Source organism: Spea bombifrons, chromosome 1 (assembly GCF_027358695.1).
Source record: "Spea bombifrons isolate aSpeBom1 chromosome 1, aSpeBom1.2.pri, whole genome shotgun sequence".
Classification (NCBI taxonomy): domain Eukaryota; kingdom Metazoa; phylum Chordata; class Amphibia; order Anura; family Pelobatidae; genus Spea; species Spea bombifrons.
In genome coordinates, this window is record NC_071087.1 from 98,701,281 (window position 1) to 98,805,305 (window position 104,025).

Below are 104,025 nucleotides of genomic sequence, written 5' to 3' on the forward strand. Positions count from 1 at the left end.
AGAAAATGTGCCCGGAAGCGCCACCCTTTTGCGGAAACATTTTTCCTACCTTTTCAACGTGCAGCTCACATGCACACAGTGTATCTGAATAGAACCTAGCAAGATGCACTGAACATATTTATATAGGTGCATCCTATTTCAGGCATATATCCGCTAGGCATCTGTCAAAAAACATTAACATAGGCAAAATCAATACTTTTTTTTTTTTTTTTTTTTTACACATAAAAATAATGAAATACTGCTGCAAATTAAAAATGGGACCTCTGTCTGCAAACGTGTACTACATGACCAAACGTATGTAGACAACCTTCTAAGTAATTTTAGGTGTTTCAGCCACACCATTTGCTAACCGGTACATTATCAAGCACATCTGATTTGACATGCTATCTCCATAGATAAACATTGCCGGTAGAATGGGTCATTCCGAAGAACTCAGTGACTTTAAATGTGGCGCTGTCATATTTTGCCACCAATCAGTTTGTGAAATGTCTGACCGGTCCACTCTAAGTGGGAGCAATCTAGTAATGACAACAGCTCAGCCATAAAGCGATTGACTACTCACACATTGTGCGTAAAAATCACTTGTGCCCTGTAGTATCGCTCATTACAGAGTTCCAAGAGTCCTCTGGAAGCAACATTAGGGCAACGACTGTGCCCCAAGAGCTTCATGAAACCTGACCATCACACCTATATGAGCTTTGCGACTGTAACAGCTTCCACTCCTCTGGGAAGGCTTTCCACAAGATGTTAGAGTGTTTGTGTGGGACTTTCTGCCCATTCATCCAGTAGAACATTTGTGAGGTCAGGCATTGATTTTGGGCGAGAAGGCAATCCAGTTCATCTCCAAGGTGTTCAATAGAGTTAAACTGGGGCACAGTCATGTTGCAATAGAAAAGGGCCGTCCCCAAACTGTTCCCACAAAGTTGGAAGCATGCTGAAGCATTAACATTACCATTTAGTCGGCACAATGCATTCTGGTAGGTAGCGTTCCTCTGGTACCCACACTTGGAGGCCCCACTCTGTGGGTGTCCTAGTTGCTTCAACTTAATAATAGCACTTACAGTACCCCGGGTCAGATTTAGCAAGCAGAAATTTCCCAAACTGGCATCTGAGCTCTTCAGTACCATCCATTGTACTGCCAGTGTTTGCCTATGTGCTTGATTCTATACACCTGTTAGCAATGGGTGTGACTGAAACACCTAAACTCAGTAGGAAGGGTGCACTTTTAGTCATATAGCAATACCAGCCATGTTAATGCTTTGTATGTGCAACTGTATATGAGTTTCTACCCATTTTGTACTTAGAAATATACCATATTTGCTCGATTATAAGACAACCCTGATTATAAGATGACCCCCCAAAATCTGAATATTAATTTAGGGGGAAAAAAAGAAAAAGCCTGAATAAGACGACCCTATAGGAAAAAAAGTTTTACTAGTAAATATTAATTCATGAAAACTATTTTTCATATTAAATAAAAGCTATGATTGAGAAAAATATATAAATATTTATATATAAATAAAATATATATATATATATATATTTTAATTTCCTTTTATTTGCCAACATGCCCCCCCCAGTTATGCACATTTGCCCCCAGGCTTGCCACTCTGCCCCCAGAAATGCCATATACCACCCTATATGCCACTCTGCCTCCCTCATATGACTTATACCCTCCTATATGCCACTCTGCCCCATGATATGCCTTTTAACCCCCTATATGCAACTCTGCCCCATGATATGCCTTTTAACCCCCTATATGCCACTCTGCCTCCAGAATTTCCTTATACCCCCTATATGCCACTCTGCATATCTCCTCTCTGGCAACCGGGGAAACTTCTGCTGCTGCCCGTGCTTTCGCCGGCACTCGGTGATAGAAGCCCCGGTGGAAGTGCCGGCAGCAGCTGAGGTTGCCAGACAGGATGATCCAGGTCCCCTGCAGTGCTGCGGCGGATCTGGATCTTATCTCATACGGTAAATACCAAGAATAATAATAAAAAGAAAAAAAAACTATTTAAAAGTATCCTAATACCCTTTATCACTATAATTAGATACAGAATTGTTTTAAAAACAATTGACCGCTAAACTTCTTAAGCTAGAACTATTAAAAACACAATATAGGGTACTATACTGTATAAATGATGGCTGTGGCTCTATAAAAGATGAAAATGCTACCGTATGTATGTGAGTATGACTGTAATGAGGGAATAATGATAAACAAAAATTGGCTTATTGTTTAGCAGTGACGGCATCTGTGTAGATGAAATCTAAAGCGAAATTGCAAAACAAATGTGTTTTTTTTTTTTTTTTTACACACTAGCACTAATAATTATAATAATTTATGTGTTCCTATGGTTTCAAGAGACAGACCTACTTATTCTAAAATAAAATAAAAAAAATTCTTCTGAGTACATAAAACATGGATGAGGGTAATCACGGTAGAACCAACATATGGTAAAAATGGCCAAAAAAAGCTCCATGAAAATGAAAACCCTCCGTAATGAGGGGGTTAATAAGATCAAACTTAAAGGGTTCCTTTTTCACTTTAAGAAAAAAAAAACATGTATAATTGTATTTAGAGAAGGTTTGATTTAATCTTTTTCTCAGTTGGAAGTTTTACAATATAGTCTAATAACTAAATTTTCAATGCAGCCACCAAATATTTTCTTTGTTAATGGACAAGTTATATGTAAAATTCTCCTGTCAAATGATGCTCATGGCATAAAAGCTACCCATTGTACAGCACTACGGAATATGATGGCGCTATACACAATAAATTATAAACTTGCCAGTATGTGCATTAAAATGAAGCACACTTTCTAAATATCCCGTTCACTGTTCCGATTGATGGTGAGCAATATGCAGACCTGTTGCTATATTCATCAAAAATATCAATATCACGCAGCTCCGGTTACAAACGCTCTGTGTCTTTTACCGAAATTCTTACAGAATGGAAGCAAAAGAGCACTCGGTGAAGTGATGTGGAAGGTGAAAAGGGTGCGATAAATCGTAAGGTGGGAGAGGGTGGCGGGGGGCTGTGTGATGATGAGCAGCGGTTCGGTGAGTCACGGGAGCCGTGAGGAGATATAAAGGCGCAGGGCGGACGGGAGCCGGCCATACACACTTTTTGTCTAGAGAGTGCCGGCGCCTCGCTCCGCTTAGACACCAAAAGTGCCCTAAACTCATCAGGTGGGGAACTTCTATACACCGTGCGGTAGTTACCGAGCAGGCGGCATTGGCGCCTTTATTAACACGGCTCTACAGGCTGAGGTACCGAGCGCAGCTTTTTGCCAAGGCGCGCTATCCCATTGCGTGTGCGCTCCGGCCAGGGACACGCTACCCCACCGGCCAGGTGTGAGGGCGGCGGCACGTGACGGCTGCGGAGACTAGAGAGCCCGCCAGTAACTCCACGCACACACCTGTCACAGGTAGATATGGTATCAGTGCGCGGGCCCCTCCTGTGCGCGGCGCTGCTCCTCCTGCTGTCTCAGCTTCCCGGGGAGCTCAGAGCAGAGTACGGCGTCAAACTGTGCGGCCGGGAGTTTATCCGGGCTGTGATCTTCACCTGCGGAGGTTCCCGCTGGAAGAGGCTGTCGTTGGAGGCGGAGGACGGCGGCGACTGGCGGAGGGACACTCCGGGATACAGGAGGAGGACAGGAGGTGAGGCGCTGGGTGGTACTTGCTGTACTTTTTGAGTAAGTAGTTGGGGGTGCACATAGTGAAGGCGAAATAGACACAAGCGACAAATCACCCGGCACACATACGCTTATGTACAAAAAGCTAACGCAGCCCAAATGCAACCCTCTGCAAAGTACCCGAGTGCACGTGGCGGGCACAACATCCGGGCACCGGTAGCTTCGGCATTAAAAGCTGTAGTTAGAGCACAGCAAAGATGTGGTAGGGCCAAGGAGCTGATGCAGCCGAACAAGGGTCCATGTAAGTGATGGGAATGAGAACCACCCAGTATGGGCGTACTCGGGAACTCTCAGGGGTAACCCTGAGTCTCAGGACTGTTGCCCCAATTTCTGGGTGAAGGGGAACACATTTGACCAGTGACTACAGAGGATCTTCTTAATGGGCTATTAAAGGGTTAATATTTCAAGAGTCTCGGTGTCAGCTCATTTAGAAAGTTCCCAGGTTCTGGTGTAGAGCTACGCCTAGGGGTTTTTGCTGTCAAAATGCCACTCAATACAGTTGGCAGGCTGTTATGGTATGGTGTGTATATGTGTAGTATATATAGTATGCATATATGTGTGTATATATTTATATATTATGTATGTATGTATAGTATGTATATGTAGGCAGTGTAATACCATGGACAGTTCTTGTGTGTAATATATTGGAACATTAATGACTTTAGATTAAAGAGCCAGTTCTCTTTTTGTCTATTTCAATGTCTCATTGCTTACAATTATTGAACCCTTGCACTGCGTTTGTTTAGCGGAGACATGTTCAATGTCACAAACTCTTTTTGTATTGTCACCTGTTAACAAATGATGTGGCTTAAGGCTGTGTCTCATTTCTGCGTAAACACTACAGCTTGATTTCCATGGCGTGTTTACAGGGGACAGTGAGTTAGCCGGGGCACTAATACGCTTTATGCATCTATAGCGAGAGTTATAAGTAAGCGGGCAAAAGGTGACAAACACCGATCACCAGGGCTCAGATATGTATTTTAGCCAAAGCACACCGATATCAGCCAGTTGAACCAAACCAAAATGAAAAGTAGGGTCTGAAACCCCCTCCAACCAAGTGTCTGTACACCTTTCTTCAAAGAACATTTTCCAAGTGTTAAAAGAGAACAGCGACAAACGTTCTCAGCTACCACAAGCGAATCACAATATGCTGATTCCTATGTTAGCGGATCCTGGTTTGAATCCAAACCATGCAAACTTTCTAATATTCTTTTAGGTCTAGGCAGAGGTATGTATTGAAGGATAGAAGGTATGTCACCTTTTGGTTGTTGTTTTTTTTTCACCCGTTGTTTACAGTTTGCAGGTTTTCTGTTGAGGACAGGATTTTTTTTTACGTTTCTTTGCCGAGATTTTATTTCACTTGTATTCTGTACAGCAGAGGGCTTTAGTCGCTTTAGTCCCTTTCTGCCCACCGTTAGCCTTCTGAATGTGCTGTATGCAGCCCTTCGGCACGCTTACACACGTTAGCCACACATGTTTCTGGAACGTAGTGGTGACAACTAACAAGACTGAAACATCTGCTTGCGGGTGTACCTTTCTGTCTTGTGAATGTCTGCCAAAAGCCTTGGACACTGCAAGCTTTGTATGAAGGGGCATATACCCATTATACAGTGCTACAGAATTTGATGGCACTATATAAAGCAATACATAATAATAATATATTTAAACTGACAAAAAAAAGGACGTGTAATGTGTTTTAGATATTCTGGATACAACAGAAAATTACACAAGTACTACATTTACAGCTATAGAGCAAATAAATCCTATAGATTGCTTTTTGATGGAGAGAAATGGGAAAAATTAGAACAAATTCTAGCATACTAAAAGAAAACATAACTTTATAAAATCTTATCCATATTGATGTAAGCACATAGTAATAGGATAACAACAAATATTATAAAAGCCATGTGTTAGGTATAGATATTAAAATATATATGGGTGCTAAGAGTTCATCGCAGAGCAGGGCAGATCATTCTGGTTGCAATCAGATAAATGTATAGCTTGGGAGACAGGTCTCACGCATATTTTATTAATTTCACTAGCAGAAAAATGTATATATCCTCTGTACACTCCGAATATCAAACAAACATACTGATTGAATACACAAACATTCCCCCCACTATGCTATAATAGTGTTGTGGCGAAGAAGCAGCGTTTCAGAGAGAACTTGATTTCAATGAACTAGGAATTGGTGAAGTATAGAATGATTTCACCCCTGGAAAAAAATGAGTAACAGTTTATTTATTGGAGTCGTGGTACATAGTGTAGGTTGGACTAATCCTCTGAGTCAATTTCCATTTATTTTTTCCAGGTTTCTTTTTAGTGTATGAAGAAGGTTCATTCTTTAGAACTGATGCACGTAGACAGCACGGTCCAAATGAATTCAGTCGCTTGTACCCCGGCGTTTAGTGGTTAAAAGGCTTTTATTTTACAATCCATATGAATTAGGATCGATCTTGCAGCAAAGTATGTGTCTGCACAACCGAGGGGGAGACTTTCGCTGGGTGCTAATTTAGGAAGTTATAAGGTTTTAGCATATATTTGAAGGTGTAAGAATCCAACTGAACATATTTGAACCAGAGTGGCATAAAGGGGAGTGTAAAGGCATATCATGGGGCACTCTGCCTCCAGAAAAGCCTTATGCCCCCCCATATAACACCCCCCCCCCGACTTACCAGTGCTTCTGGCTCCCTGGTGTCTAGCAGACCTTCCCCCGATGCCAGAGAGGAGAATTCCCTGCAGCGCTGCAGGGAATTCTCCTCTCTGGCAGTGGGGGAAGGTCTGCTCGATGGACGCAGACAACGCCCCCTACTGGTTGTACTTCGGCCGGCGCTCGGTGATAGACGCCTGGTGTAAGTGCCGGCAGCAGCTGAGGTTACCAGACAGGAGGATCCAGGTCTCCTGCAGCGCTGCGGGGGATCTGGATATTAGTCTTGTGTTCAGACCTCTATTTGCTCTGAAAAAACCTTGTCTTATAATCAAGCAAATATGGTACATATTGTTTTTTCAATGAGAGGTAGAGCTTTCATTTGATACCATAGTTAGATAATTGGCCGAAAATTTAGGATGAGAGATTTAGTAAAAACTAGTGAAAATTAGCTTATCAATTCAGGTGTCCTGATTTCAGAAGTACCTAATTTATATAGAATTTCCTTTCCCAGCACTTATAGGGAACATACTATAAGGTGTACATTATTTGTAGCATTTTTACATTAGGTATGATGGGATTGCAACTCTAATTTTAAACAAATAAACCAAAAATACCCACAAAAGTATATATTTCTGTAAAGCAGTTAACCCAGACTATTATATCAGGGGTATTTGATGGCCAAATAGCTGCAGAAGAGTGCCCAATCACTATCAAAGGTGGCCGCAGAAATTATTTCCTTTTTTTCACCAACACTTCTGTGTTGCTTAGATTTTTTGGGTGTGTGTTACAGCAGAGAAATTGTTTAGCTGCATCTCCAGATTACGGAGGTACCCCGCATCTTTAGTTGTTTTTTTCTAGAGGGCCATATCCACCCCTTACATATAGTACCCTATAGGGTAGTATTTTTTATACTTATGGCTTAACGGGTTTGGGGGTTGTGAACGGGGGGCAGGAGGGTTATACCTTTTAGATGTTGTGTTAGGGCAATGGGATGTAAGGGTTTTTTCCTTTTTTATTATTTTTTATATATTTTTAAATGTTTTATTTTATTTTTTATTACAAAAAGTATGGTTAGAGGTCCTCCGATGACCTTCTGGGTGACGTCAGAAGTGACGCAACCTGGAAGGGAGCGCGCGATCAGGTATTTAAAATAGCAACAGTGTTCCGGCGCTTCCGCCGGGCGGTTGTTACAAGAGATCAGGCAGCATTGTTGGCTGCTGACGGGGGAGTCTAGGCTGTCAAATGACAGCCTCTTCTCCCCTGCAAGAAGTTCAGGACGTACCGGTACGTCCATAGGGTTTCTTGAGATGCGTTTTATGGACGTATCGGTACGTCCATAGGGGACTGAAGGGGTTAGAAGTTTATTTGTGCACCAAAGATTGATTTATCCAATAGGCAAGCAGCTATATCACATATACTGTGTGTGTTTTTAAGGTGTGAGGTGAGCTATAAATGGTTCATGGTAGAGCTTTTCTGAAATGTTAAATTGATATGAGGCTTCACTCAGAAATACATTCAGACTGACCTTATTTATTTATTTTTTAACAGATGCAGCCATTCAGGATTCCAGCAACAAAGAGTTAAATCAGCTAAAGCTGCAGCCGTTTTTGGAATCGCGTATAGATCACCTTGAGAATGCAGATTTCCCTTTAAGACAGCGCCCACTGAAAGATACTTTGAATATATACGATGACTACAGTGATTATGCACCCAGCTCCGATGACTTCAATGCCTATGTACGGCAGGCGGAAGAGTCTACTCGAAAGGCCCAAAGTGGAGCAGAAGTCAGTGGTGTTGTAGGATCAGATAGATTCCCATGGATGAATAGGAGAAGGCGAGAAGCATCTGTCGGAGTAGCAGGCATATGCTGCAAATGGGGGTGCACAAAGGCAGAGATAAGCACCTTGTGTTAACATGTAACCGAAGATTTATTTCTGCATAATGTACACGGACATCATTTAAATAATGCGGATTATTTTATTGCATAATTTGTAGAGGGACAGCATTAAGTATTGGGTCCTTCACTATTTGTACTTTTACTGAATGCCTTTGTGAAGGCTTTAAGCGGCTAATGTGGTTCATTTAGTTTGTCAATAAAAGTTGTTGTTTTTCTGCTGCTATTGTAGTTTTCTGGTGGTTTTCATTCATCCAAAGCAAGAATCTCAGCTATGACATGAAACGACCAGATACTGGTGAATGTAGTGGGTATATAAACAAAATAAATTCATGTATGCTATGTGATCTGTTTTATTATTTGCGTTAACAAGGAATCGTCACATCTAAGCAAAAACCCAAACTGAATCAAGTGATTAATTGTATTGTTAGTAATATTCCATTTGCAATTAATTGAGACTTAGATGTCCTTCCTCTGTCATCCACCAAAGCCATTGTCCGTTTTCTTGGTTTCCCATATTCCTTGGCAAAGAATTTGTTAGAATCCTACAACGAGTACAAGCAGAAAGTTAGAATGCACTTCCTGTAGAATGGATTGTTACAGCGAACGACACTATCTTCTAGCACTAGAGCATACCTCCCAACATTTGCAGGGGATGAGGTTATAAGAGTGCCAATGAAATGGGGCTTTACCAAGACTTTTTCATGACTTAATGATCTATAATATAGCTATGGCTGTAAGTAAGACACTTAGAAGAACATATACTGTATTTTTACCTGGCGATGTTAAGCCGTTTTAGTCTAAAACTAGAGGTTCAAAGGCTTTTATGTAATGAAGTATTCCCAAAAAGGCGGTAGATAATTTGAACATGCCTCCAATGGTAGAGGGTATTACAGTGTGAGAATATAAATAAACAGGCATAGAACTAACCTGAATGTAACACGAGACCAAAGGCTCCAAGCAGAAAAAAAACAGCATGAAGTTCTATGTTCCAGAGAGAATTTTGCAACTGTGTGCAAGAAAACTTTTTTTTATGTACAACATTTATCTGACAATTGATAAAAACAAGACTTCTTAACAACAACATTAGGTGCCACAAGATGACCTCCTCTACATAATAGACATAACAATACTGCTGTACAGTTTTATTGTGCGAAGGAATCACAAATCCCCTTGTAAACATTAATTTGCTCTGCCCTTATATTTTGCCCCAACATGCAAAGTAAAACTATTCCTAGCCTATAGAATATTTATTTTGTAAAAATATACTTTTGAGAGGGCTTAATAAACAATTTGCTCCCGTACAACACAGAATTGCAAATGGCCAGAGCAGAGCACTTGTATTTTTGGGGTGTATTTTACAGTGAGGACAGTACTTTACCCAGACTTCTGATGTGATTACTACTATTTATTTAATTTGGTAAGGCATTAAAAAGAAATAGAATGCATTTCATTTACAATTAACTGTGTAAATACATTATTTTCTAAATGTATACACAATGTAGGGCTGTAGAACACTGTGGTACACAGCAAATATTCTGACATCCTAGAAAGGAGGGAGCTCAGAGACCAAAGGGGGCACAGGGAATATCCATTGCTGGGATTTATCTGTGAAGCACTCTTCTGATTGGAGGTTCTTTCAGTGAATATGCATGGCTTCACCACTCCTTTAAACTGTTTGTAACATTCACTCAGAGAAACACCATGGGTAGTCTTTTTGTAAAAAAAAAAAAAAAAAAATATATGTCTACCCGTCCTTATTTAGGTCATTGAGCTGCTTAACCATTAAAAATAGTGTCATAAAACACTTTTTTTTTTCTTTACAATAACTACAATCTACAAGCTTGTGAGGATTAAATATCAGTCAATGTTGTGCTCCTATGGACTTAAAAGCACTGACCTCAAAGTCAAGGGTTAATGATGATCAGATCACTCCTGGCCAATAGGAGTGATCTGATCATTATGGCAACCCCTGGATGACCATGCCCTAGAAAGAGAAAAGGGTAATAATGAGAGAAAAAAACATTTAACAATTGTTACCTGATCCCTTGTCAGTGACATTTTAATTTGCCGATTATTGATTGGTGTCCCAGATCAATGTCAGTGGCCTAAACTTGTCACTTACAAGTGATCTGTACATATAAAAAATATATAAAGTTTGAAAACAAAAAAAAAATGCATTTTTTTGTTTATTTTTACACACATTGTACTTCAGGTATGAAGTTATCGCTCATAGTATAGGTCACTTTCAAACACAAAAATAGATGTGTAGTGTTGCTTGGGGACTAAAAGGCCACATTCGTGAAGTGTGCGGTTTTTTTAACGTCTGGTCAGTCTGTGCCCATGCCTTATTTGGGACATCTTTGATGCCGGCCAGTTCAACCTCCATTAAAATACCATCTTTTTGAAAATTAGACACCCCATGGGTATTTCAAATGCCAGTATTTAAACTCTTTACATGCCAGGATTTTGGAGAAGATAGATATGTATATATACTGTGTATATATATATATATGCCTACACACACACCGATCAGCCACAACAGTATGACAGATGAAGTGAATAACACTTATAATCTTGTCAGCATGGCACCTGTCAGCAGGTATTAGGCAAGTAAACATTTCCTCCTCAAAGTTGATGTGTTAAAAGCAGGAAAAATGGGCAAGCGTAAGGATCTCAAAGACTTTGAGAAGGGCCAAATTGTGATGGCTAGATGACTGGGTCAGAGCATCTCCAAAACTGCAGCTCTTGTGAGGTTCCCGGTCTGCCGTGGTCAGTACCTATCAAAAGTGGCCCAAGGAAGGAAAAACAGTGAACAGGGTCATGGGCGGCCAAGGCTGACTGATGCACATGAGGGTGAAGGCTGGCCCTTGTGGTCAAATCCAACAGACAAGCTACTGTAGCTGAAATTGCTGAAAGAATTCATGCTGGTTCTGATAAAAAGGTGTCAGAACTGCATCGCAGTTTGCTGTATGGGGCTGCATAGTCGCAGACCAGTCAGGGTGCCCATGCTGACCCCTGCTCACTGCCAAAAGTGCCAACAATGGGCATATGAGCATAAGAATTGGCACACAGAGCAATGCAAGAAGGTGGCCTGGTCTGTCGGTTTCTTTTACATCACGTAGATGGCCAGGTTCATCTGCGTGGCTTACCTGGAACACATGGCTCCAGGATGCAGTATGAGAAGAAGGCAAGCCGGCGGAGGCAGTGTGATGCTTTGGGCAATGTTCTGCAGGGAAACCTTAACATAACCGGGGAATTATTTTCACGTTACCACATTTTTATTTCTGTAACTATTTTGTTTATTTTATTGATCACTCTGTGATTAGTAAACTGGGCTCTTTTGACTTGAATGGTTAAATGCGAGGCAACACCCCTTGCTATTGCGCTTGTGGCTGTGCTAGGCACGTCAATTGTCGTTAAGGTGATGTATATCCGTGACGTGCCTGGTACATCAATTGTCGTCAAGGGGTTAAATAGAAAATAAATTAGAAACCGCTGTAAGCCAGTTAATTAGACAAAATCCTCAGAACGTCAAATGTGCATAACATGCCAGTCTAACCAAATGCAATCTTCTAATGCAGAGTAAATGCAGAGTCAGGAGTTAATTAAACCCTTACATTGATAGAATTGAGTAATTAATGCTCATTATAGAATAGCAACATCAAAGTTATCTGTGCAATCACGTATTATATACTCACATGTATTTACTATAATTGATATCCATATTCAACCTTATTTAAATAATTTGATCTTCAAATGTAATGATCTTATTATTTGTTCATTAATGAACATGTCATACCAGCAATTAACACATTTCTGGTAATTTCCATTATACATCACTCATGGCTTTGACTGACAGCTGTATCATAACACAGTGAATAGTATAAGTCACGTAATGACCACAAAGTGATCAAGTCCATAGAAAATAGCCACATATTCAGATCTCGTATATATTAACAAATATCTAAACGTTATTGTAACATTATGAAGTTTGTACCATGAGCCACCAGATGGCAGCAAACATAATCAACTCCATGAAAAATAACTACATAGTAAATAAATGTGTTAAATAGTTTACTATATAATAAATAAAGCTATTAATATAAATATGTAAATTACAATTTAAAACATGATGTGCAATATTAGATACATAAAATGAAAATGCCCTGTGAAAATAACCACATTTTAACCATATAGTGAGTCCCTGAGGTTTTCTGGTGGCCAAATGAAAAATTACAGAAAATGTCTAATGACTAAACTTCCTCCCCCTAGGAGCACCAACTCCACGCTCTATACCATAAAACCAAAAAAGTCTAAATTTCCCCCATTACAATTAGCAAAATGTTAACGGTTTTACGTGAGATGTCCGAAATATGTTCCCTCATACGGTTTTTAATTGCCTCACAGTAAGTCCGACGTATTGTACAATTCTCACAAGTACCCAAATAACTTACATTACCGGTAGAGCAATTTACATAATGTTTACAACACTGTATTGTTAACAGTAGAAACACATTGTCTGGACTTGATAATGATAACATTTGCATGTATTGTGACCACACACAATCATCTCTTTCATATGTAACCACGTAAGGTATTTTCCGGAGCAGTCCGGAAATAACTTGGATATAAAATATTACCTAATGTCCTGGTGTTTTTGGGTACTATCTAGAAAAATTGGTGTAAATGGTGGCACCCTTGATTTGGATTTTGTTCTGTTCACTCACTTTTGTTAATTGATAAAACTAAGCTATTAACATGTCTATTTCCGACCGCATATTTTCACACCTGCGTAGAACTTTAGCAAAGTACCGATAGATATCATGTGACAAACTCACTACATCAGACTTTTCATAATCAATACAGGGACTCCAGTGACCATATGCAATTGAATGCAAAATATTGGCCTCTTAATATTTCCATGGTGCCCTTTCGAGTGCCCCCCCAGCTATTTTCTGTGCAGGAGATATAATTACGGGATATTTACGCACTGCCCCTTAGTGGTGTATTGGGGAACAACAGAAAAGTGGCTTATAACTTGATGTAAAAACATATTGTAAAGCACTGAAAAGGCCTTAAACGTATGTATATCCTGCAAAAGATATTAACATTAATGTTGTTTTCAGCAGATGAAAGATCATTCTGCAAATTCATGGAAGAAAGAGGTCTCATAAAGTATTAATATTGCCACTTTTTAGGGAATTAACAAGACACAAGACACTTGTATAACACAGTAAAAGATCTTTAATGGATACCAAAAAAGTCAGTATCTCATGGTCACATCTAAAAAAAGCAAAAAAGATATATACATCATATGAAGGACAATATACAAAGTTTTTCATTAGGAAATAGTGATTGCTTATTTGCATTAACTTAAATCGTATGAAACATCTATAAAGACAAGCATATGATTACATATTCGTTTACTAAAAAAAGAAAAAGTCGCCTACATCAGAGCCTAAAACTTCAACTTATTCCAAAGCCAACTGCTATTATGCTGAAGATGCTTAGAACATGGGATCATATAATACACAGCCCTACAAATAATACTGTCAGATGAAGGGTTGTCTCCTATAGGGTCAAACGTAGAAGCTTTTTATTTCTCTCTTTTTAATTATGTTCATCTATAAAAAAAAAAAAAAAAAAAAAATTTCACCGCCATCGCTCATCTCAGTCTCCCTGGAAGATCTTCAATGCATTGTACATATACGTATTTACATGTCCCTGAGTATTGCTGTACACGCAAAAATATAATGAAAATGATTTGTTTTTCTTTTTACAATAATTTACAAATCTGAGTGCTTCTTCACTAGGGATTCCATACAGTAGCGGGTGCTAAAATGTCCACAATACATGAAAATGCCATTTCAGGACTACACAAGGCATCGGCAGAAGGATCCTGAATATGCTGCAGTCATAATATAGAAAGCTGAAATCAGTGATGCCAACACATAGAAAAATGCCAAAAAAACAAAAGGTGCCTTTAAAAGTTTACAAACAATATCAAAGTTCGCTATAGAGGCAGATAAAGTTGGCTACTGGCACAATTTGTCATATAAATCCGACATGAAACATTCCAATTATCTGAGGTACTCTATTAATAAACATATTACATATTGATTTGCAGCCTTCTTGGCTCTCACGCCACACACAAGCTTAGAGATACAAAACTTGGAGACTTTTTTTTGTCATTGCACCTATACAATTCTAATTTCCCATTTCCAGAAGAAGAAGAAAATTAAAATGATCCTTAAGAAGCAAATATGTAAAGCTAGGTATGCTTCACCAATCACAGCTTGTCACACATAATGTTCAATTTTTCACCAAATAATATTTATTTATAAAATATTTTAGTGTCAGCATTTAGGCAAGATAGGTATTAGTTAAAGCCTGCCTATTCTGTATTTAGACCATCATTTATTACTTCCCCATTAAAGCCGCTTCCTATAAAATGTATCTCTGTTTTAAATGGTGGGATGCCAAGGGGAGATCATAAGAGTAACATCTTACTTCTTCATGTCTTGGGCAATTGAAATTCTTGTGGAATAATATATTGTATAATGACAATGTGGAGAGCTGAACGCTGCTCACATGCTTCATCTGGGAATCTGGCTATTACTGTATGTATTTTAACAGAGCCTAAAAATGTGCACTTCAGTCGGGTCAAGGACCATACATGAAGCTCCATGGCCTTCAGATGGATCAACTACATACCATGCGCATAAATGTTTTCATTATTCTGTTTAGCTCAAAATATATATATATATGACTTTACTACTGCCCAATTCTCACAACCGCCAAACAGTGCATATTAGACATGAGACTGAATAACTGGTCCAGTGTGTGTAGATATTATACACACACACACAATCTAACCAATGGCCCCCAGCAGGGGTAAAAGGTCTTGCCAAGCATGTGTTCCCCGTTCTCCAACAACGAAAGGGTAAAATCTTGACTCCATCTTTGGTGCTTGCTTTCCGATTCAAGGCCTCCATCACAGTATAACATCAGCATTATGTGCTATATATATATATATATATATATATATATGTATGTATATATAATTTTCCAAAAGGCACTACGGCAAAGAAAATCCCAAACTTTGGCAGTTCTGCACAGTTTGTTTGGGTGCTCAGGGACCTGAGCAAGGCTTGTCCCAGTAATTACAATAACAAAAAATGATTTACTCCAGCTTTTTTGAGCAACAAAGATGAGGAAACTTTTGGACCAAAAAACCCCCCCCAAAAACTGAGCACGAGAGCAGCACAGGAGCTAAAAGAAGTCTTTATGTTTTGAAAGCAAGGCAGAATTACCTTAATACAGTTCGAAGTGCTTGTTAATCATGTACAAATGTTTTTTTCCTGATGTTAAAGTTTGAGCAATTGCTGTTATGTGCTTTAGCTGTTGAATATAAAAAGTAGAACCGACAGTTGCTTTTTTCGTTATAGGACCTCCGAATGCCATTTCCTTTCTTATAAGGCTACTGTATTTTACATTCTTTACTATGCACCAATCATGTTTTCAGATGAAAGACAGGATTTAAGTGACATGAATAAGGAAATCCAAGGTGGTGGTTCATCTGCCGGTACCACTGTTTAGTGATTCCACTACAGCCAGGGCAGGCGGTGTTCTCTTGTGTGTGTTTTGCTTTCTATATTTTATTATTGCCTCCAGGGAGTCTAAACTTTCAAGAACTTTGGCGATCATTCACACCCCAAATCCGTCGGCTCAGTGCTTCATTTTATACAGTGTCATTTGAGCAAAAGTGTGTTGGCTAATACTACTAAGCGAGCCTATTGCAGGCTGCTATATCATTTGGTCAGAAGGTAGCCAGCCCTCTCCTGATCACTAATCACGAGAGTAGTGTAAAGGAGGACGTGATGGTTTTGAGACACATTGGTACAGCATGGAGAGGTAAGGTTTAAAATCCTATATTTTAACTAATAATCAGAAGTGTTGCAAGTTCCTAAACCCGTCTGAGGCCTACAGATGACAAAATGTCCCACATACATTTGATTACTTAAATCAAAACACCAGGTGAATATGTTTACCAATATATGCTTGCCCTGCTTTAAAAGCACATCAAAAAGCACTTGTGGAACTATGAAGATACTCAGCAATATATATTTGATCCCTTTATCATGTAACATGTCTGTATAATACAAAACAAGCAGGCAGTCTGTACAAATGGACAGGCACAAAGTTTTGTTTACAAATTAGCAAACGATCTTGTTCATGTGCAAATTTACATAGAACAAAAAAAAATGTTTACATTCTATAAATATATGTTAAGATCAACAAAAGCCCTTTAAAACCAAAAACTTGATGGCAAGTAACTTAATACTTGCACAAACTACACCAATGCTAATTTATGCTAAACAGTGTTAATAGAAACACAATTAAAGTTTGTCTTGCTCCACACTGCCCCCATGTGGAAACACGATATATTGTCGCAGTGTTAACATTTTCTCTTCTCGGTTAAGAAAATATATTCTTCATCTTCAGGACACCTTCTGTGCCCTCTGTATAGCAAACTTTAAGCAACTGGAGGAAAAGTTTTGCTTAAAAATTAGCTTTTGGTAGTCTTCGTTGCAAAGTAAATTGGACTTTCGTAAAATGTACAAGTGTGTCTTTTGCACTCTCATTCCAAAGCGGAATCCACACAGCATGAATTTGTCTCCACAGACGTGGAGCTATGCACCGTCCATCTCTGTGGCTCAGCGAGGTCCATGGTCACGTAGCTCTACAGAGGGTAGACTCATCCTCCCATGTGCTCTCTTAGCCGATCAACTTGTATTGTAAGATCTTTAAATGAAGGCCGTTGGCTGATATTATTATTCCAGCATTCTTTCATGATGGAGTAAATCTGAAGAGAGAAAAATGCAAATACAAAATATTAAGAAACTGAATTCAGTTCAAGGGGGAACAAACGTATGCCTCGTTTGGGTAACAATCAATTTTTTTCCCGAACTCTGTACGTAGGTGAAGCAATCTGCAGACGTATCTGCAGGTAACATGTATCTACCGCACATATATCTACACACACATATTATATATATATATATAAACACACTGCCTGCCAGCCAGCCAGCCCCCCCATGATACTGACACACAAACATACTTAACACAGCACACACTAGCACACTTACACACACTAACACAGTGAGATGATAAAACACATGCTAACATACTTAACAGATACATACTGTACTAACACAAACATTAAATACTTAAAACACACACTTTTTTGCACCCCCTCAAGAACCCTAGACATCAGGAGGAGATTTCAGGCTGCTATATCTATGAAAATGATGGTACAGCTACTCCATGCTTTGCAAAATGACTTCATATTTTAGTGACACAAGGAAATACCTCAGACGGACAGCCATCAGGCTGTGGCAGTCTCCCGTTGTTCTTCAAAAGCTCTATCAAGTGAAACACAATCATCTGTCCTTGTTTATCACTTCCAACCATTCGCATGAACTCCTGAAAAATGATAACCATATTTACTGTCACAAAAGAAATGACTTGTGACCAAATGCCAAACTCAATGCAGTATTCTGTAAGTATTGCAGTATTCTGTAAGTATTGCAGTATTCTGGAAGTATTGCAGAATTAAGTAATGTCCAAATATAAGAATTCCCTATATATAAGTAATATGAAGGTCTTCCAGGGTGACAAGCCAATGACAAAACTTTAATTATTTCCATTGCCTCAATTTCATCTCCACCTCCATCGCTCATGAAATCCTTTCATCTGACAAATTCCCCATTTCCCAGGGGTGTTGCTGCAAAATTGCTGTACGTTGGACCTGGATACAGAGTTGTGAACTCTGCTCTCATATAATAATAAAAATGCCCGTAAATGACAAGAAACAAAATACAATCACTAAAATCTTCAATTAACAAGACCGGTCACTTCCATCGGTTGTCCCTTAAAGTAAACGCGCTTTGACACAGATCATGAATGAACCCTGATTCACATTTCTTGAAACAAGCAGATGCACACTGACCGAAGGAGGGCTCTTATTCTTCTCACTGTATGTGAAGAGCTCATACAGCACAACCCCGAAACTCCACACATCTGAAGCCACAGAAAATCTGCTCTCAGACAGAGACTCTGGGGCATACCTGAAAAGAAACAAAATGCAAGGTGTTTATATATAGTAGTTTAGGTTGAGAAAAGACTCGCGTCCATCAAGCTCAGCAAAAAAAACAAAAAAAAACCCTTATGTCAGCAATTTCGAAGTGTGCTTTCAATGGGGAAAAATTCCTTTTTGACTCCAAATAGCAATCGTATTTCTCCTTGGATCAACAAGCACTAAATAAATAATTTCTATACTATCATGCATATCCCTCTATGGTCTGCTTTATTAAAAAGTATCCAGGCCCCTTTTAAAGGCATCTAATGTATTTGCTAGCATCACCACTTTTTTATTGTCCTTACCGCAAAAAATCCCCTCCGCTGTCAGACTAAATCTCCTTTCTTCAAGTCTTAGCGGGTGATCTCTTGTCCTTTGTAATGTTCTATTAACGAACAGGTCTTTAGAGAGCCCTTTCTATGGGCCCTGTACGTATGTATATATCATCATATCCCCTCTGAGACGCTGTTTCTCCAATGTGTACAAATTTAACGTTTCTAGCCCTTCTTGATAATTAAAACTTTCCATCCCCCTTTTTAGCTTTGTGGCCCTTCTCTGAACTTTCTCTACTTCCACAATGTCTTTTTTTTTTGTTTGTTTGTTTTTAGAAAAGGCACCCAGAATTAAACTGCATATTCAAGGTGGGGTCTTACCATGGACCTGTAAAGAGGCAGAATAATATCTTCCTCCCGTGAGTCAATACTCCTTTTAATACATGCCAAAATCTAATTTGCCTTTGCAGCCACTAGCTGGCACTGTGCACCACTGCTAGGTCTATTGTCTACAATTACTCTCAACGCTTTTTCATTAGTAGATTTCCCCCAAGGAAACACCATTTAAATGATACATTGTGGGTTTTTTTATGCCCAAAATGCACAATGCTACATTTGTCTGCATTGAATCTCATTTGCCAGTTATCAGCCCAGTTACCCAATTTATCCAAATTGTGGTGAGGACACATCTAGTTCAGCCTTTATTACCCTACTTAATTTTGTGTTATCGGCAAACATTGAAACCTGGCTCCCTATGCCCACTGGGAGAATATATATATATACCCCATGAGGGTGACTTTTAATGCACAGGTCATGCTACATGTTATCTTAGATTGCTTGTGATATGGATAACGCCGTTCTGAGTGTGAAAACAAAGAAAATGAACCAGCTTTCAGATACAGAATGAGCAAACTGGTAAAGGCAACAGATTCGGATGTCAAAGAGCTACACATTCAACTCCTGTCTGCACCATGTTATAAATGCAGAGATAACACAATGAATGCGTAGTTTTAGTATTCAGGAAAACAGAAATTAAACTTAAATACAGAAGTGGTATAATTGAATACAATGAGGGCACATTATTATACACATAGCATATGCATAGGGATACCCTGGATATAATCAACGGTAAGGGGCCAAGAAAGGCTTGCAGCAGGTAGAAAACAATGTGCAGACTAGATTGGCCTAATTGCGTTTATCTGACATCATGTGCTATATTTCAAAGTCAGAAAAAGTCTGCAATTTAACCTTTGCTTTTGCATTTTATAGATGTGTGTGCAAATCCGCCTACCAGAAAATTGGACTTTCCCCCGGATCCTTGACTTTATAATATTCTTTATCCTGGGGCAATACTTTTGTTAATCCAAAGTCACCAATTTTCACTCTGCTTTCATTCTCCACCAGGATATTCCTGGTAGCCAAATCTCGGTGGATGTATCTTTTCACTGTAAGATATTCCATGCCCTGTAAGACAGTTCCATTGACAATGAACACATGACATTCAGCAAATACGTGAATTATTGGGAGTCTGCACACAAATATCCTACTGAAACGATTCATGGAACAATAGATGTTATATGGGGACCTAGAAACACTAAGGTTATTACATCATAGGAAAGGTCACCATAATAGAGAGCAGCAATGATAAAACAGTAACATATATATTCAAAATAAGTGTATATTTATTGGTATGGTGATCTATCCAGCAATGTATAGAAGACAAGTGACAGTGGAGATCATAATTTTTTTTTTTTGCAGAAGTAGTCCGCCAGGTAAGGGGTTACGCTGTAAAGATTGGCTTCATATGCTCTCCAGGCTGGTCAACACAACCAACCTCCTGACTGTAGTTAACAGAATCATATAAGTATCAGGACTTTATCAGGTGGCTGGAGTTAACCAACTGGGGGAAAACTATCTCTTCTAAAATGATGCTGCACTAGCTTGTTGAAAGCATCAAGAATAATTTTAAGATTATTTAGAAGATGTGTCAATAGTTTTTTTTTACACAGGTGAAAACATGAATTCAAAACATCTACAGAAAGGGCTTTTTATCTTTGTAATTAAAAACACTAATGGCATCTGGTTCACTTAAACACCATACACGGTTACCTTGCAGATCTGCGTTGAATACTGCAAGAGCTTTTTGAAGTCCAGTCTTTCTTTGTGTTTCTGCAAGTAGTCCCGCAAGCTTCCATACGGCAGATATTCCATAATCAATCTAAGATTTCGACGTCCTTTTCAAAATATAAGCACATCGTTAATTTGTGGTGGAATCCCATTCCATCAAAACATGCAAAGAGTAGGGGAACAGAGACAAGTTCATGATGCAAACCGCAAGTCACAAGTTCAGAAATACAGTCAAGACTGGCCCGAACAAGGGACACAACCAGTTAATGCAAATGCACAGACATAGAATCTTATTAAAGGGATTCTCTAAGTGTTATGTCCGCTGACATAATGTATATTGAGGGTATGTAGTTAACTATTTAAAGTACATACTGGCTTAGTAAAGATTTTGAAAAGCTGACGAACGTAATTTCTACAACTGTGATTTAACGTACAGCTCATATAAATTGCCAAGAATGCAGCTAAAAATAAGTTCTATAAATAATGCAGGTTATGGAGTAAAGGGCAGATAAGGCCTGCCAGAAAAATATGCTTTAGTTATATAATCAAAGATTACACGCTATTAGAATGAATGTCTCCTTATTAAAGATTAGTAGCTTCATATATGCCAGTGTGTATCTTGTTAAGTAGTATTTATATGCGAGGCCACAAAAACCAAATATATATGTATAACATTTCTCTAGCTTCTCTAATCCAGTCCCTACTATTATGTCACCCACTGGCATATCAGATAGGCCAAATGATTCTTACTTGCTATCAAGTTACTTGCCTATATAACCCTACTGCACACAACTACTGAAGCTGAAATATATCTATGTTTTCCACATGCGAGACCTCTGCAAATGAAAGGGGTTAATATGGAGCCCAGCTTGTTCGGACAATGGTTCATGGTTTCATGCACAACGCACTCACCTGCGCTATAACATACACCCTTATATCTGACAATGTTTTCATGTTGGAGGGATTTTAGAATTTCAATTTCTCTTTCAAAGTCCCTCAGGTACTCTTCAGTAGTGTGCTGGAGCTTTTTAACAGCTACAACCTCACCGGTATTGTCTTGTAAGGGGTCATAACGGCACAGTTCAACACTTCCAAAATTACCCTGTAACAGAAAACTAAATGTAACTAAAAATACCTTTTCCAATATTACTTTTTCTATTATTGGCGTCCTTTTATAATTTGTCCATGCAACTCTTTCATGTTGTTACAATGAACACATCAATGATAATAAGGAATGATTAAAAAGTAACACCGATTTTCATCATTCAAGTCCAATGACATACCTTGCCAAGCTGCTGTAAGAATTTCAGATGCCTTTCTTCAAAATTGGTTGGATCCCGGTCTTCAAACGCTCCAGAGAAGCCAAAAGTACCAATCCTCATGTTGGGAAGCAAGTCATTTTCTGCCAATAGTTCATAATCTACAAAGAAAGCGAACACTGTAAGCCATAGCTCCATTACATCAATAACTGGTATGTTACAAATAAAGGTCTAGGTGTAATGAGATGTTGCTTGCTAATCGATCACATATACCGGTACCTACCGGGAGTGAACAGGCTGTTAAGTTCCCTTATAACTGCTCTGAATGAAGGACGGAAGTCTGGCTCATAGTCCATACAGCTGTGTATTAAATTTGCAAGCTCTATCCATTTTGGTGCAGGAAGCTGATGTCGATCTTCATAAAACTGTAGTTTCTAGAATAGACATTATGTTTCTTAAAACAGACATACTGAATATGTAATGAATCGACATAGTTTAAAAAGAAAACACATAATAAAACTATCACTTCTAGCACTTCTGGATTAGCAAAATCATGGTAACATCAAAAGATATATGAATAAATGCAAAAGTAGGCTTCGTGCCTACCATATTTATATCTAAGATCTATTTAAAAAAATCCAATTTAAAGCACATTGAACACATTTGCACCATGCCCACACCAACAGCCTTAAAACCTGCGCAAGCCACTTGGGTGCTTGTAACGCAAAAACGCGACAAGTGCTATATAATATATCGTTAAAAATAAGCTATACAGTACTCTAGAAAGTAATGTAAGTTCTTATATTACATGTTTATGGTTCCTTTGCAGATATACAAATGGGCTGCATTAGAATTACCATTCCTCAAGAAGACAGGACAATATATTCACTATTACAGATCTGTCCTTAAAGAAGCTTCAAAAATATTTAATTATGAGCGTTAGCTGGAAATCTCTGACATTTACCTACATTTTTTTGCCCAAATATTACTTTCCTGTCCCGCTTAGAACAAACAATTCATACCTTCTCCTTTAAATACATTTGGGACTGGCTTTAAGGTATCAAGCACGCTCAACAAACTATGTATCCGGTGTCCCTCTTCTGCATGCACGTGTGTTTATTAAAAACAACATATTCTTCATTACACATATTATATATTTCATTGAAATTATCCCGTGTGATAGACTATTAGAGATCTCCATAGACACAAACCATGTGGAATTTGCTATGGACTCCACTTACTCTTTGGGAATCCAGAGCATTAAGCGGCTTCTCTCCACCACTGCATATCTCCCATATGGTGGTGCCAAAACTCCACTTGTCCGAAGATGGATTTAGATGTTTTGAATTCTCAATGCATTCGGGAGCAATCCAAGGAATCCTCTCCAAGAGAACTGGAAAGAAAAACAAACATATTGACAACTTACTATGCCTTGTAACTTACAATTCTACAGATTATTATTGCTACTAAAAACCAAAAGGTACATCTGGTATCTGATCCCAATTCCACACATCCCTTCTGTGTTTTAATGGAAAATAAATTGCTTAGCGATAGACTAAGAACAGTAGATCTGATGTTTTGCACACACAATCTATACTGACAGATGGACATACTTGTTTATGGAAACTAATAAGCACACCCTAACATGCTCACTTTCTCTAGACAGGACTGTAAGGCTTATGCCGGGGTCGCTGAGCTTGATAAAGGCGGGATTGCCGGTTTTCCTGTCTTCTTCTCTGATCAGTAGGATGTTCTTTGAGCAAACATTTCCATGCACAAGGTTCCTGTCCTCCTACGGGAGAGGGACAAGAAATATGATAGTAGTGTGTGGCAGAGTCCAAATAGCTCTTTATTAACATGGCCCCCAGATTTGGGGAGGGATATCACAAAGGAAAGTAAAAAGTGCACCTGCTTTCTCTCTAAAGTATACATAATTTTATGGATAATAACATCTGTTAACAATAATGGCATGTCAATGTCAAGTGAACTATCTTTCCTAATGCCCTTTAAGAAGTATAAATGTAAAAAAAAAAAAAAAAAAAAAATGGCCTTATATATGAATTTATATTTCGGGGCTGTGTACTATATGGCCATTACTCTATATTGAGAGCAGTCTCTATTAATGATACGTACGAGAAATTGCATGGCCCACGCCAGTTGTTTAGAAACTTCTAGCTTCCACATAATATTGACCGAATTTCTGTTTTTTAACAAATATGTATCCAATGACCCAAATTTTGCATATTCTTGGACTAGAATACCTATGGGGGGAAAAACACACAAAAAAGCAAAAATTATTATTTTCTCCAATATAATCTAAGTGCAATCATACCTGTACAATCTTGTTTAGTAAATCTTGTCTTAATCTAATGGGCTTCCCACAATGTGAGATGCTATGATTTTTCTTCCCAGGAATCAAATGTAGACATTCATCTCATGCACATACAAAAAAGGGCAAGAGAGGGGAGACCTCCCCAATTTTCCTGATGTTAAACACTTACTCTCTTCCCCACAAACACAGACTCCATAATTCAAAATTAAATGTTTGTAAGACAGCTGGCTCATCATACTTGCTGCTTCAAAGAAGGCCTGCAGGGTAAAGAGAAGAAAAAAAAATGAAAGCGAACACAAGAACTATGAGAACACACAAGCCAACACAAAAATACAATTTCCCAAAGGACAGACTAGACATAGATACTACACAGAGAACATGTATGTGATGGAACCCTCCATCACTGGGAGAGAGAGCCTCCTCCTTATTGACTATAGGCCCTGACTTTGTAAAGACTTCTGTGGCTACCCCCAGTCATCCCATCACTTGCAGAGAGGAATATCTCTGCCAGACAGCCAGGATCTGCCACCAGGGAGTGACCACCACTGTTTTACTTTAATATCAGTCCCCACAACACCCCACCCACCCCATGGTGCACTACTATGTTGTCCCCCCACTTCCCCCTCAGTTCCACCACTACAGACATTTACTGCGGCCAATCCTTGGAACTGATTTCTGGCAGTAATAGAGACTGGAGGTTGGGGCCCTATTGTATTGTTAATACTGCTCCTGTTGTTAAGGGGGCGGTTTGTATCCCAATATCTTGTTTTATTTTAATGTGTGTTTTGCTGTATATATCCAGCCCTGTGTGTGAGAAATAAATCAGTCTTTGTTTTGGTTATACCCAACATCGAGTCTCGGCTAGAGACTGGGAAACCGGGGAAAGAGTGTGTTGTCCCAGGCTAAAGGAAGCACAAGTCAGCAGAGGTAGTCGGTCGGACTAGCCAGCTCGGTGACAATGTACACAACACAAAACCAAAAGTCCAATCTAAAATCAGAAACAGAATTACATCATCAGTTCATTATGCAAACATGCCTTTAATCCCTAAACAGAATGAACCCTGTACAAGATGTACATTCTTTTTAAAGAATGACCAGCCCCTAGATAATAATTGGATGGCTGTGATTTTGTCTCTTTTGAGACTTTGCATAATGTTATCCCAGTTATCGTCTCTGAAAATTTTTACTACTACTACTACTACTTTAAAGGTGGTAGATGTGGGCCATTTAAGTAGAGGGATTTTGTAAGTTAAATAAATTTAAAAAAGGCTTTGCACTCAAGTAAGTGATTGCTTTAAAGTGCCAGTGTGAATGCATAGTAAACAGGAGAAAGAAAAAAAGCACAAAGTTTAAGATGAAAAGCGCCTTGCTGTGCATTCACATTGGCACTTTATTGCACATTAAAGCATTTTACAATCACTTGTATATTTTTGTTCGTGTTGCAGGTGCTTCGTATAGGCACTGGAGGTCTTTGGCACCCTTTCCCTGCTTTCGGGGAGGACTGGAGGATTGCTGCCGTGTGGTCTGTAGAAAGATTTTGCTATTTCAACTTTGCAAGTAGTTAGTGCAAATGTATAGTTTGGTTCCCTTAACTATTAAAATGGCCAATACTGTTGTGTTTGTCTTTTGCGTCAGACTTGATTTGTTCTCTGTTCTGCTCCCGAAAAAAATATAACAAGCTTAAAAAAAATAAAAAAAAAAGTTATCTTCAACACATAAGGATTCTTACAATTGACAGAAGTCAATAAGGAGACAGTATACAGACTATGATCCTTGTTCCAAGTTTCTTGTACAGACCTCAGAGAAGTTCCTGTGACTCTTGTCCAGGACCTTGAGAAGAACTTCGGTCTCATAAATCTTGTTGTAGTCTCCCATTTCCTCCCGTTTCCCTCTGAAAATTTTAGTGAAGGTTCCCTGTCCCAGATTCTCCATCTGTTGAAAAATAAATGATACATGAAATCAACATGAGCTTTTAAAACTTTCAATTTTAAACAGGATATGAAACATTGAAACACAGAATCTGACGGCAGGTAAGAACCATTAAGCCCATCTAGTCTGCCCATTTTCTCCTACTTAACAGACCTTAATCAGTCCTTGGTCTATGCTTAGTATCAGGTTAGCCATATGCCTAATCAATGTAAATTATTGTGTTGGCCTTTATCACTTATGCCGGGAGGCTGTTCCACCATCTCAATAAAGTAAATCTTCCTTCTACAGGACACCAAAGCCTCCGACTTCTAGTTTTAGAGTATGACCTCTTGCTTCTCTGAAATTAAGTTGCTCCTGTACTTTCTTAAATCCCCTTAAGTGTTTAAATATTTCTAGTAGATCTCTTCTCTCCTACAAGCAATACATATCGAGATCCCTTAGTGTTTTCCTGATAATTTAACTCGTGCAAACCATTCACCATTTCACATAACGTATAATGACTGAAGGGGTAATAATGCCTTTATTTGTTGCACTGATATCTATCTTGCAATAAAACAGCAGTGTTATGCTTAGAAATACGCCCCGATTGCTTTCTCGTCAGCTGTCTCTTGGCGTCTTCTGCTCATATCCATGCTTGCACACTCTCAATGTAGTGACTTCTAGATGGTGGGTTCTTTTTTGAACTAAGGGCCTCATCTTCTGTGCTATTGGTATGTTAAGCTGTTAGACAACTAAATCTGCAGAGTGTTTCTAAGTGCAGCTTCCGTGATTTCCTTCAAGTTAACATTCAACAATCTGAGCTGCAGCCAGACAAATACTATTATTGGGCTAGACAAGTAACCAGATGGTTAGGTCTGCAGCAGACAAAAAATGTGAACATGGAACATGTTACATTGCATATACGTGTACAATCACTAGAAAACATTTGGCAACCAACCCGTTAATCAAGGACACTTGCACAGTGTATAAAAATGCGATAAAAAAAAATGACATTCAGAAACTTACAAAAGTCAAATCCTCGTTCCTGATTTTGTGAAACACCATTTGATTTATATTATTGTGCCTCTGTAACGTGGGTGACGCAGAAACCTCAGAGTCACTATTACTTCTGAAAATAATTAGATTGGAGTTCTCTGGGAAATGACAAGAAGTTTATTAGAGGTTAACCATTACAAAACAAAGCTTTAAAAACACATATCAAAACTACAGACTAATGGCATCCATTGGTAGTTTACATGCCCTGGGGATTCTTAATAGTCAACCTATGTCATCTACATTAACAGACTTGGATATTACACACTGAATTCCCTCCAATAAATGTTGTAATGAAAGTGCCTTACAATCACTGCAGAGAGTTTTAGCAGGCTTGACTTAGTATAATATTTAGTTGCATGCGTCCAAAAAAAAAAATGTAATTTTCCGTAATTTAATTTAAACTCATAAAATGTTATGTGCAGCTCGTATCTCTATGAGAGCAAGGTTGAATATAAACTAAAAATGCATCAAGATTGTTAATATTAGAGATATCGTGGAGTTTTCAGATAATTTGCCTTGAAGCACCGGGTAATTTTACTTTCTAACCTTTTAGTTTTGGGGGACAACATCGGCTGAACTGAAATATGATGCCATCTAAGCGTACAGTTTCTTTCTGGTAGCAGCTTAGTAACTCCTTGAGCGTGCCAAAACTTTTTTTAGCGCCTCTTAAGTTGTATTCACTGTTTCCGTTTTTGGTTATCAAACCATGCTTGAATTCAGGTACACCAAGGCGCTGCGTGGCACAGAAATGAATAAAAATTAAGTTTCGAAAATTAAAAAAGGAATTTAGTGCCATACTTGTAAGACATACACAAAGACACTGGCTTTATAAGAGCACCCATACAGAATATTAACAAACACTTTAAATAGTAAAACGATTAGCATTAAACTGTGAATGTGTACGGCTGGCTGACACTATTGCTCTTGAAACATTCCAGATCTTTCCTATCATCCTTTGAACTGTTCTTACAACTGTCTGTTCCACAGACATAAAAGCCTCCTGAACAGGCAAACACAGCTATCTTTTACAAGTTGTGCCTCCCCATATGAGGTGCAGATAAGCTATACATTAATAATTACCTCTATAGCAAATGTAAGGTAATACTTATTATATTCTTTAGGGCAACATCGAAGAATAAAAAGTCCTCTCTGGCTTCCTGCTTTCTTCAGTTTATTGATGGCAAATTCCATTCTATATTCAAATGAGAAAGAACAAAAAAAAAAATCACAAATTATAAAAACATTGAAACAGCAATAAACTATAAACTATACCAAACTATAATACTGAAAAGCATCAAGAACCATGAAATATGTAATAGGGATTTATGTTCGTTTTGAAGTGAAGCAAATTATTTTATATGTCTCAATATAAGCAGTATAATTCAATATAATTCAGTGAGAAGTCATCAGCACTAAAGTGTCGGCATGAAAACATTCACCCAATTCATTCACACAGACTGGTTGAAAGATGAACCAAGTAATGCCTCATTGGTGCTCTGATATAAGGAAGTATAGGTGGGTTTGTATTTTATTAAAATAATTGAATTTAGAGACAACTATTTTGTCAACAGTCATGTTTTGCTATTATTTCAAAAGGAGTGCTTGGTAAGTGAGAATACTATTCCATGAATAGTGAATGAATGAATGAATGATAGGGACACTTAAGACAGGGTAATATAAATGTAGATTTTAAGAGAGGTATTTTTATTTTGTTTTTTGATTATCTTATCAAAAAACATCGAAGTAAGGAAAACATTCCCTTTTTAAAAAAAAGTTGTGAACTAACTGTGTTAAACTACCTTTTAACATAACATATGTTATGTAGCTTTGCTGTTCTTTTAAGTAAGAACATGGAAGGTTTTTATTTAGGACACTTTGGGGCTTGAATATACTTTGTTTCAGGGCTAATTGGAGCAATTACAGATTTCAATTGTCAGGCTTCAACTGCTGCCTAACATTTTGGCTATAGCATAGGAGCTGATGATTGTGCGCTGAGAACACTTTGTACAGCATTTCTTTCCCATGGTAACCTACATCTAGACATGTACTGCTTTTTACTAGACTAATTAGCAGTTATATTTTGGATTCCTCATAAAACATTCTGTGCGTTGGTGAGGAAACATGACAGTATCACCAGTTCCCAGGGAGCAGATCTGCAGCGTACTGGTACCATAACTCAAACTGCCCTAAAAGAAAATGGCACTAGTCAAAGTACTGCATATTAAATATACTGGTCCGGTACCCTTTACTAAATTCTTGAAATCCACCTTATTATTCAGTAGATTAGTGAATATGTCCTCGCCTCCACTTTTAATTAATGCAGCTCAAAGGTAATGCTCTATTAAACCTTTAACAGAAATATATCAAAGCTTGTCTCACATAAATGTATAATTATAGTGTAATCAGTTCATTCAGTACAATTACATGTCTAATAAGCAGGTTACTAACCAGCCGTATCACTTAAATATAAAATCTGGAGAAAAATTCCAGAAATAGCTTCTAAATAAGATGCCCTAATGGTAAAAGTACTTATGACTGAAAACCACCTTAGATGAGATGGAACAATCATCATTTACCTGTGAGAAAGCGAGGCTCTATCCACTGAACACTATCTCATAAGAGTTTAATGTTTCATTCAACACCGATAACATGCAAAGTATAAACTGTACATATGCCCAAAACATTATGCTGTATGTGTACCCTCTATATAAAAACCAAGCTTAACATACCATAAAAACATATGTAAAGGAAGCCAACTAATGCATTATAATAACATATAAAGTAGCAAAGTACACTTCCGTTTGGACAAAATAACCAACAACAATCCGGAAAACTCTGTATGTGGGTGTAGAATACTTACGAAACAGGGCCATGGCAGTGGCTCTGAATGCACTCCAGCACTCTGGGGGAGACTACCTCCTTACAAAGATAATGGTGTGCATCTGCCGTCAATCTGTAATACCCATCAACAAGTGACACAAACGAGAGGGCTTCCTTTAATGAAGAAAATTCCACCTCCTGGAATAAAATAACAAAATATGTTAGGACGGTCTTGGTGACATGTAAAGCCTACCCTTGTATTGACAAGAATGTAAGAAAGATAACGATATACTGTTCTAGAGGAGATGTTATTATAAATGTTTACTTATCTTCCTCACCCATCGCTTTACTAACACTTCTCCCCTCTGTCGGTCTCTTCACTGGCTGCCTGTGCGCTTCAGGATTCATTTCAAAATCCTCACTCTTACATTCAAAGCGGTTCCCCTACTTACATCTCCTCGCTCATCTCTAAATACACTCCTAACCGGTCTCTCCGCTCGTCCAGTGAGACTTCTCAAGGGCTACCCTAATCCTCTCCCCCTACCTTCAGTCCTTCAAAAAATCCCTAAAGACCTTCTTTGTGGACGCCTACAATCTTACGCATTAAAGCTCTCCTGTAATACTCATACTAGTGTGGCTGGTCTATCCCCAACAACTTAACTTTTGTGTAATACACCATAACCCACTTTAGATTGTGCGCTTGTTTGACCAGGGCCCTCCTTACTTCTGTAAGCCAAGTTGTTATGTTATATACTACAGCACTGTGGAATATGATGGTGCTGTATAAAACAATAAATCATAATAATTCTAGGAGTTATTTATAAAAGTGATCACTTTAAAAGTATTCATTTCATCATAGCAAACAATAAAACAATTCATGTGTTCAGAATTCGAACGAGAAAACAGTACCATAAAACAAACAAACAAAAAAATGCCATAATTGGCAAAGGAGATTGGCCCTGTTTTAAGCATATATCGCTTGGAAATATTATTATACTGTGCAAATATAGTATTGATTGTTGACATGTAGGAGGCTGGAAAAAAATTTAAATTCTCTGAAGTGTTGTCTATCAGTACTTTAAGGTGTAATAAGGGGTCATATAGGTACACTTTGCGTCTGGTGAGTGGGTAGAGCACGGTGTATGTTGTTTATTTTGTTCTTTATCCTAGAGAGAGACAGAGAAACCTGGGTGTGATCAGCAAAGCTGAGTAAGATAAGGAGAACAGATGGTTTCTTTAAAAAAAATAAAAATAATAATAATTCTAAAGAAAGAGAAAAATGAAAATGCTCTCCTCAAGGGTTAAAAAAAAAAATAAAAAAAAAAAAAAAAAATATATATATATATATATATATATATATATATATATATATATATCCGATACATATGTAATTATCCAGCTTTCACTATAGTCGACACAATAATCAGTACCCAGAGAGAATGGCTATGCTCTGCCAGAGCTTTGTTAACTGGCCAATCGGATGGGACATTTCAGGGTGTTTATCCTGATGATTCAGTCCTTAAATATGACAAAAGTACTATTTTCTGAATGGAGTTTCTAAAAATCTACAAGAAGCAAAGTTAAATAGAAAAGGAACAAAGTGTGACTCTTGTTAGAAGGGAAACAAGCGTGTTTCTCAGGAAGGAAAACGATGTTCTGTACATAGCTGTCACTGTGCAAGATAGTCGACTGATCACACAAAGAAATTGTCTGCCACAGGAAACCTGACTTTTGCTAGATCTGCAACACGTTCCATACCGCACCACACCACAAGATTATCTCTGTTGTAAAACAAGGCTTCAGAAAGGATGGGTTACACTTTGCAGCCGTTCCGTTATACTAATGTCTTCATAATAATAGACATCAATATCTTGAATTTTGCCAGTAATAGGCAGTACATTTCCATTCATTTGGTGGCTTTCACGACCTTATACAAATGAACCTTACAAGCCAAAGAACACTAGTCTGACATGCCAATAGGCATCTACATCTTCTTACACCCCACTCTTCCCTTTTATCGGTCCGGTTCGCAGACTTGGAAAAGGTCCATGTGTGGCCCCGAAGAATATGATATGTGCTGTCTCTGATATATATATCCGAGGGTTCTCAGAGCTTGTACCTACAAGCTTGTATTTACTCTAATCTTAGAAGCTCACAAAAACGGGCAGATTATAAGTGCTCATAAGAAAACATACTTGTGGATCAAAGATAATTGCAGGTATCTCAATAAACAATATATTTTAAGTTAAGGTTTTCCAATGGAACCCCAACTTCTGGTAAACACAGTTAAGGAGTATCTACTTAAGTTACATTTGGGTGTCAGGTTCTACTCAATTAGGAAGCTGCCAGGCATGCTGATCACCCTCCCAAGTGGCCAGTGAAACATGAATGAAAGACTCATTGCTTTTGATACTAACTGGCAGCCATCAGATGAGCTATATTTTCTTCTCTGATAAATAAATAAATCAGACACAACTAGCAAACATTTTGCGCAGTGGTGGCATCTAAATTACTTTAAAAATATGCCAAATATGCTCAAGTGATTTGTTTAGGGGGCAGTGAGGATCTTAATGTCCTTGACAGGGCCAGTTATCATGCCGCAAGGACGCTTACAAACATTAACGTTCTCGTGGTTAAAAGATATGGGAAAACACTGGGTCAGTATGTGCCGATTCTTCTTTTAATGTTTTCATTTTCACTAAAAATAGTAACCCTTTTTGATAAACAGTGACATAGTCACCTATTTAAAGCACTACCAGTAGACACTTACCAGAATCTTGCTGTCTAGTTTGTTGATGGTAACAACCCTGCTCTCGGTGGATTCGTCGTTGCTCGCTTGTTTGATGCTGATGTCTACAATCTCTGGGAAATCGCAATAACTCTGCAGATCCTAAGATTAGAGACTGTATGTTAACAGGCAATTTACTCAATCATCACTAACACTGTTATATAGGCGTGTGTGTGTGTGTGTGTGTGTGTGTGTGTGTGTGTGTGTGTGTGTGTGTGTGTGTGTGTGTGTGTATAGAAACATATTATATAAAGTGCGAAAACAAAAAACACATAGTTCAGGCAATTGGTTGGCATGTGAAAACAAATATAATTTAAAAAATTAGGAGATAGGAAGTCCACCCAAGGGTATGCATACGTTGGGGGCCATGTATAATGATTACATATTTTTAAATACAAATGTGGTAAACATCAAAAGATTTCCATGGCGACTGCACAACTTTTAACACTTTGCACTAGAATTGGCTTTAATGCATTCCCAACATCTGCCTCGTTACACAGGGCTGCAGGAATTGTTGGAGGAATGCAAATGAAATATTAATTCTCCACTGCAATCAAAGGGTAGCCTAGAGTGATCATAACCCAAAGCTTTCATTAATTCATATGGCTACTGTAAATATTCATCCATTCCTGCTATTATATATATTAGAAAATCTAATTTAAAAAAAGATCAAATGAATACCTGGTCAGTGAGTGCTCTTCTCTCTTTCGATTTCCCTCTTGACAGCTGGATGCCGTTATTTGCGGAAACCACTATGGTCGCAAAAATCTCTTCCCCTCCGCCCTCCTTGCCTGGCTCCTTTACTTCAAAGTGTTCCGAATAGAAGTCTGACTGAAGGGTCTCAAGATTAATGAGATACTTCAGTTTTAAGTCTCTGGCAGTAGCTTTACATTGGCTGAACTGTTGAATAAACTTGCGGAACCTATACTTAATTCTTTTGCGAGTCAAAATGTGGTAGTCCTGGATTTTTGCTCGAATACACTTGGGTAAAAATTTCTTGTAGCTGCACAAAAAAAACAAAAAAACATTATTGGCGATTCCTATAGTTTGTTATAGTTATAATGTTGGGCCACTGTTTTAAGATTATTATTAAGACTAACATTTTTTTTCACGCTAGACCCCCTTGGTTCCTGTTATAATTACTATATTGTATGTTCGAGTTTCCCCATAGTTAATCTTCTTAAAGAGCCCATAGCCAGTGTATGACACTGCAAAAAACTTTAAATAAAAAGAAGCTCCTCTTAAGGTTATCAATATATGAAAAAGGAATATCAAGAGAGCTGTTTAGACGTCTGTTTGCTATAGAATAGGCACTCCTATACTACTAACATTAACATTTGCAGAAGGGATCATCAAATTTCCCTTCACAGTTCTGAAGACTGAACATAAGTTCTATTTAATATCTGGTGAATAAATATATCAGGTTACCTGATGGCATTGTAGATGTCTAGTGGGCTTTGCTGTTTTTCACTGGCCATGCGCATCATGTCCAGAACTGCCATTCCAAGGCATTCCTCTTGCGCTTCATGTGTGACAGGTACCTCGATCCAGCCATTGACAAAGTCATCTCTCCACTGAAATGAGACAGCAAATTGACACACTTTAATATGCTATGTCACTAGTAGTGCACGCGCCTTCAGGCAATGTATACAGAATATACATTTTAGGAATATAAAACCTGTTTAGAAATCTCTAGCCTCAAATATTACAAAAACAATCTATTTTTTCCTTATTTATTTTACAGGAGTGGTTCGATAAATCTGCACTCTTCGCATAACCTAGAAACATAATTTCACAGCAAATAAGAACTATTTGGCCCATCTAGTCTGCCCATTTTTCCTGATGCAAGGGACTCAAACCCCCATCAGTCCCGGCCTGGCCCCATAGTGAGGACAGCCCTATGTCTATCCCATGAATGTTTAAATTCCCTCACTGTATTAACCTCCATCACTTCTGCTGTTCCATTTATCTACTACCCTCTCAGTAAAGTAGAACTTCCCACCCTGTAGTTTTAGACTATGCCTTCTTGTTCTAACATTGCTTTTCCTTTCAAATAAACTTGCTTCCTGTACATTGTTAAAGCCATTTAAAGGTTTCCATTTCATCTCTCCTCTCTCTTCTTTCATCCAAGCTGTACATATCAAGATCCTTTAATCTTTCTTAATATTTTCTATCTTGCAAAACACCATTTTTGTAGCCCTCCTCTGAATTCTCTCCAATGCGTCAGTATCCTTCTGGAGATGGGGTTTCCAGAACTGTACACAATACTCTAGGTGAGGCCTGACCAGAGATCTGCAAAGGCAGAAGAACCACCTCCCTCTTTCCGCTACCAATACATTTATACCTCTCGCTATACAACCCTGCTTGCTTTTTCCCCGACTCCTTATTGCATTGCCTGCTCACCTTTAAGTCCTCGGAAGCAATTACTTCTAAGTCATTGACAGAATAATGCTATATTCTGAATTGGGCTTTACATCCCAATTGCATTGTTTTACATTTAGCAATATTAAACTTCAGCTGCCACACTCGTGACCATTCTTCTAATTAACTTAAATCATTTGCCATTTGACTTGCTTTACCTTGTTGCAGACCTTCGTATCATCTGCAAAAAGACATACCATGCCATTAAGACCTTCTGTAATATTACTAATTAAAACATTAAAAGGTGTGGGTTCCAATATTGGCCCCTGAACTACATCACTAATAACAAGACCTCCTGCTGAATATACACCATTAACTACAAACATCTGCCTCATGGCACTCAGCCATTGCCCTATCCATTCAACTACTTTGATATCCAAGCCCAAAGATTGCAATGTATAGGTAATTCTTCTATAAGGGACAGTGTTGAATGCCTTACTAAAATCTAGACAGTCGATATCTACAGCTCCTCCCTGGTCTATTATCTCAGTTACCCAGTCAAGAAAAATAGTAGTAAACCTGTGCGGTTTCTGAGCAGGGAAACCATTTACTTCCAGATACTTAACAATCCTATCCTTTAGCATGGTTTCCATTAATTTGCCAACCACTGACATAAGGCTACTCCTGCCAAAACACAGTTGAAGCTCTTTTGTTGAAGAGTTGAAGCACCCTTGTTTTATATGTCACCCTATTTCTTTTTTGCCAACAAGGGTCCCTTCACCTTCCGCTGAAAAACAGAACAGAACTATTTATTTAAGCAGTCGGGTAGATCTTTATCCTCATTGATATAATGCCCTTCATTTGTCTTGGTTTGCCCAGTTTAACATTTTCTTCTCTCACGTATATATCTAAAAAAAGGCATCATCACACATTTCTGTTACACTAGAATGTTTCCCCTCGTGTGTGTTTTGGTGAATCTAATAATGCGCTTTGCATCCCTAAGCTTTGCTTTATATTTCTTGCCTTCAAACTAGTACTTTTCTATATCATATAGCTTCCCAAAGCTATGCCCTGTGCTGCTTATATATTCTATTTTAAAAACGACAATCCAGTGTCCCAGGCAGCACATTCAACAAAGAATGTATATTAATGTAGTTTTTCGGCACTTCACTATGCAGTCATGAAACCTAGTGGTGAGAAGAAGAAGACAAAGAAAAAAAAAGCTGGGGAGATGCAGAAAGGGTAACTTCGTATGGGGAGGAGGGGAATTATGGAGAATGCCTCACGTATTTGCAATGGAGATAATATGTAAGTTTAAAGGGGTCACTTTAGCTGTCATATGTGGATACAATAGGCGCAGTGTCCCTTTAAATTTGTTTTTATTTAATAAAAAAACCATAACAGTTAAATGGCCTTCTAAAAAAATTCAGTATGACTCAATTGTGTAAAATTTGGAGGAAACTAGCTTCTTTAGGCTGTATCCATAATCAGTGTCCACGTATTAGTCATAGGCCTTGCAAAATAGGTTTTGGCTTGTTTGTGCATGCAAGCCTGATTAATAACCGCAACTATTGAGCTGGAAGGCCTGGATGTTTTACAGGGAGGTCAGTATAAATAGCACAAACCAGCTTGTGTTTGGCTACAATTAGCTAGTCAAATGCGTCTTACAATGCTTTCTTTTTATTGTAGTTGCAACACTAATCGCAGACTCTGCGATATTCCGATATATACATTTACTGAGATAAGTTCACTTGAGCTGCCGCACTGGCGTCAGTATGGAGATTGCATAGTCAAGAACTCTAATATAGCTTTATAGACGCAAGTTCCTTGTTTTCAGCCATTGCCCACAAACTGAACAGCCAAATGCTACCCTGCACAGTTCTCATACAGACCCTTTATCGTCAGAAAACCCCGTAGGTTTCTATTTATCATAACTAGCAATTTCCATGGTCACTTGACTAGCGCAACTCATTCTCGCTTATATAAATTTAAATCGTTTAAGCCATAATGTAAAATTGATGGTTAGGTTGGTATCATTCACATTAAAGATCAGCTAATGGGACTTCCACCAACATCGCAGAGAGCTCAATGGGAAAGGAAAGGTTGCAGGTGCCACGCAACCTGACTCTGGGCCAGTAACACCATGGGGTATTTATGATATCATTATTTACAAAATTAATTTTGATCCATACAGGAAAGGTTAAACACAGAAGAATAATGGCTGGGAACATCGGCAGGTTGACTTTTCACAAAGAAGAATATCAACTATCTAAGATCAAAATTTTTAATAGACCCTGGACACTATTTTCTGAGCTTGTAAAGTTATAATAAATACTTAAATTAAATGGGGAACATTCCCTCGGTACTATCACTGCATATGATAGTATGCCAACGCTTACAGAGGAACCCATGCAATACTGTCCAATGTTTTATGAAAAGGCCTCCGGCAACATTTACTTTTTCTTATTTTGTACTTTTGTTTAAATTTAACTGGTGGCCATTTTTTGCCTTGTTAAAATGATTTCCAAATTAATTTTGTTGAAATTGTTCATAAATGCCTCAACACAGATATTAGATTTATGTTGCAATGTTTTGTTTTTATTGGGTACACTGTTTTTTGCTCTAGTTATTGGTCATAAAATTCAATAAAACCTTGACTTTCAAAAACATAATATAGGGATTATATATAAAACTAAACTGACAGAAACTCAAATACGCTTTTAAAGAAAGAACACTTGACTCAAAATATGACAGGTCATCCTGTATTCTAGAGAAAGCAGAGGGAGAAAAATTAAAGCACAACAGCATAATTCAATTAGGCTATTCATAGGTAATCGTGTCCTAATTATCAAAGACAATGTCAAACTTCACACCGTACAATATGCACACAATTTTTCACTATTATACTCAACAGTAACATGTGCAGACATTAATATCAATGAGTTTTTGTTTTGTGGTCTTCTCCAAGTCAAGAGAGGAGGTGGCAACCCACGTTAACCCTGACTATTTGAAACTAACCGTAATTCATTGTTTACTTACATAATTCTCTCAGTATTAACATATGATCTCAAATCTCTGAGGAGGATGAAGGCTTCAATATTTAGCATTGAGGTACAGACATATATCACAAGAATGTCATGAATGTTCCATTAAGGCACTGTTAGGGCTAAGGGGCACAGAAATTATTTTCCCAGGACCTAACAAATCTAATTCAGACCATAAAAAACATGTCTCCATGGATCCTTTAGGTCATACCCGGAACTCGCATTATGCTAGGGATGGGGGTAATTAACTCTGGTGAGGCAAAGGCTGGAGATGTCATAAGAGGTCACAAATGGGGACCAGTTGGCAAATTTCTGAGGAAGACCACTTCTCAATCTCCTACTACTCTATAATCTACTTTTATGTTCAACATTGGAGAGTTTAGTAAAGTTGAAATTGAATTCCCAAGTGGTCTGTCACATTTGCTTATTTTTAATCAAATCCACAGCGTTTAAAAACAACTCAAACAAAAATGTTCCACTGGGAAATGTTTAGTTGCGTCACTGCAGTTGAGAAACATGCCTTACTTAGACTTTTACTTCTCTATAAATCAGAATTACTTACGGTCCCTGTAGGGTTTGTGCATGCCATTTCTGCTTCTACCCAGCACACACATTGCAATAAATCCACAGCATTAAACCCAAAGCAAATGTGTAACATATCTGTCATAGGCTCTCAGGGCCCCTTTGTGACTTTTTCATGGGTAGATCCTCTCATGTCATTGTCTCTGCCCTATGGCGAAGATGCTGATTGTTGTTGATTGGTTCAGGCAGTCTTTGCAGGGTTGCGCGCTGGTGAGAGAACTTTGGGTCTGGAAATTAATTAATCCTCTAGTTGTGACATACCTCAGTTTTCTTGTATTCCTTTACTAAATATACTAAATACGTCCAAAACAACTATTTCGACGGCAAAACGAGATACAGTGGGGCAAAAAAGTATTTAGTCAGCCACCAATTGTGCAAGTTCTTCCACTTAAAAAGATGAGAGAGACCTGTAATGTTCACCATAGGCACACTTCAACTATGAGAGACAGAATGGGGGCAGAGAATACAGGAAATCACATTGTAGGATTTCTAATGAATTCATTGGTAAATTCCTCGGTAAAATAAGTATTTGGTACCCTACAAACAAGCAAGATATCTGGCTCTCACAGACCTGTAACATCTTCTTTAAGAGTCTCCTCTGTCCTCCACTCGTTACCTGTATTAATGGCACCTGTTTGAACTTGTTAACAGTATAAAAGACACCTGTCCACAACCTCAAGCAGTCACACTCCAAACCCCACTATGGCCAAGACCAAAGAGCTGTCGAAGGACACCAGAAACAAAATTGTAGACCTGCACCAGGCTGGGAAGGCTGAATCTGCAGTCGGCAAGCAGCTTGGTGTGAAGAAATCAACTGTGGGAGCAATTATTAGAAAATGGAAGGCATACAGGACCACTGATAATCTCCCTCGATCTGGGGCTCCACGCAAGATCTCACCCCGTGGTGTCAAAATGATCACAAGAACGGTGAGCAAAAATCCCAGAACCACACGGGGGGGGCCTAGTGAATGACCTGCAGAGAGCTGGGACCAAAGTAACAAAGGTTACCATCAGTAACACACTACGCCGCCAGGCACTCAAATCATGCGGTGCCGGACGTGTCCCCCTGCTTAAGCCAGTACATGTCTGGGCCCGTCTGAAGTTTGCTAGAGAGCATTTGGATGATCCAGAAGAGGATTGGGTGAATGTCATATGGTCAGATGAAACCAAGGTAGAACTTTTTGGTAGAAACTCAACTCGTCGTGTTTGGAAGAGAAAGAATGCTGAGTTGCATCCAAAGAACACCATACCTACGGTGAAGCATGGGGGTGGAAACATCATGCTTTGGGGCTGTTTTTCTGCAAAGGGACCAGGACGACTGATCCATGTAAAGGAAAGAATGAATGGGGCCATGTATCGTGAGATTTTGAGTGAAAACCTCCTTCCATCAGCAAGAGCATTGAAGATGAAACGTGGCTGGGTCTTTCAGCATGACAATGATCCCAAACACACCGCCCGGGCAACGAAGGAGTGGCTTCGTAAGAAGCATTTCAAGGTCCTGGATCCTGGAGTGGCCTAGCCAGTCTCCAGATCTCAACCCCATAGAAAACCTTTGGAGGGAGTTGAAAGTTGCCCAGCGACAGCCCCAAAACCTCACTGCTCTAGAGGAGATCTGCATGGAGGTATGGTCCAAAATACCAGCAACAGTGTGTGAAAACCTTGTGAAGACTTACAGAAAACGTTTGACCTCTGTCATTGCCAACAAAGGGTATATAACAAAGTATTGATATGAACTTTTGTTATTGACCAAATACTTATTTTCCACCATAATTTGCAAATAAATTCTTTAAAAATCAGACAATGTGATTTATGGACTTTGTTGTCTCATTCTGTCTCTCATAGTTGAAGTGTACCTATGGTGAAAATTACAGGCCTCTCTCATCTTTGTAAGTGGGAGAACTTGCACAATTGGTGGCTGACTAAATACTTGTTTGCCCCACTGTATACCTGCGCCAACAGCATGCTGAATAGAGAAATGTGCTATGAAGCCGAAAGGGGCAGCACTTAGTGGCTCTATGCAGATGGATGTTGAGGAGATATGGCATTTAAACCAACGGAATATATAAGTAAACAAAACCTAGCAGAAGTTATCTTTAACTTTCACAAATCATGTTCTCTTTTCAGAATTAAACTTCCTTAAAATGAGCACTGCGAGAACTTGTTGGCCCCTCACTGTGGCCCCTTTGCAAAACCACTGTATACTAAACAGAGTTGCGGAAACAATATAGTTCTGTAAAATAGAAGAAGGTGTGTGCCAGAGATGACAAAGAAAAGCCACAGTGCTTCCTCTTTTGTATGCGGTTTAAAGAACTGCAATGCTCTTACAAAAACGAACAACTGTGAAACAATGTAAACAATTACTATATGAAGGGGAGTTTGCTGTTCAAACGTTATGTTAGGGAGCAGAAAATCTTTATAAACGGGTCAAATCTCTATGCTGCCAAGAAAAATCCAATGTATGGAAGTTTCATCAATGAATCTAGGCCAATCCTAATGCATATGTCTGCTGTAGCATCTATAATGTTGGAACCACCACTATAAGGTTATGTGAAGTGTAAAGTGCTGCATACACCTGTTGGATTTTAAGGATTAAAAGGCATTTAATGACACATACATTTGTAACTGTGTTTTTAAGGCAGTGAGAACTCTGTATAGTCCAAGACGAAGCTGCATGTTTGGGTCTACATTCAAATGCTCTACAGAGACGATCGTGCAGATGACAATACACAGCTATTTTTCTCATAGTGGCCTCCTCACTCACACAATGGTTCTCCTCATAGCAAAGAAGGTCATAGCTTTCACCAAATCAACATAGAAAAAGATGTAAAGTGACTTTAAACTTTCAGGACCTTGGAGGTCTCTCCTACAGATGGAACTGAGCATGTACTCAAACGCAAAACAGATGAAGATCATCAGAAGTGCATCAGCTATAAGAACAAAAGAACCAGACCTACACTGTTTGAAGAGTAAAGTAGCATCAATAATAGGATCATAGAGGATTATAATGCTTGTTCTTCTGTTTTCATTCTAGGCATACTAGACACAATGCTTCCTCTCCCGGAAACACACTGTCTGGTGCAATAATCCATTTTCGTTGCAGTCACATTGGTACTGATGAGCGCTGGTGTCCCGTCTGTTTAAACTTCTGTCGTGAGTATGAAATTTATACACGGAAGTTGCATTTATCAGAACGCAGTTTGGCATTTGCATTAATCAGGGAATCTTTTTCCACTGTGCAGACTCTAGACAACAACATATAGCGCCATTTTATCAGGGGTACTGCTGGACATCAAGCTAAAAGGAACACTCCAGGCATCATATACATTTTAATGCCTCTTTACATTTACATAGTGCCCCCCTTGGAAATGCATTGGAGGATTATGGAGAACCAAAGGACTTTTACATTTTCACATTTAAACCTCACCCAGTTTATATCTGCTACTAAAGCAGAAATACAAAAAAGGGCTCATTTACAATAATTCGGCAATCTATGTGAACACAAAATATAAAATTCCAGTCTCTTTAGACAGAATGCTCAGTATATGAACCATATTAACATTCTTCCAGGGGAAAAAACAATTATTAGCAGCAAAAGTAAAGAGCTCTAAATTTCAGCCCTGAAAAAATTAAATACATACAAGAATAGTGTATGCCATATGACTAAACATCAGTTAAAACTTGTCTAGTATTAATCATAACCACAAATATCACTCGTCCATGAATCAAAATTACCATTCAGAGTTATGCAACCCAATTTAAAAAGAAACACATTCAAGTAGAGAACACAATGACTTTAAAAGAGAGTCCGGCGCCCCTAAGACGCCCAAAAAAGTGGCAGTGGCTAAGGAGTCATGGGATCTTCCACTGCCGATACCCTCCAAAGTTCATTATACAAACATGTTATATGGTTTCTTTCTATGCAGGTCATCTAGTACTTCAACTATGACAATGATCTCGCTCTCTCTTAGCAGACTCATTAGCAGACTTAATGCTCATTGTATCCAAGTTGCTGTTTTCATATTAACCCGTGGCATATATAAAGATGTATATCTTTACATGATGCATATAAAGATATGCGTCATTTGACTTTTAGTTTTGCAAATGCAAACTCCAAAAGAGCCAGTAAATGTCTGATACACATTTACTGTTTTGGATTACAACAATGAAGGAGGTGTGCAAATGCTTGCACTGAAAAGTTGCCAGAATACACAGGCAGAATCCCAAGTAAATAGTCTGTAACTCCTATGTACTTAGGACCGCAAAATGGTTATCTCCAGACCTGGGAACTCCCTGGATTTACTCGGAGGCTCCATAAATAAACTCAAAGAGTTGAATACTAGGCCAGTTGTACTTAATCTCCAAACGCACTAACCCACCCAGAGACCCACACATCCCACCAAGGCTACACCCACTACTTCGCCCTTTGACGTCTACTTCGGGCTAGTCCTGCCCCCTTATGATGACCACAACCCCCCTTGCTGTTGCCTACAAGACATGTATGAGAAAGCTCCAGGGGCATGGAGCAGGAGTTGCCAGGTATGATCACGTCCCACAGTGTATTAACGAAACAGTGCCAATACATGGGGAAAGGGCATGGAGCGGGGGGGGGGGCTTCGACAAATTTGGTTTGGATTTAGGAGCCAACTAATCTTTCTTCCCAAATGTTTTCATTTTCATTTATTGTCCCCTTTGTCTGCAGTTAAAGAATGTTTACTGGGGCAATATGACATAAAACACCTTTCTTCTGTGCTGCACCACTATACAATACTGCATTCACCCCCTTCATGTATGTTATTCTTACACTTACACATGATAATATCTTATGCTCACAAACACTAACAATTTACATTAACACACACTATCATACACTAATACACACTATATGCTGACACACACTCATGCTAAAGCCATACTGTAACACAAACACCACCATATATGCTAGCACCACACTCTCATACACATGCACATACACTATCCAACAACTTATATGTGTATAGTGTTAGCCAGTGTGCATAAAAGTACATACTTTAACACACATTTAATCTGGCACTATAAATTTATACACACACACTGACTACAGCACTATATATTTACACACTGACTCGTGCATCATCTATCGTGAGGCGCCCAGAGAGGACACACAACGTGCATTATGTGACCTTGTTGGACGCCTCACAGGAAAGGGTAGGGTGCAGTGTTCACGATGGTTTTTACTCTCGTCTGGCAAAACCCTGAAAGTGGTTTCTAGTTGCCATGGTGACCTGGTACCAGGGATTTGTCGAGGCCTGGCATAGAATAAGTAGCTGGTTTTTTTAACCCACAACTGTCCGCTCAGGTGGACAGACAGAGGTTAACAGGTTTGAGGATGCACTGATGACACTTTCACTCAATGGGTGAAATCATGGCTATATGTTTATTAACCAAATCAAAATACATTCACAAAAACCAGCTAAAAGAAGAGTGAATTATATGCTTACGTCCCTTCCTCCACCTGGGGAGAGATTCAAAGGCATTACAAACTGGTCTATTTGCTGGAAGGGTCCCACTTTTATATCTTTCAGTAATACATAAATGTTTATATAACCGTCTGTGTATTCATGCTCATTAGCTATTGTTTAGAAATGTTGCGGTTAGTTAGAAAAGAACAAAAGAGGATTCTCCTGCTGTACTCCCTATCCTGTCAGTCAGGATTCTTAGACACCCAACATTCCAGGTTCAAGGACATGTTTAGCTGTGTTCAGCCACATTACAACTTTCTACACAAAAAACATTTTAATTTAAAGCTCCTGTTATACAGAGAGTAACTGTTGAGGAAAGGGTTAATATTCTGTTTTCCAAATAACCATAACAGCCTTTTGCGTAACAATTCACTCCCGGCCACTACACTGGTAAAACTACAGGAACGGGCTTGCATCTTTTAAACTAATGGGCTCACCTAGCTCCGGTATTTCAAAACCATATTTCACGTTTGGCAAACACACACACATCATGCACCATCTCATATGGCCATCAAAAGGAACTTTCTAGAAAACCCAAGTAGAAAGTATCCAGCATCTTGCCTGTTCTGTCAAAGGACTATGTAACCTTGGACAATTCAATAGAAAAAAGTAAAACAACAAAGATGAATAGATTCTGGTCATTGTCCAAAGCCTCCAAAACCACAGCAGCCCTAAGTTATGTGCACACAACTTGTTCTGCTGCCTTATAGAATATATGTCTTAACCTATGGCACAGTTAGCATGGAGAAACATTCCTCAGCCCACTATTGTGTACCCCTAGTGAAACTTCAGGCCTTGTTTAATTTTGAATGTTAATATCTGACATCAAGCAACGATCTGCTTGGCGTACTTTTTAACAGAAACATGAGAATCATTGAAAAAAGTAAGATTCCATATAAGATTTATGGTCACTTTAAAGCTGCTATATGGAGGTGCGTACCTATAGTATTTAGTGCAACCCCCCCAAGAATATTTATTGCACAAATTCATAAACTGCTTTATCCCAAAGTGTTTCTCCTCCCTTCTGCACCCCAGGACCTGCGTAGTTGATCCCAGGGTGATCTAGTGGGGTGTTTTCACGAGGGGACACACAACACTCTCCAGAGTGCGGCTATCTAGCAGCGTATTTGAAGAACACACTGAACGTGTTACCCAGAAGAGCATCAGCACAGACTTGCCACACAGACAGAGCTCAGCACTCCGCAGAGGACTCCGGCTGAATGCAGGAGCGTAACTAGAAACCACAGGGTGCTGGTGCAAAAAACTGCCTTGGGGCCCTCCAAAGTCATTAAGTAACATGTCCCACACTGCCATCTGTTTGGTTTTGGAGAGACAGAGTTTCAGGAAATGTGCAGAGATCGAGGTAGAGATAGATAAAAGGCAGTTAGTGACACAATCTTAGACAGAGGGAGAGAGATCAGAAGAGGATAGATAGATCTGGGTGTCATTAGCATACGGTGGTATTGAAAGCCAAAGAAAGTTATAAGTTTGCCAAGTGAGGAAGTGTAAAGAGAGAACAGAAGGGGTCCTAGAACTGAGCCTTGGGGGACTACGATAGAGAGGGAGACAGAGACGCCGAAGATACGATCAGAGAGGTAAGAAGTGAATCAGGAGAGAACAGTGTCACGGAGACCAAGACCATGAAGAGTTTGAAGGAGAAGAGGGTAGTCCACAGTGTTGAAAGTAGCAGAAAGGTCCAGTAGGATTAGCACTGAGTAGTGACCCTTGGATTTAGCAGTGAGTAGGTAACTTGTAACTTTAGTAAGGGCGGTCTTAGTGGAGTGTCAAGAGCGAAAACCAGATTGAAGAGGGTCAAGCAGGGAGTTGGAATCAAGAAACTTGGCTAGTTTGGCATAAACAATAAACGAAGATGAGAGATGTGACGGTAATTGGACAGATCCGTTGAGTCAAAGGAGGGCTTGGAGTAATGGTAGCATGCTTGAAGGAGAATAGGACAGATCCAGTAGTGAGGGAGAGGTTGAAGATGTGAGCTAGAGTAATGGGACAAAAGTAGATGAAAGGGACTGAGTGAGATGGGAAGGGATCAGGTGGTTGAGCAAGAGGAAAGAAGAAGAGCATGTACATCATCTTCAGTGACAGCAGAGAATTTAATGTGGTGAAGGAAGAAGAGGTAAGGGGGTAGAAGGGTACATAGTCAGAAGGAGGGTGAGGGCAGGGTGGGGACTGTGCAGATGAGGGAGGTGAAGTAGGTTTCCTTAGCAAGGGTGAGAGCATAGTAGGAATGTAACATTAATTTATAGTTCAGAAAGTCAGACATTGAATGAGACCTCTGCCAACTAAGTTCAGCAGTACAGGAACAACGTTGTACGTGTCGGGTTACAGTTGTGTGCCAGGATTGGAGACGCGAACGTTGTGAAAAGCGAATAGTAACTGGGGCTAAATCCTCAAGAGCAGATGTGAGAGTGGAGTTATAGACAGATGTAGAGGTGTTAGGGCACGTCATGTTTCAGATAGGAGAGAGTAGAGGGAGTAAATCGGTTGAGAATTTCTGAAGGCTAATAGAGCTGAGATCTCTGGTTAGGCGAGGTTGGGGTGCAAGGGAACAAGTAGGAGGCAAGGTTAGAGAGCAGGAAAGGAAGTGGTGGTCAGAGAGGGGGAAATGAGGAATTAGAGAAGTTAGTGAGAGAGCACATGCCAGAAAAAATAAAGGTCCAGGGTGTGACCATCATCATGAGGTAGGGAGTTTATATGTTGTGCGAGATCAAAAGAGTAGGTAATAAGACATTTTCGAAGCCATGAGACTATTTCCAATGCAATGAAAAGCTGTATAAGGCCATTATACATGTTAACGTATAATAATAATCAGCTATGCAGAAATAATAATACAAGTGGGGCATGCATGCGTCTCTTTTTTACGGTTTTTGTACGTTCTCTGGGGTGCGGTACAAATAAATCTAATTAAAAAAAAAAGGAGAAGCTATGTGATGCAACCGAAGCATAACGACAATCTTGCAAAACAGGCGAGATAAAAATAAATAATTGTCCCTCTGTCCTGGTTTCATCATCCATCGCAGTAAAACAACAAGGGCAGAAAAAGATGAGTTACATCCAGAAAACACCAGCTGCCAACCTTATTACTGTTCTATAATTAGTCAATGGCCCTTTCTACTCATGAAACTAATTATGCTGTCTTTTTCCACTATGAGTGAAAAAAACTGCATGTTGACATGTGACTAAACCGCTGACATAAACATGGGAGAAAATAAGCTTGAATGTTTGGGCTCTACACCATAACCACACATGACAAGGTATGGCCTCTTTGCTCTGTGCTGCTTTACCTAATCAGATCTAGCTAGCGCTTGCTAAACTGCAATGTCCATGATCTTTGTAGTGTTCTTTTTTATTTAGTCAAAGTCTGGTCGAGCACTGTAGCGCTGGATTCTCTTCTCTGGGAGGTCTCTTCAGGTTGGAGGCTTCTAGTAAAGTGACATTAATGGTGCCATTTACTTCCATCTTATAATGAAAGAGCACATTTATTGTAGTGCTTTGGTGCTTAAGATGCTAGCTTTTGACTGAAAACAGATAGTGTCCAATTCATCTTTCATTTGAAACAACTGCAGGAGGAGCAGTCAAGTCTTGTAATGTTTACAAACCTTTTTCAACTTCCCTGGGTTTGCTAAGGCATTACTATAGTGCCTGAAGAAACGGACAATCCTACATCCTAGAAGATACAATCACTTCAACCAGATTATTTCTATTGCTACAAGATTAACGCAGGAGTGTCTGATCTTTTTCTACCACAAACTGTTAGGAAACGATAAAGAGTAAAATGTTTCATACAAACCTGGGCAAACAAGTATGACATGACAGAGTCATCAAGAACAGGACTCTCAGATCCTTTTGTAACCCCGTGTCGAAAGGCTCTGCAGCTTCCGCTTCCATACCAATGGGGAAAATAAAACCTGCAGGGAAAGTAAGAAATTAAACTACTAGGGGGAAAAAAGAGCGACACAGTTTGTATAAGAACTGTGTTATTAGGTTTTGTGCACAGAGAGCTGCCCCGTGTTACAATGGGACTTATGTTGAATTGTAGAACATTGTGGTATTGGTTGCTACAGTGGCTAAATTCAAAAAACATACTATTGTTTGGCTAATTGTGCTGTTAAAGGAACTCTAATCCTAGCTTCATATTTAATGCATAGAGCCCATTTTGTATGGAAGTCAGTGTACTTTACTATAAGCAAATAGGCGCTTATTGGAGTTTTTTCTGGCTCAAAAGAAATACCACGATGTTCAACTCTTCTCACACTCTAGTGAAAGCATACTCTGGGATGTTACTCGCACAGGCTCAGTAGGAAATGCCTTCGTAAGTCAAAGGGAGCAGGGCTTCCGCTGAAAGCAATTGGGTATGTTATCTACTTCAATAAGAGTGCTACTGATCATGGCCGATGCTTCAAAGAACAGTGTAGTCCTCATCAGTCTTGGTCACTGTATTTAATTTAGGACTCGCCACACATGGGGCACCTTGACATGACTGGTAAGCTTATGTACACCAAAATATAGTACTAAAGTCCAAGGTCTATAGTATATTGATAGTATGAATTTGTCTTTTTTTTTCTTATGGCCTTCAGATTAGAGCATGCATTTATTCGAGGTAGACACTGAGACCTTTCCTCCTTCACTGACTGCCAACGCACTGAAACCAGGAAGCATTAGTAAGTAAAGTTCTTGCACACGCTCAGCCGTACTCCCATGTAACTCCTTAAATCAGCAAACAATTGCATGCATAAATAGAGGCAGCCAGGGAGGGCATAAATGACACAGAAGCCTCCAATAGCCCATTTTAAATACAGTAAAACGCACTGGAGCGCATTTAAGATGCATTGTAAATAATATAATACAGTTTTGGGGACTAGGCTGTTCATTTCAAAGTCCAGTTGTGCTACTTGGGCTAGCAATGTATTTAGAAAAAAGCATGGGGCCCCAAGGATATAAAAGTACAAAAGAAAAAGCAAGGGTTGTTTTCTATGAAAGGGTGCTATTTGCAGTGCACTATTTCAAGCAAAAAATGTATGCTTAATGAAAAAACAACCATTACAAAATATTACTATTACCAATAATATTATATTTATAGTCCTTCAGGGGACACTTCCTATTGGCTGAAGTGAGGTCAAAACAAACCCAAAAGCCAATAGGAACTCCCCAATGTTTGACTTGCTTTTACAAGTCAGGGCCAGAAAAAAAAGCACCTAGTAGTATAATAAGTGTTTTATTAATAATCCCTTTACTTTGTAGGTCTAATCAGTACAATCATTAGTGTTAGTGACGCAAGACCACTTCACTGAGTGGTTATAAAGGTGGTTTATTATTTTTTTTTTTTTTTTTTTTTTTTTATTTGGGACTCTTCACTGGCCAAAGATCACAATTAGCTGTTTACCAACCGACATTTTAATCAGAGCTGTGGGCTCTATAAGAATCTTGCTGTATAAATCTTGCTGAAGATTTATACAGAGACCAAAATGTTGGCGACAGTCACTTTTGCAGTTATTTTGGATTCATGGCACAGGTCACAATCCTATTATAGGTTCATGCCAATGCTATAATCAATATTATCAGGCCAAACTTTAGGTTTGTAAATAACGATGGTCAAAAGATCAATCGTTACACAAAACAAATATTGCACAGCAGTCAAAGACCAGTCTTTCACCACCCTCTGGTGATTTGCACACAAAAAGCTCCTCTTGTAGCCCTTCATGGGTGACTGTCGTTTATAAAACTTGGATTGTGTTTAATCCATAATCCTTGACTGTGCATGAAAAATCAATCAAGTACTGTACCTTATTCGAAAGATCAGATTTTGTTTTGTTGTTTCTTCCACCAGAAATGCCTGGTTGGGGGAAAAGTATATTCGGTCTGTCTCATTCATTAATGCAAAGAGGCTGCAATACACAGGTGTCACCCCTAGAAAACAAGTAGAGAAAAAAAATAAAGGTTATTTCAGCTTTTAAAATAGAACATAGTTACTAGCACACGGGTTATTAATTTAGTCACATTAGCCCAAGGGAAGGTGGAGTCTTTAAACAAAGTTGATACTTTTGTTTCATTGGGCCAAAAAAGACGTGGTCACATAAGCTTTCAGAGTCTCAGATGGGATAATGGAAGATGGAACAGATCTCTGAGGTGCAGAGAGTTTATGCACCATCTATTACTACATTGGACAAATAAAAGCCAACAGCTTCAACCTAAGATTGCTACACAGAGCACAGCCACTGGGCATCTGCCCTTATTACCTCTAGCAAAGGGTTTATGGCATAGCTCCTCTGATAATGTATTCATGTGGTTAACAGCAGGGGACCATGGACCTGAGGAATGGTGTGATCCTTGGAGTGTGTTTTATTGCATATCATGGCCTCGATTACAATTGTCATCATGTATGGGTAAACAGGACATCATGCTGTGAAAACCGAATCATACACCAGTTGCGACACATTAAAATAATGTACCATACTTTAGTCCTGTTGCGAAAATCCTTTGTTTTTTTTTGGATTAGATTTTTTTTTCTACTTGGTTTCCAGCAAAGTATTTGGGAAAATTACCTGCTTCTACACAGCAAAAACTATTTTTATTATTAATAATTAAATCCAAACACCAAAAAGCTAATTCCAACATTATTTCCTAGAGGTCAACATATACACATTATATAAAAGTTGTAAGCAGATTATAGTGCGGAATGTTGAGCTGTCTTTAAACAGGACAGTCTGACAGTAAAAGGGAATGTGACAGCACTCTCCAAGGAAGAAGGCATGTTAAGTTCCTTTGTAAGTACTTTAATATGTGGTTAAAAAAAAAAAAAGAAGACACTTAGCACCTTCCCCATCATGTGTTTTCTTGCCTCAAAACAACTCATTTAATGACCTGTCAATTGAGATGCCTTTGGCTCAGCCTGGGTTATCCAAAATTGTGACCAGTTGGCTGGGACACTCGGCTATCATATGCATTAGGGTTTGTTGGATAGGTGGAGTGTCCCCTTGCAAATCCATGAGAAGAGTCTGCATAATCCCCTTTTATGCATTTGCCTCTTTCTTGTTTGGCCAGACACATATTCTGGTAGCTAAAGAACACGCACCGTATACTTTCAACCAGCCAGCTCCAGACTTCTGCAATGAGACCTCATGTTCCCATGAACAGAAAGAACTCTTTTTTAGCTTCCGATTGGCTGCTTGAAGCACACCAGTTCATAAAGCCTGCCTGTTTGTGGCCACCTCTAGGACAGGAGTTGCCCACAAGCTTTGAGTCTGAACCAGCGAACGGACTCCTGTAGCAGTGACTGTTCTGCAAATAGGTGCGTAACAGAGAGGTCGGCGCAGGGGTGTTCAGGAGGCAGAAATGTGTCCAAACCCTCCGATTTCTAAATGTTGGTTTTGTTGGTTTACCTACCGTTCACTTTGCCTACGTGCCGCTGAGGTCTGCACACTATTTAGTAGCGTTTGCAACATTATGAAATCAATGTTTTAACAACTTGCTAATGAGATAAGGTGTGCACCACTGCAGCAGGGTTACGTAAGGACATTACACACTGCGGTAGATCAGATCATCGTTTAATTACTTCCCTATATCATTTATGGGAAGGGCGACATGTAGTTGGACTAACGTTGTAGCGCAAACCAAATGTCAAAAGAAAAAGGTATTTTTTTTGTCATTTTGTTAGAAACTAGAGAAAACAAAGACGGGTAGGGTGTAGCACCTGTCCGTTATGCGGCACTCAACCAGGAGCATCTCTAATATGCTTTGTATGATGATATCTCGGTTTACCTATTTTACATTGTTTCATTTCTTTCCAAAAAACACAAAAGTGAAGAACACAAAAGGTGCCAGCCTAACCACACAGTAACGCACTAGGAATTTCACATTGTTTAAGAACTTGACAATCTCTTGTACTTTTTGTTACATACAATTACCTGACATCACAGTTCTGTTGCAATTCACTGCACCGCAACATTTATACGTAATATGTACATTTTTTTGGCATAATTATGGGTTGGTATATACTAAAATGCTCATTGACCAAGCCTAAAATTCCACCCATGAGGGTGTTATTAATTAGGGCAGAGCTGTAATTTGTTGGTAAAGGTGGAGCACTAAAAACGTGCCTTACTAGTCGGTGCTTACTGGTCCTATAGAGTTGGAACTGAATTCCGCTGCATTACATCACCGTAACTGGCTTTTTTAAGAAATCTTGGGCGTTATGTTCGCAGAGTAATTCTGGAGTTCTACATGATGTGCAATCCGTAGACACATCACCGTACGGTCTATGGTGACTGCAGCTCATTCAGAACATTGGTCGTAATGATGTATAAAAAGTGGTTTTAGCAATCCAACCATCAGGGATATTTCCTTGGCTGGTGTAGTGATAAGCCTACTTTTCCCCAGGATCCTTTCTATAAATAGCCACCTTTGTCCCAGATCTGCTCTTTTTAGATAATTCTGAGGGGCAGTGAAGTTATTTGAGGGCCGCCATAACATCATTGCCCATGTGGGTGAAGCTCAGCTGGGACACAGATCCTCATTATTCGATCAATTATGTGGAAGATTGTGTTAGTAGAGTTGAGATAGTATATAGAATACAATTTGAATCTGTGTATAGGGCACATGAATTCAAACTTTTTTTGTTTTATTTAAACTTTAAGGTGAAAACCCATGTATCTATCTACAAACAATATAAAGCACTTGATCACATAACTGTACTATGAAGTTAAATAATGCAATAAAATAATCGATCCTGTTCTTTGATTATTATTATTTTGATATCTACTTATCTTTTTGGAACAAGCTATTGGAAAATAAGCCCTTACTGGTAGGATGGATGACCTGTCAAATGTCCGAAAGTTATCTAGGGCAAAGTGTTAAAGCTGGTGGTTTTGTAATGTTTACATGCTGCATTTGCAAAATGATGATCTAGCATTAACTGTTTATTCCTGGAGTCAGAGACCTTGATGTGAACATTAGCACAGTGGGAAATTTCGACACTGCTCTCCTACAATACGGGAGTAAACTTATGGTCATCCATTTGAAATGATCATGCAATTACAGATGAATAATAAAAACGTCCTTGATAAAACTCTGTCAAGAACGCTACCAGCATGGGTAGAACCCATCAAGCTCCTATTTCAGAATTCATTCCCGCACATCTGCAAGCTAACCCAATGAATGAATCGGAAGGCGTACCACCAGCTCTATTCCCCAAGTCAGCGTATTGTTTGAGAAAACCATGGATTGTTTGTCTAAGGGCTCCAATACTGTTTGAGAAGAGCACTTATTGTGAAACTGATAACCCTATAATCATTTGATTTAGCCAGCATTACACATCAGGAACGACATAGTTAAACAGAATCCTGACATTTCCGTAAAAAAATAGCGTTCATGTTTTTTTTCTTACATTGCCGATAAGGAAAGAGGAAATTCTAGAGGGGGGAGGCACGGTGTGAACATTTTTGGAAGGAAATTAGACAGCAAAAATCAATATCTTTTCTACCACTGAAATGAACAAATTTTGTCTAGAAAACCATTTACTAAGTTTAATAAGTGTTTAAATTTAAAGTGCGTAAACAGGTTTTCAGAGAATGTTTCAAGATACGGGGTTGGTGTCTGATTATTTCATATGAAGAGACGGGTGGAACTGGTCAATGTTCTAAAAGGGGATGGATAGGAAGCTATTTAATGTTTGGTCTAAACACACAATTATGAAAAATCCAATTGAAGAATGGAATGGCTGGATCAAAACAAAAGGGCAGCATTTTAGCTCTAAAAAGGAAACGAAAAACAATTTTCCTAAATGAGATCAAAATGTAGATTCGTCTTTCTTAAATGGCTAACAAATTTCCAGGCACAGACAAAATGTACAAAGTCAACTTGGAGTAAAATCTTTGACTGCCAATGGGAACAAAAAGGAATGACGTAGTCTGTGCATGGGTCCCAAATGAAGTGTGAGATGTGTAGTATATTTAGCTGCAAATTATTATTTTTTTTTACTGCAAATGGTTCTCTCCATTTAAGTAAAACGAAGCCCACAGCCGTGACCATTTAAAATACCAGAGCTGCTGGAGAATGGACTAATGGCTACCAAACAGTTCCCTCTATAAGAGAGGCTATATGCTATACCCTTTCAGGGGCAGATCTTTGATTGGATTGCAAATGACACCAGGGCAATGAAGCGCATACAACATAAACTTATTAAAAAGAAAAAACAAACAGAGTAGTGTGGAACAAGCCAATGTATAAAAAATGGATACTGTATGTACATTGCAAGATACAAATATGTTACCTTTCCATGCCGATGCTCTATATAAACACACTCAGAGAGGGTCAACCTACAGCACACAGAACCCAGCTGGAAGAGATTGAACAGAAAACGTGGTAGGGACAGGTTTGTCATTTAAACAGAAATAAGTCGGCCCTGGTAGCCCCTGCCTTGTGATGCCCCAGCCTGCTTGGTACCCAGTTTGTCTCCCTCACTCATAGGAAGTGCAGATTTACCTAATGTAAAGTAGAAGCTAAGCATGACGTGAAGAGAGGCTACTTACATCACAAGAATGACACAGCATTAACTAAAAACCAACAGACTAAAATGAAGCTCATTAGTAAGAGGGATATCAGAGATGCAAACAAAGTTTTTGGTTGCTGAACCAAGGGACATCTTCATTGAAGATGAACATGGTTTCTTAAGTAATAGTGCCTTAGTCAAATTTTCTTTTTTTAAGAAGATTTCTAAGGATTGCATATAAAAAGGTGGAAAGTAGGGTACCTGACAAGACAGATTGTCATGACAAAGAGTCCTAACCCATAGCTAGCTGTGCTTAAAGAACATCCGATGGCAGGAGCTTCAAAGATTTTTGTCCACAGGGAAGATCATGGAAAAAAAAAAAAAAAAAAACCCCGACAACCTCACAGGACAGAGGTAGCAGAGGCATCACTGTCTTATTACCGTATTTTTATGGGTGATCATTTCTAAAGAATGTTGCTTGTTTTTTGTTCAGGTTAATAAGTAACCTTTTCTGGAGAACCAGAATACAGCCAAAAGACAGTCAACACAACATTTTCACCTGCAAAATGCAAACCTTCAGGTTAATCTTGGTAAACTACAACGGGAAACGCACAAAATGGATTTCTTGAAGCATGGTTAATGCTTCGTTTGGTTGTTGGCCGCCGGTGGAAATTTCCCATTTTTTGACATCTGAGTTGTTTCAGAAATCGTTGTGTTGCTAGCCAACATGAAAAGCGAGGTTGTGGGGGATTTCCACTTGTTCCACAGAAAAGTACACACATCTTCCTAACAATATGAGTTGCTGCACACCACATTTTAAAAAGAATGTATCAATATGTTATTCTAGAGAAAGTTATTTGCTTAAGTGGCGATACTATTAGTTACTCTATATACAACTGGACGCATTTCTCACAGGAGAATTGAACAAGCCAGATCCTGGCATTCTAATGTGCAGATTTGTCTGGTAGGTACATCTTAAATAAAATGGCACAAAGGGGAATGTGTACACAATTCTCTTTTTTTTATTTTGTTTTAAACTTGGAAAGCTACAAATAATGCATTTACAACTGAAATCGAGATCTTAACTCTCGGCTGAATTATTATGGTATTCTAAGGACATGATGGCTTGTCCCGGACTGTCGCCATATTTTTTTTTTTCTTTAGAAAACAAATTGGTAAAATATTTGGCAGCAATCCCAAGCTTGAATTTGGGATTTGGTTTGTGTTCATTAAAGAGATGGTAATGTTTCAAGGTGAGTTTGTATTGTTTTTTCTTAAAGCCCAAATACATATGCAATTGGAATTTTGTGTCTCTATTTAAGAGGAAACGGGGGCTGCCATTAGGAAGGCAATTTCCCAAGAACTTTGAAAGCAAGGGCGATCAGTGCATTGGAGGTCAAAGGTGGCCCAACCTGAACAAGGAACGGACCAACAACCACAAGGAGACTAGAAGTCGGGTTCCATACACAGAGGCTGTGGGGTCCATCTAGTAAATTCATAGGTATGGGGATTAGTTTATACTCATCTATGCATCAGATCAGTTATCACTATTTGAATATTGGCTGAAAATACCAAGAATCCAATTAGAATTGTACTTTGCACATCAGCTTTTAAATTCCAAGCTCCTCTACCACGCTGATTATATTATTATTTTTCTTTTATTACTATTATTATTTTAGGAGGCACTAGAAGCACAGGGCCAACTTTGATGATGTTTTGGGTACAGCAATGACCGAAGTAAAATCATACATACTGTTTATTGTGCACACTCAAGAATTTTCAACTTGTATAGGGTCACACTGTTATGTAAACCTACATTACTACATAATACCTACTTTATTCAATGCGCTTACATGAAAACTGGTATAGACCAAAGGAGATGTGGGAACTGGTGGTGCTAACCTTGCAGCTGAAAAGAAAGATTACACAATGTTCATGTTTTGCCATCCAACAAGCCAGGTGATTCTCAGGGCACCTATTGTCTTTTTGATTTTACTTAGAAGGTCATCTGGGGACAGGTAATGAAGTGCAGTTATAATCAAAATGTGAAAAGTACAAAAACATAAAAGCTTTTCCATTTCAATCCGTTGACAAACCACAAAACTAAAAATAGTAATAAAAATCACCACAATTCAGTCGCAATTGTAAAACATCTTTTGATTCTTCTGTGTACCAAATAATGGAGTAAGTAACATCCACAGAGAATTTCGTGTCTAATTTTGGTACATTAAATCGAATCCATTAACCCTCGGCAGAGTTAAGAGATAAATCTACCATTAAGTAGCTAAATCGTAATCCTTGCATTCAGTGTAATGGAAAAATGAAATACTAGATTTTTATCAATTTATATTTATTTAACAAATATTGATCATTTTTATTTACTCTTACCTTCCATTTTGAAGTTGTTGTGTGGATTACTATTGGATAATGTGGGGTAAATTTACCTCTGATTAAAAAAAAAACAGACAAGACTGGATTTAATATCAATAAATCTACCCCTTCACATAAATATTATATTCTCTATTTGTAAAATTACCACTTGTTTTATTGTTTTGTCAATATAAAGAGCTTAGAGGTCCTGATTTACACTTCACTTAAAAGAAAACCTCTCTAGATTCCAAGGAAAGAAGCAATGAACTCATTCAATTCAGCAATAGTGAGAAAGTCCAAGCTGCTGGTTTGGTTCTGCCCGGATCACTGAATAGACTTTAAGCAGCGCATCTGCTTTGTCTATTTTGCATTTTTATACCTGGTGTCAATAGCACAAAAGGCACAACATACGTCCAATGGATCCAACCATACTTGTAGCTGTTGTAAACCAGCAGAGTACTCTGAGGAAAGGGAAACCATTAGTCTGTTAGTGTGCGTGCTTCATGCCACATTTAACATGGATTTTCTGACAGCTGCTCTTTATAGTAATTATAGTTCAGTGGGCTATCGCGAAGCAGTGTACAGCAAAAGCTAATGCTGTAAATAGAAGTCACTTAATCTGCTGCCCCAATCACGGTGATGTATATGTTTACATTGGAAGGCTATGTACCCAGTGGAGTGTAGAATGTGACATCTCTGAAGCATCTAAAATTATCTCACGTTTACCTCTATGGCCTTAATTTTTTTGTTTTTGCGCCCGCGCAGACAGCAATGAGAGGTCAGTTGTGCAAAGCGTGCATCCGTAACACACAAAAACCCAGACTATGCCTGCTGTTACTGTTCAGGCATGAACACACTAGCTCGCTCTACCCCTCATAAACTGCATGTATTTACGCTTGTGCTGTCAATGCTGATCATCTAAGATCTGTTTAAAGTATAAACATCCTTAAAATGAAATGTACAATATTCCTTGGTATCTGGATCAGATATAAATATTTGCTGGTCACTGCTGGACGACCTTCAACCTTCTGAAGGCCACTATAATGCCATACACACAAACACACACACAATGCGAACCCAATTTCCAGTGAAACAAGCCCTGGTATCAATAAAGTACTGTATTAACAATATTGCGACTTCGGAAGGAAATTACTGCTTTTAAGAATTTAAGTTTAGAGAACTGAGAATGACTATTTTTTATATTGTCGACAAAGCTATTCTTGGTTTCCGATTATTCTAAACTGAATTACTATTTGGCTGTGTTTAACTGTAAAGTTGAAGGAAACTGGCATTGTTAAACTAGTGTTGGCATGTTCTCCAATAAGTTTAAATTTCTCGTTAGCCATGCATTTATTTGTCCTTCTACCTGCAATTTGAGCTTAAAAAAATGTAAAAAATTATACCCCGTACATCATGCTTTTCTCCATTTAGGGCTTTCTGTAAAACACCTTTATTTGCATCAAATGTGTCCAAAACCTTGCATGTGAAGGGGTTACAGGGGGGGAAAAAAACAAACTATAATAGTAATAACTACAGACTCATTAAACTAGTATGAACAATCGCCATTTTCCATCTGTCAATTTACTCTTCCGCATATTCTTTTCATGTCTGAAAATTTTTTTTTTATATATTATTTCCTGGAAAAATACTTGAAAAGTCTGAGATTACAGATTTTTACTAATCCTCTAACACTATCGGCACAAAAGGTTTCGCTACACAGATTCCAGTCTGTTAGGATAATCTTGTTGTACACGTTACATGTTAACATAAACCGGAACCACAGCTTAAAGAAAGCCAAGTAACAAAATCAGACAAATAATATTAAGTAAAAAGGGGTATAGAATTCCTTAAATTAAATTTGCCGTTCCCATTTTATTTATCCAGTGATCAAACGCCAGACAATGATGAGGATGAATTCTCACATGTTCAAAAGAAAATAACTTTATTGGCACACCAAGGTCACACTCCGATGGGAAGACAAATATTTTGCTAGCATCTTGGTAGTCAGACATGCACACACTCAAACTAGAACCAGAATCTGACCGCTGATAAGAATGATCTATCTGCCCATTTTCTCTGGATGTACACACCCTATTTGATCCTTAGGCTTGACTTATGTTTGGGATAGTCTTATGCTTATCTCATGCCTATTTTAATGCCCTAACTGTATTAGTCACGTCCATTTCTGCTGGACCATTGCACCACTTATCCACTACTTTCAATGAAGTAAAACTTTGCTTACTAGTTAACTGTTAGGAACTAACAAGAGTTCTTGAACAAGAAATATGCCATTTGTATTAACTTATATACAGGATACACAATTGACTGAGATACCTGGAAACTCTTCAGATCTGCCCTAGAGGCTGGGAGTATGACAGCTAATTACTGAGCATCCAGGGTAGTCTTTTGATCTCGACTTCCATAACTGCTGCGCAACTAACACTCCTATCCACACCTCATTAGCCATGTTTCACCCTCTCCATTCCCATAATGGATGTACCCTTCTTCTTGGCTGGGGCATTACACTAATGCAGCTGACAGATTACATGTTTAATAATGTGTGTACAGCTGAACACTTCTCCATGCATACATCATCATTAGCACGGTGGGCAGAGGTCTATGTAGACCCACATGTGCATGAATGGAAAGCTCTCCCACTTTTCAATACCAGACCATGGAGCAACAGGGCAGCAACTTCTAGACCAGGTGTTTCGTTTTTCTTTTTAATTTTGTTACTGCTCTGCAACCTAATGCAGCAAAAGATTGTCATTTGGAAGCTAATGATGCCTTGTGACCTATGTTTTGAAATGCCTGCTCTTGCCCTGTAGGAAGAAAGCATTAAAAGCCATAGTAGTACACGCGCACGTGCACACACACACACACACACAACCCCCAAACTACCTTTAAAAACAAACCAAAGATTAATAAAAGAAACTTTGACGTAACAGATGCCATTAAATAATCATTAAACTGGAAGGGGGGCATACGTTTTACCTTTGCTCTGCATATAAAGAACAAGACATGGAAAGTCCAAGGCTCATCTCCAAACATTTTTAAAGGAGATTATTGGACAATCTGGCATCGACCCAGCATGATTTTTTTTTTTTTCTTTTCTCAAGGCTGCATAGCGAGCTCGGAGCCGCTGTCAGTGTACTCTGGATCATACAGTATGCCCCTGCACCAGATGATCTTTGCCTTAATCCCGGCAGTCCAGAGACAAGCCAACATATCAGCTGCAAAGAACACGAATAGATTTAACGTTGAAATACCAAACGTCTCAACATCAAGAGAATGCTTTTTTTATTATCCACCGCAACTCCTTTCATCTTTTTGTTTCTGTCTTTCCTTTCAAGTTCCATTCAGAGTCACTGCAGTAGTTTTGTTGTCTTCGCGGCTTTGGTTAAAAGACAGACCCTTCATTTTCTGTCGCTTTTACAAGGGGAATCCCAAGAAGTATTTTTAGTTCCAGTCTACCTCCTGAGTGCTATTAAGTCTTATCAGCTCTAAAAAGGGCGTACGCACTAAGCAATTATTAAAGGTGAAGTACATGTTCAAAATACGGTTTGCAAAAACACCTATTATAATTATTATTTATTGTTTTATTTAGCCCCATAAAATTGTGACTACTACTTTCGCGCTATAAGATGTGAACAGGTTCCAGCGACTGTCTATGCTCCAAACATTGTCTGGTTTTCAGATTTGCCAAAGCAGACAGGTTGTAAGAAGAGTTCAACTTAAAAGTTTCATTTTAGTGCTCATATGCACCTTACTACCTGGCAAGCAATTTTTTCTTCAGAATTTTGGTAGAAAGGAGAGTTGTATGAAACATACAAAAGCAGACCCATTTTTTTCTCTTTATAATCCGCCAAGCAAAGCCTAGAGTTCGCAGTAATTGTTTTTACCCTTAATAGTCTTTGGGACTGAACGTGTGTATTTACTATGTAATTCCTGGGGATCAACCAGCTACGCTGGAGAATGGAACAAGGCTAAGCAACCACAAGGCTACCAACAGCAAGCTTTTTTCCCCCCCATGTAGTCATATAAATGTTCTTAATTTTGCATTTTTTTCTCTGGTCTAATGACATTTATATTGAATGTCACTGCCAGACACATTTGTGTAGAAGTTAGGAGCCAAGAAAGGATGTATCACAGGAGTAACTGCTCTTTAAATATAAACCCTAATGCCTAATTTTAACAAGTCATCATGCCTTGAGGAACAGCCATTTTTTTTATTATTATTATTATTACTATTTTATTTATTTTTAAAAAAAAAAGAAAATGTATTTTAATTTTTAAGACGCCCTTCCCCAAGTTTTTCAAATTCCTATCCTTGAGTAGGACAATACAAAAAAAAACTATGCAGTCAGTTGTAGAAAAAGTTAACTAGCAAAATAATCCACTCTACAAAAACCTGCTAAACAAATATTTTGTGTTCACGTTTCACTAAACATAAATAACAAGGTGAATAACAAGCACAGCAGAAAATAAAGAACACATCATGTAGTAAGATATGGCGGACAAATACAGACAAACTATATCTCTCTGGATCCAGTTTTATCTCTGAATGCTGACACGGATGCAGACGGTATCAGACACAATGTCTATTTCCTTATTATGACTTGATTTATATAGCACCCTCATATTCTGTAGCACTGTACAATTAATAAACAAGGGGGGGGCTCTGTTTTTTTTAATACTCCTCCATCCGACCATGGAGCGTCTCCACTCATCTCTCCCTTAGCAATGCATAAAACTGCACAGGGCCGCACCTTATCTCAGTAAAAACACTTGCTTTACTCGCCAAACGTCATATAAAAAAAAAAAAATAGAACATATCAACAAAGTGGCTTTGGGGTCTCCAACATACTGTCTGTCTCTCGCTTACCAAGCACGCTCCCGCCCAGTGTGTTGCACCAACAAACAGGACATGAGTAGCGCAACACATAATATGGGCTTACAGAAACAAAAGTTGATGAGCTAAAACTAGTTTCATGTAAAAAATACCAGAGGGCTATATCATGTAAAAGCCCCCCTATAGCAAAGGATCAGCTATTCCCACCCCAAACGAAATGTAAAACTCACCGCAGGCTTTAGCAGCTGTGATACATATCTCTTCAGCCACGTACTCCCCTGGTGGCAATTGCAGGCAGTCTCCATTCTCCTTCCCCACGCTGTGGTACAGACGGATGGAGAATCCCGCGTCGCTCTGCTTTGGCACACTCGCATTCGAATTATGTTCCTCGCTAGCGTGGACAGGAGGGGCTGTGGTTATGTTCATTTCAGTCATTGTGAGGCAAGCCATCACATTACTTCATAGAGAACGGTTACCTGCGAAAGAAAATAGGCAGACTAGATTAGTTATGCCGTGTTTGGATACTTCATTTATCTGCAGCGTCGGGTACAGTGAACAATACTGTGGTGGTATATGCGGGATTACAACTAATATAAGGGGTAGAAGAGACACACACGATGGCATTGTAAAGACGGTTGGACAAGCAGAACATTGTAGGCACATCTGCTAATTTCAAACAATGTAAATTTAGGCGTTAACAAAATCTTATGTCTGTACAGCCCAGGACATTATATAGGAGGTGTTAACCGGACAATCCAGCCATCATTTGCATATATAATAGCTGTGTGGCCCCTTTTTGTATAATCTATTTTGCAAATGCATGGGGAATTCTGCATTTTGACCCATTTACCTGTAGACCGTTTTTATCTCAATAAAGATGTCACTGAAACTGCTACAGTCATGTGAAAAAGAAACTACACCCTCTTTGAATTTTATGGTTTTACATATCAGGACATCTGTTCCTTAGCGGTCTAAAAATTAGGTAAATAGAACCTCAGATGAACACCACCACATGGCATACTACACAATGTCAGGAGTTATTCATCAAAAATAAAGCCAAAATGGAGAAGCCATGTGTGAAAAAAATAAGTACACCCTTACTTATTCCATACAAATCAGGAAGCTAAGTAGCAGACAGGTGCTGCTCTTGATTAATTGATCATCAGCAAGTGCGACCACCTCTATAAAAGTCAAAGTTTTAGCAGTTTGCTGGTCTGGAGCATTCTGGTGTGTGCTAACACAATACTAAAGGAGGAAAAACCATCAGATATTATCTTGGAGAAGCAATTGTTGCTGCTCATCAATCTGGGAAAGGTTATAAGGTAGTTTCCAAACAACCGGAAAAAGACTGAACAAGTATGGTTTGTTTGGAAGGGCTGCCAGGAGAAAGCCTCTTCTCTCTAAAAAGAACATGGCAACACGGGTTAAATATGCAAAGTTGCATCTGAATAAACCACAAGACTTCTAAAACAATGTCCTTTGGACAGACAAGACCAAAGTGGAGACGTCCACAATGCACAGCACCATGTTTGGCGAAAAAAACTAAACACAGCATTTCAGCACAAACACCTCGTACCAACTGCCAAGCATGGTGGTGGAGGGGTAAAAAGAATTATAAAAAAAAAAAAACATAAGATCTATTGTGAGCCCTTCATAAAGCTCTTATACATTTGCAATAGGAGCTTCAGGGTTAATGCTGACATCACTAAAATGTTTACTCTCACTGCTCCCATATCACTTGCTCCTCATATGCTCAGAAAAAAAGGTAGAAGGGAAAACAAGCTGGCAAAGAACCTTATCTCATAAAAACAAATGGCTGATGCAGGCAAAGACAGTTGTTTTCAAAGTGACGGCTTACATTTGCTATACACATACTAGGTTCCTGCCCACAATTTTTTTTTTTTTAACTTCAAAAGTCTTTGGTTTCGAATATATTGCTGTAGAAGATAAGGTATTCTATCATCTGGAATGGAAAATAAAAAAAAAGGCATTGCACACGTAAAAACACATTAATGTCCTATCTATGCAAATGGAATAAGAACCCCAGAAACAAAATAGACCTCTTTTGGCATTTAAAGTTGGTTTAACGAAGATATGTCCGTCATAAAGTTGGCCATTGTCTACCCTGATGACTTCATAGAGAAAGAAAAATATGAATGTTTTACACTTAAAGGTACCATTATAATACCTCTCAAAATGTTGCAAACTCCAATCAAAAGGTATTACTATTCATGTGAAAAATTATTTATATTATATATATATATACATATACACACACACTGCAATACGTAGTTTAGGGTTTACAGCACCACCTATAATAACACTACTACATAACAAGGAGCAGCCCTGTCAGTTCGTTTGGCATAACCGTTTCTTTACAAATAACAGTACCTCAGCCTCCGCTTCACAGACAAACCCTCGGCTCCATCCCATTCAGCTTAATTTTGCATCAAGGCTAGGACGCTGTAGGCCCACAGACGGCTGCCGACTCGATTCAGTCGTAAACTCTGCTGGTGCTGAGCTGTGGTCTGCTCGGAAGCAGACACCAGCCTTGGTTTCTAAATGAAACTTTGAAATCAGAGGGAGTTGAGAGAAGCAAACATTATTTGCTTGACTGATCCCTGCACAAAACAGAAATCTGGGCCTCTTTAAATCCCACAGCGCTGGGACATAGGACATAACAAGTAGTGCATAACATAACAAATTGACTTACAGAGACAGGTGAGGCGGGCCCTGATCAAACAAGCTTACAATCTAGGAGTTAGGCTGTATTTATTACACAATAGGTAAAAAGGAACATGGGAGGGCGTTAAACGGGCAATGTTGTAGGCGTCCTTAAAGAAGTGGGTCTTGAGGGATTTTTTGAAGGACCGAAGATAGGGGGAAAGACGGATAGGCCGGGTTAGAGCATTCCAGAGGATCGGGCAGCCCTTGAGAAATCTTGTAAGCGGGCATGAGAGCTAGAAATCACAGGAGAGGACAGAAGGAGATCATTGGATGAGCGGAGAGACGGGTTAGTAGTTAGTTGAAAGTAAGAATACAATACAACACAACAGAATTCATGCTTTTTCAGGCACTATGGGGGTTCCCGAAAGTTTCATCCAACCCACAGACTGACCCCTTAATCTAGGACACTACTGTGGTGTTTTTGCATTGTGCTTGACTCCTCTCCTTGTAAAAATATCCAAGGAGTGGTTGGACTTTAAGAGATGACATTTCCAACACATGCCAAGAATGTAATTACACGGGAAAAAGACCTGCTCTAAGCAGACGATGTATCGGGCTAGCGGGTGACATGGCACTTTGGTTGCAGCTGCTGTACACGTCCAAGCAGTGCTGAGTCAGTTACAGGATCCGAGGGCAGTTTCAATTAACACCAGGAGCCAACAATTACTGTTCCAGTGAATTTCTGACGGATTGCTCATGAACAAGTAATAGCTCCAAAATACACGCCAGGACTCAGCTTTAACATTTACACTATCACCAAGGGCAGAGTCCTTGTCAAAGTTGGCTTTACTTTATAGTTGACATTTTCTTTAAATCTTTTGAACTATTAAACCGCATCCAATTTCATTATCATGATCAAAGTACTGGATCATGAGGCAGGATGTTGGAAAGCTATGAGCACAGAGGACGATATGCTTGAATATAAATGCTGAATATCCCAACAAGTCTTATAAAAAAAAAAAATAAAAAAAAAATCATACTGGTCCGCTCAGTAGCATGCTCACTTTTTTCAACTCCTCCAACCATGGAGTCACAAACACAACAAGTAAACTGTTAAAATATTAATGAGAGACCATTTTCGCCAAGATCTCACACAACTTCCAGATGTTCCTTTTGCCTTGAGTTACTAATTCTTACTCCTCTCCAAACTAAGTCTTCTCTTTTCCTTTAGTGCTTCATCCACTGCCACTAATACTCTACCTATTATATGCGGCACAGGAAAAAAAGCTGTCACCTAAAACTCTCTTTGGATTTAGAAACCATCACACCCAAATTGTGTGTGTATGCATATGTATATGTGTATATGTGTATATGTGTATATATATATATATATATATATATATATATATATATATGACATATGGAAAGATGGATAGATATATATATTATACACACATATCTGCATATTGGAAACTTTTTTTTTTTTTACCAATAGTTTAGAAATGAGAAGCTTGGAGATGTGGCTTCCGTAAACAACCGTTAAAAGTCTAAATGATTTTGAATGCCTGCTGAAGCCAAGTAAATAATGTGAAATGAGTGTTTTATTAACTGCATAGCTTGGAATATTCCCTCTTGCTTTGTACGTCAAAAAAATGACTAAGTAATCGCTACAAGCTATCCATTAAGTTCAAGTATATTATTCATTTTTACAGTACTTCTGTTTATTTTCTAAAGCATGTTAACATGTTTTTCAGCCAATTACGGTTTATTCAATGTAAAGGCATAAAGGGTGCCCTTCAGCAAGCCATAGCAGAATTACACAATGTAGAATGTATACATGCCACGTTGCACAGTTTTTACAACATCCCAGTACCCATAACAACACTAACAGGTTACTTACCTATATTATTTGAGGCAATAATGGCAAGCATGTAATAGCTGTTTAGGGCTTTGTCAAAAGAATATGTTAACGGCAGTACTTAAAACAATTGCAGAAGAAAAATTAGCTCTCATCTGCCATCAAATTCTGTTTAAGCATCAGATTTAAATCAGTTTCAAAAATATTGTTCTGGTTTTAGAACAGTTCTGGGTTTTCATCATACGTTTTCAGGCAGCTGCATATTAGCCATGTCTGTGTGCTCTGGCACGGTTTTATTTTGCCTAGTAAGTTTGCCTTATCATTCTGCCGGTGGTAAGTCCATAGAATGGTGCAGTGTTAATCACCCAGCCAGACACTCTGACTAATGACAGTCTATGGAGGAATGGACTTCATAAGCATTGTCATAAAGAATCAGCTTAGTGTGGTGTTTGAGCAGGAACAGATTCCCAAAACATCAAATGACAGACAATAGCAGCGTCTAGGTCTACATCTAAATGAAGGTCAATGGAACAAAATTAATTATATATATATACATACATACACATATACACTTTGTGGAGTAGAATAAGCCAAAAGGGTGCTTCTTAAATTTCACAGGTCAGTTTTCTTTCCAAAGTGTGCTTTTTAACAGTTAAGAGTCATTTAATAACTGTTTATTTGCACTGACTAAAATACAAAGATGTATGAATAATAGGTGCTCAACCTTGCAACAAGTATGCACTTATAGCGCTAGCTAAAGAAAAGTAATTGTAGATCTAAAAATTGAGCATTAGCGTGCAAGTGCCTTAATCATTAGGACTCGCTCAGGCCAATAGACGCCATACAATTATCCACTTGTTGGACAACTTGCAAAAAAGCGAGCTCTTTATGCTGAAGATCCATGGTGATATCGGCCTAATGCATCTTCTGCCCTGCTTATGTGGGAAGGATAAAAGTACATCCACGTCTCATGAATTATCGTAGTATTTTTATGTACAAGACGCAAGTGAAATCTAGTGGTAGGAAAATCTAATTAGGAGAAACGTGAACAAAATGAACCATTATCCAAGTGCCCTACACTAAGTAAAGGTTGTGGGCGTCGAGATCGTGACTTGCTCCAAAACCGGTCGAGAGAGTTCAACGTTACGTTCGGGCAGATATTTTGCTGGATGTTAAACTCTCCAGAAAGGCCAAATCAATCTGCCCCTTTTGCTCTATTGATGTTCCTTGCTTCTAATTTATTAAAGGGTATACACACACGTTACTATATAAATAGCTATCAATAGGTTACTAAGCCCTATGCCCTAGCCCCCTTTTTTTATCTATACATCTAAAAGAAAAACTGTCCCTCTTTGGCCCTTGGAAATGTTGCGAGGGATGCCAAAAGTATTACTTTCCACTTCCTGGCCAAGTACTGATAGGGCCTGAAGCCCCACAACAGCTGTGGACATTCCGTAAGCACTGCAATAAAGTGAGTTGTGAACGCTGAGCTACGTATACATTTCACAGGGAAAACAACTTATTCTAAGAGTAAATTACTACAGTGCCCCTGTTCATAAATAGTGTGGATACATATATAGATGGTATATTAGATGCTCACAGGAGGTACAAATATATACCAACAGCTCTGTATGCCCTGATTCTTTGAGCCCCTCCACTGCGTCCTCCTCATATAGAGCAGCTGGCCGGTATGGGTTGGGTTTACGCCTGCAAAGACAACCACTGAAGAGCTTTATTTGTGTTTTGTACTAGCTTCCGGGGTTCCGTTAGGCGGCATAGCAGGCGCTGGGATAGACTGCGACATCCTAAATAATAAGCAAACACTGGAACTATGCAATGGAATGAGGATGTCTGTCTTCCAAAAATTGGAAGTGTCATGCTGCAAAAATACAGAAAGTAGAATATATTTATACAGTGCTGTGAAAAAGCATTTCACAATTACTTCTATATTTTGCTTATTTGTCACACGTAAATATGTCAGATCATCCAACTCATTTCAATATAAGACAAAGTAAACACATATGACTTAAGACTAGAATTGACAGACTGAGACATTAGTTGGAGAGAGTGCTGCTCGCAAGCTTACAATCTTATATGTATACCACGCTGCTTGTACTTTTCCTTTATGCGCATTTGCCAGGTATTCTGCATCCCACATGCTGGTCTAAAATCGGAAATGCTAATGGTCACCCTTCCACAAATATTTATCTTGTAACTGACTCATGCCTTTCGGAGCTGCCTCACAAACAGTCTATTGATGGAGGAACACTGGACCATTGCAGGCATCCAAGCCGCTTACATCGCTAAGACAAACAAATGTGAACAAACAGAAAAACATTGGCAGAGTGCACGTCTCTGCTGGGGTGAAAGCATGCAAAAGAGTTTTGATCTCCATCTTTCTTGTGCACCCTACAAAAGGCCACACGGTCAGCAGGGCCTGAAATTGGTGGCATATTGGGGGCAGAGGGATCATTGTGGTGGACTGCTCAGTATTGGTGTGCTTCAGTGGGGCCGGGTGTGCGTCACTTGGTCAGTCATTAAAAACTATCCCCCTGTGGAGGGAAAAAAATGGATTGTGCCCCCCTCCACCCCCACCCTAGTAGAGCACAGACTGAATGGAAGGTTCAGATTGGCAATAATCAGCGGATTTTAATTTGTGGATGCTGCTCACTGCCCTTCACTACACAAACACTTGCAAAGCTGCCGAGAGTAATCTACAAGATCGACTGCGTTTGAAAAAGTTCCATTTGAAGCGGTTTACAAGGGCAGGGGCGGAAATCTGTGTTGTCAGCACAAAAATGAAAAGAAAGAAAAAAAAAATACTGAGAACAAACATTTTTAAAGCTTAATTAGATCTTTGTTTAAACTACTGCTACATAATAAAACACAAGCCAGCATTTTGGCAATTTTGACTACAGTATTCCTGTTTATGTGTCTATGTTTCCAGATTGTAAACTTGTTTTCTTGCCCTGCTGCACTGAACTGGTAACATGTAAATCGGCAAAAGAGGGTTCCACAAATGGACACACAAAATAAAGAATTCATTTACTGTGGTGGTGAACGGTTCAGCTTACCCATGACATCCTTTATCAAGCCCTTGTAAGATGATTTCCAGTGGCAGGAAAGTGCTCCCAACGAAACCATTTTCCATGCATGTACACACAGGTATGAATACACCCCCTGCCAACAGCGTCACCAGAGCTGGCACCTGCGTATATATCGCCATACCTGGGACCTCTCCGGGTTTGATCCGGAGATTGCCGGGTGAAGCACCGATTCTCCCGTTCCCCGGGTCAAGACCCGAATCCTCCAGGTCGCGGGAGCAGGGTGTTGACACGACCTGCTCCTCGCCCATTTTCCCTTTTAATGAGGGTGCTTTCCGCTGCTGTCGGCAGGACCCCCCGCTGACGTCAGTGGGCAGTCCTGGCCGCGTGCCGCAAGGGAAGGCTCCGGGTAGCCCGAGCCCAGAAGCTCCCATGTATCGCCTGCCTGGAGATGTGCATTGTTGGGTGTGGGGGGGCAAATGCAGATGCATAATCTCCTCATGCTTTGCAAAAGGGGTGTCACAAAAACTTAAAGTGATCACGCAGCCATCATACGCATTTGAGAAATAGGCTGGAAGAAGGGCCTCCTTCAATCCACAGCAGTGTAATCAGTGATATAAAAGACTGCTCAAGGAGCTCCAAATAAAGATCATTATTTATCAGGAACAAAAATGTGTTATAATGTAATAACGCATGTAAGATGGCTGTTTCCTCAAAGCAGAGGTTGGATTGTTTCATTAGTTACATACAGCTGTGAAATATCATATAAAAAACAAATAAATGGCTAAACAAAACAAAACAAAACAAAACCTTATGAATAACCCATATGGTGTTTGTACGATGGGCCAGAACTGGTCTTAATTTAGTGAAGTAGTAGCAAAAAGGTAAAAACGGCAAATCCAGATAATAACGATAGTATTATTATTAAGAATAATAAATAATGCTTCCTGTCAGTGCCCAGTTCATAAGAGTTTTCCGTGTATTATTTGCTAAAAAAATTACCAAGTCTTCTTGAAAGGCTTCAGAAAAGTACAAAGCTGCTTTTAGCAACATTCTTGCGGTCAGAAAAAAAAAAAAGAAAAAAATTTGTGTTGTTGAAATAGCAAACATATCTTTGATCAGTTTGTCAAAGCAAAATGTAAGACCTCTAGCAACTAAAGTTACAGCACCAAACAAGGTGTATGACACCAGCAGGTGATTTACGGCCCACGCAGCCGAGTCACTTGCCCCAGGGTATGGTATGGGGTGAGACATGCAGCCCGGGGCAGCCCTGTGTGGCTATAGGTGTCCATAGGGGGCATGGTCCGCAGCTCTGCTACCGATTGGTTCAGGTAGCCTTTGTGGTGGGGGGGGGGGACTTCCAGACAGGAAATTAGATCATGAAATATGATTGTATAGAAAAATATCTGCCATAAGCTGCACAATTGTGAGAAAAGAAACTTTGTGGGCGTTTTTTTTTTTTTTTTAAATAAGCTAGAAATTCCCACTATTTGCAATGCTTGAGGTTCTGTTTGTTTTCATGTATATAAAACTCATTGCAGAGGCTATCCAATATACGGGTACATTGGTACGGGTGATCGCCGTGCTTTCACAACACAGAAAAAGTCACGCGTTTCCCGTTTGAACCAGCAGATGACATGTTTTAGCAACAGCGGAATTATCCAATCATGGCATCGGTTAACTACGACTACCAAAGATGGGCTCCTGGCACATTACGGTTATCAGTTACGGGTGATGGAGTGGAACGCACATGAACCAAACGTTATTTAGTAAAGAAACATGAAAACATCTGAAAACAAAAAAAAAACCCTAAGACACAGAACAAAATGTTTAGAGTTTTTGAAGTCAAGGCGTACGCCTATTGAAGCAGGATAAAATATCATTCTGTGCGCAGTGAGCATATCATAAACGGGGCACGCGGGTCCCAAAACAGTTTAGAAACTAGAAAAAGAGGAGTTTCCGTAGGTACACTGTAATTAAAGAAACTATAATCCACACTATTAAAGGGACACTCTAGCCATAATATGCATTTAATAGCCAAGTGGCCCCTTTCAATGAATGAGTTAAGGGATGGTGAAGAAGGAGGCCGCATGTGATGCTACACTTTAACCCCTTGGCTGCTAAGCCATTTCACACCCTGGTGCTAAGCTAGTTGTCGGCATTTTGGTGCATCTCACGTTTAAACGCGTTTCAAGTAAATTTCTTGGGAATAAACTATACAAACCATATATTGTTTTTTTCAGCACACCCAGCAGATTCCAAATATACCATTTTTATATGTGTATGTCTCATTAGGTTTGCAAAATACAACCAAAAATGGGAAAAAAGTGTAATTTTTCACTTCCAACTCAATAAAAACTAGTTTGTAATGTTATTTTTCTAAACTCTAATATCAAAACCTGTGTTGCTAAATATTTGTAGTAGGTAACCGGTCTAAAATAAACAGACATTGAGAACAGTAGACTATGTTTTTCTAATATTTTATTGCTAAAAGTTAAATTTATTAGACTATCACAAAATTCATCTTTAAATTTAATGCATGGCTGCATCAATTAAACAGCTCTAGCTGCCCGGGATGTTAAAATATGCCAACAAAACTATATATTTTTAGAAACTACACCCCCAGCCGCAGCAAATGAGGTCTTATTTGTATTTGTATCACAAATCTGACTTGCACAACAAATAAGTGAATATCACACAAATAAAAATAAATAAAATTAAAAGCGACAAGTTCATTTATGTCTTCCGCACTCCAGGTTTGTCCTAGAAACACATGCAGCCCCTCATTTGATGCGCCAAGGGGTGTAGTTTCTGAAAATATATACTTTATTTACCATAATTTAACTTCCCAGCTGTCTAGAGCTGTCTAAATGCAGCCATCACCCCTAAATGTTTTAAGACAATTTTTTAACAAGATTCTCCAATCTGCCATATCTGAAGTTAAGGTGGTCTAGACATCTGGGAAGTTAAATTAGGGTACATAAAGTACACATTTCAAGAAACTACACCCCTTGGAGCTTCAAATGAGGGGTTACATGTATTTCTAGGACAAAAGTTAAGTTCACAGATAATGATGGAATATGTCGCTTTGGCTAGAAAATACGTTTTTTCTAACCATAGCGACATGTTCATTTGTGTCTTGCGCACTCCAGGTTTGTACTAGAAACACACGCAGCCCCTCATTTGATGCGCCGAGGGGTGTAGTTTTTGAAAATATGTACTTTTTGTGCCATAATTTAACTTCTTACGTGAGCAGTAATGCCACGGCAAGGCTTCAACCCTAATTACTGATCATTCACACGCCTTTCATATCTCCATTCACTCGCAGAAGCACACACCATACTTTCCATACATTCACTCGCAGAAGCACACACACCATTCTTTCCCCTTACAATCCCAAAGAGATGATCGTAAAGGGAGAAAAAAATCACTTTTACAGCAAAGATAAGTTTTGCAGTAAAAATGCAAGGGGCTCCAGGGATGACATGGTTAACTTACGTACTACAGGCTATACGGCTGATTTTTGCAGTTCATCTGGATTTCAAAAATTGCCTTCCTCTACCATTGGCTAAATTTAACCCCATGATCAAAGGGATCATGGGGTTAAAATTTAGTATCGGCCATTTTAAAAAAGGGAATGTGACTTTTTATAGCTGTATGATCACTGTGGTAACATTGGCTACCACAGCGATCATTTAGCTAGAATACTTAAACTTTTTTTTTTTTTTTTTTAAAGTTAAACCAGTTTATGTTTAGATAATTTAATTTGGGGGTCTCTAGGCAATTTTGATCTTTATTTATCTGCCTTTAGAGACCCCCAAATCATTTTTTTTTACTTTTTTGTACATTTTTATTTTTTTAACATAACATTTTTTATTCTTTTTTTACAAGCATTATACCGTTGGAAAGGTGAGGCGATTACCTTTCCAACGGTATATGTTGGGGGATACAGGCATCTAAGCAGCATGCCCCCATACCGTGAAAACTGACAATTGTCAGTTTTCAATAAAGTTGCGCGGTGACGTCATTGCGTCATTACGCGCGACGTCACCGGCCGGATCGGGTGGTCCCGGTGATGCCCTTCAAAATGAGGGGCAGATCGCCGGGGTAGGTGGTGATGGGGGTCCACAGACCCCCATCAAGGTAGGAGAGTGCTAGCGACGGCATGGTGCCGTCGTTAGCACCTGACTGGGACTGCTAGCGACGGCACCATGCCGTCGTTAGCAGTCAAGGGGTTAAAGCACGCTTAGTTGTGTTAAATTATTTCAATGACTTTTGAACCCCCAACCTCTTCTCTTCACCCCATCCTTATAAAGAGGTTCACGATTTAACTTAATGGGGAGGAATAAGCATTCACAGGAAGACTGGTGCTCCCACATGTATACACAAGGTTATTATGTATTGATGTTCTGTTTTTTTGTTATCCTGTAAACGTCATCATTACATAGACTTGGTAAAAGGTCAAATAAAACAAAGTCAAATCTACAAATGCTCAATTTGTAAAGAAGCTGCATCTATTTTGATCTAACAAGTTAAAGAAAATTAAGGGTTTAAATAAACTCAAAAGCATATAGATTTTTATCAGCGTGTCCTTGAGGGAACAGTGTCATTATTTCTTAAAACGTGGATTATAGGGGGGGGAAAGTAAATCCTAATACAATTACATTTAAGCTACTATTCTTTACGCATTGGTTTAACTAGCAGACTTGATTAGCAAACACATGCTTACTGGTGTCTTTTATTGCATGCCAGGTATTTGTCCTTAAGACTTGCTTTTCTGACGCCTCTTCTATCCTCGTAAAGTCTGACTTTTTTTTTTTATATACGTTCATCGAAGATTTGCACAATACGCGGGCAGTAAACTATACTTTTGTTACGTAGATTGAGACTAACGCTCATTTTTTTCATCCTAGCAGGAATTAGAAACGCAACAGAAAATGAAAACAAAATTCATAGTTGAGTTTCCCTATCGTCTACAAAAACAGAAGATGTCTCGATAAGCCCTTTTTGTTTTGTTCTTCCATACACGTGTGTGTTATAACCATGGCAGTAAAGCACTCCTCGCAAGGGCTGCACAGCCACGTCCACACGGTTATTTTACCATTGCGCTTACTTTGAATAAAGCTGCCATGACAGATCACCTGCCAAAATTGGCCCAGCCTTGGACACATTTGGACAGCGATGCAGACATAAGTAAATAAAGGGGCAGACAATTACACTGTTGAACTTGTTAAATGCCAGAGCAGTGAACCGGGTTTATTTAGATTCCACTAACACACGGCCTCCTCTGAAAATGATCAAGAAAATGGACAGTGAGAAAAAAAAATGTATTATATAACAAATTATATATAATGATCAATGTGTTTTCTATGTACCTCTTTTTTTTTTATATGGATGATGTTTTCTGATCTTTCACAGATTTTCCCCAAAATGAAATAAATTTGAAAGTACCTTTATGGACTCAGAAACTGATGAGGCCCTGGTGTTTAAAGGGACACATCCGCCATCACATGCATTTACATTTTTGGTGTGGCCTGAAATCAATGGAGGGGGGGGGTCTGCAGAATGCATTCGACTCTTTCCCCCATATCCCAGATACATGAAATGAAATAATCTCCCAGCACATGGTGTACTCGCCTCCAGTTCTGGCCACGGTCAATACTTTAAGCAGAGGTCTATTTAGACACAAGTGCGCATATATAGAGTTTTTCCATTGGAACACTTTCCTGCTAGCGATTTACAGCTTCAAGCAGCCAAACAGTGGCAGGAAATGTCAGATCATGGAGGAGGAAGAAGGCAACTTTTGCAGCATGGCTATAAATTCTGGTCAGGTAAGTACTTTTTGGGGGGGAAATGCCTATTTTAGGGCTTTGATGTGCATTCCTCTATAGCAGCAGTGTCAGGGACATTAGACATGTTTCATTCTTCAAAGAAAGCCGCGAGTGTTCTGCACTAAAATGCTGAAACTAACTCAACCGACAACGTATGGCATCTAGTTACAGGTGGCCTATGGAAGTAACTGAGAGTTAACAAGCATGGAACGGCCCCTGGCCATTTCTATTTAGAAAATATGAACCAGCACTGTTATTCCTTTCAACTTACAAACATGACATCAGGTTATATATGGGAAGTGTGTTCGGAACAAGCTTAACCACAGACAGACAGGGCTTAATAGTGCATTTAGCGGCAAGTCCCATCTTGAGTAGCTCAAATATTTTAACTCCTTGGGCCATTAGAGGAAAACAGATCTCGATGGTCGAATGTTTCAAAATGTAAGGCAAGTTTCCTCTAAACAAGCAGCCTCAGTTGTTACCTTTCTAGACATCGTTCTTTAGAAAAGATTTAAACCACGGCTTGCTGGGTTTCCGCAGATTTATATGAGCAGTCTGCTTTTGATGATTATGTAAGCCTAGAGGGATTTTGCATTGCTTGTGTAGGAAATGTGCTTTTAGACCATGAAATGACTGGGCCGGTCGACTTAAACCCCTCGATTTAAAAGCTGCTAACCATCCCTTGTGTGTAACGGAGGAACCATGTGACAGCTGAACTTATTTGCGAATGCAAATTGCCATTGAAAAATGAAAAATAAAATCAGTACCTACTTCATCTATCTAAGGAAAGCCTGATAGATTCAGATAAGCTAAACACTTAAGGAATCATTTCCTCCTCGACCACCTGATTTTAAATGCTTCCAGTGATTGGTATAACGCTATGGAATCCGCTGGGGCTATCTAATTAAATGTAATGTTTAAACTGACAAACAGGTGATGATCCAAGGTACAGGGTTTTGAACTGGAAAGCATTCAAGATACATAATATACTCTTTATACTTGATTGTGTGGCCTTGGAAAAGGTCTGGTTTAACCCAGTCAAATAAAGTGATGCCATCCTCAAACGCTGCACTGTTTTGAAGGTCAGAGCCACGCTCCGCTTACAAAATCACAGTAAGACTTTAAGGCCGAGGACTTGGGGCAGAAATAAGAAGTTAACTGCCAAAAGGCTGGCCGGCTGATGTCACATAAGTGTACCAGAGCGATTTGACATGCTAGGCGCTCATGTGAAATGTGTATTGTGGGTGAGGTACCATGTATTCCTCACAACTAAAAAGTCTACTATTACTCACTCTATACAAAGAAGGACCTGAAGTACAAAGCTGGATCCAAGGCTCTCAAAACGTTTCATATTAAAAGACAAAATGCTCCTGTTATAAATGATTAAAAGCATGGATGTAATTTTAGGGAGACAAGATTCACTTTTTATTTTCATTTTATACACATGTAAAACATTGTGGCTATATTGTAATGGCGATGGGTTATATACAAATCAAAATTTTTATTGGCTTTGATTGGAATTCCGGGCATTTACTCATCTCTGCAAATTAAGTCAATACAACCAGAGCTAAAAAAACGAGACAAGGGCAAAGTAAGCAAGGTCAAAACAGAGAGGGTAACTGAAAAGAGACGACTGATGCTCCCATTTACACCCGCTTGCATTTTGGTCATATTGTAGAGCTGGGAGGAAGCACATGGCTTTAAATCTTATCCAATTCATATTGGGATATTGCTTATCTCGAATCAGTAACAAACATTTTATAGTCATTAGCGGGGGGGGGTTTATACACTCCCATGCTTAGCTGTCAAACAACCTTGGGTTTTATTATGCAAACACAAAGTCCTGGGGCAACACAATCACAAATTTTGTAATCCTCTGTATTAATCTTTGTTCCCTAAAATAGCTTTCTGTTCTAGATCAAACCCACCCTCAATGTATTATTTTTAACCATGTGTGAGCATGGTGGCCCAGTCTGGACTGGAAGATTGTTAGCACAGGCTGCTCTGTACCAGTAACCAGATTTATGTCTGCTGGGTTTATCTTCTTCAATCTTTAATTCCACCTTTTGCGCTCATTACAAAAAATGGCAATGACAATCAGGAGCTATTAGACGTACAAGAATATTATATTATATATATATATATATATATATATATATATATATTATTGTTAATTTTTTTGTCCAATTTTGGTGTATTAACACTACTTATTAAAAAGTAATACAACAAAATTGGACAGAAAAATTAAAATTCAATAACAATATATTATATATATATAATTCTTAACAGCAATCACACTCAGATCATGCCCAGGCAATCAGTACATGCTAGAACCTGGGCATGAGAGGAGTGTGATTGTTGTCAAAAAACGGCCAAAAATAATAGTCTGCCGGTTCCAGCATGTACTGGCTACCTGGGCATAAAAGGAGTGTGATTGCTGCAATTATATATATTTTAATATTGTTATTGATTTTTGTGTCCAATTTCGGTGTATTACTTTTTTTTTTTTTAAGGTAGGGGGTCAGTTTTGGTTTCAGTCAAGTGAATGCTGAATTTTCAGTTTTGGTTCAGACACAAGTGTTTTTTTTTTTTTTTTTTGAGTAATGTAACTTGTAATGACATGCCTTTAAAGGGAAACGTCCTAATAAAAAAACAGACAAGTAATATCAGTAAGATACGAGAACCTAGGTCTATGGAAAAAAACCACCAATTTTAACCCATGTATGCCATGATTGATGCTAATTGCAAATTTAAGAGCTACTTGTAATCCCAAGTGATTATGCAAGTAAGTCATTGACTCATGTCACAAGAGAAGTGAATGTCGAGTGTGCACGTATTCACAACACATCAGTTCCAGGTTATGAAACTCTGAGAAAGAAGGGAAAACTAATTCTAAAAGTCTCTCACATTTCAAATACTTTTATCACTATTAAAGGAAATAATAAAAGTTAAACAGCTTGGTGGGTGTTTAGCACAGTTTTAGCAGCGCCAGATAAAAAAAAAAAAAAGATTGCTCTACAGTTCTCTGATACTGTTGAATCATTACTTATTCCTCTCCGATCACATGTTCCAAAGGATGAATGGCGAAGAGCTAGTTAACCAAACTATTCCAGCTTCTGCATTCCATGTCAGTGAATACTAGAGTGATTTATTCAAGTTCTTTAAGACAGACCAGTACACAGACACTGGCAGCACCGTACCAATGAAATGCATTAGGCGGCTATACAGGTACCACGCTGTGCACGTCTGTACTGCAGCTTGAACACTTTTAGGATGCCTTATCAGTATTTGCATAAAATAAAGAAGGATTTTTGTACTGCTATCAGGTAAGCCTGCTGTCCTTTACCTTCCTGCTTCAGTTCTGGTTAGGGTACATACAGGAATAGGGCATGGATTGAACTATTCCAAATACAAGTTTGAAAAGTATGGCTATTTCCTGTATTGTTTATTGGACTAAGGTAATTAATACATTTCAGCATTTTACCAGAATATGGGTATTTTTTTGTATAAAAATGGTCTATATCTCCCCTTCTGTTTGAGATAGAGTGTCTATGAATACCCATTGGGTTCACTTGTGTTTTTGCTCTAGTAAAAACAGGTCTCAGCTCACTTCCCATCAGTACTTTAGACACCATAAGGTTTATTTCTGCATTTCCCCACAGTACAGCAATTCACAATGTACTCTGGAGCACCACTTTAATCACATGAAGTGTTGAATTACAGGACTAAACCATTTTTGCTTTGAGCCAGGGCACATTATCCTGCTGAAAGGACACCCTTTATCCACGTCTGCAACAATGCTTAGATAGGCGATATCTGTCAACGTAACATCCACATGAATGGCAGGACCCGAGGTTTCCAGCAGAACTTCACCCAAAGCATCACTCTACTTCTGTCGGCTTGCCTTGCAACGGATTTCTCCCCATTCGAAGCGAGGAACTATAGCCTGAGGTATACTGAACACCATGTTTAATGAGTTGGTGTAATTCAATGCTCACTGTTCAAATAGAGCTCCAGAGTTTGAAAAGCTCCCCAGTATTTAGGTCTTTGGAATTTATACACTCAAGCCAACCATTTAGGAAGACATAGAACAATTTATCTTTAAACAGTTCTACGGCTGGCTGTTCCGGTCTGAGCCGGTCATAAAGAATGGCTTTTCTAGCAGCTGCTATAGCAATTTGAATTCACTGCCTGCTATTGTGGTTGGTGTAGCTAAGCCAAATAGAATCGTATTTGACTGCCATGGCATCGCTCATAATTTATTTCCGAAGATTTTTAATTTATCACGCTTCAACGTTATTATATTAGCATTGTTAGCCAAAGGTTATCCCTTTGTTCTGTGTTTCAGGTTTAATTCATTAACTTGGATTAAAAGACTTGAATCTATTCATCTGCAAACTCCTTTTACATGTCAGCTTTACAAGAAAAAAAGACCAAAAGAAAGCTAAACATCTAGGGCTATCACATTACCTGGAAACATTACCTAACCAAAACATGGGATTTGACTCTGGCCTTAAAAGCGATAACAGCAATATTGCACTGATGTCTGATCTTGTTCAGATACTGAAAAAAAAAAATGCTTTGCCTAATAAACTTATTTGGAACGTGAAGCTTTGAAGAAACTTCCCCAAGAAACCTCCATCGTTATCGAACCATCAGAAAAAGAAGGGTGACATTGTAATCAGAAGCACGGTACACTGTGAGAATGTATCCCCAGCACGTATAAGACATTATTACAAAACGTTGTCTGATTATACCATCGACCAATATATTTCATAATTTCGGAGGGACTTAGTTTTATCACTGAGAATGAATTCAAGTTTCTATGATCAGTTGATCCCACAATAGCCACTGCCTACAGTTAACCAAAGAGGAGCAAAGATTATATTAATCCCTCTGGTTTCCCTTATAAATCCAGGCATTAAACGCCTGACTGAAAAGTCAGGTTTTTATTTAGATCCTATTTTACATATTATACATGATGCTCACCCAGTGAAGCTAGCTAGCTTTGACATTGTATCTTTATATTGAAATATCGCACATCATTATTATAAGAGCAATCCAATTCTTTCTGAAGGAGTCTTGAAGATATTTCTTTGACCACATGTATTATCTGTAGGACTTATTCCATTTCACAAAGAAAAGAAAAAAAAAGTCGAGTTTAAGACCAGTTGGGAGGTCTACAGTCTCCTACTCTGCAGAGTAATTCCCACATGAGCAGATAACACTCCAGGTGCTCAGTCTCATGTTACCAGCTCAACCTTCTCAGTTATTCTAAACAAAAAAAATCAAAGAGAGGCACTCCGGATTTGCTCCTAATTCATATGTATTTATATCAAAAGAATCCTTCTATATTGCATCATTGTAGGGAATTCTTTGCAAATAATAAACTGTACAAAACAATGCATTCCACACCTCACTTTGCACTTGCTGATAACTTGTAAGAGAAGCAGCAAATGGGTTAAGTTTTATACCGTTTTGCAAACAATTTCCAAACTTAATACAATATAAATTGATTCTTCTAAACCAAATATGTAAGAATTGGAAGCAAATCTGGAGTGCCTCTCTTTCTTACTTCTTTAATTACAGGGGTCGACACATTTGGCTTGGATGTAGGAGCCAGCCAAAAAAGTTTTGGTTTTTTTTCCCTTTACCCAATCATGTTTTTGTTTTCATATATATTACCGCGACTGGGATTTGTCGAGCCTTTCTATACATATGCAAAGATATCACAACCAATCACACAGCAGTATTCAAATTTTGTGTGATCTATATATACCCTATCTAGTCTCAGTTGAGGCAGTTATCTTTCAACATGGAGACTGTAAGCCTTGCTGATATATCAAATAAAAACCTTCAGATAAGCTAGACTTTCAATATTCATAATTGTTTTAATTCTTCTACCATGTGTGGTAATTGCCTGTACTTATATGGTGCAACATGTTGGACAAATATTAGACTACATTAATTCCGCTCATGCTATGTTTGAAACTCCTGATTAAAGACATGCCAATACTTACCTTCAGGGTATAATATAAGCAGAAAAACTATTCTTAGAAATAATAATAAATTATAGATTCCAACAAAAATTTTTTTGTGGATCTATACTATAGATACCTTGGCACTTAATGAGCTGAATAGTATAAGAATATGTATTTACATGTGTATATTATATACATACATATATTTAAATTAAGGCCACTGTATTATTACATTCAGGGGTTATCTAATTAGCATTATTATGATTACACTATTATCATATGAGTGCACTAGCTGTTACATTGTAGATACATAGATACATTGTAATACAGTCATGATGCTACTATAGGAGGTATGGGGTTTTTTTGTTTTTTTTTCTACACAAAGTGGTTCATTTTAGTTTAGATAATCTATTTGATTCATATTCTATGTTTTTGGTTTCCCTCCTTGATAACAGCACCAGCTATACTAGCTATATAATAACCTGATTTGGCCTTTCCACTATACATGATCACGTTTGGTTCAGCTCCACTCTCATGGATACGTTTTCTGTAGTCTATTAATATAAATGGGGTAAGCATGGATACATTCTTATTTGCAGTTTTCTTATAATTATGCATAACAGGCTAACATTCAAAATCTTAATGAATTGCTATGCTTATGCAGTAACTTGATATGAAATGTGCTAAAATACTCAAGTGTATCAGGTCATAGGGAGTCTTTGTACTCAAGGAATTGATCACGGCTTTAATGTTACAAACCAAAAATCATTGATGGGTAATGGAGTGGGTGAAACCAATGAACGTTCTCCGGCGTCACAGAACTCTGGTTTTTCTCACCAATCCCACCCACATATATATACTGACTGCAGAGACTGTTGGCATTTGGGGGTTTGCGTTCACAAACCACGGCTAATCCCCTGTGGGGGTTTACATGCATGTCGGTTTCTTTCATCATGACTGATCAAACCTTTTTCTTTTCTTGAAATATATCAGCAGGCACATCAACAGATTACATATTAGTCACTGTAGAAATCCCATATTTTACCAGTTTAACGCCTAATTTGAGACAATACTCCTGCCAATAGTTAGAATTTTTGGTATTGCCTGAGGACCAATTTGTGAGTGACTTTTTTAACTCATGTGAATAAATGTTATGTTTTAACTAAAGGCCCAGCCTCCATGACATCGTTTTGCGTGGTCCTGTATCTAACCCCGTTTCGAACATATGTCACAAGTATAGACAAACACAATGTGCTGAAGCTAACACACAAAAACAATGATAATCGTCTATGTCTTTATTGTACACATCCATTAAACATTCACAGTTCTTGCGGAAAAGTACGCAAACTCTTGGATCGAACCTCTGATTATTTTAAGTCATTTCGTTGTAGATTAGATTTACTTCAATGTTTAAGGTCATTGTACTGTTCCTTCACCCAACTTCAAATGAGTTTCAGCTGACATTATCCAGTATGATAGCCTTATAAATTTGGCAAAGCAGCCCTCCACCAAACTTCACCATTGGGATGCTGTTTTCATATCGGCTCCCTGCCTGTTCAATGAATTGAGAATGGTAGACTCATGAACAGAGATGGTAATTAGTTCCAGTGATTGCTTCAAGCTTTTAGCCATTACAAAGTAAAGAACCCTAGAGTTGCTTTGTAACCCTTTATGCAAAGCAACAATTTATGATTGTAGGTTTTCTGAGATTACTTTTTTGTGAGACATGGTGTGATTTTATGCCAAAGTAGCTCGTAAACACACCTCCAATCCCGTTTCATTGATCATACTCCAGGTTTCCCAACTCCCAATTAGATATATATAATTTTACACACACACACACACACACACACATATATACAAGTCATTATTACATGACGCTCAGACTATTCTGGTCAAACAGCTGTGTTAATGTCTGTGCCATTTCACACTGGCACTACTTCCGAATGCTAGTCATCACAACACGGGCCCGATGCCAGCAAATGTCTTCCCCCTTAGAAAGGGCAAAGGTCTAACATAGTTACAAATAAATACATGATCTGAAAACTATTAACTATCTAGCCTATTAATAGTTCCACAACAGACACGCGATACGACTTACCGAATATCACTGCATAATGGTAAACAGTGAATTTAATTTGAGGCAAACGTACGGACCAAGCTCCCGCTTTGAACTAGCGAGCAGTACCGGCATCGTTACGTGAAGGAAGGTTAAGTAACGTTTGCTGAGAAGCTGAATACATTTCAGAAAGTTTACATGAAATGCTAAAAGAACAAGCTTTAAAACAAATAAACCAACCTGGCAAATGCACTTTTGTACACCACGGAATAGGGTTTGGTATAATTATGTTACATCAGAGCTTGACAAAGTCCAGGCGCCAGGTTGCCATGGCGACTAGGAACTGCGCCTGTTGGACACAAATCAACTCTATAAAAAGCCTGTTTGTGCATCCAGCAAGGCTTTTCCTTTCTATACACTTCCAGCAGACAGAAAGCTCAGTAGGTTTACATGTGGAATCGCATTATGTTGGTCCCGCAACTCTAGGCTCCTGGTTTTTTTTGTGGCCAGGTTCTACCAGCATTGAAATATCAGAGAGATAAATCCATTAAGTATGCCGATACACGAAAATAGCCTTGGTGCTGTGGGGGCAGTAAAGGACTCTCCAAAAAGCACATTCCTAATGCAAGCATCCCCAACAGAACTGCTAACAACTAAATCCTACTAAAAGAATAAGTAGCAAGTCAAGCTACAAACTGCGACGCGCGTCATCCCGGCTTTGAGACTGCTCCACTTCCACTATAAACATCGCGTGCGGTAGCATTTTAGCAAGCGGGAATTATAATAATCCTCTCACTGGTCACTTTGTTGATATTTCAATAATAAATAATAGATACAGGGTAGGCTCTATTATCTTGTTCAGTTAAGGGTTTAATTGCCCATTCAATCCCTCTTTGTGGATCTCTATCAATTGATTTTGGACTCTTTGTTTTGTGAGCATTATATATCTACAAAAAGCTGTGTTTTGTAAAGTGTGAGATAGAGCAAACATTCATTAGCCGCCTTTACAACATAATGCTTTACTAACCCGTTAATAGCCATATAGCTAGCACACGTCCAATATAAAAAGAAATTTCTATACATTACTTGTTTCTTAATTGCCATCTTGGCATTTGAAACATTTGTTTTTCTTTCTTTCTTTTTTTTTGAGTATTAATGTGTGGGAATTATTCAGCTGTGAATCAGCAGCACATTCTCAGCTTAAGAACACCACCTAATTTGTTGCTCGGAATATGTATTCCATGTTTATATAGCATTTCCACCAAGGACAATTACAAAGAACAGCTTACAAAACAGATAAGCAGCATGCCATCTCCCACTGGCAAGCACTTTTTTAGGCTGGAACAAAAATGCAAGTAATTGTGTAGGCATTTCAGAAACAAGCATTAATGCACCCCTACCTGAATTGAAAGCTCAATAGAGTCTACTAAAGGGAGCAGACATGATTTTGTTGGTGGTTCTTAATATGCTTTACAAACTACCCCAGCAATTCCAATGTGTCCTGGGGGTCACACGCGGGTGCTTATGTTTCTGACATTACCAGACGCTAAACTATGATTGAAAGAACAAGCGAGGGATATTTTTACACACGGGCCAATGAAACCCCAAGAGTCCTGAGTCAAGGGTACAGCCATCATCCAGATCAGGTTTCCATCCAGCAAGGTTATCTCTTTCAGATGTCTTGCATTCCCAGGTCACTGGCATGGAGGTTAATGACGCCACTTATTAGGTTCATTTTAAATATGTGTAATGCTTAGCCGTCCTACACCAACCCCCCAAAAGCCTTTTTTTTTTTTTTTTAAAGAAAAAAAAACATTACCGTATATTCCGGCGTATAAGACGACTGGGCGTATAAGACGACCCCCAACTTTTACAGTCCAAATATAGAGTTTGGACTATACTCGCCGTATAAGACTACCCCTCTACCCAGCGTACAACAACCAGCCAATCACGGCAAGCGATGTACCTTACCGGTGATTTGCTGGTTGATTTGCTGACATATACATACATGCACTGCCCTTACACACACACACACACACACACACACACACACACACATATATAATATATATATCTATATATATATCTACATATATGCCTGTCCATACATACACATTTATACACTGCCCTCACCACACACCCCTGCCTTTACACACACATGTATATGTATATGTATATATATATATATATATATATATATATATATATATATATATATATATATATACACACACACACCAGTATATATATATATATATATATATATACACACACCAGTGTGTGTGTGTGTGTGTGTGTGTGTATATATATATATATATATATATATATATATATATATATATATATATATATATATATATATATATATATATTTCTCCCCCCTTTGTCCCTTTCTCTCCATCTCTTACCTTATCTTCTGTCTTCTTTCTTCCATCCAGTTGTGGGAGCCCGATGTCTGGCACTTCAGACCTCGGCTTCCCTGCTCTCTAATCACTACGCGCCGGCTATTGATGCCGGGCGCCGGGACATGACGTCATCCCTGCGCTCGGCATCAATAGCCGGCGCCTAGTGATTAGAGAGCAGGGAAGCCGAGGTCTCAAGTGCCAGACCTCGGGCTTCCCTGCTCCCTCATCACTACGCGCCGGCAATTGATGCCGGGCGCCGGGACATGACGGCATCCCTGCGCTCGGCCTCAATAGCCGGCGCGTAGTGATTAGAGAGATTGGTGGCTTCGTGGGAACCTCCGGCTTGGTAAGTACCCGGCGTATAAGACGACCCCCCACTTTTAAGAAGATTTTTTGGGGTTAAAAAGTCGTCCTATACGCCGGAATATACGGTAATTGCACTTATTATTATACTTTCAGTATTTTTTATTTTTTGCCGTCTTGGAAAGCTTTCAATAATGTAGTTCATGCAAACACAAGAAACACAAGCCCACTGCCTCCATCTGTAAGGAGTGTAAGTGTATAAGGAATATAAGAAGTAATGTACATTGTATTCTGTGCTAAATAAAGAATCCCAGTGTCGCCTAGAAATGGTTCTTGCCCTTCTAATTTTCATTCACATTAGCACAGTAAGGAGATACGGAGATGTCTTACTGAGCACTGCTGACATATGGAAAATTACTTTGGCACTGGGGCTCTGGTAGAGAGTCCAGTGGTCAGCATGGTCCGGAAAAATACCTACCAGTAACAAGGACACACTCTCAAAAAGGATTGAGCAACAGGCTGGGATGACCACCTTGTCACTGGACAACACAGGGCATAGCAGGCAATGAGAAGAATATGCAATGGCTAGTAGACATGAGCATTGCAGAATTAGGTCGGGGAGCACTCCCTGCTGCACACAGTACGAGATGCTGCGCAGCGCAGACACATGATATGATGATAAGAGACCCCACTAAGTGTTTGATCCATGCGTATTAATAGTCGAAAATCTGAAAAAATACTGACCCCTATATACATGCATCGCACCTTTGCCTTTATTTCGTGGGTAGGATTGGTGTCATAATTGCACGAATTATGACACCAGTCTCTGCCAATGGCAATATATCAGTGGTATAATACTAAATTAGGATCTATTATTTTTAGCAGAAAACGCCCTCTCTCATTGCTGGGAGAGTCATAATAAAATAGATGCATGAAAGTGGCTTATTTCTAAGGCTGTATAATATGTAGAAAGATCAACACTTTACAATTCAAGGATCTTACTGTTCTTGGGTTTTTCTGTTTTTTTTTTTTATAGCATTTGTACTTTTTCTGGTAGCTAATCTTTTCATGGAAAACTGAAGTTTGCTAGCATGCAGTTAAGATCCGTGACTAGTATACAATCTGACTCAAGTCAATTCCTCTGTGTTAAAGCCTACCAAGGCTAAATCCTGGGGCAGTTAGCAGCTCTACTGTAGGGTGATTCAGTACCAAATATACGCTAATGTACGTAAGTGTTTGCCATTGTAAGGGTTTAACATTTAGCTGCTCATTTGCTTTGTTCTGGTCCTGTCTCTCCTATATTTGCCCTGCACCACTCACTCCTGCTGTTCAGTTTCCCCTTAGTATTTTGCAGGTTAGCTTATTCTGGTCTTTCTTCCAGTTGTAGTTCCTTAGACAGAGCTGGTGCTTAGACTTCCAAACAGTAAGTAACTAAGTAAGATGTGACTAATACTCAATTCAGATCTATGGCATTATCATTAGTCCTGTGTTTGTGTCCCTCTTCCATGTAATGTGATTGCCTGTGTCCTGTACCCAGCCATCATCCTGCCATACTTTCTTCTCCATCTGGATCTGGTTTAATGTCACAAGACTAGTTTTGACTAGCAAGCACACACAGGGCAAACTTTTCAATGGTGAAGAATTATGGGAATTATGGGAAGGGTCTGGTAATGCTGCATTAATAATAATAAAATAATTTCTACAGCAGGGTGGGTGGAACACCACCTTTAATCTCTGGGGCTTTGCGATTACCTTGTGCCAGGCCCCACAACCCCATTATACCAGCGTACTCTCTAATCCAACGGCAGACCCCAGTAAAGCCAGCAGAAGAATCACAATCTGTCAAACAAAAGCAGGTAAATTATGAGGAGAAGTACTTGGAAAATCCGATTACGAGCACGGCTTTCCGAAATAGAATGTAGCTTTATAATACGTCATTGCAGCATGAACACGACTATTTTTAAAAATTGGTCATGTATCGGTCAATGTATTCCATGGGTGTTTACAAGCAGAGCACTTAGGGGAGATCGACTGAAAACTTCAGCTACTGAATAGTGTGCTATCACTACTAAACCAGGAGAGATAATCTTCAATTCCTCTAACCTCACACATAAACCGTCTAAATTTACACAAGTGGTGTATGAACCCAAATCTCCAAGCGCAAAAGACAATTTATCATGCGCTTCGGAAAAATCAGCTGAGGTCTCCACAAAGTATTAAAATAACCACCCATGCTGTTCAGGGGATACTCCTGTCATATACCGTATTTGCTCGAATATAAGACGAGGTTTTTTCCAGAGCAAATGCTCTGAAAAATACCCCTCGTCTTATAATCGGGGTCGTCTTATAATCAGACCTCAACTAGGTCCGACTATGAGACCAAGATCCAGATCCCCTGCAGCGTTGCAGGGGACCTGGATCCTCAGAGAAGATCAGAGTTCCCCGTGATCTCTGACAGCCGGGGAAGGTCTACGCGATGGACGCAGACAACCCCCGCCACTAACCGCACCTCCTCCCAGCTGCAGCAGAAGTTGTGTACGCGAATCGCATAGAGCTCTACACGCTGCCCGGACTACGCACCGGGGACTCAGAAGCTCTGGTAAGTTTGGAGGAGGGAGGGGGAGGGAGTGTTAAATGGGGGGGGGGGCATAAGGCATTTCTGTAGGCAGAGTGCTCTGTGAAATGCCTTTTAACCCCCTTAATGCCACTCTGCCTCCAGAAATGCCTTTTAACCCTCTATATGCCACTCTGCCTCCTGAAATGCCTTATACCTCCCTATATGCCACTCTGCCCCATAATATGCCTTTTAACCCCCTAAATGCCAGAGTGGCATATAGGGGTATAAGGCAGTTCTGGAGCCAGAGTGGCACATAAGGGGTCAAAAGGCATATCATGGGGCACAGTGGCATATAGTGGGTATAAGGCATTTCTGGGGCAGAGTGACAAGCAAGTGGGCAGATGTGCATTCAGATTTTGGGGGGTCGTCTTATAATCGAGCAAGTACGCTACATTTTAATGCATATCATATCTGAGTGGTACCTTTGAATTTAAATTTTTCCCTTAAAATGCATGAAGGCATTCTGCTTCCATCCCCCCTGCTGTACGTAGCACAGGAGATGGTAAGCCTCAACAGCTTCTAAAAGAAGTTGTTGTTTCTCCTTAGGGCATTAACATTGCCCCAATTGTTATCTCAAAAGCATCTTCCTACTGATGAAACATGAAAAAGAAAATAACACCTTTGTGCTGACATTGTAAATCTCATCTGGTTACTCTGCTAACCCTCCATCGCATTCTTTAATATTATTCCATTCTCGACAAACATGAAACGTTTGAATCTCTTCAAACATTCACATCCTCGCATGAATTTGCCGACTGCTCCCCTCAATGCATCCATAGAAGCTATCAGGGCAGATATCTGTGCTCAACATCCAGCACACGCTCTATTTAATTCACTCCACCCAGTTGAGCCTAATGGGAGGAGGACCCAAGTTTCAACACATTCAAAGTAACTGCCCTTGTACTTATCAAACAATTGGAATTCTCGTCTTTCGATGTCGTCTTACATCTTTCAAAACACCTTCAATGGCTGAGGGAATTAAGTGCATCCACATGTGGTGGATGTAATCAAACTCCTCAGTGATGAGGCCTTTTTTTTCCTTCTTACCAGCTGAACGAATATTGTTTGATCTTGAAATATCCTGCTATAGAGTAAGGCAACATGGAGATCATTGTTCATAAAATCAAAATCAACGTTATCCTTCGGGTCTATTGTCATGGCTATCCTTTACAATGCTTCCATATCCCAGATTTCTTTGTCTCATTGTTTACTACTGTATTGATATCACATGGGCGACTTCAGGTTGTACTACTATACATTCGCACATGCACAATTAGCTATACTACTTTCATTTGCTGAACATCTGTTTCCAACATAAGAAAAAAAAAATGCAAAAGAATTACAAAATCTTGATACATACATTTGAGAGCAAAGTAGGCACAAAAATAATTCATATTAAGAAATAAAAATTATCATCTTTGTGAATAAAGTTTAAGAAGTATAGTTTAATGCAATTTATAACACTAGGGTGAGGCAGGAATCATTTGCCATATTGAAGACCTTGAAGCACCTTTGGTCCGATTTTACTCATATTGGTGTGTAAAGAGCACCAAAAAGCAGATGTAAGACCGACCCAACTACAGAGGAGAGGATTTGGTCATTACTATTCCTATGTGCTTCCACCATCATAAAGAACTAGACGCAGAGCCAGGTGAAAAGTTTCACACATCTCTTAAAACAAGAGGGAAAAAACATATTGTTTCTGAGTCTCTGTGGTTGTTTTGGGTTTTATATGTCTAAGCACTCAAATAAGAGAATTACAAAAATGTATTCTGTTGTGCATTTCACAGGTTAGATAGATATAGGTTAATAATGTGTCTAAGTGGAACAGCACCTTTAAACGGAAGTCAGATTTCTGATACATTCGGGGAAAATGTGTGCTTCTCTATGTAGACCTGCACGTTGCCAAGTCTTCTGTATTGATCCCTGAACTCGAGGTCACAGCTACATACAGATCCGCTGCACTAAAAGGCAAAAGCTTTGTGTGTCGTCATGTAGTTTACAGTACTAAACTGGATTTAAAGTGCCAATGTACCTACCAGTAAGAGGCCGAATGGACATTAGAACATGGGCCCTCAATAGATGTAAACATTGTCACCATTATAGTTAAAATGAGATGGCCATGTGCTACTAAAGAACATGTGCAGGAAACCTCAATGGAACGCAAATAAAAGGAGAGGGATAATAAACTAAGCTAACAAATGACAGCTAAAACACAGACAGAGAAAACAATTTAAATGAACACCAGCGAGGAGTGAATTGATCACCCTGTAAGCGAAGAGAGGAGAACGTACTTGCCACTTACTCATCAGATGATTGAATAGCCATGGTAGACAACATGCTAGTCCAACAAGGAGAATGCATTCTAATCATCATTATTTTCATCAGTGATGCAAAGTAAGGGCCCACAGCCTCCACAGTGCAAGGCTGGACACTTTCAGCTTCCCCACACAGAAGTTCTTTATCTCTGTGTAAAAAAAAGTGTTGCGTCACAAGCCTAACCACAATCCCTCCCTCTCTAGAGACACTTCCTTTTAACTCTGATATGTCTCTCGCTGCAATTCTACTTAAGCAGCAGATAAGTTAGTAAAAAAACATAATACATATAGAACTGAATATTACTAATATATTAAGCGCTTTGTCGAGTTAGGGAACAGCTGGAGTCATTTGTTTCCCCACGCGGTATAATACATTCTTGTGTCACACTGTAGTCGGTAACTCTGGGAATAAGACCCTGTGTCTCAGATATCAACCCAAATAATAGTAACAGACAGCGGATCTTACGGACTTAAATATGATGTTAATATTTAATAACACATTCTAGGGTACTGCCAAAAGGCTGTACAGTTTGCCCAAGATAGTTTTGTGACCCGGTGTATTGTACTTATGTGGCAGAATGGCTGTGAATAGAACTGAACTGCATCCAAGAAACCAGAAAGAGATACTAAGAGCGTACTCATCAGCACACACCTGCACAGACTGATATTTCATACATTATTGATCACAAGCTCACACTATTTTGAGATGTAATCACATAGAGAAGCCTTATTACCCAAGAAAGCAGTGCTGAGGATGGACTCTTGGAGAGGGGGGTACATACATACTACAAACCAATACAAACAGTTGGGGCATCCGGGGTACTGAAGCCCTGGAATCTGCTTGGATTTCTTTCAAAACGAAGACATCTGTACAACTTTGGAAAACCACAACTAGTTTAATCTCATTTACATCTTCATCCTGCCTAACAAAAACACTCTAAGTCACGCCATTTGCAAATATTCTTGTAGAGGAAGCAACGGTGACAAGGAGCACAAAGGTATGGAGATAGGTTTACAAGGTGAAATCTTCTCATCACTACAAGGGGTTCCTCTTGGATGAAGAATATTAGGCAGCATCAGACAAGCTTCCAATCTTCCAATGTAGCATAGGTCATTACAGCCTACACAATTGGCACCATAGCTTCTACTTTCAGCATAATACAACCAAGGGCACGTGGAGAGAAGACAATAACTCTGCCCTTTCTGATACAACCAAGCACCACGACCAAGCTGGTTCCGCTTCATAAAACCCCTGTAATAGAGTTGCTAGCTTTTGTCTTTCAGGGGTTTGATTGCCGTGCACTTGCTTTAAACTTCACTTACATGAATGATGGTAAACCGTTCTAAGAAAGAATGCCATTTTCAAAACTAATCACCAGCCTGGACACAAGTTTTATCCGAGCATCAGTCAGATGCCTGGTGCTGAACTCCTGGACTCGAATAGACTCATCGTAGCCTTTCAAGATAATTATGAACTTGCTGAGGTTTAAGGTAACTAATAGCTTGAAAGATACTTAATATTAACAAATTGATCTGTAAAACACGTGGAAGGAAGGCTACTGGCTTCATAATAGGGATTTATCTTAACATGCACATTATTTTGCTTCTATATTTCAATTTGGAAGCAAAAAGAATAACACGACAACAAAAGGATCCATCTGTACATATAGGAGGTCATCTCTACACCAGCAACTAAAAATACATCAGGTTCCACACATAACTCGGTAGCCTGGATGGGGACCGAACGTCACGAAGCATCAAAAGATGATATATAAAAAAAAAAAAACGGAACCAGTTCTCCTCCGTTCACAACAATGTCACAAGATACACACGAAAAGCAATGAAAGAAGCAGTGTCAAGAGAGTACTATCTGTTCCGCCTTCATTTTAGTCACCGTGGGTTCAGTTAAACAAAGCGTAAGCGAAAGGAACAATGCCTGTTATGTCGCACAAGATGTTTCAAACACCAAAACAAATAACGCGTTAACTACTAATCCGGTTAAAGCTTTCGGGAGAAAAAACACCAAAAATGAAACCGCATTCTTAGCGCTAATCAGCAACGTGGCAAAGAAACAACTATTAGTCACCAAACAATAGCTTGCATAACAATTTGTATAAATTATCCTACGAGCCTCTCAACAATACAGCTGGAGGGGGGGGGAACAAGACCAGAAACAGAAGCTGATGGCAGATAAGAACCATTCAGCCATCTAGTCTGCCTATTTTTTCGATGTAAACACCCAAAATGTTACCAGTCCTTGGGCTCATCTTCAGGATAGCCCTGTGCAGGTTTAAATTCCCTCACTCTATTAGCCTCTGCCACTTCTTCTGGGAGGCTGTTCCCTTTACCCATCGCACTCTGCGTAAGCGAAACCACCTTACACGAAAGCCTCTGATCCTCTAGTCTTAGATTATAACATTTCTCCAACTATTAAAGACTACCAGGGTACATAAAGCTGTTGCCACAACAGGTTAACATGCGTTAGTCCAGTAATGTATTATGGTGTAGTGATAGACTGGCATATATATATATATATATATATATATAAATAATATATATATATAAAGCTATTAAGGACAGTATTTAGGAATATGAATAAGCATGTGTACTCACCCTGGGGAATCCCGGGCCCCTCACAGCATGCCACCATTGAGATGCCCCGGTTTCTCTTCTCACAAGTAATCATGGGAGGTTTTCCATCACTTTACTGTCCTTCTGCCTGTTCTGATCCCGCCGGGGCACCTATTTCCCTCCCCAGGGGTAAATGTCAATGTTTTGTTGTCTTTCCAGGTGACCTTTGAGTCTTTTTTTTTTTTTTTTGGGACCAGGCAGGTTTGTGCTTATCCCGCTCAGCCCCCTCCCTTCTCGGACCCCTGGTTATATATTAGTCTCCGCTTGCGCCAGCCTCTTTCTGTGTCCCTGTACCCTGTCCTGTCAAAGCAGGAAACCCCCTAGCTCCTGTTCGTTCCCGCACACGGTATGGCGCTATGTTTGTCACTTCACGATTTCACCCGTTGCTCCTTTCACTTGGCGGCTCTCAGGACCCCCGACCTAGCTCTAACAAGCCAAAGTAGGGACAGCGTTTTGCTGGTGTCACTGTCAAAACGGCCCGGCTGCACCCCCTGTCCCTCGCACTTTCAGTTCCGGGGTGTAACAGCCCATTTCCATTGGCTACAGCTCTCAGTGACGTCTGCTTAAGGGTGTTTTCGGTGGGAAGAGGACTAAAAGCTAATAGTAAGTGCGGCCCCTCCCACCACTTGTGAGGCCCAGTCGCGGTTTCCATGGTAATCCCTACCAACAGCCCCCAAAAGACGGTATCTGCCCCGTACATGCTGTCTAATCGAAGTGGGCCATTTAAGTAATAAACTTATTAGCAACGCCATGCTAGTGAATTACCCCTAAACACGAACCCGAATAATCCGGAATACATAAAAGGGACGCATTAAACTAGAGTATAATAAACTTGATAGCTTGATACAGTGACTATTTATTGCATTTATTTAAGTGGAACTGCTTGTATATGGAATTGCCTCAAAGTAATTAATCACAGTTATCGACAACCTTATATTATCTTTTATTTATAGAGTGCCAATAATTTACACAGCGCTTCTTACAATACATATATTTAAGGGGTATTCCATTAGCAGGGTGTGTAATCAGGAATAGTGTTAGCCTTGCCCTTTAATATGCATGTGTGACCACTTTACCCATGTGCACCCTAAGATTGTCATCTTCACAACCAGCCCTGCTCATCAGGCAGCAGTTGTCCTCGAGGGTTCCTGCTACTCAAACCAGTGCTTGTGGAGTCCAGTGCAGACAATATATCCCTGTACACTTCATCCGGCTGCTTCTGTCACATCATCAATAAACACTAGTGCCATTGGAGGCCCATGCATGTTCATGCCATCATGCTCCGCCGTGTTTAACAGATGATGTAGTATGTTTGGATCATGAGCCGTTCCAAGCCTTCTCCATACTTTTTTCTTCCCATCATTCTGGTACAGGTTGATCATAGATTCTTCTGTCCAAAGAATGCTGTTCCAGTACTGGGCTGTCTTTTTTATATGTTTTTTTGGTAATGTCTAATCTGTCCCTTCGATTCTTGAGGCTTATGAATGGTTTGCATCTTGTGGTGACTCCTCTGTATTTGCTCTCATGAAGTCTTCTCTTTATGATAGACTTGAAAAAGGATATATCTATCTCCTGGAGAGTGTTCTTAACTTGGCTGGGTGTTGTGACGAGGTTTTTCTTTACCATGGATCATTTCTTTACCTACGATCATCCACCACTGTTGTCTTCTGTGGACGCCCAGGTCTTTTTGTATTGCAGAGCTCACCAGTGTGTTATTTTTTCTCAGAATGTACCAAACTGTTGATGTGGCCTCTCCCAATGTTCCTGGTATCTCTCTGATAGATGCTTTTCTTTTTTGCAGCCGAAGGATGTGTCCAAATATTTCTGAACCTAACTGTGTGTGTGTGTGTATTAGGGCTGCAACTAACGATTATTTTAATAATCGATTAGTTGGCCGATTATTTTTTCGATTAATCGATTAATCGGATAAAAAAAAACAATATGCAAATTTTTCGTTTATTTAAAATAATTTAATGAACTGGATGTTAAAAAACAACTTAAAATTTACATTAACATTCTTATTTTGTTATGATGTAATAAAAAACAATATTTTCAAAGTACAAGAACCCAAACACAATATTTATGAAACAAAATAACCCCAAACATTCTGAAAAGAGGTGGACTATTACTGTTCAAGAAACTTTGCCCCAGCCCTGGCACTTTGCACCCAGCACTTTGCACCCAGCACTTTGCACCCAGCACTTTGCCCCAGCCCTGGCACTTTGCACCCAGCCCTGGCACTTTGCACCCAGCACTTTGCCCCAGCCCTGGCACTTTGCACCCAGCACTTTGCCCCAGCCCTGGCACTTTGCACCCAGCAAGCACTTTGTACACAGCACTCAGCACTTTGCACCAGCACTTTGCACTTTGCACCCAGCCCTGGCACTTTGCAGCCAGCCCTGGCACTTTGTACCCAGCACTGGCACTTTGCACCCAGCACTTTGCACTGTGCCCCTGCACCCAGTCTCCAACTCTGCCCTGCACCCAGCCCTGCCCCCACACTCACACTCTGCCCTGCACCCACTCTGCCCTGCACCCACTCTGCCCTGCACCCACACTCACACCCTGCCCTGCATCCCCACCCCCACTCTGCCCTGCACCCAGTCTCCCACTCTGCCCTGCACCCACACTCACACCCTGCATCCCCACCCCCACTCTGCCCTGCACCCAGTCTCCTGCCCTGCACCCCCCACCCCCACTCTGCCCTGCACCCCCACCCCCACTCTGCCCTGCACCCACACTCACACCCTGCATCCCCTGAAACCCCACCCCCACCCCACCGTGGACCCCCACCCCCGCGAACCGCTCTGTGCGAATGGAGCCACTCGCACAGAGCGAACCGCTCTGTGCGAATGGAGCCACTCGCACAGAGCGAACCGCTCTGTGCGAGTGGCTCCATTCGCACAGAGCGGTTCGCTCTGTGCGAGTGGCTCCATTCGCACAGAGCGGTTCGCTCTGTGCGAGTGGCTCCATTCGCACAGAGCGAACCGCTCTGTGCGAATGGAGCCACTCGCACAGAGCGAACCGCTCTGTGCGAATGGAGCCACTCGCACAGAGCGAACCGCTCTGTGCGAGTGGCTCTGTGCGATCTGTGCACATAGACATGAAGAATACTTACCTCCGGAACGCGTCACATCCGTCACGTAGCTAGAAGGCGGAGACTGCAGAGCGTGTAGCAGAAGCGGGGAACGCTCGCGGAGGTAAGTAAAAGGAGCCGAGTGCTCCAACAACGAATCGATCACTCGATTAATCGATAACGGAAATCGTCGACAACGATTTCCGTTATCGATTATTATCGATTTTATCGATTCGTTGTTTCAGCACTAGTGTGTATGCACAAGCGTTTGTAAGGGCAGTGTATGGGCAGGCATGTGTAAGAGCAATGTATGTGTATATGTGTAAGGGCAGTGAATGTGTATATAGAGTATGTGTCGATTGTGTATTTTTGTGGGGAGGGGAGTGGAGGGGCATTGCTTTGCCCAGGGCCTACAAGAGGGCCCTGACTTTACCATATGTTCAATGAGAAGGAAATAGGCTAATGTCATCACTCATTTCATTGATGGTGTCCAGATCCTTGTTCATACATCTGACGCAAATAACAAGAATAACTCATATCTTACATTGTGTTAGATATTGTATATTTATGTCAGTGTTGTGCTGCAAGTATTTAGGTTTGGTAAACACCCTCTTGATATGATAAAATCTTTAATGGATGGATCATATAGGCTGGAAATTCCAAAGAACCTGTTTTTTCACGTCTCCCCCTGAGAATATTGCTAAAATTGTTCCTGGGAAGATGAAAGAGGCGCAACTCACAGGTTAAGTGAAAGAGCCCTATACTGCAGAGTTAGGGGGACTTTGGTGGGCCTGCTACAAGTGTAACAAAACAGTTTTCTAGTCATCTTACTGGTTTCTAATCATCCCACTAAACTGCCTTCTTCAAATCCAACCACTAGCATTTCATTGCTTACATCTACCATAAGCATTGTAGATCACTGCAAATATATATGGTCCTCATGATATATTAGACGATTTTCTTCAACAATAGGCAGCTTCTAGTACTTGTTTTCTTCAGTTCCAAAGATTTCCTGTAACCTGATGTGGGATGCTGCTGCCACCTACAGATAGGTAATGTATCACACCAGATTTACACCTGTGTGTCGGGAGGTGCAAGTAGACAGCGCTCCAAAGCCCACTACTGCTCATTTCTATACATCCATTTGAGCAGGAGACATTGTTATCCTAGCCTTCATATTGGACCAGCTATTGTCCTGTGTATGTAAACAGCCATGGATAACTTGCTTTTTTAGCACTTAAGGTTTACTGTCACCATGCTACTTTATGTATTTAATTAGTTTAAAACATAAAGAAATATAGCTGTCACAAATCTCTTTCTCTAAATACAAGAAAACATGTAAGCCATTCATTCGCTGAATAGATTTCCCTCTCAGAATGAAACTGAGAACTGATTTTATTGACACAAGGCACAACTCAACAATACTTGAAAACTTGCATTTATTGGTCAGATTTTGTTGTCTAAGTAGACATCACTTGCAGATTGGTGAGAAAATGTTCACCTAACATTACCTCATTATTTAGTGGATGAACAGAGATGACAGAACAAGAAAGAGAAAGCATGTAACAAATGGTGAAAGTGCAAAAACGCACTTATACAGTTATACTCACAAGTCATTTTATTGCCCATCGCGATAGGAATCCACCATCATACTAACATCATCAAAAGTACGCCGTAGATAGGATTCCTCATTCTGCTGCCTTAAACACTTATTTTGAAATAAACTCAATTAGTGCATTTTATGGTCATCTACAATATATAATGCGTTTATTTTTTTAATAGTTGCCCTTTTACTTGATTTCTCAGCTACTATGGCAGGTTTCCCTTAACCAGTCCCTGAAGAATATGAATGGACAGTGATTTGATCATAGAACTATTTTTAACTGTAATAAGGATTTCATCTATTGCATTAGGGATGTAAATGTTTCAATATCCACAGTCGGGAACTCTTTAGCATTATTACTGGGAGGAGGCGCTCATTCATTCTTCTAGTACATTAGTAATAAAGCACAGGGTGGATTCACTCACCATATTGCTATATTTAGCTTACTTAAAATGCCAAAATCATACATCAAAACAAATAAATTGGGAGCACCTGGAGGGCATGTGGTTACAATGAATTTCAATAAATACACATTTTATGTTACTTTTTTCTTCCGCGAGCAGCAACCACATTAAAATCTTTCAGCCATGGCTTTCACCCAGTTATAGGGGAATTCAAAGGGACACTCCAGTGACGCAGGCAAGTGTCTCGCTAAATAATGCATATTAAAGTACTTTCATATGCATTTACTAAAGTAAATAATTAATTTACCTTATGGAGAAGTTGCATGTCCAGAGCTACTGGGGCACGTCCTTTATGGTCTTACGTCTTGTGTTGCTGATTGCTTACCCAAAGAAACCAATCAGTGGCAGGAAAGCGCCGCCACACACACTGATATCAATGAGAGCGCTTTCTGCAAACATATGCATGGAGGTCTCTAAAATGCTCTAAAAATCCTAAACCCTGCTTCTCACACACTGCCTTCCTGGTATAGTACATGGCACTGGCCCGTACATCTCTAGAAGGAGTCCATCAAGGGCGTACCTAGAGTATTTGGCACCTGGGATGGATCCTGTATGTGGCACCCCACACACACACTTTAAAACTGCATAGTCATAGTCATAATATACTGAGGCACATATTGACAGGGTTACGGCATAACGGTTATCCTTATATACTAAGGCAGACATTGACGGTGGTACAGCATAACACCTATCACTATACATTAAGCCAGATATTGACAATAATGCAGCATAACCCCTATCACTATATACTAAGCCAAACATTGATGTGGTGTAGGCTTACCCCTTCAGTGTCTCGCTTAGGGATGCACGGAAATGAAAATTCTGGTCGGAAAATTCAGCATTCACTTGGCCGAAACCGAAAACGACTGCCCAGCTTTAAAAAAAGAAAAATCCCACACTTTTATTAACACACCAAAATTGGACAGAAACATTGAAATAACATATATATATATATATATATATATATATATATATACAGTAGCGTACCTAGCAGGGGGTTAGAGGAGCAGGATCGGTTGGGGAGATCAAGGATCCCCCTCTAACAGGCTTAAAGTCAATCAAGGGAGCGGGAGGTCTGTTAATGCAGACCTCCGATCCTGCTGGAACCTGGGAATCTGGGTATGGTAGAAGTGAGATTACAGCCTCCATATGCCATGCTACCCCCCCACACTTACACATCCATGCTATCACACACACACTTATTCACAAACATTCACTCTCACTGAATGTTTTCCTACCTTTCCTCTGTCACTTTTCCAGCTACAGCTCCTTTTCCTCCTCCTCTTCGTTCTTCCTCTTGGCTCTTCTTCTTCTGTCTCCTTCCGGTGCAGTGAGCGCGGAAGGCGGTGGGCGCGGCTTCAGTGTTGTGCGCCAGGATATTACAGAAAATCCCGAAGCACAGCAGCGGTTGCCATGTGCATTGCAAATGAGCAGGATCGGAGGTCTTCATTAAACATGCATGGGATAGCCATATGAAATCTAATCTAATCTTCTGTGGACAACATTAATGAAGAACATGTGTGGCATGTGGGGTTGCTCTACCCTAAGATTTGATTGAACTCTAGGGTGTGTTATTAAACATATATTGTAAATTTCCATTAAACAAAAATTAAGATTTTTCAGTATTAAAACAAAAAGAAAAATAGGCACCATTTTTATTGCATGTGTTTTATGTCAGGGAGTTAAGGACAAGAGTCATTTAATTTAATGTCTAAACCAAATGCTTTAGAATTTTACTAGAATTTGTATTAGAGAATAAGAAAAACAAGTAGAAAACAATAAAATAATAATTGGATGTGAAAGGGTAACTGAAGGTATTTGAACCCATAGAAAAAAATTTTATTCTGATTTTGGTATCCATGTTCTGAAAACATTCCTTTTAATTTCAGGTTTTTCTGCACTTTACGCACTGTATGTGGGTGCGTTAAATTCTGTGATTCTTCAAAGTTCACTAGTAGGTGAGGGCTGGCAACTATACGCTATACAGACAGAGGTGGACCTAGGATTATAACGCTATACAGACAGAGGTGGACCTAGGATTATAACGCTATACAGACAGAGGTGGACCTAGGATTATAACGCTATACAGACAGAGGTGGACCTAGGATTATAACGCTATACAGACAGAGGTGGACCTAGGATTATAAATATAAAAATATTTACACACAAACTAAGGAATACAGGATTTACATTCACACATTTTTGAAAACACGTTATTTCCATGAACCTCTGCTTGATACCCTTATGACCATTGCTGGGAATTCTCAGGGTATGTCCCCGAGTCTGAAGGTTTTTTTTTTTTTTTTTTTTTTTATAATTGTCGAATTTCAAGAGGAATGGGCAAAATCTCAAAATCACACAATCTGGACCTAAAACATTCATATTCTACATGTGACTTCATTCAGATTATTATAATTCAGATTATTATTACCTGTTGACAGGTCTCTGTTTTCTTACAACCATTCATTCACAAAAAGAACACAAAGACTCATCTCACAAAACAGATCTTGATGACCCTAAGACTTTTGGGATAGTATTCTGTGGACTGGTGAGTCAAAAGTGGGACTTATTGGAAGATGTTGGTCCCGTTACAGCTGGCTAACATAACATTCCACAATAAGAACATCACACCAACAGTCAAACACGCTGGTGGTAGTGTGATGGCCTGGGGCTTCTTTCCTGATGGAACCATGAATTCTCTCTACCAGAAAATCCTGAAAGAGTATATATGGCCGTCAGCTTGTGACCTAAACTCAAGCGCAGTTGGGTTATGTAGCAGGATCGATCCAAAGCACACATGCAAGTTCACCTCTGCATGACTGAAAAGACACACAATGTTTTAGAATAGCCTAGTCAATGTCCTGCCTTTAATCCCATTGAGGTGCTGTGGCATGGCCTTAAAAAGGCAGTTCATGCTTGAAAACCTTCCACTGTGGCTGAACTTAAAGAATTCTGCCAAGAATAGTGTGGAAAAATTCCTCCGCAGCAATGTAAAAGACTCATTGCCAGTTACCGCAAAAAATGTTTGTTTGGAGTTGTTGCTGACAAGGGTGGCACAACCAGTTATTAGGTTTAGGGCCAGTTACTTTTTCACATGGTTTCAATAAATGAAAAGAAGAAAAATAAAGCTGCATTTTGCATTTACTCACATTGTTTTTATTTCTATTAGATGATCTGAAACATTTCAATGTGACAAAAAAAATAGGGTAGGGGCAAATAGTTTTCCCACAACATTTTATACAACCCAGCATCCTGCTTGCCTTTTCCACAATTTTGTTACATTGCCTGCTTACCTTTAAGTCCTAAGAAATAATTACACCCAGGTCCATCACAGAACAGTAACATAGAAACATAGAATTTGGCGGCAGATAAGAACCATTTGGCCCATCCAGTCTATTACCTTTGAGTTAGCCTTGGGAAACCCACCACTTTGGGAGTACTTGACTATGAGTTACATACATCCCGTAGTAAATCATCCTAAAATGCTGTGGCTCTAGAGCTCCCTCTTGGTTTTCCCGGTTTTGTTAGCTTCAGGTTGCCAATCACTGGCACGAAAACCTCTCCCACTGAAATTAATGGCAGTGCCTTCTGCTCATGGAGGCAGATGGATCTTGTTAGATCCCATGGCTCAATTTAGGGCCAGTCTAATACTGTAGCTGACTAACAGCGAGCATACAGCATCTCCCATAGCATCAAGAGTGGGGAAAATTGTTAAAAGCCATTGGCACCTATTAAACTTAAGCCAAAATTGCTGATTTACGGTACATTCAGCAATCAGTGTGTATAATCACTTGCCCAATATTCACAGTGACATTACTTGCAAAGGGAAAACACAGACAGATCAAAGGCAGTTTTAAATATAGCCACTGTAAGCAGTGCCAGAATACAAGAAATGTTAACTAGGGCTGCAACTAACGATTATTTTAATAATCGATTAGTTGGCCGATTATTTTGTCGATTAATCGGATAAAAAAAATACATTATTTTAAATTGAAGAAAAATTGCAATACAAAACGTACAATTTACACTTTCATCTCTTTATTGCAATGGCCTCTCTCTATTCACCTTCTTATTTTACTGACATAATAATAAAAGCTACAAGAACCCAAACACAGTGTTTCTCAAACTAGGTTTTAATACAAAGTTATTAGTAAATATTAATTCATATGTTAACTATTTTTCATATTTAATAAAAACTGAGAAAAAAGCCTTGTTTAATTTTATTTACCAAACTGCCCCCAGTTATGCACATCTGACCCCCAGCTTGCCACTCTGCCCCCATATATGCCTTATACCTCTTATATGCCAGATTCCACTGTGCCCCCTGATATGCCACTGTGCCCCCTGATATGCCTTATACTCCTTATATGCCAGTGATATGCAACTGAGCCCCCTGATATATCTTTTACCCCCAGATTTGTTTTATGCCCCCTGATATGCCTAATATCGATGTCTTATACCCCCTATATGCCACTGAGCCCCCTGATATACCTTTTACCCCCAGATATGTTTATGCCCCCCTGATATGCCTAATATCCATATGCCTTATACCCCCTATATGCCCTAAAAATTCATAATAACCCCCATACACCACTATAACTCACCCATACACCACTCTGGCTCCTCCCCCTCCCATACACCACTCTGGCTCCTCCCCCTCCCATACACCACTCTGGCTCCTCCCCCTCCCATACACCACTCTGCCTCCTCCCCCTCCCATACACCACTCTGCCTCCTCCCCCGCCCATACATCACTTTGGCTCCTCCCCTCCCATACATCACTTTGCCTCCTCCCCTCCCATACATCACTTTGCCTCCTCCCCCTCCCATATACCACTCTGCCTCCTCCCCTCCCATACATCACTTTGGCTCCTCCCCCTCCCATACTCTACTCTGCCTCCTCCCCCTCCCATACATCACTTTGGCTCCTCCCCCTCCCATACATCACTTTGCCTCCTCCCCCCTCCCATACTCCACTCTGCCTCCTGTGAACCTCCGTTTCTGACAAGACACCA

At 39.4% G+C, this 104,025-nt stretch overlaps 2 protein-coding genes across 4 annotated transcripts; one reads left to right on the forward strand and one right to left on the reverse strand.

Moving 5' to 3' along the window:
- Positions 1-3,147: 3,147 nt before the first annotated feature.
- RLN1 (relaxin 1) lies at positions 3,148-8,463 on the forward strand. Its single transcript, XM_053466106.1, has 2 exons — positions 3,148-3,660; positions 7,894-8,463. The coding sequence occupies exons 1-2, from the start codon at positions 3,435-3,437 to the stop codon at positions 8,256-8,258; spliced, it is 591 nt and encodes a 196-aa protein (XP_053322081.1). The 5' UTR covers positions 3,148-3,434; the 3' UTR covers positions 8,259-8,463.
- A 7,421-nt stretch (positions 8,464-15,884) lies between these two features.
- Positions 15,885-94,354, reverse strand: JAK2 (Janus kinase 2). 3 transcript variants are annotated; one of them, XM_053466059.1, is made up of 24 exons: positions 93,850-94,354; positions 62,384-62,629; positions 50,229-50,352; positions 48,236-48,353; positions 34,374-34,519; positions 33,627-33,948; positions 32,928-33,047; positions 30,198-30,355; positions 28,418-28,529; positions 27,884-28,070; positions 27,308-27,435; positions 26,171-26,305; positions 24,543-24,630; positions 24,175-24,302; positions 23,695-23,833; positions 23,283-23,434; positions 22,325-22,475; positions 22,066-22,202; positions 21,695-21,884; positions 20,765-20,889; positions 19,947-20,119; positions 18,255-18,372; positions 17,615-17,728; positions 15,885-17,108 (listed from the first exon to the last, which is right to left on the reverse strand). In XM_053466059.1, the coding sequence occupies exons 2-24, from the start codon at positions 62,601-62,603 to the stop codon at positions 17,001-17,003; spliced, it is 3,393 nt and encodes a 1,130-aa protein (XP_053322034.1). In that variant the 5' UTR covers positions 62,604-62,629; positions 93,850-94,354; the 3' UTR covers positions 15,885-17,000. The 3 variants fall into 3 exon arrangements, with proteins under 3 accessions (XP_053322034.1, XP_053322042.1, XP_053322050.1); XM_053466067.1 differs by lacking the exon at positions 93,850-94,354 and adding an exon at positions 91,224-91,360; XM_053466075.1 differs by lacking the exon at positions 93,850-94,354 and adding an exon at positions 91,213-91,345.
- Between the last annotated feature and the right edge of the window lie 9,671 nt (positions 94,355-104,025).

What these genes read in the sequence shown, in the direction of transcription:
- RLN1 (XM_053466106.1), top strand. Translation starts at nt 3,435, where the DNA reads ATGGTATCAGTGCGCGGGCCCCTCCTGTGCGCGGCGCTGCTCCTCCTG. An exon ending in ATACAGGAGGAGGACAGGAG is followed by an intron (nt 3,661 to 7,893) that starts GTGAGGCGCTGG and finishes ATTTTTTAACAG; the next exon opens with ATGCAGCCATTCAGGATTCC.
- JAK2 (XM_053466059.1), bottom strand. Translation starts at nt 62,603, where the DNA reads ATGGCTTGCCTCACAATGACTGAAATGAACATAACCACAGCCCCTCCT. An exon ending in GACATCTACAATGCCATCAG is followed by an intron (nt 33,949 to 34,373) that starts GTAACCTGATAT and finishes TTTTTTGTGCAG; the next exon opens with CTACAAGAAATTTTTACCCA. An exon ending in GTCACAGGAACTTCTCTGAG is followed by an intron (nt 24,631 to 26,170) that starts GTCTGTACAAGA and finishes TTTACCCTGCAG; the next exon opens with GCCTTCTTTGAAGCAGCAAG.